This window comes from Corythoichthys intestinalis, chromosome 18 (genome assembly GCF_030265065.1).
Source record: "Corythoichthys intestinalis isolate RoL2023-P3 chromosome 18, ASM3026506v1, whole genome shotgun sequence".
NCBI lineage: Eukaryota > Metazoa > Chordata > Actinopteri > Syngnathiformes > Syngnathidae > Corythoichthys > Corythoichthys intestinalis.
In genome coordinates this window covers 29,988,905-30,105,803 of record NC_080412.1, presented here as the reverse complement: position 1 = coordinate 30,105,803, position 116,899 = coordinate 29,988,905, and the positions used below count along the sequence as shown (strand labels likewise).

Below are 116,899 nucleotides of genomic sequence, written 5' to 3'. Positions count from 1 at the left end.
CACAAAATGCAAGCCACCTACATATTAAAATGATCCCAGTATTTGACATTATACAAAACATGATGTTTACTCACTTCCTCGTAAGTCCCATGGTCCCACAGTAGTAGGGCTTGTTTTGGCCAATATCCACCGGTGAATGGGAACCTTTTGAAACCCCAAAAAGGCGCACACGCCTCTCCCTCGTACACCAAGATTTTTCTGCAGCCGTTTGGCTGGCGTGATACGAAAAATCCTTAGTCCTGAATCCTTAGTCCTTCTCATACAACAGTACGGCTGTATAGTGAAGAGGACTCCTCCCGCCGTACACGTCACAGCGCCCTCTTCCTCAATGCAAGACCGAAGCCGGAAGTCTGTCATTTTCTAAGCGCGGGATTCAAAAAATTGAATAAATATATTGATCGCTTCTTCACACATCCAAGTGGTCCATTTCATTTAGAAGCATAAAATACCTCGTGTATTATGAAATAAACATGCTTTTTCGTGTCACAAGCACTTTAAAGAAACGGAATTTTAAATAAGAAATATTCAAGGCAGCAAAGACCAGTTAATGAGAAGTCAGCAGTTAAAAGTGAATCATTAAAGTAGAAAATAACACAAATTAGGAAGAAAAGAAGAATTAGAGTAAAGTTCAGCATCAGTGTAGAAAAATGGAATCAAGGCGCCAATGCGAAGCTTTCGAGGAAAAAAGAGCACATAATTAAAAATGAAAAGATGTACTAAAAGAAAAAAGAACTGAGGAAAGAACGACAAAATCAAAGTTGAAAATGAGAATTGAAAACAGATTTCAAGGAGAAAGCAGCTCTTTTATAAGTTGCTGCAATGCAGAAAAGCAATTTAAAGTGAGTCTAAGCGTTTCAAAAGAGCAAACTAAAAAGAAAAAAAAAACAAGTTAATAAAGTTGTCAGTCACTCAAGTCACCTCCGGTGTCAGTGTACGACGCCCACTCGTTCCTCATTTGCACACATTTCCATATATCTCTATTTCATCCGAAATGAGACGTTTTAATCTCTCCACGCCGCTGATGACAAGACTTGAAACTAAATCAGATAAATAAAAAGCATTTTCACTGCGAAGGACAAGCGCTTTTGAGGACAGACAATGTACGCACGTGACTTGATGACCAAGATTGGGAGCCCAACCGTAAAAAGAAAATCGCCTGCGGGCCGATTTGAAGCTCATTCAAATTTTCTGGAGATTTTCTCCCATGTGGAGCCCAGCGCAGCGTGAAGCAACGCCGGGGACAGCTCCCAAAAATAAATAAATAAATACAAATTTAAGAAAAACAGCCTAACCCAATTCACTGGAGGCCTGGCGCATTCATCACCAGGAAAGTAGTTGACGCACATGCTCCATTTTGTACTTTTTTAGCCTCTCGGTCAGGATTTTGTAGCAAACAAACTCGTCATAAAACGCGTCATTAACAAAACCTCATGCTACGCTTAGGACAACACATTGATACTCTGCGGCTACGCTAACAGCTGGATGCTAATGAGACTGTATAAAGTCACTGTTTCCATTAAAGGGCCGCGCTAATGCAACCAACAATATTTTATAGTGCTAAACTTCATAACAAAAAAAAAAGTTTCTTAAAATGTTGATCGCTAAATGCTTAATTGCCATGCTAGCAATAGGCTTTTTTTTTTTTTTTTAAAAACAAAGCTAGCACTGTTCAATATTATTTTACCCATAGCTTGGGGCCGATTAATTGTTGATCACAACATACTGCTCAGCAGATTGGAACAGTGGGTAGGGCTTACTGACACTATTCTTCATTGGTTCACATCCTATTTACATGATAGGTATGTCTTTGTGTCAATCGGAAACTATCAGTCAGAACAAACCAAATTCACGTGTGGAGTCCCTCAAGGGTGAATTCTTGGACCACTCTTATTTAACATCTATATGCTTCCGTTAGCTCAGATAATGGAACAGTATGACATCTCCTATCACGCCTATGCAGATGACACACAACTGTACATTTCTGTGTCCCCACATGATTATAGTCCCTTAGTCTCCCTGAGTAAATGCATTCATCAAATCAATGAATGGATGTGCCAGAATTTTCTCCAGTTAAATGTGGAGAAGACAGAGGTGATCATTTTTGGGCCAAAAAAGGAAAGGTCAAAGATAAGCAGGCAACTTAGCACAATGTCACTTACAGCTACAAATCAAGTCAGAAACCTTGGCGTAATTATTGACTCAGACCTAAAATTTGATAGCCATCTAAAGTCAGTCACTAAATCCGCTTATCATCACCTAAAAAATATAACCAGAATTAAGGGGCTTCTGACTCAACAAGACATGGAAAAACTTATGCACACATTCATTTTCAGCAGATTGGACTATTGCAACGGTATATTTACGGGTCTTGATAAAAAAATCAGTCAGGAAGCTGCAGCTAGTACAGAATGCTGCAGCCAGAGTCCTCACAAATACAAGGAAGCTGGACCACATTACACCGGTTTTGAAATCGCTACACCGGCTTCCAGTGAGTCAAAGGATAGACTATAAAATACTACTGCTCGTCTACAAAACTCGTAATGGCCTTGGACCAAAATACATGCTTGACTTGTTAGATTCCTATGAGACATCTAGACCCCTAAGGTTGTCTGGAACCGGTCTTCTGCATATTCCAAGAACAAGAACCAAGCAGGGTGAGGCAGCATTTAGTTATTATGCTCCTCACCTCTGGAACAAGTTACCTGAACGTCTGAAGTATGCTCAAACTGTTAGCTCTTTTAAATCAGGGCTAAAAACGCTTTTGTTTAGCACTGCATATCCATAACTGGCTATATATTTCAATCTACCACACGGCAACTTTTAGCCATTCTGACGGAAAAAAGACGGCAAATAAGACGAAAGTTCAATGCGTTTTTATTGAAAGTGACTCGTCTTGTGCCCCATTGTCAATATGGCGACGCTTTGTTGTGGCTGGTGACATCATTAAATGCCCGGATGTCCGACTGCCTCTATAGACCCTACTCATGTGACATCACAACTCCTTCCTCCTGACTGGTGCCGCCCAATTGTCCGTCAACACATCATGTTTCCCTGTTACGGCTACGTACATTCCTCCTATTTACGACGTGTTTTTCTGCTCGTTAACATTAATAATCAAAATGGTGAAGGCGTGTGTGGAGGTCGGTTGCACTAACAGAGAAGATAGACGGAGAAGACGGAGAGACTTGAAGTTCTACCGGATTCCGAGAGACCCGGAGAGAAGAGAGCGAGATGGGCTGCTGCAATTCGACGAGAAAACTGGGCTCCAAACGATTACCACAGATTATGTAGTAGTCATTTTATATCTGGTAAGATGCATTTAATATATATTTAGAGGGTTTTGGGCTGACAACCACAATTAAGATCATTGCTAGGCTAATCGCCGACAACATACACGTACAGTGCCTTGCAAAAGTATTCGGCCCCCTTGAATCTTGCAACCTTTCGCCACATTTCAGGCTTCAAACATAAAGATATGAAATTTAATTTTTTTGTCAAGAATCAACAACAAGTGGGACACAATCGTGAAGTGGAACAACATTTATTGGATAATTTAAACTTTTTTAACAAATAAAAAACTGAAAAGTGGGGCGTGCAATATTATTCGGCCCCTTTACTTTCAGTGCAGCAAACTCACTCCAGAAGTTCAGTGAGGATCTCTGAATGATCCAATGTTGTCCGAAATGACTGATGATGATAAATAGAATCCACCTGTGTGTAATCAAGTCTCCGTATAAATGCACCTGCTCTGTGATAGTCTCAGGGTTCTGTTTAAAGTGCAGAGAGCATTATGAAAACCAAGGAACACACCAGGCAGGTCCGAGATACTGTTGTGGAGAGGTTTAAAGCCGGATTTGGATACAAAAAGATTTCCCAAGCTTTAAACATCTCAAGGAGCACTGTGCAAGCCATCATATTGAAATGAAAGGAGCATCAGACCACTGCAAATCTACCAAGACCCGGCCGTCCTTCCAAACTTTCTTCTCAAACAAGGAGAAAACTGATCAGAGATGCAGCCAAGAGGCCCATGATCACTCTGGATGAACTGCAGAGATCTACAGCTGAGGTGGGAGAGTCTGTCCATAGGACAACAATCAGTCGTACACGGCACAAATCTGGCCTTTATGGAAGAGTGGCAAGAAGAAAGCCATTTCTCATAGATATCCATAAAAAGTCTCGTTTAAAGTTTGCCACAAGCCACCTGGGAGACACACCAAACATGTGGAAGAAGGTGCTCTGGTCAGATGAAACCAAAATTGAACTTTTTGGCCACAATGCAAAATGATATGTTTGGCGTAAAAGCAACACAGCTCATCACCCTGAACACACCATCCCCACTGTCAAACATGGTGGTGGCAGCATCATGGTTTGGGCCTGCTTTTCTTCAGCAGGGACAGGGAAGATGGTTAAAATTGACGGGAAGATGGATGCAGCCAAATACAGGAACATTCTGGAAGAAAACCTGTTGGTATCTGCACAAGACCTGAGCCTGGGACGGAGATTTATCTTCCAACAGGACAATGATCCAAAACATAAAGCCAAATCTACAATGGAATGGTTCAAAAATAAACGTATCCAGGTGTTAGAATGGCCAAGTCAAAGTCCAGACCTGAATCCAATCGAGAATCTGTGGAAAGAGCTGAAGACTGCTGTTCACAAACACTCTCCATCCAACCTCACTGAGCTCGAGCTGTTTTGCAAGGAAGAATGGGCAAGAATGTCAGTCTCTCGATGTGCAAAACTGATAGAAACATACCCCAAGCGACTTGCAGCTGTAATTGGAGCAAAAGGTGGCGCTACAAAGTATTAACGCAAGGGGGCCGAATAATATTGCACGCCCCACTTTTCAGTTTTTTATTTGTTAAAAAAGTTTAAATTATCCAATAAATTTTGTTCCACTTCACGATTGTGTCCCACTTGTTGTTGATTCTTGACAAAAAATTAAAATTTTATATCTTTATGTTTGAAGCCTGAAATGTGGCGAAAGGTTGCAAGGTTCAAGGGGGCCGAATACTTTTGCAAGGCACTGTATGTATGTAGTGAGAGTGCTATCGCTAAACCATATAAACATTAAAAGCCCTAGCTCCATTGACAAATGACATGAAATACATTAGACCTGAAAGTGGATGTTAGCAATAACAAAAGATTTTGAATTGAAAATTTCGTAACTCACCTTTCCAAGCACAAGATAGATTCCTGCCGAATTTTCGTGGACGAGGACCTGTTTCACCCAACCAGCAACGAAGTATTTATAAGCCTCCAAGCTCTTAAAGTTTTTCAAACTTTCGTCAGAATAGGCTGATTTTGTGTGGACAAGATAGTTGTAAATATCAGGGTAGCTAGCAGATGTCAGGCAAAGACGGCGAAGACAGCGGGTCGAAAAACATCGATTTAGGCATCAAATATGGATCTGGCGAATGGATAAACTGAAGCTTTTCCACATAACGTCTTTTATGCAACGCATCAAGTGAGTTTACGGCATCCGAAAGCACCGGGTCTTCAATGAAATGCATTATAAATTGCTCGATCAATTGAGACCATTGATAATACAGACACAAAATGACGGACGATGGGGCGGAACCATACAGCGAGCACGTGATTTTGTGACGTCGGTGGGTAGGGTCTATACAGTCCCTGATAAAAGTCAGCTTATCCATTTTGTAGAAACAATTGCTAATAACTAGGGCTGTCACACGATTAAAATTTTTAATCGAGTTAATCAAAATCAAAATTAATCGTAATTCAAATCATATATAAAATATGACATTTTTCTGTAAATTATTGTTGGAATGGAAAGACACAAGAAGGATATAAACATTCAACATACTGTACATAAGTACTGTATTTGTTTATTATAACAATAAATCTCCTCCTTGAGTCATCACCTTATCGTGGTGGAGGGGTTTGCGTGTCCCAATGATCCTAGGAGCTATGTTGTCTGGGGGCTTGGGTGTCACCCATGGCAAACAGGTCCTAGGTGAGGAGCCAGACAAAGAATGGCTCACAAGACCCCTTATGATGGAGAAAATTACAGGATCCAAGTTTCCCTTGCCCGGACGCGGGTTACCGGGGCCCTCCTCTGGAGCCAGGCCTGGGGGTGGGGCTCGAAGGCGAGCGTCTGGTGGCCGGGCCTTTTCCCATGGGGTCCGGCCGGGCACAGCCCGAAAAGGCAACGTGGGTCCGCCTTCCCATGGGCTCACCACCTGTGGGAAGGGCCAAAGGGGTCGGGTGCGTAGCAATTTGGGCGGCAGCCAAAGGCGGGGGCCTTGGCGGTCCGACCCCCGGCTACAGAAGCTAACTCTTGGGACATGGAATGTCACCTCTCTGGCAGGGAAGGAGCCCGAGCTGGTGTGTGAGGCAGAGAAGTTCCAACTAGATATAGTTGGACTCTCCTCCACACACAGTTTGGGTTCTGATACCAGTCCTCTCGAGAGGGGCTGGACCCTCTTCCACTCTGGAGTTGCCCACGGTGAGAGGCGCCGAGCAGGTGTGGACATACTTATTGCCCCCCGGCTTGGTGCCTGTACGCTGGGGTTTACCCCAGTAGACGAAAGGGTAGCCTCCCTCCGCCTTCGGGTGGGGGGACGGGTCCTGACTGTTGTTTGTGCTTATGCACCAAACGGCAGTTCAGAGTACCCACCCTTTTTGGAGTCCTTAGAGGGTGTGCTGGAGAGTGCCCCCTCTGGGGACTCCCTCGTTCTGCTGGGGGACTTCAACGCTCACGTGGGCAATGACAGTGAGACCTGGAGGGGCGTGATTGGGAGGAACGGCCCCCCCGATCAGAACCCGAGTGGTGTTCTGTTATTGGACTTCTGTGCTCGTCACGGATTGTCCATAACGAACACCATGTTCAAACATAAGGGTGTCCATATGTGCACTTGGCACCAGGACACCCTAGGCCGCAGTTCGATGATCGACTTTGTGATCGTGTCATCGGACTTGCGGCCGCATGTTTTGGACACTCGGGTGAAGAGAGGGGCGGAGCTGTCAACTGATCACCACCTGGTGGTGTGTTGGCTCCGATGGTGGGGGAAGATGCTGGTCAGACCTGGCAGGCCCAAACGTATTGTGAGGGTCTGCTGGGAACGTCTGGCAGAATCCCGTCAGAAAGGGCTTCAACACCCACCTCCGGCAGAACTTCTCCCTTGTCCCGGGGGAGGTGGGGGACATTGAGTCCGAGTGGACCATGTTCCGCACCTCCATTGTTGAGGCGGCCGATCGGAGCTGTGGCCGTAAGGTGGTTGGTGCCTGTCGTGGCGGCAATCCCCGAACCCGCTGGTGGACACCTGGGGTAAGGGATGCCGTCAAGCTGAAGAAGGAGGCCTATCGGGCCTTTTTGGCCTGTGGGACTCCGGAGGCAGCTGACAGGTACCGGCTGGCCAAGCGGACTGCGGCTTCGGCAGTCGCCGAGGCAAAAACTCGGACATGGGAGGAGTTCGGTGAGGCCATGGAAAACGACTTCCGGACGGCTTCGGGAAATTCTGGTCCACCATCCGGCGTCTGAGGAGAGGAAAGCAGTGCACCATTAACACTGTGTATAGTGAAGATGGTGTACTGCTGACCTCGACTCGGGACGTCGTGAGTCGGTGGGGAGAATACTTCGAAGCCCTCCTAAATTCCACCGACACGCCTTCCTTTGAGGAAGCAGAGTCTGGGGACTCTGAGGTGGGCTCTTCAATCTCTGGGGTTGAAGTCACTGAGGTGGTTGGTAAGCTCCTCGGTGGCAAGGCCCCGGGGGTAGATGAGATCCGCCCGGAGTTCCTAAAGGCTCTGGATGTTGTAGGGCTGTCATGGCTGACACGCCTCTACAACATCGCGTGGACATCTGGGACAGTGCCTCTGGATTGGCAGACCGGGGTGGTGGTCCCCCTTTTTAAAAAGGGGGACCGGAGGGTGTGTTCCAATTATAGAGGGATCACACTCCTCAGCCTCCCCGGTAAAGTCTATTCAGGGGAGCTGGAGAGGAGGGTCCGTTGGGAAGTCGAATCTTGGATTCAGGAGGAGCAGTGTGGTTTTCGTCCCGGCCGTGGAACAGTGGACCAGCTCTACACCCTCGGCAGGGTCCTCGAGGGTGCATGGGAGTTCGCTCAACCAGTCTACATGTGTTTTGTGGATTTGGAGAAGGCGTTCGACCGTGTGCCTAGGGGAGTCCTGTGGAGGGTGCTCCGGGAGTACGGGGTACCGAGCCCCTTGGTAAGGGCTGTTCGGTCCCTGTACGACCGGTGTCAGAGTCTGGTCCGCATTGCCGGCAGTAAGTCGAATTCGTTCACAGTGAGGTTTGGACTCCGCCAAGGCTGCCCTTTGTCACCGATTCTGTTCATAATATTTATGGACAGAATTTCTAGGCTCAGCCGAAGCGTTGAGGGGGTCCGGTTTGGTGGCCTCAGCATTGCATCTCTGCTTTTTGCAGATGATGTGGTGCTTTTGGCTTCATCAAGCCGTGACCTCCAACTCTCACTGGGGCGGTTTGCAGCCGAGTGTGAAGCGGTTGGGATGAAGATCAGCACCTCCAAATCCGAGACCATGGTCCTCAGCCGGAAAAGGGTGGCATGCCCTCTCCGGGTCGGGGATGAGATCCTCCCCAAGTGGAGGAGTTAAAGTATCTTGGGGTCTTGTTCACGAGTGAGGGTAGGAGGGAGCGGGAGATTGACAGGCGGATCGGTGCAGCGTCTGCAGTGATGCGGAGTCTGCACCGGTCCGTTGTGGTGAAGAAGGAGCTGAGCCAAAAGGCGAAGCTCTCGATTTACCGGTCGATCTACGTTCCTACCCTCACCTATGGTCACGAGCTGTGGGTCGTGACCGAAAGAACAAGATCCCGGATACAAGCGGCCGAAATGAGTTTCCTCCGCAGGGTGTCCGGGCTCTCCCTTAGAGATCGGGTGAGAAGCTCGGCTATCCGGGAGGGGCTTGGTGTCGAGCCGCTACTCCTCCGCGTTGAGAGGAGCCAGTTGAGGTGGCTCGGGCATCTGGTTCGGATGCCTCCTGGACGCCTCCCTGGAGAGGTGTTCCGGGCATGTCCCACCGGCGGGAGGCCCCGGGGTCGACCCAGGACACGCTGGAGAGACTATGTCGCTCGGCTGGCCTGGGAACGTCTTGGAATCCCGCCGGAGGAGCTGGCTGAAGTGGCTGGGGAGAGGGAAGTTTGGGCTTCCCTGCTGAAGCTGCTGCCCCCGCGACCCGACCCCGGAATAAGCGGAAGATAATGGATGGATGGATGGATGGATAACAATAAATCAACAAGATGGCATTAACATTCTGGATAACAATAAATCAACAAGATGGCATTAACATTCTGATAAAGCGATCCATGGATAGAAAGACTTAGTTCTTAAAAGATAAATATTAGTACAAGTTATAGAAATTTTATATTAAAACCCCTCCTAATGTTTTCGTTTTAATATAATTTGTAAAATTTTCAATCAAAATATAAAGTAGTAGCTAGCCATTGTTGATGTCAATAATTACACAATTCTCATGGTGCTTAAACCGATAAAAATCAGTCGCACCAAAGCGCCACCAGAGGGAGACAAAAAACGCAAGTAACAAGTGGCCATGACACTGTGCTGTCATTTTAATGTGAGCGGGGCATGTGCGTTAATTGCGTCAAATATTTTAACGTGATTAATTTAAGAAATTAATTACCGCCCGTTAACGCGATAATTTTGACAGCCCTACTAATAAGTTATAATAACCTGACTTTTAGTTATTCAATTGGTTTCAGAAATGGCTCATATGAAAGCTAAGACCCTCCCAAATGATGCTGAATGTACAAAAATATATTTGTTTCACTGAAAAAAGATTTATCATTTAATGAAGACATAAAGGTCAAATTTTGGAAAGACAAAAGTCTTGTCGCCTACAGAGTGTGAAAATTGAAAAAATGTACTTCAAATACATAAATATGTTACATAAGCGAATTAAGTAGTGGTGCTGTGAGATCCAAATTTAATATTTTGTATGACTTCCATTGGCTTGAAGGGCTGCATCCATGCGGTTCGGCAAGGATTCATACGATTTATTGATGAGGTCATCAGGAACAAAGAAAGCAGTCTTGCATGCCTCCCAGAGTTCATCAACATTCTTGGGTTTCGTCTTCCATACTTCCTCTTTCATCCTACCCCAGACATGCTCAATGATGGTGACTGGGCTGGCCAGTCCTTGAGGATCTTGATCTTCTTTGCCTTGAGGAACTTTGGGGTAGATATTGAAGTATGAGATGGAGCACCATCCTGCTGCAGAATTTGTCCTTTTTATGGTTAGGAATGTAAGAGGCAGCTAAGATTTGTTGATATTAGACTATTTATGTTGCCTGTGGCGCCGCCTTAAAGACTAGCAGCACATTCGACATATTTACCTAAAATAAATGCTAACTGCCTGTTTTTTTTTGTTTTTTTTTTGCTTTTAACCAAGAATCGAGACTGTTTTACATCCATACCTATAAAGAATTCAGGGATTGAAGCATTTATTCACAAGAATTTTCAACGGAAAAATCTCTATTTCCACTCGGTAAGCTTTGACGGAGATAGGCCTCCTATTAATAGGCCCTGCGCCCCGTCAATATATTATGAAGTCTATGATTAATGTCCAATAACAAGTTCCCTACATTGATTTAAACTAGGGCTGTCAAAATTATCGCGTTAACGGGCAGTAATTAATTTTTTAAATTAATCACGTTAAAATATTTGACAAAATTAACGTGCTCCGCTCAAACAGACTTAAATGACAGTACAGTGTAATGCACGCTTGTTACTTGTTTTTTGGTGTTTGGTGCCCTCTGCTGGCGTTTGGGTCCAATTGATTTTATGGGTTAGTACCATGAGTGAGCATGGTGTAATTATTAACATCCACAATGGCGAGCTACTAGTTTATTTTTTTACTGAAAATTTTACAAATTTTAATGAAACGAAAACATTGAGGGGTCTTAATATAAAATTTCAATAACTTGTACTAACATCGTTTAAGAAGTACAAGTCTTTCTATCCATGGATCGCTTTAACAGAATGTTAATGTTAATGCCATCTTGTTGATTTATTGTTATAATAAAGAAATACAGTACTTATGTACTGTATGTTGAATGTATATATCCGTCTTGTGTCTTATCTTTCCATTCCAACAATAATTTACAGAAAAATATGGCATATTTAATAGATGGTTTGAATTGCGATTAATTACGATTAATTCATTTTTAAGCTGTAATTAACTGAATTAAAAATTGTCATCGTTTGACAGCCCTAATTTAAACATGTCGTCAGTTTTGACCCGAGCCAACGGAGAGGCACTATTTAAGTGACTGGCTCCATCTAGTGTTAAAGCTGAGAAGTGCGACAGGATGAAGGCTTAATTCAAACTTCTTGTGCAGGCCGTGATATTTTAAATTAATTGCTGCGGGCAAACAAAAACTGGTACATAGGCCATAGTTTGGACACCCCTGCACTAGTGCTAGTTATGCTTCAGTGTATAATTCATGTGCAATGGCACATCTGAAATTTCACATCAATATGGGCAGCACGTGCTCTGAACAAAAGCTATTGTTGCAAATAACAAAATTAACAAACAAAAAGACTGACGGCAAGCAGATTATTCCATATTAGCTGTTTAATCATAAAAAATAATATGGAGACGATGACATCATCACATCCTGTGGACCGGATTGATACCCAGGATGTCGAAGCCTTTGGCCATGACGGTCGCCGTGGCTTCGCAAAGCAGCATGCGCCACATGTTCACCTTCACCACCTCACCTGCAGCGGAACATTTTTGCACATGTTTGAAAAATAAACAAAAAAACACATTTGCCAAAAGAATAAAGACAAGTCTTCCTATGAGGCCACGGGAAAACAGTCCCTTGGAGGTGGATTCCATGTATATTAGCCCTGCGGTGCTTAACAGGAATTAACATACTGAAACAGCTCAAAGCCTTAAGCGCAAACAACCCAGCAAGGATGAAACAACATTAACTGCCAAATTTCCTTGGATACCAGATCATTACACTGGTACTTGGACTTAAGGCTTTAATTTACTTCAAGCGTTTTAACTCAACACACTCGTCATTCAGTGCCGCTTCCTATTGAAAGCCTTTGAACATATACAGCATTTCACATCCTTCATCTCCAGTTTCAAGTACACGTCCTAGTACACACTGTCCTTGCCAGTAGGGCAACTTCATGATACTAGTATGGCTTCCATTAGTAGTTGTAGCACAAAAATCTCAACTACTGCACACTTTTGCCTCCGCTTGATAGTATCAAGTCGTCCTAGCTAGTGAAATCTGATTTTAATTGACATCCGTTTGAAGGATTTTTATTTTCATCTTCCTCCTAAATTCTTCAATAAGCATGGAAATATCACCAATAAGCCTTTTGAAAGGCGTTGTGCCTCAAAAAAGAAAAAAAACAAATAAATAAAACCCTACTTTTTTTTAGTTAAATATATATTTACCGTATTGGCCTGAATGTAAGACGGCCCTGATTATAAGACGGCCCCCTCTTTTTCAAGACTCAAGTTTGAAAAAACTTTTTGAACACCAAATTTTTATACAGAAAATAATTACAGTACAGCTGAAACATGATTATAACAATATATTTGAGTGTTATTTTGCCTCATTCAAATCTTAATATCTGAACATTTAAATATGTAAACTAAAGTGCAATCACATTTGTAAATGAATGGCTTGTTTTTTGTAATGTAAATAAACCAATCTATTGTGATAAAACTAGGGCTGTCAAAATTACCGCGTTAACGCGCGGTAATTAATTTTTTAAATTAATCACGTTAAAATATTTGACGCAATTAACGCACATGTCCCGCTCAGACAGTATTCTGCCTTTTGGTAAGTTTTACAGCAAGGCTTTTTGTGCTGTCTAACAGCGAACTCTTGTGGTCGCTTTGCGACATGGTTTATTGTTGTCTTGCCAGTTCAATATGGCTGCAGGACGTCTCGGGCTGACGCCTACGTTGTAATGTTGTGCTTATATGATCCTTGGACAAGATTTGTCCGCAAGTATGGTTGTTGTAAATAATGTACATATTATGTTAGTAAGCGAAATGTTATATTTTTTGTATGAGACGCTTTTTGTTTATGTTTAATGAACCTGTATAGCGTGCTAAGCTAACGTTGTTGCTAATGCAATGCTTGTGTACTTTTTTTTTTGTAGTTTTACGACGGTCTAAAGAGGACAATGGTTTGAGGCCATTTTATTAATAAATCAGATGAAAAAGAAAGAAGTCTGATTATTATGGCGCGTTCACTAGCTGTCTAGCTTTGGAAAAAGTAGATGCTTCGGAGTGAGGACAGCATAGACAGATTTAAATGACAGTAGAGTGAAATGCCCACTACAGTCCTTATGTACCGTATGTTGAATGTATATATCCATCTTGTGTCTTATCTTTCCATTCCAACAATTTATTTTACAGAATATATATATAATTTACAGAAAAATATGGCATATTTTATAAATGGTTTGAATTGCGATTAATTGCGATTAATTACGATTAATTAATTTTTAAGCTGTAATTAACTCGATTAAAAATTTTAATCGTTTGACAGCCCTAGATAAAACAAAAAATTGCAATAACTGCATTAACCATCAAAGTGAAGTCTAACTGTAACTGCAGTCTTGAAACAAATCTGAATAAGAAAAAACATTGTAATACAATAATGCAAACTGGTTAAACCTGAGAGTAGCTGAGATCTGTCATGACAGAACATCGCTTCAATGATATCTGGCGCCCTCTAGTGGCGTGAATGGGTATAACGTCTAGAGCGCGAATATAAGACGGCCCCCACTTTTTCAGTCTTATTTCAATGCAAAAAAAGCATCAACCATTGAGCATTGATGGGACGGAACCGTTCGAATTTTTAAAATTTCGATTCCATGTTTCGATGCCCGGATCGTCGAGTGGGGAAAAAAATGCGGTTTAAAAAAAAATGGGTTTAATTATTTGAAAATAATGTACTATTCTTGTTGTGTGTATAATCATAAAAAGATTAGACCGAACTAATCGTTTGAGTCTTAGGTCATCATTGTAAATTTGAAGCTTTCGTAGCATTTTTTTTTTTTAAATTGCCTTTCATAATCTACGTGCTTTAAAAAAAGATATCAGCTTAGGATATTGGCAATCGGCTGAAATTTTTTGGGCATTTGAAAATCCCCTATCGGTCAACCTCTACTCGTCGTCCATTACCTGTTTGTCGGTCCTTCTCCACGCAATAGCAGCTGTCGTAGAACTCTGTGAAGGTGGTGGCCAGCTCGTAGAGGTAATCGCACAGCGTGTGCAGCAGCAAGTCATCCAAAATCTTCTGCAGGATCTCAGGGAAGCGTAGGATGCACTTGCCCAACTTCCACTCCTTTTCGTGATCCAGAAGCACCTCGGTCGTCTCGGCCGCCTTCTTCAGGGATGCCTCATCTAGGTTAGCCAATCGAGCGATTGACCTATGGCCGAGAGGGTAAGTTGATGGTACGACCAGCGGGGCGTACGTGAACGGGGTTCTCACCGGATTCGGGTGAGGGCATAGAGGAGGTACGCCGCCGTGTTGCCGCGGTCGTCCAGCATCTTGTCGAAGGAAAAGACGTAGTCGTTGATGCGGTTATGCGACAGGTCGGCGTACTTGATGCAGCCGAACGCCACTGAGCGTTGGGCCTTTGTCAGCTCCTCCGGCGTCAGAACCTGGAAGATAAAAATGGGTAAACAACATGCTGCGAAATGTGGAAACTAATACTTTTTGCAATCACATTATCTGATTTGTGCTCGTGATCCATCTTCTGAACACTCGCAAGTTGGCAGGGAGCACACAAATCAATTAGCTAACTTTGCCTGCCTCGGGAACTTGACTCCACTCGTGCAATTTCCACAATGTAGTAATTTCTTTCTGGGACACGGAAGGAACCTTTGTCACCTTGTCTCGCTCTTTCTCCTTGAGTTTGTCCATGGACCTCTTCAGTCCCTCCTCCAGCAGGTCCATCAGCCTCACTGTGTCGCCAGAGCGAGTCTTAAACTTCTTCCTGAGGGGATAAAAATACAGGTTTGTTTTTCCAAGTTAGCCAGCAAAACAACCCGCTGCGCTCAACCAAAGCAAAACTGTCCTTTCTTGATGCTTGATGGGAGCACAGTAGCAGCAGGACTGACAGAAAATGATAGAATGAGCAGTTTCCTCCGAGGGCAATTATAGTATTCTGCCAGAAAGGGCTTCCACAATGAATTGAGTAATCGACAACAAATTGATTATCAAATGAATAAACTATTTTGATAGTCAATGAACAGTTTAGAGACAATTCGGGAAAAAAAAATCATATCCTCTTTTTTGAGCCTCTCTGTCAAATATGCACATACAGTAATTTTCGCAATATACAGTAAGGCACACCTGACTATAAGCCGCCACCCACCAAATTTGACACGAAAACTGATTTTGTTCATAGACAAGCCGCACTGGACTATAAGCCCCAGCTGTCCTCACTGTATTATAAGTTTCTGTCATAAGACTAAATGAACCACCATGAACCATTTAGCTGCAAAGCTTCATTACTTGAAGAAACTTCATTTGGCAATCACTGCTCCTTGGGGGAGACAGACAACCTCTGCTGCCACCTGCTGTCAACACTGTTGTTGTCCAACATACCTCCTAGCATGCACTGCAGCGCTACAGATGTAAATAACAATCAAAATTCATGTTCTGTGCTAATTATTTCTTCAGGTACTCTTCCAGTTGTTTCATTAATTGCTAGTTATGGTATTTGGCAAAACTTTATTTGACAGTGGCGCCATAAAACTGTCATTAGACATTCATAATTATGACATGACACTGTAATTGAGCATTAATGAATGCTTATGACAGATGTCTTTTAGTGTTATCCGGCAAATTATCTCGCTTTTGAATAGATGTAAAAGATCCAAAATGTACATATATGGAGTTAGTGACATAACAGACCAAAAAAAAAAAAGAGGGGTATTTTATGTTTTTTATTTTGGGTTTTCAATTAGAAAAAAGAACAAGCACTATTTTTTTCTATCTTTATCTTAAATGCATTTACATTTTTGTAATAAAGGGTAAGAGCATTAAATATTCTATTTTATTTTTTAAAGAAGTGTCTATTATACAGTGATCCCTTGTTTTTCCCAGTAATGAGGACTAGAACCAGCAGCGATAAGTTAAAAAAAAACAAAAAATGCGAGATAGAGTCCCCCCCCAATAAAACCAAACTTTGTTTGTGTGTGTTCAATGTATTTATTCAGATTTAACATTGGAAAGACATGCATATAAGACATGTCTTTTTTTCCCCCAAAGTATATATTTTTCAAAAAATATGTATATATATATATATTAGGGCTGTCAAACGATTAAAATTTTTAATTGAGTTAATTACAGCTTAAAAATTAATTAATCGTAATTAATCTCAATTAATCGCAATTCAAACCATCTATAAAATATGCCATATTTTTCTGTAAATTATATATATATTCTGTAAAATAAATTGTTGGAATGGAAAGATAAGACACAAGATGGATATATACATTCAACATACGGTACATAAAGACTGTAGTGGGCATTTCACTCTACTGTCATTTAAATCTGTCTATGCTGTCCTCACTCCAAAGCGTCTACTTTTTCCAAAGCTAGACAGCTAGTGAACGACGCCTTAATAACTAGACTTCTTCCTTTTTCATCTGATTTATTAATAAAATGGCCTCAAACCATTGTCCTCTTTAGACCATCGTAAAACTACAAAAAGTACACAAGCATTGCATTAGCAACAACGTTAGCTTAGCACGCTATACAGGTTCACTAAACATAAACAAAAAGCGTCTCATACAAAAAATATAACATTTCGCTTACTAACATAATATGTACATTCTTTACAACAACCATACTTACGGACAAATCTTGTCCAAGGATCATATAAGCACAACATTATCAGCCCGAGACGTCGTGCAGCCATAATGAACTGGCAAGAAAACAATAAACCATGTCGCAAAGCGACCACAAGAGTTCGCTGTTGGACAGCACAAAAAAGCCTTGCTGTAAAACTTACCAAAAGGCAGAATGCTTTCTGAGCGGGATATGTGCATTAATTGCGTCAAATATTTTAACGTGATTAATTAAAAAAATTAATTACCGCACGTTAACGCGATAATTTTGACAACTCTAATATATATACAGTGTATCACAAAAGTGAGTACACCCCTCGCATTTCTGCAGATATTTAAGTATATCTTTTCATGGGACAACACTGACAAAATGACACTTTGACACAATGAAAAGTAGTCTGTGTGCATCTTATATAATAGAGTTAATTTATTCTCCCCTCAAAATAACTCAAAATATGGCCATTAATATCTAAACCCCTGGCAACAAAAGAATTATTTTTAAACAAGTATAAAAATGCTTGTCTTTATTAAATGCTTCACTGAGTGAGTCCACTCAAATCCGCTCAAGCTGCTCACTTCCACACAATGAGTTGCCACAGCAACTATTTCACAAGCTCAACGATGATTGACGCATGCAGCGCTTTGAAGCTTCAGGCAAGCATCTGAGGCAAGATCAAACATTAAACATCTGTCAATCATCGTTAACTTTAATAAGCAACTCCAGTGCACCGCCTGACGAACAAAGAGCAGGGAGCGGCAGGGAGAGTGAGACTACGCCCTCGGCTCGGGACAGCTCATCTGTATTTTTCTTGTTTGTTTATTTTTTAAATAAAGGACGAAACTAAATACAGTGATACCTCAGCTCACGAACATAATTGGTTCCCAGAAAGTGTGTGTAAGGCGAAAAGTTCGTCTTCCGAACATTTATTTTCCATAAGAAACCATTAAAATGAGAATAATCCGTTCCCAGGTCCCCATAAAACATAATTTTCTACTAAATAAGCCTTAAAACTACACAAAAATATACCTTATTTTCTTTAATGTCTTCTTAGGCTTAACACTAGCCTGTGGTGGGGTCTTTTTCGGTCCCATAATAGCAAAAGTACACTCAATATGGTCCAAAATGTCTATCAAACACAAACCACGTCCGCACTCAACGAAAGGGAGGGGACGAACTGGGACGCCGCAAGCGTGCGTCAGCTTCTCGTGGCGCTGTTCGACCGCGTGGTTTGGTTCATCCGCCGAAAACTAGTTTGTCAGCAGAGACTATCTGCTCGCGAATTTAATGTTCTTGAGGCGAAAAGTTCGTGAGCTTAAGCGTTCGTGAGCTGAGGTATCACTGTATTGTCTTATTTCTGTAGTTCATCTTTTGTCTACGACTGTGGAAATTATATTCAAATTTTATTTTAGCAAGGAACATGTAGTCGATCCGCATAATTTACTATCAAAACTGTCCAAATACAATGACGTATAATCATTGCTTTTGGATACTTATTTTGAGATTTACAGGGTATCTAGGGGTACTTAAAGGGTTCATTCCAACCTGTATTGTCACACCCGTAGTTGACATCATGCTGGAAACAAACTTTTAAATGCACTATAACGGCGTTTGCGCTTACTTGTCTTCACCTAGCACCACCCCAAATCCAGCGTGCTCCACCCTGGTCACTTGGGGGTCATACCATCCAATCATCCTTGCGGCTGCGAACACTACTTGAAAGTGGGTACCCTGAGATTAAATAACAGACAAACACATTCATATTTTTGTTCACTTGAGATTTACCACACTACTATTGACTCACCTGCCCACTGTCCACCACGTAGATGATGATGTCAGCTTTCTCGTCAAAAAGGCGCTGGCGTAGTGCAGCCAGATCAGAAGTGTCGTATGTGTAGCCACCGTCAGATTTGACGATGGTCAGCGGAATGGACTGTCCGGGGGCGAAAACGATCTTGCGGCCCTCGTCCATCTCTGTCAGGCCTAGTGAGAGGAAAGAAAAGGAGAGACATGTATGATGGAAATACAGTAGTACCTCGAAATACAATCACATCGACATACGATCCTTTCGACACCTGATGTAAAATCCGACTCAATATTTGTCTCGATGTAGGACAACACGCTCAAAATACGACGATTTAAGACCGTCGCAATTTCACTGATTTCCCGCAAGACGGATGCACGGCGGATTTTCCTGTGAGAGACATCAACATGGGTCCCAAGAAGATTAGTGCAGGTGGTGAAAAAGGTGACGCTTACCATTGAAATTAAGATGGAAATGATAGAAAAATATGAGCGTGGTGTGCGCGTGGGTCAACTGGCTCGACAATCCAGCCGAAATATATCTAAGAATCTGGAGCCTGGTGGACGACTCTGATAATAATTATTATTATTATTGTAAAATCGACAAGGAAGTCATCAGCTTTGTCAGGTTTTTAATCATTTATTTCAGAACTTGTGCAACACACAGGGCTGCTGTCCGCCGTCGCCGATGCCAACAACAACAGAACATGAAAAGTAAAAACTCTACTACACCGGTCTCTCTGTCGTCAGTCACACGATACGTTCACGAGCAGCTGGCAAAAGCATTATTATTATCATTTTGTAATTTCTATTTGTATTTATAATTTATTTGTTTTGTTATGTGTAATTGCTATTTATAGTTGGAACTGCAGTATTTATGAAGGATTTGGTGTAGGTGTTTGGGCTGTGGATCGAATTAAACGAATTATAATGTATTCTTATGGGAAAATCCTGCTCGACATACATTTCGACTTACAAACAAGGTCCTGGAACGAATTAACTTCATATGTAGAGGTACCACTGTGGACGTGGAGACGTTGGGAAAAGTTGAGTAGGAAAGAACGAGGCAACATTGCTCCCTAGTGGCCATCTCACACTACTGCAAATATTACAACTCAATACAATTTATATAAAAAATAACAAAAATACAAAAAGTCTGTATTTTCTAACTGACGTTGGACAATTTTCTATCGCTCAATACCCAACTAACATCAATTTCTCTGGTTGAGATCAGGTTTTTATGTTGATGTTTTATTAGACAATAAATCTTTTGATGGGTTTTACTCTTCCGCCTAGAAACTGCAATCTGAAAACATTTGATTGCAGGGGTTGGAAATATTGGGAAAATTCCAACCAATTATTTGTAATTTGGGAATGGGTTGTTCTCACCTTTCTCCTCAAACTCCTTTACTACATCCATCATCAAGTCCTGGTAGAAGGACTCCCCCCGCTCGATTATCTTCACATCCAGGCAGTCATAAACTTTCTGGAACTCTGAAAAGCACAACAATGTTAGTTAGGTACACCCTGGACTGGTTGCCATCCAATTTCATGACATATTGTATAGACAAGCAACCATTTACAGGCATAAAGCCACCTACTTGCATGGACAATTTCATATACAACCCACATCAGTAACAAAGGATTCAAACCCTGAACCTCTTCAACTCGGAGGTAGGCGACTTAACCATTAGCGCACAGTTTTGCCCTCAATTTTACACAACTTTTTTTGCCAAACTTAATGCATAATTAAATACATAAATGTGACAATTATTACTTCAAGACTGTTTTTATTACCGGTAATGTATTATATTTCTATTTTGTATTTAAATGTTTTTCTACATTCATACCACACATTTCTTTATTTTTTTTATTTGAATCTTTAATGATTTATTTCATCTTTAATTTCTTTTCATTTTAACATTTAATGATATAAATTTTGACTTGAAGTTCAGTTCAGGTTTAGTTAATTTCATTTTTAATTATCTCTGGCTGTATTTAATTATCTTAAAAAAAAAAAAAAAAAAAAAAGACTCTTTAAAAAAAAATTTTTTTTTTCCTTCTAATTTTGAAACTAGCTCCCTTGCACATAATTAAAGTTTTATTCCTTTCTACCACCAATTTGTGATTTAACAGGTGCAAAGCAATGTAATTTCTACAGAAACGTCAGTAGTGGGAAACAGTGATTTAAGAATTTTAGTTTTTTTTTTTTTTTTTAAATTAACGCTAACCTTGTACAGAAAGCTTTTATTGTTGTATAAAATATTCCATATCTTCTCCTTTTCCTTTCGGCAAATATTGTTCAATTTTTTTTTTTTTTCAGGCTCGTCCAAGGAACAAATTTGTAAGTGATGTAATCTTCTGTCCTTCCCATGATGGTAAAAAGAACACAAGCTTCACCTCTCCTGGAAACGTCACAGATGAGCGTCCAGGCTTTGATGAAGTCCGGTTCTTTACTCTGCAGTCGAACCACACACTGATACGCTCGCTTCTTGAAGTCTTCATCTTCATCAAAACGCTTCTTGGACTCCTGGAGGAGACAAACGATTAATCGAAACTCGTCGAGCATCGGTTTATGGCTATTAAAATTTGAAGACGGACCTTGTAGAAGGCCTGCAAGTCTCCGATGGGGGGCGACACAGTCAGGTAGTTTGGGAATTTATCCTGAAGGTGCGCGATGAGCATGCCAAATTGCGTGCCCCAGTCACCGACGTGGTTCAACCTTGGCAGAAACCAATCATCAAGAATGTGCCAATACTGCATATGCCAAGCAATGCCGCGTATTTTGTCATTGACTGCATGCTCAAAAACTATGTTCAACTACAAACCTTAAAGTAAAAGTTCGTTGGTTGAGTTTACTCTGAAATTACCGTGTATAGGTTACAATTTTTTATACTAAAATGTTCGCCAAAAATGCAGGTGTGACCTATACGCCAAACATGCTGTCCTCGCTCTGACCAATTCCCAACTTAGACCTTCGTAAAACTGAAAAGCAAACAACTTAGCAAGGGCTGCATACAGAGAAGCGATGCTCAAAATAATCTACAAATGTCTAATATAAAAAATACAAAATCTCGTAAAACAACAAATATATGCACTGTGTGCTGGATAAACAGTATTTATGAACAAAACTTAGCCCAGGGTAGGAATAAAGACCAGCAAATGTGCCGGCAGGGTCGAAAACCAGAAGTGGTTTTTGCCACATGGCAAAAAAATGCCAAATGGCAAAAAAAAATTGGCCACATGGCAAGAAAAAATTTGCCACATGGAAAAAAAAATTGCCACATGGAAAAAAATTTTGCAAAATGCTACACGGCAAAAAAAAAAAGAAAAAATTGCCACATGGAAAAAAAATGCCACATTGCAAAAAAAAGTTGCCACACGGCAAAAAAAATGCCACATGACAAAAAAAAAATTGCCACATGACAAAAAAAAAGCCACATGCCAAAAAATTTTTGCCACATGGCAAATACCACTTTTGGTTCTAGCCGTCTCTCCAAATGTGTACGTCATGCAGCCAGCTTGGCTTTTACAACAATGCCGCCTAGCGAACTCAAGAGGGTACTCTAGGATAGCGCAAAAAAACCTCTGCTCCTTTCAGAATTTTACCAAAGGTAGAATACCCATGATGATGGGGAAGAGATAAGACAGTTAAAGAAACAAAAACTAAAAACTGAATACAGTGGTACCCCGACATACAATCGCTTCAACACACAATCTTTTCGACAGCCGACATAAAATTTGACTCGCCATTTGTTTCTGCTTGAAATACAACGATTTATGACAGCGCCGCAGTTTCTTTGTTTTCTCCCAAGACGGACGCACAGTGGATTTTCTTGCGAGAGAAATTACTATGGGTTCCAAGAATGTTAGTGCAGGTGGTTAAAAAAGGGAAAAGGTGAGGTTTACCATTGAAATGAAGATGGATGAGGGTGGTGCGCGCGTCTATGAACTGCCTTGACAATACTGCCGTAGAACGTCTACGATCTCGACGGTTCTCCTCTGTTCGCCAGTCTTTATAAGTTAAGGTGACAATTATTATTGTGGTAACATCGCATTGGGTCGTCAGGTTTTTAATCATTTATTTCAGAACTTGTGCAACACAACACGCCTACTGCACGCCGCAACTGAACAAAGTGAAGGTAAAAAGTCCTCTCTCACTCGGTCAAGTCAGCCACGCAAAACACATCCGCCACATTAGAACCCAAATCTTTACATTATTACAGGTATTATTATTATTCCGATTTTTATTCATAAATTATTCGTTTTGCGCTGTGTAACTGGTATTTGCAATAGTACCAGCAGCATTTATTAAGGATTTAGTGTAGGTTTTCAGTAGAGGTGTGCAAAATTTCCGATTCTTAGATTATTCGCGATTCGGCCGTGGAAGATTCGAGAACGATTCACAAACATCCAAATTCCGATTATTGAAATATGCCAAGTAAAGCGAAAGTACAACACACTCAGCGTGCCGCGCGGACTTCGGGACGGAACGGAGCGGGAGTAGCTAAACATTATGCTTCTCATTAACCGGCCCCTCGGGTAATGCCAACGCTCAACTCACGGCTCTAGCTCAACTCATGCCACGAGATAAAAAAACACAACAACATACCTGACTGCTGCCGAAAAGCTGCTACAAGTACAGCTAAGCTACATAATGTTACGGTAGATATCATTTATATAGGACTAGATGGATTATAGACTCGGTAGCGGTAGCAGCACATCTGCAAAAAGCTAGATGCGGGCGTTAGTAAACGGCCGCCATCTTAAAGCAGTAAACTTCCCTGCAATGCTGTTGTAGCGAACCTTCCAAGCAAACCTAATTAACTTTTTATCTAAAATACTCCTAAATCGGTAAAAAATTGACTTGAATCTATCTTTAAAATAGTTTTAAAACTTTCACATGTCAAAAGTAGACAAAAGGGAAATTATGGAATAACGGGAGCAATTTTAACAACTTTAACGGTTGATTCACAACATTAAATTAATTGAATGTAGTTTAAAGCTGCTGATACAGAATGGGGACTGGAGTTTTTTAATTTAATGTTATTTTTGTATATTTGTTTACTGCTATATGTTAACTTGATACTGAAATAGTAGTTTGGTTTAGCCTGAGAGTATTTTTGAACAATTTTGGAACTAATGTACAAAACTTTATTTTATTAAAAATAAATAAATAAATAAATAAAAAAAAGGAGGGGGGTGCATCAATAATCGTTTTATAATCGAATCGGAGCCTCTGAATCGTAATCGTAATCAAATCGTTAGGTGCCCAAAGATTCCCAGCTCTAGTTTTCAGGCTGTGGAACGAATTAATGGAATTATAATGTACTGTATTCTTATGGGAAAATCCTGCTCGACATATGACCATTTCCATTTACAAACAACATCCTGGAATGAACAAACTTTGTATGTACAGGTACCATTGTATATCATATGTACCACATTGGCATTATGTACTTATAGTTGTGTATTATGTATGTAAGTTGTTACTAAATAAAAATACACTACAGTATTGAAAATATAGTCTTAAAATCGTAAAATGTTTCAGGTTTTATTTGTTTGTCATATTGGGCTAAAAATCTCCTGTACTGTGCTTTGACTTATATGAAGGTCAACCTAAAATACCTACTTTTCAACCACAGGGTTGCGACCTATCTGCCAGTACGACCTATACGCGAGTATAAAAAGAAGATTATAAAAATTTATTTTTTTTTTTAAATCTGTATAACGTCCGCCTCACAGTTCTGAGATTGTTGGTTCAATCCTCATGTGTTTGTTATGTTCTCCACGTGCCTGCATGGGTTTTCTGCCGGAACTTCACTTTCCTCCCACATCCCAAAAACATACATGTTAGGCTAATTGAACACTCCAAATTGTCAGTAGATGTCAGTGTGTGTGTGTGAATGGTTTTTTGTCTTTATGTGCCCTCCGACTGGCTTGTAACCAGTTCAGGGTGTACCCTGCCTCCTGCCCATTGTTAGCTGGGATAGGTTCCAGCACCCGCGCAGATAAACGTTTAAGAAGATGTATGAACGAACAAACATTCAACGAGTCTGCTTTCGGTAGAACGGCTCACATATAATAACAAAGATTCCTTTTCCACCTACCTAACCACGTCATAGCCCAGGAACTCAAAGAGTCGACACATGCTTTCCCCAATGATGGTGGAGCGCAGGTGTCCTACGTGCATCTCCTTGGCAATGTTGGGGGATGAAAAGTCCACCACCACCTGAACGACACACACACATACAAGGTGTTTTGAAGGTTCAAGATGTTGGAAGTAGTGGTGATGACATGGAAGAGTGGAGTTACCCTTTTCCTTTGAGCGAGCGGAGGCGGTTGCACACCATTGACCAGAAGGTTGCTCAACAGCTTGGACACAAACGATCTCTTCAGGTGGATGTTGATGAAGCCTGGACAGGTCAAGCTTAGCATCACTGAAGATGCTTAAATCATTTGGAAGTTTCTAAGGCTGCTCTGCTGTAAATTCCAAGATTGTACATTAATGGAATTAGACCAGGGGTATCCAAACCTTTTGCAAAGGGGGCCAGATTTGGTGTGGTAAAAATGTGGGGGGCCGACCTTGGTTGACGTCCTTTATGTAGAACAATATATTTAAGCACATTTTAGCAAGCCATTCTGTGTGTCACATTTGCTTTATTATTTTTTTTAATTAATAATATCAACAATCTCGCCACTAGCCTTTGTGGCGTTCTTTCGGTTCTCGGGTTCTCGCGAAATACTGCTGCTGTGAAAATAAATTAGCCTCAAGTTGCTTTAATTTCTCGCTATGTATCTTTCCCTGTAATCTTGTCGTACATGTCAGCGTCTCTTGTTTGGTAATATCACCTCACATTGAACTTTAAAAACAGCGACTGTCTCTTTGCAAATGAGGCAGACACAGTTGTTGCGTATTTTAGTGAAGAAATAGTCCAATTTCCACCTATCCCTGAAGCGTCGGCCGTTGCAGTCAACTTTCTTTTTTGTGTTGTCACCATTTTAGAAAATTGGGAGTTAAGGGTCACATGGCCTAATGTTGCCAAGAGTGCTGCTGCCTTTTAGTAGGTAAATGAGGAGCAGCATTTAGTGTGTAAGCTACTTCAGATGATGGTAGCAGTACTGCTGACCAATTTATTAAGTCTGTGCATGCCAGACATTGATTTTATGACAGAGGCTGGGGGCCGGATGAAATTTGACCAGGGGCCGCATATGGCCCCCGGGCCGGACTTTGGTCATGTCTGAATTAGACAAAACATCCAGTAGATGGCAGCAAAGCAACAATTTGGTGCCAAAAAAGCCATCACACTTCAGACTGGGCGGCAAGTTTAACGATGATTAACAAATTTGTGTCTTTGATTGTAGAGCTACAGAGGTTTCTCTGGCCAGATCAAAGCTACAAATCTGTCAATCATCATTAACGTTAAGTACCAAACGCCAGCTGCACTGGTGGCTTAGAAAAACAGTTTGGTCGCACTGCTTAGCTTAGCTTGGAGAACATTGCGATGGTTATGTTCAATTGATATATTGTGTAGGCCTAATTTCTAAATGATTAATAGCATGTTAAAGATGTCAAATACTAGTATGTTAGAATAGTCATTTTCTGCCTCATACATTGCAATTTAAAAACAAAACCGTTTTGGTAAACAATATGTAATATTACAAAAATTACTCTGCTTACTTTTAAAGATAAAATCCTGTAAAATGACTGGCACTTGAGTTGTCGTCTTTTCTCAAAATTGTAAAACTGACCAAGAAAAAAATGAATATGTCCAGCATATGATGTTTATCGTACCTGGTCCTGCAATTTCAGTCTTCTGGATGAGTTCGTTTCCTGGAATGTTCTGCATAATCTTCTCTGCGATATCTCGAGGGTTGACTTTCATGCCTTTGGCTTTCAACATCTGCCAACGGATGGAAAGAGAGACCACAGTTAAAGCTGCTTTCTGGTTGCCAAAACGATTGTAAGTACTAGTACCGTAATATTCGGACTATCAGGCGCACCTGACTAAAAGCCACCACCCACCAAATTTAACAAGAAAACGCATAAAACCAAATGAGCCACCAGAAAACTTTGAAACAATTGGTTGCAAAACTTCATTGCTTCAAGACGCTTCATTTGGCCATCACTGCTCCCTTTGGGGAGACAGTCAACCTCCTAGCATGCATTGCAGCGCTACGCATGTAAATAACAATAAAAATTCAAGTTTTGTGCTAATTATTTTTTCAGTTACTGTTCCAATTGTTTCATTAATTGCTACTTTTGGTACTATTGTAACACTTTATTAGAACATGGTGCCATAAGACTGTTATAAGAGCATCATTATCATGTTATGACACTGCCATAAGCACTAATGAATGCTGATGACGGATGTCGTTTTGTGTCATCTGGCAAATTATCTCACTTTTGAATGGATGTATAAGAGCTGGACATTATGTTGCCAGACACTTAATGACATCTGTCATATGCATTCATTAATGCCCATGATAATGTCATGTCATAATTATAATGGTCTTATGGCAGTCTTATGATGCCACTGTCAAATAAAGAGTTACCTAGAAACAGTGTTACTGTAATCTGATTACTTTCTTTCAGTAACGAGTAATCTAAGGCGTTCATTTTTCTAAACCAGTAATCTGATTAAATTTAGTTTCCTTAGTGTCTGTGCTTTACTATTTCATTATTGCCTCATAACGTATGTAGAATGAAGACAATTGTAGTCATGTACGAAGAGCATTTTCTGATAGAAAATGCTAGAAAAGTTCCAGGTGCGTGTTTCCATGGTAACACCTACTTCCTACCTCCTGTTTTGGTCTCGAGTCACATGCGCTAAATGTTGTGTGACTGAGAAAGTCTTGTCAAGGCGGGTGCACATTTGAGGCGAGTGTTGAGATGTGCGAGGGAATGTCGATCTGTGTACATCCATGAATGAGCGCATTTTTCATTCATTCTGGAGGGTATCAGGCATTAAACCTACACTAAATCGAAGCTTAAACGTTATGTGAAAAATTCAAATCTTCCCCTTTAAATTCAATTACATCCGATGACATTTTTCTGTTGTCATTCTTACGTTGAGGCGGCAAATTAAGAAAATTGGTAAAAACTTTTAAAGTAACTTAGTTACTTTGATAATGAAGTAATCAGTAAAGTAGATTACTTTTCAGGCTTAGTCAGTTATCAGTAATTACTTTTTGAAGTAATCTGTGATAACACTGCCTAGTAACCCGAATAAATAAACAAATAAGCCGCACTGGATTATAAAACGCAGGATACAAAATGACGGGAAAAAAGTAGCGGTTTATAGTTTGAATATTACAGTACTGTATATTGAATGTGAATGAAAAGGTCTGTCTACCTGTGCCATGGCCATGGCACTGTTGCACTGGTAGTCTCCAAACTTGGCCTGCTGGTTGGGTGTAACGGAGAGCGGTGGACTGTCAAGCTCAGGGCAGGCAGCCCGGATCGCCAGGGAAAAAATGTCCTGCAGTCGCTGGTTGATGTTCAACATGGCAGTCCCGCAGTGGGGGGCTTCCTCCTCCAAACTCTGAAGACATGTGCAGTGACAGCCTCGTTTATTGCCAAGTTTTAATTTATTTTTATGCACGTTTTGATGGCTTCACTAATAAGGGTGGGAACCTCTGGGTAACCCACGATACCATACGCGGTAAAAGGCTCATGATCTCACGATATGGCAAGACTCCAATTATCGAATGTGTGAATCCTCTGGCTTCAGTGTCACTGACGGCGCTAGACGGCCAATCCAGTCAAAATGAATGGGATGTCTAGCGCCGTCAATGGCAGCCAGTGAGCTAATGTAGACCTTATTCTAATGGAAAATTTTGGTAGATGCCTTTTGGTTCCTTTTTTTTTCTAAACAGTAACGCCTAAAACGATATATCGATTCTTGGGTGGAGCATATCGATAACCTTTTGGGCTACAAAGTATCACGATATATAAACTTTTCAATACATTGTCATCCCCCTACTCATTAACGTGAATGTCAAACGAAGCTGGACAATTTCAACATATAGTTATAATGTGTATTAAATGTAATGAAGCCATTTCAATTAATGCTTATTTTACTTAAATATTAATTAAATGTATTTAACTATGACTCAATATAAATGTATTTATGGCTACATTTTATTATCTTGTCAGAGGTTCATAGTTATATTATGCGGACTACATTTATTTACCGGTAATTCATTTGTTCGCATGTATTTTGAAACATGTTGGTATTAATAATTATCTTGTGGCATGCTGCTGCCAAGTAACTACGTTAAAGTGCATATGCAATTACAAACAAGTGCTGCAACGATTAATCAATTAACTCGAGTAATTCGATTAGATGAAAGATTCAAATTAAATTTTGCTGCTTCGAGTATTCGTTTAATCGAAGTGCCATTGTAATGGCTTGTTTTGAAAGTGCTTACATTTAGTTTTATTGATTTGGGTGGATACACTGCCCTGTAGTGGCAACAGTGAATATGACAAATCATTTCACGTGGCTGAATGCAGCTGCTCCCTGTTAAGACCAACATAAGCTAAGTTTTTGTTTGAGCGAATGGTTTGTAATGCATTTGTAATTTATAGATATATTTAGCCGTTTTTTGTGGGAATATGTGTTTGAACAATTTTTTAAGAGCATTGTTAAAAAAAAAAAAAAAAAATTGTTGTACTTAGATCTTTATCATTTTTTATACCTTTTAAGGCTCAGCTAAGGTATTTTATATTCTTAATTTTTGTTATCCGATGACTCGATTATTCAAACCAACTGCTTCATCGATTAATCGACTACCAAAGTAATCGACAGCTGTTGCACTATTACATACTTCAATCAACTATTAATGAATTATAAAACCAATTGCAATTTTACTTAATACAACATATACTTTTTAAGATGTTAAATACACTGATTGAGGCAATTAATACAGATTACAGAATGTAGAATGTATAAAATCATGGTTCTTTCATCACTTTCAATTGATTGATAGAAAATGCATTTAAAAACAAAATGTGACAACTTTTGAGCTTTTCATATCCAAAAGACTCGTTTTCCTCCTAACCCTTTTGAGGATGTTGAGGCGGTACTGCAGTTTGCTGTTTTCCTCTCTTAGCACATCCAGACGACAAGAAGACAGATTTGACTTCTGAGAGTTCTTCAGGCTTTCCAGCTCAGCGGACAGATTCTGAATCTCGCATTCCTGAAACAAAACATTGCAATCAGATTATCAACGTATCGTAAGCATATATAATTCACCCGTGTACAGGAGGTTACCGATCAATAATCACATTTAATCAGTTTTATTGAGGTCAAGAACACTTATCAAGATCAATGTGTATCAGAATGAAACCAAAAGTCAAATTTTCTACATGCAACAAAGCGAATTCTATAGTACAGAGGTGACCAAGATAAAAAACATTTATATGTAGGAGCAGTAACACTCGTAAGTCAAAAGACAAAGTTTGTCGTATCGTTTTTAACTCAAAGGTAACAAAATTGTGCTACTTCTAACCTACAACAAAGTCCGACTCAGGTGCTGTTAGATTAAATTTGATAGTTCATTGATAAGGAAGGTTGTAGAAGTAAAGGTGAGCCACTCTTGGGAGTACTGGTTTGAGAACTTGAATGACACCTCTTTTATATCTTGAGGGGGTCTGTAGGGCTTTGACCGACACTAATTAACTTTGAGGAGGGCCACACAAAAGAACTACAAATGTGCTGACTGCTTTCCGGAATACGTCACTTTTCCTTTCCATTATAAAGACGGAAATCGATGCGAACACGTTCACGCGAGTTCTGCAAAGATGGCAGAGCAACAAAAGAGACAGTTTCGTCTGAGGAGACAAAAAAAAGACGATTTTATGGAATTCCGTACAAAATCAAACGTCTTATTTTCAACATCGTCATTTGCAATTTCTAGCCACAACTAAATTCACTACTAGAGGCGTGCGAAATTTCTCATTTTTAGCTTATTCGTTATTCGGCCATGGAAGATTCGAGAACGATTCACAAACATCCAAATTCCGATTATTGAATTATACCAAGAAAAGCAGAATTAAAACACAGTCAGCGCGGTCTTCGGGACGCAATGAGGAGCAGACCGAGAGTGACTATCATGTTCAACTCATACAGCTAGATAAAAATCATAATACCTTGGGTTGAAAACAATAATACCTCATTGCAGCAGACAGCCCCTAAAACAGCTCCGAGTTGCTAGTTGCTACAAACATAAGGCCACGTAACGCTACGGCAGATATCACATATATGTAGAACTAGATGCGAGATGACAGATGACGGCTGCGGCATTAGAACATGTAGAGAACTAGATGCGAAATGACAGACTTGCCGGCGTTAGTAAACAGCTGCCATCTTAAAGCAGTAGACTTGACTGGAAGGCTCTGTTGTAGCGAACCTAATTAACTTTTTATCTAAAGTACTCCTAAATCGGCAAAATCTTGACTTGAATCGATCTTTAAATGACGAAACAGTTTTAAAACTTTCACGTCGAAAATAGACAGAAGGGAAATTGACTCATTTGCTCCCAAAAATGTATAAATACGTTCTATTTTTAATTGTTTCAGTGTCCCAAAGACGTATTTATACGTCTTTGACGTTTTTTTTGTTGTTTTTTTTTTTTTACAAGAGACATCTCTGGGTTCTGATTCAATTTAGCTCCAAAGCACAAAGCTGAAAATCCATTTTAAAGCAATAAAACTGGCCACTGGATGGCAGTAGCGCATTTGGTAAGACCCGCAACCAGATTCAACAGCAACAAACGGCTGGGCCGCACGGCCGGGGCGCTGGCGGAAGACGACCGAATGGAGAACAACCTAGAGGACGCCCGGGATGCCAAGCGCTGGACGACCGAGCAGAACGACCGGGACCACCAATGCAGCGGACGATGCCGTTGAGTCCGTGCTGCTCGCCGAGCAGACCCGGCAGAGACTCAAAAAATCCGTCTTTATGAGACAGGCGGCGATGAGGGAAAAGTTTACTCGGCTCTCGCAGCCACAACAGCGTCATCTCTCAGTTAGTTATTTGTAAATAAATTGTTACTTTGCCATCAAAAGCTTTATTTGTCTTGTTGTTCATGTTATTTTGTAAAAGGAAAACATTATTCAGATGTTTGGCATGTAACTAAAGCAAAAAATTGCTTTGTTAAAGTCAAAGTTATGTTTGAAATGTATGCTTACACAAAAAGCTCAATTTCTCTGTTTTTTCATGAGAAATTGGAAAATTGCTCAAACTAAGCTACTTTCTAATGCTGAGTTCTAAAGAATGGAAAAAGATATGAACTTACTTTTTTTCCTGCTGAAGGAGTTTAATCTTTCTTTTGGTGGTTCCATGTTTATATAGCAATAGAACAGAATTTTCTGTGGGCCTTGCAAAATCAGTCAAAATCCAGTAAAACGGCCGGGAGCGAAGGGGGTTGCACCAGTGAAAATGGCTGGGAGTGAATGAGTTAAGGAATAACGGGAGCAATTTTAACAACTTTAACGGTTGATTCACAACATTACATTCATTGAATGTAGTTTAAAGCTGCTGATACAGAATAGGGACTTGAGTATTTTATTTACTGTTTTTAACTGTTAACTTGATACCGAAATAGTAGTTTGGTTTGGTTTAGCCTGAGAGGATTTTTGAACAATTTTTAAACTAATGTGCGAAACATTAAATGCGAGGGGGGGTATATCAATAATCGATTTATAATTGAATCGAAGCCTCCGAATTGTAATCGAATCCTTAGGAGTCCAAAGATTCCCACTAGGGATGTTCCGATCATGTTTTTTTGCTCCCGAGCCAATACCGATCGTTTTACTGTATCTGCCGATCCCGATATTTCCCGATCCGATTGCTTTTTTTTTGCTCCCGATTCAATTCCAATCATTCCCGCTAATTTTTCCCAATCATATATATTTTGGCAATGCATTAAGAAAAAAATGAATAAAACTCGGACAAATATATACATTCAACATACAGTACATAAGTACTGTATTTGTTCATTATGACAATGAATCCTCAAGATGGCATTTACAATATTAACATTCTTTCTGTGAGAGGGATCCACGGATGGAAAGACTTGTAATTCTTAAAGGATAAATGTGACTTTGTATATTTTGACTAAATATTGCCATCTAGTGGATTTTTATGAGCTTTCAGTAAACGATACTGTAGCCATGCCCAAATGCATGATGGGAAGTGCAACCATGACTGTGCGTCATGGTACCAATTGATATATCTTCTCAGCATTGTGGAATAAAATAGGGCGTAACGAAAAAGATCAACTACAACCTTTCTTCCCCACATTGCTTCCCACGATATTTCAAATCGTCGAGAGAGGGATTGTAAGGCTTTAGCCAATTAAAAAAAGGCTTCAAAGGCTGCCAAAATTCTCTCTACTCATTTTACGTTGCCTTTTAGCTCAATGTGTACGTAATACGGTGCTATTATAGATTGAACGCGACAATGTGCGAGTGGGTAGTGCAGCGCATGCGTTAATTGCGTTAAATATTTAAATGTTATTACCGCCATTGACTCGATAAATTTGACAGCCCTACTTTAAGCCAAAACTCAAGACTGTGGATGAGTGTAGGACATTTTGTCTGTAACGTTAAATACAATTAGAAAACAATTTAATTAAATATATATATATATTAAAAAAGGCATGTCCGATATTTTTTTGCCGATTCCGATACTTTGAAAATGACGTGATCGGACATCTTTAATTCCCACCTCTATTCATAACCTCATTACTATTCATCCTTCACACAGCCGCTCGAAACAGAAATGTTGTTCAATCTATCTGGAGCCAACCAAGCAAACATGATTTTACGACACTGTGCACTGGAACTTATGGGAAACGCATTCATCCTTAAGGCAAAACACTACCACTTTTGTCCACATGCGTCGCTAAAATCGACCAAAACTTACCTAGTTACCTAGTGTTTCTTTAAGCAACTGTACCATTGTACTACCGTTTAATATGAAGCATTGATACAAATAAGTAGGAATGTAACGGCATATAAAAAATTTGGTAACGGCATATATAAAAATTGACTCGTATGCCAAACAAATAGAATAACATGGAATAGAATACAATAGAAAGCCTTTATTGTCATTGTAGAGCGATATTTAAAGATTCGCCATTAGGTGCATCATATAATACAATAGCAAAATTAAGTCGTGATAGAATATGCTGGTTTCTGTCAGACCTGCGTCAACCGAGCTGCTTTGGCTATGGGGGGCATAAATGTAGCCAGCCGGGTCTCACCTGCTTCTGCAGCCGCGTCGTGTACTCGGTCACGCGGTCTCCGTCCATTCCGAAGCACCGTAGTTATGGCGAAAAACTCTGCGATTAAGTTACCCACGAGTGTAGTCGCGTGGCTGATGAAACAAACTCCCAACAGCGGCAAAAAAGGAAGCAGATGACAGCATTTTCCGCTTTACTTCCGGGAAAGGGCAGGGAATCAACGATATATTAAATAAGTAGAAGTATGATGCACTCTGCGAGTCAACGGGGACGTGTGTCGTCACTTGTCGGCCATTTTGCGTCAGAGCCGCTCTTGAAAACTTTTCAATTAGATTTTAAGCAAATCAGCTATGCTATGTAAAAACATAAAATATATCAATAAATACTGAAGTAATGAAATACACATAGATCATTTTTCTATATTATTTGACTCCAAAATAAAGGTATACATTTAATCTCAGGCATAAATAGAGCACAAATACATTAGCATAAAACAGCTTCAATAGAATAATAAATGTGATAAAATTATCAATAATTGTAATAAATTAATTTACATCCTGCTTAATTATTAATGCACCACATGTAAGTACATAATATCAATAATCAATCAAATCAATATTAAATGAAAAACTGGTAGTTATATAAAATGCTTGGATATTAATTCCTAAAAAGTTTTTTAATAAATAGTTGCTTTTTTAAATAAAATATAGGAAACCTGTATACCAAAAATAAACAGCTATGTTGATTTAAAAATAACAACAATAACCAGACCGTTACAATAAAAGATAACATTTTATTTGTTGTGAAACTACAAAACTTGTGTTTTTTGTTGTATTTTGTGCTGGTGAAATATTTACAACTCTGCTCGACAGTACAGTGTCTGAGAATTCAATTCACAGCTTTTCGGGACTCTTGAAGAGAAAAAGGAAGAAAAAAAAATAGAAACAGGAAAAGTACACCCCAATCACAAAAGTGCAATAAATACATGCTGGTTGTTTTCTACTCTGTCTCACACATTCACACACACACATGCATACACAGACACATCATCACCCTCATTATCTTTAAACAAACTGATTCATTAGCGGGTAACTCTCAACTATCAAACAAGAAAAAGACATTATTTTCCTTCTTTCTCAACATTCACGTGGATATAAACTACATTCCTTCATCTTCATGTCAAAAGAAAAGCAATAGAGTGGATCATGATGACATTCACTTGACACTTGCTCACATTAAGAAAAAATAAACATTCCAGCTTTTTGATTTTTCATAATAAAATATTGAACTCTCATTATCTGCTCTTCTTATTCGTGAATTACACACTCCAATGTTCAAATACCACTTTTTTGTGATGTTGTGTATTAAACAAAAGTAATAAAATGTATTTACCCATAAACTATAAAAAGAAAAATTTCAAGACAGCAACAAAAATGTGGAGCATTAGCGTGCACATCCTCTTATGACCTTTGTTGTGAAGCTGTGTTCAGTTAATCCGGTTTCAACAGAAGGAAAATAAGCCTTAAAGCATTCTGTCGTTTGTGTACATCACCAAAAAAGATGCATTTGTACAGTAGAGTGTGGAAGATCTTCAACTCATCCAAAAAAAAAAAAAAAAAAAAACGTCAACATGTACACAAAGTTTATAGACAAAATGATTTGCCAGGACACTGTGAGAGCTGCTTGACGAGAGACAAAATTTGAAGGTTCAAGAGTTTTATAGCTTGTTTTAAGACGATTAGGATGTTTTCTTATCGATCTTGGTGATACAAAAGCACATCAGGTGAAATTTCTCGCTGTCTAACACACACAAACTAATTCAAAACAACAAAATATATGGACAAGTGGAATGACATCGAGTGTGACTGAAATCATTGGTGGTAAGATGGAGGCCTTGTGTTGTGTCTTACGAAGTATTTTGAATGACACAAAAGGTTTGGGTCAAGGTGCTCAGTGTAATTTGAGCAATAAAGGTAACTGAAAGTATCGAAGTATTTTTACCTAGTTAACAGCTACTTATTCTGGAAATAGACATTACAGCAATACCTACAAACCCTCACTAGGTTACAGTATTGCAAAGCAGTGTAATTTGAATTTCTTGTAGTTTGATAAAAATCTTAGTCTGACACTTAAAAGAGTTGCATCATGTTTTTTCGAAAGGAAAAAACACAGTTCTGGAGGTTCCATTACTGTACTTGGATTGTAATGATTAATAATACCATTAAGGGTTTCAAACTTCCAAGACATTTGAATTCATAGCAAATAATGAGAATTCATCAAATTTAAGGTGCCCAGATTGATGAGTTTTTCCAGAGTTAGTAGCCGTAACGTGACGAATTTTGTGCTTTGTTTTAAAAGCAAAAACTTTAAGTTATGGAGAAGCTTCGAGTACATCATAATGGGAAAAAAACTGGTACTTCAATGCCCTGAAATATGAGCTAGGAGAATATCTATTGTGCATGAAAGCCACTTTAGGACTCAGCCAAACGATAGTATTTTTGCTTGACTACACCACATTTCCATTACCAGTTGCTCATTATTAAGTTTCGAATTTTAAAAAATTGTCAAAATTTTCAATCTTGGCTTCTCATGGAAATTCCTTTTAAAAAATGTCCAACACTTTGCAACTCTAATATTTAAGAAATAGCTGATTCTTGCTTGTGTTGTTCTTGTGTCCATGTGGTTCAAAGGTCCAGTTATACATGCATTTTAAATCTTCATCCAGTTACATCAAAGTTCAATAATCAGGCAGCCAATAAGAATAAAGAGCAAGGTGCTGGTGCGCTCCCATTGGTGCTGACTGGTTTCAAAAATACAATTGAGATATTCACTGTTACACCGACAAAAAAAGATTTTTCAGTTTCAATATTTCCAGCATGATTATTTTCTTTACAACTTCTGCACTGGTCACGTTTAAATGGAGCCAAATAGAGTTTTTGGTTGCATGTAAACATGGCCACTGATTCTGCTACGGTGAACACTAATTTCCTACCTGAGTGTGAGAGCGTGTTTGTTTTTGACTCACATTGTGGACAATGTTTGAAAAAAAAAATAATAATAATATTACAAACATCAGTGCTGTCAATAGGATACAAACAACTTCATTAAAAAAAAAAATTATGTTTTCTTCTGCTGGCAGGGATCAACAAAGAAAATATTGCGAGAGAAATGGTGTACTTTTAATGCTGCATTTGAGTAAGGTGGGAAGTCTGAGTTTTCCAACCTCCAAGCAGGAAAAATATCATTGGAACGCCACTCGAACTGGGAGGTCCTAGTCACGCGACTTCACGAGTTGCTTCAATCTGACATCACTCGACAAAAACGTGCTCAAGACAACGTATTGATGACACAATAATAAAGTTTCTTTGAGACGCCATGTATATCTTCTCATACAGTAAATTATCATAAAGAATTTCAGAAAGGATGTAACTAAAGAAGGCAGTTTACAGTGTGTTAGTTACCTAAGCCATCATTTTCCTCCACCATTTGATCGCTTACGAGAATGCAGGTTTGCTGGAGGTCAAAATGTCTCTTGATCGCCAAAATAAACAAAAAAAACTTGTCGCGATTAGCCATATTTGCTGTTTACATTCGCTTGGAACGCTTTGAGGTCGCAACTGGTACCATCCGAAAGGGAAAAGGCGGACTTCCCACCTTCCTTGAATGCAGCATAAGAAAGGGAGTGTGGCTACTCGCGACAATGCATGCTGGGACATGCAGTTTCCGCTTCCAGTTTAAATTTAAAGAGCTCCATAACAGAACATTTAAAACATACCTCCTTCATATTATCATTATGATTCTAATCATAATTTCTTGCTTCAGTACCGTTGTTGTTCTAAGTTTGGATATTTGTGCTGTTGTTGTTTGTGCTGGAATGATTTTACAGGTGCGTTAGTAACAGAAGACAACAAAAAAACACATAAAAGGAAAACTTGAGCAGTGTCCTCACTATATGTACAAAGGCTAAACAATGCTGAGTGGTCACGGTAATGTTTGTTTTGTGTGTATGATATTAAATTCTTTATATAATTGTTTTTACGTGACTTGCGTGAGGAGGATTAAGACTTTTTGAAATGCTTGGCTAGACGTCATCGGCCGGTAGGTCAGGGATGGTGGTCTTGGCTCGTGTGAAGAACGCCATCTTTTCTCTGCAAATATGCAGCGGGGGAGACGGTTAAAGCAAATGTGGGAAGCTGGCTTTGAGATTTTGTACTTCAAAATAGGAAGCTGCTTTCAATAAGGGTAATGCAGAACACAGAAACACAGTCTAAGATTCATTAAGTATTTGCCTTCCCTGGTCAAGATATCTTACCTGAAGGTCTGCACCTCGGGGACCTCCTTGCGGCTGCGGCCTCTAATCTTGTGGACGTCCTTCGCCGCCGCCCTCATCATTTTCTCAACCCGCTTTTCATGCAGCTGCTCCTCATGAGTCTGCGCGACACAACGGTAAGGTTATTGTGTGATCTTATACAAAAGGTTTTGAACATCTACTCGAGCATTCCAGTCATGTTACACATAAATGCGGTAAAAGGGGTACACCTGTTTCTCAGCATGCTTGAGGAGAAGGCGAAAGCGTTCGTCTTCTCGAACCCACATGGGAAGCTCACGCCGCCCCTGCTGCCGTGCCGTCTCCAGCTGGGCCTTCAGCTCGCGCAGCACATGCAGCTCCTGAGCCAGCCGCGACTGGCGGGTGCGGGAAACCTGGAGGTCCAGTTCGAGGTCCAGAGAAGTGCGTAGCAAGCCATCCAGACCTTTCACTTGCACTGGGGGCTAGAGGACAAACGCCTTGAGTTTTTACGTGATCTTTTAATTTGTATGTTATTGTTTTTGGGGCAAGGGACTATTTTTAGTCGCAAAATGGCCGATCTAAAGACCTACACACAATAGTAGATGTGGGGAAAAAATCTTATGTACCAACTAAATGAAGGTACTGTATTTTTTTTTTAAAAAGGACCCTATTACACAATGGCATGTGAAACCAGCTGCAACGTAAGGGCCGTGATGATGATGAGTTGAAATAAGTAATTATTAAAATTAAAACAACACCAGGTAACGTTGCAGTTTTTGGTCAATTTTAGCGACACCGGTGGACAAAATCGGTAGTGTTTTGCATTTTGACTTTTGTCGCGATGCGTTTTGTTATTTGTTGTTTTTTTAATGTCATTGTATCGTACTTTCTTTCCTTTTATTTATCATGAACTATGTTTGTCGTTCTAGTAAAGCACTTTGGGACCTTTCGGGATTTTGTAAAGGGCTATAGAAATAAATTTGATTGATTGATTGATTGATTGATTGATTGATTGATTGATTGATTGATTGATTGATTGATTGATTGATTGATTGATTGATTGTGACTATGTTCCCATGAGGACCAGCGTACACCAGCAGAGTGTTGTAAAATCATGATATTACGGTGATCCGCAGATGGATTAAACGACATTTGTTTCCAGCGGCTCTGTGAAGGATGAATAATATTAAGGTAATGAATCCAGTTTTGGCTAAATAATAGCATATGACAGTTAGCCCCCGTGTGGCCCTTTGAAGTGTAAACATACACACGGCAGCAGGTAGTGCAGTTAAGGGCCTCCAGGCAGTGGGGGACTGTATGGTGTGGACAACAACTATAGGGTTAACCTTGTCAAACTTCTTACAGCACTTTAGCGGTGACTGACGTCGGCAATATAAAAATTAAACAGCCCTGAGGCCATTGTCATTGAGGTTTCTAACGCACCCCTCGAGAGACACCTGGAAGAACTATTTAACAGTAACGGAGAAGACGGAGATAAATGGAGGTAAAGAAACAAATGAAAGTCTCCCAAAAGCTAAAATGAGATACGCAAGCGTGTCGCAATGTGCAATAATTGCATTTATCGCACGGTAAATAAAAATGAAGACGGTAATTTTCGCACAGCGATTTATCACCTCGCGTGCACGCAGCAGACATGCTGTTAAAAGTTCGGCTTCTTTGTTACAAACTACGCAAAAGCTATCTTCGTTCCGCGTCCGGCAAAAAATAGCGCCGCAGCCAATCCGTTCCCAATATATCCTATTGTTGTTGACTGCGGACCATCTCCGGCGTGCCGGATGGTTTAGGCTATTTTCTATTTTTGCCGGAGACGTATCCGTCAAAATGGGCGGAGCCGGGCCTGGAGTCAAAAGCCCAGTTGCTTATTCTCGATTTAACCAGCGAACATATATGAAAAACGCTCCATTATGGGGGTGGAAGTTCACAAAGTGAAGTGATTTATGATGCAGCAGATCATCATTACAAGGACAACATTAAAAAGCTGTATGGTGTCCTATTATGTGTGTTTTTCTGGCAATGATATCAAACACACAACGTGCTGACAACATTGTTTTTTATTGACACACGGCGCTAACAACACTTCCTCAACCTGTGGCTCTCGGCAGGCTGTCTCTCTCTCACTGCCGCGTCACATGAACAAAACAACATCACCGTTGCGTGCGCTTCAGGGTGCCTCGGAAAACATCCAATCAGGGTGCCTCGGAAAACATCCAATCAGAATATTACACATGGAACGCCATAGCAGAAGCTATGAGGGGGAAAGTTTTCATTTGCCTAAATGCTTAAGTTAAATAGGTGCAATTTTATTTTTTTTCTTGAAAAAGACATTTTATTTATTCTGTGTTTGTGCGGTATTCATATTGTTGTCTTTCACTTAAAAGTGGCATGCTCTATTGTTATTACCGTAATTTCCCGAATATAACGCGCACTTTTTTTCCCCAAAATCAACTTGTAAACTCATGGTGCGCATTATAAACGGGTACATGGATGGAGACAGAAATATATATGTATTACATATATATATAAACCGATTTTTTTTCATTGACACGGCCACGTTGTGTTGAAGAAACGTATGCGGCGACCCGTTGCCGACCATTACGGTACGGTACGTCACCGTTTTGTTTCGGTAATACTTCACTCTAATCGGCCAAATGATTTCGTCTGTGTTAAATTCTGCTTTTTTCACTCTTCATAAAGCACAGAATTTAGTTTCTTGAACTCATTTGAGTTGACGTTTATTGCAGCTCCGCAATTCGGACCATAACAAATGTAAGGACACACACTTCCTGTGTCCGTCAACTATATCGGTCCCTCGGGAAACTCAAACCCAAATAACAATAGTTCCTTTTGTTACTGTCGAGTTAACAGCTATGAGCTCTCACGGATTTCCGACTTACGTTCTCACTTTCATTTTACCGTATCAATCCATGGAAGAAACATTTATTCATCATGAGGAAACGAGCAAGTTATACAGCAGCCTTTAAAAGAAAAGTCACATCTGTTTTGTTTTCTCCTAGATTCTGGTAAGTTGGAGAAGTTGTCAAATCATATTATTACCGTAAATATTGTCAGTTTACGGTAATGTTTTGAACTACCAATGTGCTATGCTTGTGCTGTGTTTCACCAGCCAGTAAAATGACATCTCTGTATCTGTACACAAGCTCTGTTTTCTTCTAAAATTAGGGTGCGCGTTATAAACGGGTACAATAATTTTCCCTAGATTTTACAAGTAAATTTGGGGTGCGCATTATACACGGGTGCGCCTTATATTCGGGAAATTACGGTAGTTGTGATTTCGGAAGTATTTTTGAATTTAAGAGTAAAAATTTATCGCGTTTAAATGGGTGTACTTGAGCTAATAATATATACTGTATTCTCACTGTGTTATTGTAAAGTGGTTTAAAAACATTTTTTGGGGTGGTTGGGGTGGCGCAACAATATTGCATATTGCTTTAGTTTATGAGATAAATTATCGCACACTAAAATTTGTTATCGCGACAGGCCTAGAGATACGACAGACTTTATCTGGCACTTGGCTTTATTGTAAATACTGTGGAACACGAGGAAAGACTGGTGTGCTTGCTGTGTCTTAAAATGTTAGCAGAAGACAGCATGAGGCCATATAAATTAAGACATCACCTACAGACATTACATCCCCAACACGCTGATAAGTCGCTGGAGCTTTTTCCAGCCAAAACATGTGGAGTACATCCAACAATCATCTCGCTTTGTGGTAGCTACATCTGTAAACCAGCAAGCACTTTTGGCGTCGTATAAAGTGGCGTACCAAATTGCGCAGTGCAAAATACCCCACACAATTCCAGAGGAGTTCATACTGCCTGCAGCAATTGTGCTGCAAAAATTAAAACTATCCGACTGTCCAATGACACGATCGAAAGACGCATTGATGACACTGTGAGCAATCTCCAGAAACAGCTGGTGGATGAACTCAAAGAGAAAGGGTTTGACTTACAATTTGATGAAGCAACTGACAGCAACAAAGACTTTTTATTTCTTGCTTATGTGCGTTTTGACATGACCGACTCCCTGCGTGAGGATTTACTTTTCTGTAAATATGTCAAAAACCGAGCCACAGCTGAGGAATGACATATTTTTCCTTAGTTCAGGTACTTTGATTTTTTCTGTTTTGCACTATAACAGTTTTGCTGTGTGTCAAAATAAAGTTAACATTTGTTGAAAGGTGATTAATTTTACTTTTTATCTATTGTGAATGTGAAAAGGATACAATTTTAGGTATACTTTTAACATTTTAATAGATTTTAATAGTTTATAGTCACCGTGGCGAGCCAGGTGGGTGATGGTGTGGGGTTGGGGTGGAGTTTGAAGCACTTTTTTCTTTTCTAGGGTGGCTTTGCAAAAAAATAATTGCGAAGCACTGTTATAATGAATGGAGAAAAGGGGAAGTGTCGTATGCCCTAAAGCAGTCAGCACATTTGTAGCTTGTTTTTTTGTGTGGCAGGGTTGCTGCCACCCTCCTCAAAGTTAATTAGTGAATCAAGATATAAAAGAGGTGCCATTCAAGTAGTTGTCAGTCGACATATGATGACAAGTGTTATGAAAATATTTTATAAAGGTTGAAAAGTTACCTAGTGTTGCTTAAAAACAATTTTTAAATGTAGTGTTGTAAGTTTGAGTTCTCCACTGAATTTGATGTTTTGTCTGATTTTAAGGTGTATTAGTTCTGTTTGTACCTTCTTCATGCGCATGCTGCGTCTCTCTGAGGCGTTCCGCACAAACGGAGACTTCTTAGACAGCGTGGAGCTGTCGCTGTCACTACGGTTGATCTGTAAGAAGATAGATGAAGAAGCTGGAGCCGAGCGTTCGTCTCAAACTGCTTACGTTGGCGCTGCGGATTGCGATTTACCCTGCAGATGTACTGGCTCTGCGGTCCCGGGGAGAATGTTTTGGAGCGGATGATTGCGTTGCCGCGCATGAAGGCATGCTGCTGTGGGAGGTTGGCGCGTCGTTCCTTGGGCCTGACCACCGAATGGTGACTGGATGACGATAAGCCGTCCATACTCGTCTCCTTGTTGACCTTAGCCAAGCACAGATGTGGTGAGTAAGTGAAATAAAATATACATACAGTAGCTGAATGTTCAAAAGTTTTTTTTTATCTTACCATTTCTTTCATAGTGTCTCGGAGGGACGCTTTTGTCTCCCTCTCCTCAACATCTTCGTCTTCCCGCTGCTGCTGCTCCTCTGCCTCCCATTGGCCACCGTCAGCATAGAATAAGTCTTCTTCCTCCAACGGCTCTGTGCTCAAAGCACAGAGCTCTTCCTCGTCGTTAAACAGTTCCAGCAGTTCGCCGCGCCTGGGAGTGACGGCCACACTTAAGAGTTATCCAAAAGAATTGAAGTAGGACACAGAAAGTACGACAAATTGCACAAACACATAATTCATGGTGGATAATGGTATTTCAGTGTGAATGTTAATTACTTAACACTAGAAGTCCCGGTGAACTCTATGGCCTCTCCCCCGGAAAAACCCAGAGGTGGCTAAAATCACCCAAGCGCTTTTGAATTGGTAAGTCATTGTCCAACAGACAACAGCGGTTCATATAGAAATGCAACCACTAGATGTACATTATGTTAGTTTCGGCCCAAACAGAGGGGAACACACCACCGTTGAACTATTCATGTGATAGTTTGTGTCGGTTCAAGTCAAGCTATATTTACTTATGGAGTTTTACACTTTTTACACATTTTTTTTAAACTCACTTCTCCTATACTCCACACACAAAAACAGAAAAAATGGCCCAAATGTGTATTTTAAATTCATGATCCATGCCCTTGATTCAGTCCTTCTAAACTATAGACAAAACTCCTGCGTTACATTCAAATTGCAGTTCTAAAACACTTTTTTTTTTTCAAAACAATGTACACATTTGGCCATTTTTTTCAGTTTTTTTTGTGTGAGGAGTATAGGAGAAGTGGGTTAAAAATGTGTAAAAAGTGTATAACTCCATAAATAAATGTAGCTTCACTTGAACGGACACAAACTATCACATGAATAGTGCAACCGTGGTGTGTTCCCTTCCGTTTGAGCCGCATACTAGCACAATTTATGTCCAATGGTTGCATTTACATATTATGAATGGTTGCTGTCTGTCGGACAACGACTTTCTAATTCAAAAGCACTTGGGTCATTTTGGCCACCTCTGGGTTTTTCCCGGAGGATAGGCCAAATCGGCCATTGCTTGGGAGTATTAGGGGTATTTGTCTTGAGAAAGGCCGAGTCGGCCTCTGCTGGGTTTTCCAGTGTTAAAGGAAGAAGATTGTACTTTTAAATACATGTTGTATTTAAACTACTTTAAAACTTTTAAATACATGTACTTCTCCACACATTTAAGAGAGAATGTATACACAAAGGAGAACGTATTTGCGCACATGAAGAAGAGTGCATGTACACACGAAGAAGAGTGTACTTGCGCACACGAAGAAGAGCCATTTGCCCCCACGAAGAAGGGGAAAGAGCTGCAAGCCTGCGCGCACATTTGTTGCTCGTGAAGCATCCATAGAGGCAACACCTGTAACACCTTCTGTACTGTTTATTGTGCGTTTTCAATTGTGGTCGGATACTTGGGGCGAGTTGATGTGATTGTTTTTGATGATGTACAGACGCTAACTGATACATGCTAATCGTTTGTGTGGATTCTTATTGCTGTATCAGCAGCTACCGTAATTTTCGGACGATAAGGCGCATCTGAGTATAGGCCGCCGCCCACCAAATTTGACACAAAAACGGTATTTGTTCATATATGAGCCGCACTGGACTATAAGCCGCAACTGTCCTTACTGTATCATGGGATAATTACACCAAAATATATTAACCGGCAACACTTTATTTGACAGTGGCATCATAAGACTGTCATAAGACCAAATGAACCACCATGAAGCTTTGAACCCATTGGCTTCATTGCTTCAAGAAGCTTTATTTGGCCATCCCTGCTCCCTTGAGGGAGACAATCAACCTCTGCTGCCACCTGCTGTCAACACTGCTGTCATCCAACATGCCTCCTAGCATGCATTGCAGCACTACAGATATAAATAACAATCCAAATTCATTTTCTGTCCTTATTATGTTTTCAGTTACTGTTCCAGTTGTTTCATTAAATGCTATTTATGCTATTTGGTAACACTATATTTGACAGTGGCGCCATAAGACTGTCATAACTCCCTCCTCTTTGACCTCCTTCAAAAGACCCTCCATAAACTTCAACAGGTCCAGAATTTAGCTGCTCGCATTATAACCCGCACCCTATTCAGCACCACATTACTCCAGTTCTCCGCCAGCTCCATTGATCACACACATTCATCACAGTCAAAGCCATCCAGAACCTTGCCCTTCCGTACCCATCTGACCTACTCCATACTACAACTCCCTCCCGTGCCTTTAGGTCCTCCACCTCCATACACTTGTCTGTCCCCCCCACTCGCCTAAGCACCATGGCTTTGGAATTCACTACCACCCGACCTCAGGAACACAGACTCACCAAACTCAAAATTCACCTGTTCAAACTCACAGATCCATAATAATCCCTGATTTCTTTGTGTTTTACTGTTCTGCAAATTATTTTTATCTATTAGCATTTTTATTGTTTTGAACGTTCTATACTTAATTATTTTTACTGTTTTTAGTCTTTAATTTGTCTAATTGTGTTTTTTGAATGATTGTACGGTGACTTTGAGTGCCAGAAATGTGCCTTCAAATAAAATGTAGACCATCATAATTATGACATGACACTGACATGAGCATTAGTAAATGCTTATAACAGATATCATTTTGTGTCATCTGGCATATTATCTCACTTTTAAATGGATGTAAAAGATCCGAGCTGGACATAAATGGAGTTAGTGATATAATTTGGCAGATGACACTTAATGATATCAGTCATATGCATTCATTATTGCCCTTTATAGTGTCATATCATAACTATGACGGTCTTATAGCAGTCTTATGACACCCCTGTCAAATAAAGCGTTACCTATTAACCCAATAAATAAAAAAATAAGCCGCACTGGACTATAAATTGCAGGATTAAAAAAGACAGAAAAAAGTATGGTCTGACAATTACGGTAGTTGTAAACGCAGTTTTAAATTGCTGTTATTGAAGATTAAGCTGATTTAATTTTATTTTTATTTTAGTTTCATTCTGCAAGTGCTGATGTCATGAGCAGCTGAATAAATAAAAGTCAGTAAACCACATGGACGTCTGGCATCGTCATTTCGGAGCTTAGCTCGCTGTCTAGCTAGGATTCAGCTCCAACATCATGGCGAAGACAGTACAATGACGTATCATACATGTTTTTGGATCATTATTTGGGGTACTTAAAGGGTTAATTCCGACTTACGCTGAAATTCGGGTTACGTCTCCAGCGTAGGAACTCGTCCGTTACCCGGGGACTACCTGTAGTCTGTAAAATCCTTTCTTTTTCCCTTCCTAAAGCAAATGCACAACAGTATAGCCTTGCCTGTCTACTGCATATATCCCCGTGACCTAACTTATGTCTTCGGATGTTTTGGAAATTAATGCAGCTTTAATTACGTTCCAGAGCAGGCCAAACAGCATTCCGAACGCACTTTTCTGAGCGTTTCATCATGCCAGAAACATTCCCGACCTGATGGCTGTATTTACCTTCACATCCTCTTTCATGAGTAAATAGGAAGAAATGTGTACTACATTAATGGTGTTGACAATGATACGCGAAAAGCCACCACCCATGTGTGTGGGTGTGGATGTCGGTGCATCACAAGGTCGACACTGTGATGGAAAAATTAATATTGAACGGTATTATCATTTACATTTAGTTTCTCATCCTGTCATGTCGTATCTTCTAATCATATGTCTGCGTCTTCATTAGTTAGTTTATATGAACCCTTATCTTAAGGCAACTGCATTCTTGGTGGCAATAAAACACATTCTTTCGTGGGCTTTAACAGTCTTGTAAACTGATAGAGTAAACTTCATTCTCGTGTTGGAATGTCTGAAAGCTTTGAATACACTTTAAATACAACTTTGGTTTTGAGTAGACAATGATTGTTTATGAAAAAATGCCATAACAACACAGTTCTGACAGGAAGAAACTCACAGCGCTTCCTCAACATCCAGAACTCTGTCGCCGCTGGAAGCTCCAGTCTGAAACATAGAATGTTTGTTAATGCCCCAAATTAATCGTTTTTTTAATGATAAATTAATTTGTGTACAATCTAAGCTAGGCTTGTGTCAGCTCTTACCCCGTCCAAACCCTTAGCTGCGGCAAGTTCCTTGTTCTTGACGGTAACCTCTGGCGGGAGAGCATGACTCAGCATATTGTACCACTTGGTTCTTCTTTCCTCTGAAAAACTGAAATCGGCTAGGCTGATCTGAGCGCCGGCCTGTTGGATGCAGGGATGATTTAGAAAAGTTTTTAATTGAAAAGCAACAAGGTTTACGAAGGCTAACTTGTCGTAGAATACAATTTCACTCACCAGACATTGTTCGTGGCCCGACTTGGAGGTGTCGCACACGTCCACCCTCAGCGTCTTCTGCCGCAATGCGCTGTGGGACAGCTGTACGCCGAATACCTCGTTAAAGTCCATGACATCTTGCGGTGGGTAGCCGCACGTTCGGAACAGGCAGCGTGTTGTCTCCACGCACGGAAGCACCACCACGCGAACATGCCTGCGTATGACATTACATTAAAACTTCATTTTTCAGTGCTATATCTAGAAAGTATCACATGTGATTAACAAGTGTTCACTGCAGTTACTACTGCGTTCGTACAATTTCTGGTTAGCCGGCAGACAGAGGGAGCTGCAGTTGGACAGACGCAAGACGGACACGGTGAAGCGCTGGTCTCGGGGCTCGTAGCGGAAGCCGAGCTGCACTTGAGGGCAGCCCAGGTGTAGCCGATCCTCATCTGTGGCCAGGAGGAGGTCAAAAGGAAGACCAGGCCTGAAGTTTGACATAAGCATCATTCATGAATACTCGATTTGAATCATCCTGACATACAGTATTAGCAAATTATAACTCTTGGGCTGCCATTGACAGCGATAACTCAGCTGCCAACCCTCCAAGTCAAACTGGATTGAAAGTTTATTGGTGTTAATAGTTGTTTTTAATCAAAATGTTCTTCTTAATTATACTTATATACACACAGACAGACAGACAGATATATATATATATATATATATATATATATATATATATATATTAGAGCTGTCAAATGATTAAATTTTTTAATCGAGTTAGTTACAGCTTAAAAATTAATTAATCGCAATTAATCGCAATTCAAATCATCTATAAAATATGCCATTTTTCTGTAAATTATTGTTGGAATGGAAAGATAAGACACAAGATGGATATATACACTCAAAATACAGTACATAAGGACTTTTTGTTTATTATAACAATAACATTCTGTTAAAGCGATCCATGGATAGAAAGACTTGTAGTTCTGAAAAGAAAAATGTTAGTACAAGTTATAGAAATTTTATATTAAAACCCCTCATAATGTTTTCGTTTTAATAAAATTTGTAAAATTTTCAATCAAAAAATAAACTAGTAGCCTGCCATTGTTGATGTCAATAATTACTTACACAATGCTCATGGGTGCTGAGGCCTATAAAATCAGTCGCACCCAAGCGCCACAGGAGAGCGGCAAAACTCCATAAAACATAAATAACAAGCAGTTCACTGTACTGTTATTTAAATCTGTCTGAGCGGGGGGAGTGCGTTAATTGCGTCAAATATTTTAACGTGATTAATTAAAAAAATTAATTAACGCCCGTTAATGCGATAATTTTGACAGCCCAAATATATATATTATATATATATATATATATATATATATATATTATATATATATATATATATATATATGGCGGAAAACACATACAAGGCTGAAAAAGCAGTTTCTGCTCTCGCACCCCTCTATAAAATAAACTGCTGTATAGAACTGTTGTGTCTGATAGAATAATATGTCTATAAGCTGCCATAGCAGATTCATGGCGCATTAAGTCCCCGAACTATTTTTAATTTGTCCGTTTTACCCTGAAAACCCCCGTTTCCAGATGTCGCACAACCACTTTTGTTTCAACCCATCCATAGAAAGAAGGCAAGTAATTATATTCATTATTCAAAATGTCTGTCATTTTTAGCTTAGAATCATTGATGTTGAATATTTCATTTGAAAAAAAAAAAAAAAAAAAAACGACTTTCAAAAATTATTGACTCGCATATTTTAGTTTTAAACAAATTATGTCACAATGAAAAAATTGGCGTCTGTAAAAAAAGTCACGGATATCTACCTTATAACTATCACTTAATTGTTTTTTTCGTTACCGTCGCATTTTCCCCAATATTTTAGATGACATATGATCGATCCAAACAAAGAAAAATTGAAAAAAAAAAAAAAACATTTAAAAGGGTAAATATATGAAAATGAAAATCTCGATTACTTCTTGACGTCTGCGATTTCTGCATCGTGACCCTTGCTATATTACCATGTTTCACCCATAAAATCCCCCAAAAATCCAGCTGTGGCCATTCACAGCTGTGTCTTGACACTCGATGATACATGCTATATGGAGTTTTTGGATCGAAACAAGGTAAGTACGTGATAATATCTCGTTAAAATTGTGGTGTCTTTAATTCTGCTCTCGTGTGCTCACACCTCCAGTTAGGGTTTTGCTGTTTAAAAAAAAAAGTTTTTTTTTTTTAAATGCCCTCCTGTTCAAAATTTTTCTTCCCCTAGAAAATTGACATTTTAAGCTTTCCAACGATGTATCACACGTGCAAATCGGACAATTTTGAAATTTGGACAAATTGGGGGTCTCAGAGCGGAACTTCAAGTCACCTAAGTGTTTTCCGACATATATACAATAGGGAATTAGGGATGTCCCGATCCGATCACGTGATCGGAAATCGGGCCGATCACGCAATTTTTCAGAGGATTGGAATCGGTGAAAAATCTGGTCTTTAATTAAATAAATATATTTAAGTTTCCCTGGGGGAACTCTCCCAAGGGATTAATAAAGTTTATTGAATTAAATTGAAATCCGCTTCATGCTCATACAGCCTCTCACTCTCCCTCCTGCTGACACAGGACAGAGGCTGAGTCAACTTTAATCCATTTTAACTGGCTGCTGTAATTACACAAATTAGAGAAGCATCACATGATTTTTCAAAGGGTGCCAATACTTTTGTCCGGCCCATTTCTGGAGTTTTGTGTAAAATGATAATGATTTAATTTTTTCCCCCCGTTCTCTTTTGTGTTTTTTCATTGCAAGCAAAATAAATGAACACATTACTACCAAGGCATTTGTAAATGCAATCATTTTCTGAGCGAAAATGAGCATTATCTGACAGAATTGCAGGGGTGCCAATAATTTTGGCCATCAATGTATACATACATATATATATATATACACACATATATACATATATATATACACATACACAGACATACATACATATATATATTTATATGTGTATGTATGTACTGTATGTTGTTACTTTTTCCTCATTACTATATTGTATCTTTGTTCTTGGTCTCTAATCAAATCAATTCCTCCCCTTAGTCATGTGTGACTTATAGTCTCAAAATAATACAATACTCTGAATAATATGCATATACTTGGGCTGGCAGTGAATGAGTTAAATGAGGTGTGTTCTGGGAAATGGGCTTTTTATTGCTTGTATACAAACAGTGGTTGTCTACACCTGAAGGGACGGCCGTGGCGCAGTTTGTAGCTAGAGTTGTCCTTGGACCGAAGGGTCAGTGGTTCGATTCCCAGCTACGACACTGTCGAAGTGCCGTTGGGCAAGGCACTGAACCCTGATTTGCCTCCAATGGGTTGACAGCGCCGTGCACGGCAGCAGCCACATTGGTGTGTGAATGTGTGCGTGAACGGGTAAATGTGTGCTAATGTAAAGTGCTTTGGACATGGTAAACATGCAGATAACTGCGCTATATAAGTTAAGAGTGTGACAATATCTCGATACAGCGATATATCGCGATATTTTGCAACCCGATGGGTTATCGATATGCTCCCGCCAAGAATCGATACTTTTATTTAACATATTGGCTATACAATGGAGTATGGATGCTGTAAACTGCTCAATGTTTGTTGAGCAATTCCTTGGCGGTCCACTAGGGACGCTCGGGAGTGGCGGTGAGGGTAAAGTGCGCACAAGTTGTCTAGAGAAGAAGAGAGGAACTCCAAGTGGGTTGAAAAAATAAAAAAGCTCCGTGAGAACGGTGGAGGAAAAAATGAGAAAAATATTGCTACAAATCACACATGGGGACACACTTTAGATTTTACACCAACAAGAAAGGAAGTAAGGTGAACAAGGACTTTGCTGTATGCAAGAATTGTCTAAGAAAAATAAGTTTCACTGGGAGCTGGTGACGTAGTGGACACTGGAGTTTGTGAGCTTCGCTTTCATCACTTGAGGTAAGAAAGTTTTGCAATGTAATTTACTTTTTAATTTACATGTATTATTTTAATGACATTTGGTGTTGAATGATATAAAATAAACCAGGACCCTAAACTGGATGAAAATGAATATCGAACAAGCCCACATGAATTTACCGATTTATTTGAGAACCAATTTCCATCTAGTTTACTACACAAACTGTTATTACTGTCATTTTGATACAATAAGCTATAAAAATGGTTTGAATAGGTTCCAAGATATATAAAGTGATGTGCATGATAATTAATGTAGCCTACATATTAAAAATAGGTAATTATTGAATTTTTAATTTCTATACATTCAATTCATATTTTTTTTAATTCAATACTTCCAACACACACAAAAATCAGGATTTCAACTCAAACGCTATGAAGTAGCTAATATTTTTTGTTTTATTTTGTTGTTTTTAAGGTGAGGAAGACTGTGACTGAGCAAGTCTGACATCTTAAATGCTGAAGCAGATAGCGGAAGTGCTCAAACCAAGCAACAAAGTTCATAAACGAAGAAAAGACCCACCAATTTTATCATTGCCCCACTCCAAGCTCAACTGCTGACACCTACGGCACTTTTTATTTATTTATTTTTTTAAAGATTTAAAACTTTAAAGAAATTAAGGGTGCCATTCATCATTATCTCTCCAAGCGACATCAGTGGTCGTGGTTGGTTTCCTCTATATGTGCAGGGGCACAATTTGCAGTAGATTTTTATTTAACAGCAATGTTGCACAGAAAAGGTGTCACTGTTTAATAAATGACTTTTTTTTTTTTTCGTTTCAACAGTTGTATCGTAGAATGTCATGTATCCAATTTCTGACCAATATATCGATAATTGCTGTATCGTGATACAATCGTTATCGTGAGCCTTGTATCGCGAATCGTATCGTATCGTGAGGTGCCCTGAGGTTCCCACTCCTAATATAAGTACAGTCCAATTACCATTTTACCATTTTGAAGTGTGAGATTAACCCCCCCAAAAAATGTTGTCTGGTTGGGAATCACAATCATGAAAACATTCTAAAGGCGTATGGTGTAAAAATGTAGAATATGTCTGATCATTGGAATTGGTACCTGCGCTCAGAGGGTTCGTACACCCCGCTGTCCCCGGCGACAGATTCGTCAGATACAGCTGAGATGACGCCCATCTTCTTTGGCCCCGCTGCTGTCACTTGCAACTCTGGTGCTAAAAGCATGGGAGAAACAAGGTTGAGTAATTGTGCTGAGAGATGACTTTGAAAAGTTGGTTTCAAGCCTGGGCGAGGGGTAAAACTACATTGAAAAATTACAGTCTCAATAATGAGGTGGCTCTGGAACAGGGTTCACTTTAAAAGTATTTTACCTTTTAATTCCTCAACCAGCCCGCCATTTCGTTTCTGCTTCTCTTCAAGCCCTCCTGGGACGCTTCGCACCTCCTGCCGCTGCTCTTGGGAGTCCAGCCTGAGGTCCAGCTCTGCTAGTCTGCTCTGGAGCTCAAGATCCAGGCTCACCCCACCGGGCCCAACTTGGCCAGTAAAGGCTTCCCCGGACATGAAGGTAACGTCTGAGACCAGCGGGGAGCACGGAGGCGAGAGCGAAGAAAGCGACGAGCGTGGCGATAAGGAGCTCATGGACCGAGGGGTTTCTGAAAGTCTGAGTGCCTGAATCCTGGATGGTCCCACCTCACCTCCCACAACTTTGTCAGCCTCCACACTCAGCACCGGTGTTGGGCCTTCTGGCCTGTCAGCATGCCTCACGTCGCCACCTGTCACGACTTCGTGTTCATGTATGGTGGTGATGGAGTTAGAGGGCCGGTACCCCGTCTGACCGCTGTCCTGCAGGAGGCTATCCAGCTTATTTTGGAAGTCTGGGTCGGCCAGTTCCGGTTGCTCCAGGTAGATGTCGGTGAAACTGAGGGAGGAGGTAGAGCCAAGGCTGGAGGTGGTGGCCAAAGAACCGCGGCTCGACGTCAGTGACCCTCGACTGCTGCCAGAGGAACACGAGAGGGTGCTGGCAGACAAGCTGGATGAGATACACAATGAATAGAACATTGCATAATCATTAAATATAACAAACATTTTAAATTCTTTTAAAGTAGAGATGTAAATAGAGAAATATGTTTCATCAGCAGGTTGCAACATACAGTAGATGTCACCAAGGGCGTATGTTTGCAGAAGGACCGTAGGGACATAACACTACCAACATTTCAGAATGCTCAAACTGTCCCCACCAACTTTTAAGCAACCTTATTTGCATTATTTATGAGTTCAGTTATATAATTTAGATTGTCTTCCCATATGTTGTAAGGACAGAAAGGACTACCAATTTTAAGTGAATTATTTTCATAATGTTCAGACTTACATTTCACCTTTTTCCACTTGCTGAATGTGCCTATCCATTTTTTCCCCCTCAAACGCACATTTCATTGGCTGATTACTTGATCCACGCACACCACACACACACACATGCATAACCTCATATATTGCTCACACAACATAATTAACGTACATTAATTGTAAATGTAGCCCTATCCTCGTTCGTTTGGTCCTATTAATGTCCCATCCCCAGCAAAAAGTGTACATACAGGTTATGCTGTTAAATCGTCGCTACCAATGTGAAGACCAAACATACGCCCTTGGACGTTGCAGATGTGGAAATCCTTGTAAAATTTCTTTGATCAAATTATACCCTTCAGTTCATGTTAAAAAACAGTAAGTTCTATTCTTTCAAAATTCTTTCAAATTTAGTTAACTTCTAAAACTTGATATGCATTATTTGTTTTAAACACATAAAAAGTAGGACCAAGTGCAAGAAAATAAATAGAAGTAGAAGAATAGAAAATTCTTGAAAATGTATTTAGGTTAACATGCCGAAATTGGTCTTGCTGTTACAATCCCTGCCTCCGGGCGGCGCCAAACCATCAGTATTCATCTATTGCGAAGTCCAATCAGTTTCATGTACAATTTTACTTACCGGTATATTTTAATTTATTGTTACGTAAAAAATACAACAGGTATCGCTATTTGAAATACAAATCATGAATCTTTTACTGTTTGTGTACACAGAATTAGTAGCTAGCAAGTGTGCATCCAAACTTTAAGGTTCTTGTTCGAATCTTTGCTCTTTCCCTACTGAAGGGAGTTTGTACATTTTCACAGAGCTCCCAGGGCAACCAAAATACACACATGCTACGTTCAGTGAAGACTCAAATTGTGAAAAGTGATTTTTGAAAGCTATTCCTATACCATTTCAGTGTTAAAACTGAAAAACTTTGTTGACATAAGGGATCAGCAATGCTGATGTGAGCGCATTTTTTGTTTCATTGAAGAATTCCCTCAGATAAACCTACCTTTTGAGCTGAGTTTGTAACGATGTGGCCAGTCGCACCATCTCCTCCAGCTCCTTGACTAACATGTTCCTTCTGCAGTGGAGTCTCAGTCTAGTAATTAAAGAAAAAATACAACAAATATAAAAAAGTTTAAGGACACTTTCAACAAGGACTTTCATGCAAAACAGCCAAGATGTTGAGCTATCATTGGTGACCCCTTCAGTGGTCGAGTGATAGTGGTGTCATCTAGTGCTGCAACGATTAATCGATTAACTTGAGTAATTCGATTAGGAAAAAAGCTTCGAATCAAATTTTGCTGCTTCAACGATTTGTTTAATTATGCCCCTTTCCCACTGAAACTAGTGGGTCAACGCGCGTTTTTCCAAGCCGATGCAACCCACTAGCAATTGGCATTTAGCACCTTTCCCACTGACAAAAAAAAAAGCCGTGTCTTTTTTATTATTATTTTTTCACCCGTCTAACCCCCCACCCCTCCGCCATGCGTAAGGTTACGTCACGTCACCACGCTAAGATCAACGTCGACAAGTGCGACCGAATTCATTCAGTTCAAGCAAGTAAACAATACAGAGCATTATGGAAGCCTCCTTTCCGTTTGTGTTCTCTGTTTTCATGCTTTTTACTGCCCTCAAAATGGTCGAAATGCGGCAAAGGATCAACACTCTGCTTGTGCTGAGGCAACGTAGGCTACGTGAACTCTTCTTCTTCTACTAGCTTTGTTGTTAGCATTGACGTAACTACGGTTGTGGGGCGTGTTAAATGGGAGGCGACTGGCATGTTGTTATGACGCATCACGTAAGAGCCTACGTCACTACATAGATTAGGGTGTTGACTGTTGACCCGGGGTTTTGCTTTCACACTGCATGACGATCAGAGCCGAGGTGATTTTAATGCAGGTCGCTTGGCGGGTTGATTGACACGGGTCGAGGCGGGTCGCTGCACCTTTCCCACTGCCACCAAAAGCCGATTGTTAGTGGGTTGACCCGAGTTTTTTTGGCCAGTGGGAAAGGGGTATTAGAGTGGCGTAGTACCGTATTGGGCCAAATATAAGACGGCCCTGATTATAAGACGACCTCCTCTTTTTCAAGACTCAAGTTTGAAAAGAGACTTTTTTAACACCAAATTAATTTTTATACAGAAAATAATTCCAGTCCATCTGAAACAAATGATTATAAGAATATATTTGAGAGAAAAAGCATGTTATTTTGCCTAATTCAAATCTTAATATCTGGACATTTAAATATGTAAACTAAAGTGCAATCACATTCGTAAATGAATGGCTTCTGCTTTTTGAAATGTACGTAAATAAATCAATCTATTAATGTGATAAAACAACATTTCAATAACTGCATTAGCCATCAAAGTGAAGTCTAACTGTAACTGTAGTCTTGAAACAAATCTCTAAAAGGAAAAACATTGCAATAAAATCATGCAAACTGGTTAAACTTGAGAGTAGCTGAGATCTGTCATGACAGAACATCGCTTCAATGATATCTGGCGCCGTCTAGTGTCGTGAATGGGTATAACGTCTAGACCACGAATATAAGACGACCGCCACTTTTTCAGTCTCATTTCAATGCAAAAAACACCATCTTATATTCGGGCCAATACGGTAATAGTTTATTTTGAAAGTGTTTGCATTTAGTTTTATTCATTTGGGTGGATACACTGCCCTCTTGTGGCAACAGTAAATATGATATAACTCGTTTAACATGGCTGCTCCCTGTTAAGACCAACATAAGTTAAGTTTTTCTCTGAGCTAATATGTTTTTATCATAATTTAGTTTACAGGATACTTAGCAGTATTTTGTGGGAATATGTGTTTGAAGGATTTGTCACGAGCATTGTTAAAAAAAAAAAAAAAAAAAAAAAAAAAAAAACACTAGCTTTTTATAGTATAGATGCTCATTTATTAATTTTTTTATACCATATGGGCTAAGGTCAGGTATTTCAATCTATTTTTAAATGAAAGTTCAATGCTGCATAGTTTGAAGAAACACTTAGGAATACTATTTTTATTCGCATTTAATGCTCTTTTTAAAGTGCAATCTTCGCAAGCCTTTGTTTTACATCTTCTTAAATTTATTCTGCAACGTATTAAATTTTCCTATTCTGATTACTCAATTACTCGAACTAACTAGTTGATAGATTGATTACTAAAATAACTGATAGCTGCATCCCTAGTGTAGTATGAAATCAATCGAGGATTTTTGGTAGGAGGAGGGTGGCCAGCTGCTGCAGACAGCTGGTCACATGATCCAGTGTTTTGAAAGGTAACAGGCCAAAGAGAGGAAGGATACCTTTGATCAGGTTACGGAGCAGCCCCACGTGGCTCATATATGAACCTTCACTTTTTTCTAATTTAATGGCAGTACTTGCGCTAGTATAATTGCACTGGAATAATTCAAATATTTGTCTAATTTTCCATTAAGGTTAACGGAGGTCACAAAACAAAATAAATAGAATTCCCAGAGCAAAATACACATTTTTTTTAATTTATGCCTGTATTTTTCTTCTGTTATTCAATTTATCAATTTGGTTCAATTACGTTTGTGAAAAGCCAAATATTTTGGCAGTCAGGAAACATTTGAGAATAACTGATTTAGCAAATCCATAAGAGATTTTTTTTTAACATTTATTATTGCGGCTACAGGTCTTAGAACATTGGATCTTGCCGGCTTGCGCGAAAGTACTTCATGTTGTGCGGATTTGTAAACGTGAGCGTCCGAGCGCTGCCCACAAGAGGTTCTTTTGTGAATGTCTCGTGTTACGGCAACAGGAGACGGCGCACAAAGGGAGTTTGAGCTCAGGAAGGGTCCGACCTGAACAACAGGACTCCTGTTGAGAGTGGAAAGGGGAGGGATGAAGGGAGGGTGGCGGTGGGCTGGCCGGTCTGCAATTTGTGATAAGGATTGCCGAGGTTTTACGTCACTCCCGGTCAAAGGACAATTGAAGGTCATTTGATTTTCATCACCACGCAATTACCTTCGTGTTGCATCTACTACTATAGAAACTGCAAAAAGTTGCATTGTTTTGGTAGCGACACGGTGGGGATCTTGTTTTCCTAAATCAAATTTACTGCATGTTGCGCCATTAAGCGTACACAGTGCTCACAACTACAATTCAGCTTATTTCTCTGTGGAGTCGTAACTGCTGGGGCTCATAACCCGTTTCCTAGCAACACACTTTCTCTTAGGAGAAGGCACTTTTACACATGGTTTCTTTACGCGAACAGTTGTACAGATTTATTTAGAGTTGTAAAAACAACAGTTGTAATATAAATAATAAATAGGTTTGTCTTCGCGCTGCTCTTCTTTATCCAATCTAAAGGAGCTTGAGAAGTGGCAAGTTCATTTTTTGGTTCATTTCCAATTGGTATTTTAAAAGTCCTCTCATCATTGTCACTTAAAAATTATTACTCGGTTAAAAGTGCCCACACACCTTTCGGTCAAAGCTTTGCTCTGGTTGTCCCTTGCAGCCTGCAAATCTGTCTCCAGGCGCTTCTTCTCAGTCTCCAGCTTCTCGGCGTCATTGGGCTCAAGGCGTTGGCGCGGCCTCACATACTGCAGCTCCTTCAGTAGCTCTTCCTTCTCGTTAATGAGGATGAGGCGGTCCCGCTCAGGGTCCAACAGGCCCGGCCACGCCTCGCTGTCCAGCTTTGCAATTTGTACCTCGATGGTGGCGATCCTGGTAGGCGTAAGGACGTTTAGGATGAGGAGTCGAGGAGATCAATCAATAAATACACATAGAAAGCCTGACATGTACCTTCTTTTGGCTTCTTCGTACTTGAGACTCAGACGAACTTTTTCTGCCAGTTTATTGGAAATGTTTGTGTACTGCGCACAGAGAAAGCAACTTTATAAAAGACTTTTTCTCATCTTTTCCATCGCCGCTTTACAAGTGGCACTCACCTCGGCGGGGATGTCCGTCTGGGATCCGGCGTCAGAGTAGAGGCGGGGTATGGACAGTTCCGAGTTAGCCAGCGACGGACTGCTGCCCCACAGATCCTGCTGTGAGCCAAAGTCTAGCTGGAAAGCATCCTTCAGAACCGCCAGTTTCTGCGCAGAGTATAAAAGATACACAGATGCTCCAAAAACCGCAAAAGAAAAAGTCATGCCTACAATCATAATTTTCTAAGTCTGTACATATAGTCCAACCACAGGTGTCCATTCACAAATTTGTTTGTCGTATATGATTGACATCATAATAAATTGACGAGACACGGGGCGCAGGGCAAATTAATAGGGGGTCTATCTCCGTCAAACCTGACCAAGTGGAAACACAAACAAAGAGCTTTATACGTTGAAAATTCATGTGAATAAATGCTTAAATTCCTGAATTCTTTATAGATATGGACGTAAAACAGTCTCGATTCTTGGTTAAAAGCAAAAAAACGGGCAGTTAGCATTTATTTTAAGTAAATATGTCGAATGTGCTGCTAGTCTTTAAGCCGCTGTGGCGCCGCCTTATTACCACAAAGAGCTTTTTACGTTAAAAATTCTTGTGAACAAATGCATAATTCCCTAAATTCTTTATAGATATGAACGTAAAACAGTTTCGATTCTTGGATAAAAGCAAAAGCCGGGCAGTTAGCATTTGTTTTACGTAAATATTGCGAATTATTAAGTCAATGCCGTAGCAGTTAATTTCTCCCATTGATTTTTTTCCACGTCTCAAAATGCATGCATGGTACGAAAAATATAATAATTACCTTGAATCCTCGAACAAATCACTTCTGAGAAAATCTTTCCTGTTTGAATGCGGTACAGCTTTCATTACTTTTTCAACCCAAATCTGGTGTTGGATCGCCGAATGTGTTTGAGATTAACTGCGACCGACTTCGACCGACTGAAGGCGTGGCACAGTGTCTGGGTATGTGTCCCATCAATATCATTATAAAGTTTATTACTGGTGCACGATAATTATCGGTCCGATAATTATCGGTCCGATAATTATCGGTCCGATAATAGGAATTATGACGTCATCCCGATAATTCCAATAACATTTATAATAGGACCGATAATATGTACTGTTCTGGCCTTACAATTTCCACACTCGTATGGGAACTCAGTTGACCATTTGCGGGGCATCGCTCCCACCTGCTGGTCAGAATAATTCACTGCATCTATTTTTTGTTAAAGTTTGGTTCAATCACTTACACATCGCGTTGTCTAGCGGTAGCATTGACAGTAGTGAATGCTTTCTGTTACGTTTCCGCCTCGGAAATATATGTAAGTACTTTATGTTTTCTATAACATATGGATGTGCAATATATGTTTACTTCTGTGTCAAAGGGTCACATTTACAGAACTTCATAAGTTGTTTTATAGAAGCCAGCCAATGCTTTAGTAGCTCAAGCTAGTGTGCACCGTTATACATATAATAGTTGTGTATATAAGTGTATTGAATATGTGTATTTTTCTGTTGTACTCTCACAATATTAAGACGAGTGTCTTCCTATAAAAGCAAGAAAAGACCAAGCCTTGTGGTTTATGGAAGTGCATTCATTCTTAGCTGGCTGTCGGGCGGTGCAGAAGTGAAACGCACTGTTTTGTTCATGTCATTATAAAAAATCTGGTGAGATCAAAGGCAAATCTATGTTGAATCCACCACTAGTTTTTTTTTTGTTTTTTTTTAACCTCCAGGTGTTCAAAAACGCAGGTTATACATTTTAAAAATTATATATTTATTATCGGTTATCGATATCGGTATCGGCTTTGAGGAGCAGGAAGTTATCGATATCGGTATCAGTTTCAAAAAATGGATATCGTGCACCCCTAAATTTTATGTATGATCCTATACAAATAGGGAATGAAAAATGATTCTGAAAGCTGTGTTCAGAAACATTTAATTGACTTATTTTCTACCGTCAATCGTGACTTTGAACATACTGTAATTTTGGGTAAAATATATCAACAGCTGTATAAAAATTCCGATAAGTGGATGATTAAGAACAGTATCATAACAATGATTTCCCACCTGTATAAGCTCTTGTTTCTCCTTCTCGCCATTGCTGATGGCATCTCGGATAGAGCGCACCTCGCTGAGGATGGCCTGCGCCTCCTGCAGCTTGAAACCATACGGGCTATTGGACACTTTCTGGTCAATCCTGAGGAGAAGAAAATGTTTTAATACTGTGCTTATATAACAGACAAGTGAAGATAAAGAGCGTACTAGTACTTGGATGGACTTAAGGTGGATATCAAGGATACCGAATGATTTCAAAATTATTTCATTTTCTCAAAAATTAAGGCACTGGTATCCAGTGTTGTTAATCTTACTGAAAAAAAGTAATTAATTATAGTTACAAATTACTTCCCCCAAAAAGTAATTGCGTTAGTAACTCAATTACCTGAATGTAAGAGTAATTAGTTACTTGGCAAAGTAATTGGTGATAATTACTTTTTTTTTTTCCCCCTCAAAAAAAAAAAAAAAAAAAAACATTGGCCACATTATGTCAAGTTTTTTGTGAAGGTTTTTGGTACAATTGGCCCGAGCCCAATTCTTTACCCTAATTTACCCTTTACCCTGAATCAACTGTTAAAAGTTGTTAAAATTGCTCCCATTATTGCATTAGTTCCCTTCTCTCTACTTTCGACATATGAAAGTTTTTAAACTGTTTCATCATTTAAAGATAGCTCCAAGTCAAGATTTTGCCGATTTAGAAGTATTTTATACAAAAAGTTACTTAGGTTCGCTAGGAAGGTTCTCTACAACAGAGCCGTCCTAAAAAGTCTACTGCTTCAAGATGGCGGCTGTCTACTAACGCATTTAGTGCCATGTCTGTCATTTTGCATCTAGCTATATCTATATACAGTACATGTGATATCTACCATGTCTACCATATCTACCATAACATGCGGGCGTAGTTTGGAGGCTATCGGCTACAACATGTATTATTGGAGCTACCTAGCATCGCGTTTGCTCGGCGTCACAACTTTCTTGCCTCCTCCCTACTCCTGCTCTGCTCTGTCGTCTCGGTGAGTCCGTCTCCCTCAGACTTTTCGACCCATATAGTAACGCATAGTAACGCATGCCTTTCCGTCCTCAGTAACGGTAACGGCGTTGCCAAGATGAGAAAAGTAATTAATTAGATTACCCACTACTGAAAAAAATAACGCCGTTAGTAACGCCGTTATATTGTAACGCCGTTATTAACAACACTGCTGGTATCAAACTCAAGGCCCGGGGGGCTGATCCAGCCCAACACATCATTTTGTGCGGCCCGGGCAATGAAATCGTGTGCGCAGACTTCTTGTTTCGCACTAAAAGATATGTTTAAATACATTTTTTGTAGTCCTCAATAAAATATCAAGGACTACTTTTTTATATATGGAATAAACACTTTAAAAAGAATATTTACCTTTTTTTTTTTTTTTTTTAAATGCAAAAGTCAAATGTTACTGTTTTTATTTTTAAAATGTAAATACAAAATAAAAAATATGGAAAATTCTAAAATATAAATATGTACTACAAATGAAAACATACTATATACATATATATATATATAGACAATATTGCTGTTTCACACTTGTTTAGACTAAAAAATATAAAAAGTATTAAAAAAAAACTGAAAAATAAATAAGCTAATTTTGATGTTGAGTGTCTCAAAAACAGGATTTGGACAATTTTAGGTCAACAATGTCTCTAAATGATTAATCTACGGTCAAAACAGTTCAAGGTTAATTTGATAATCAATTAGATGTCAATTAGTCGATTAATCATGGCAACTCTATAGTTGGAGGACATAATGACCTTTTCTGAAGGAAACCAGAACTACCATGTCTCCTTTGACAAAGATTGTTTATCACCCCTCATTTGACAACCCTGAATAGGTACCGCACGATTGCTATTTTTAGACCGTGACGTCGCCATTGTAACACGGAAGTGGGTCATTATAGACACGCCCTCGGATACAATCCATGTTATTACTGCTTGTTTTCTCCGGTAATCTTTCAAAAAAGAACATGCCGATCAAACACTGCTACACGAAACTTGTAGAAATGACTCTAGACATTACGACATATGAAGTACGTTTTCTTCATACGTTTCCCGAAACCAAAAACTCAGAAGAAAAAATGTGAAGAATGAATCAATTTGCGCGGACGTCCAAAGGACCAGTTTAACGCCAGCAAGGTGAAGCCATTCACATTTCATGTGCAGTAAACATTTTGTTTGGGGCCATGGTCTCACAGAGGACAAAGAGGTAAGCCATTTTGATATTTTTACTTATTTTTTAGCGTGGCGTTTGCCGTGCTGCTTCTGTCTGACAATGAATGACCTGAAAAAAATAAAATGGTATCTGACTGCCACTGTTACCTTTTCTGTTGTAAAAAAAACAATTTTAGTAAGGGGGAAGTGTAAATAAATTATAGAATTAAGATTTGTTATTAATGAAAAAATTAAAAGTGTTCGTTGGCTGGCATGGAGTAGCATTTGCGATCGCTACACAAAAATAGCTATGTAAATTGCCCCCTAGAACGATCAGAGACGTAAGACAACAAGAGGATATAATATATAAGAAAGACAGGGCATATGGCGGTAAAGGATAGATTGTTATAACAGGAGAATGTCATTGTCGGTGGTGTAAGGCAATGCACACAAGAAAAAGGTGTAAATAAAAAAGCTAACTCTGAATAAGGGCGGCTCTTTTCCCAGTCTCTTTTCAGCTCACTGAAGCCATCTCTAACTGAACTGAACATTTGTATGCTCTTCCACATCTTTCCCAGCGAATTTGGCATCAGGGACATCATTTCCAGACAGATTTGGTAGGTTTAGCTCAGTAAACATCTCGTTCGTACATTATTTCCATGCATTTACAATTAGGGACAAACGGAAGGTTGACCCGCCAAGCAACAATTGCCAACGTCATGAATATTAATGAGCAAAAGTGACGTGTTGCTTGAAGTACACCATTATGAAAATGACAATTCAGCGGCACTACAGCAAACTGCCACCAGGGGCTGCCGAGTAGGAATTAATGAAGTCATGCACGTGTCAGGACAACAGGTCCTTCTACATTCTTCTGGGAGGGAGAGAGAGAGAGCACGACATACATGGAGAATGAGGAAGTGAAAGGAGGGGAGAGAAGACTGTAATCCTCTCTTAAGTGCTTCTCAAACATGGCAGAGCGGGAAGAGTGTCATGACGCCTAGTTGCAACCAAAAGTGCTTTAGGGTAATATTTAATGTGGAGCGTGTTGGACTTGAGTGACATTAAGTTGAACTTGGTTTAAGATAAGAATTTATATATAACTTCAAACAGGTGGTAAAAAATAATTCCAAAAAATTGGTTGTCATTGGCAAAGTTTCTCGAATGTATGATTATAAATATAACTTAGGGTGACCATATTTTGATTTCCAAAAAAGAGGACACTCAGCCTGGCCTAAACATACTTGAATTTTACTCGAAGTTCACTCAAAGATGCCTATATCACTTTAATATTTTTAAAGTGTGCCCCCTCACTCTGGGTGGAAAAATGCAGTTTGAAAAAAAATAATAATAACAATAATAATAATATATATAGAATGCAGACCCATGGAAATGTAGTCCAGTCAAAACACAAACACACAGTAGGCTATGTGCCACTGCCAACTAAACATTTTTATAAATTACTATCACGACAATTATCCTCGACAAATTGTTATTCCCATTCAATTGATATTCTCATTCAATGTTCTAGATTGCACACAATCAATAACCGAAATAAACTGACAAACTATTCAACCAGCATGTTTTAAACCTGGCAGTTCAAAACTACGTTTCCCATAATGCCTAGCGTGGTTTAGCTTATTGATAGCTTGCTGAGGCAAAAATCAAACTTTGCTATAAAAGTTTACAATCATCGGCAGCGCAACAATGCGACACCAAACGGGATTTTACAATCAAAGCTCCGACAGAAGTCAACTGTTGCCATTATATACATATTTATCGTAAAAAACTTAACAACTGGGCAGGCATTGTGGCCAAATCGTCAACCCAGTAGATGGCAGTAATGCCTCATGATAGAGGTAAACTGCCAAGAAAAACAAGAAGAACTACTCCTTCCCTCCCTACTGCAAGGAGCCATGCCATCGCAGGCAGCCGCTGCCACCCAGCGGCTGGAGGGATTCTCTTCAAATTGTTCCCGTGAAAAATCATAAAAACCGGACATTTTTATGAATTTAAAAAACCCACCCGGACAACGAGGATTCTACGTGAAAGTAGGACTTGTCCGGGCGAAAGAGGACATTTGGTCACCCTAATATAACTTGTCCTTGTTTTAGTTTTGGAGAAAGAATGACATGATCTTAAACTTTGGGTTTATGTCCGTCTTGTTCTGCCTTGTCACCATCACAGTATTTTATGGAGTTGTACTGTTTTAAATTAAAGATTTTCGCTGAAGCTTTTCATTTAATTTGACCCCGAGCAAGAGGCAAGGTGCACCGAGAAATTTTCGCCAACGCATTTTGTGAAACAAATATTCCCACACGCATACATTTATTATCTCTTTTTTTTTTTTTTTTAAACTTATTGGTACTATTGTTGTCCGATACAATTGGATAGTCAATAATAGCAACCAATAAAAGCATTTTAAAATGATATCGGATAATATCGGCATCGGTTTTTGATTATCATTTCGGGCCAATATGAATGTTGCCTTCAAAGTGAATGTAGAAGCGTCCTGCCTTTGTACAAGGGCTGGTCACAGCTTAGCACAGCAGTTATGCCTATTGACCATTAGATGTCTCCAAACTAAGATGCTTGAAATTTGTTACGTCAGCATTTACTTTACTATGCTCCTCACCTCTAGAACAGTTACCTGAAGGTCTGAAGTGTGCTCAAACTGTTAACTCCTTTAAATCAGGGCTAAAAACGCTTTTGTTTCTCACAGCATATTCATAAATGTCTACAGTATATATGTCAAATTTCAAGCTATTTTCTTTTTATTCATTTTTTTGTGTTATTTCTATTTCCGATTTCAATTATTATTAGTTTTTTAAATTCTATTGGTGATTTAATGTGATTTGTATGTATACAGTAATTTTCGCACCATAAAGCGCACCTGACTATAAGCCGCCACTCAACAAATTCAACACAAAAAAAGCATTTGTTCATAGATAAGCCGCATTGGACTATAAGCCGCAGCTGTCCTCACTGTATTATGGGAGATTTACACCAAAAGATCTTAACCGGTAACACTTTTGACAGCGGCATCATAGGATGTCATAAGACCTAATGAACCACCATGAAGCTTTGAACCAATTTGCGGCAAAGCTTCATTGATTCAAGAAGCTTCATTTGGCCATCATTGCTCCTTGGAGGAGACAGTCAAGCTCTGCTTCTACCTGCTGTCAACACTGTTGTTGTCTAACATGCCTCCTAGCATGCATTGCAGCACCACAGATGTAAATATCAATCGAAATTCATGTTCTTTGCTAATTATTTTTTCAGTTACTGTTCCACTTGTTTTATGAATTGCTAGTTATAGTATTTGGTATCACTTTATTTGATTGTGGCGCCATAAAACTGTCATTAGACAATCATAATTATGATATGACACTGTTATGAGCATCAATGAATGCTTATAACAGATGTCATTTAGTGTTATCCAGCAAATTACCTCACTTTTGAATGGACGTAAAAGATCCGAGCTAGACATAAATTGAGTTAGTGACATAATTTGCTGGGTGACACCTAATGACATCTGTCATAAGCATTCAGTAATGCCCATGATAGTGTCATGTCATAATTATGACGGTCTTATGACGCCGCTGTCAAATAAAATGTTACCTATTAAAACAAATCAACAAATAAGCCGCACTGGACTATAAACTGCAGGATTCGAAAAGAAGGAAAAAAGTAGTGGTTTATAATCCGAAAATTACGGTAATTTTATTTCCTGTTTCATTTGTCTTTGTTTTAACTTTCTTTTGATTTAATGTGATTTTTACGAATGATTTTATCTCTGCTCATGGATCTTCATGTGATTTAAAGCACTTTGAATTGCCTTGCGTTGAATTGTGCTATACAAAAAAAAAAAATCCCTTGCCTTGCCTTGCCTTATCATTATTAAAGCATCCAGAGGGGCATCACAATACAATTACCCATAATATTTTAAGTCCATGACGGGTAACAGTTTGATCTCTGTATCGGATTTTTGGAGTTGGAAAATTTCGGGATATCTGTTATCTGTTAAAAAGTCATTATTGGACAACTGTACTTATTACTGACAAAAATACAACCTATTTAACCCTCTATAGGACACTCATTTTAATACTAAGATGTCAAAGGGAGCATAACCAGAGTATTTATGTTTTTATTCATGTAAATTGTGCTTTTCTTAACATTTATTTATTGTGGGGTGGTGAGGCTCAGAGGTAGTCGCTTCCAATCCAGAGGTTGTGGGTTAGATTCCCTGCCTTATTGACCTTGTTTAAGTGTCCTTGAGCAAGATACTGAACCCCACGTTGCTCCTGATGCTGCATCATCAGTAGGTAAATGTGGGAATTAGTGTCAAAGCGCTTGGAGTACCTTGATAGTTGAAAAGGGCTTTTAATTTTTTCATTAAACCCATATAAAAGTAGTTTGTAAAGTACAATAATGATTCATCATTAAGATATAATTCATGGTGCCAAAATATGTGGATATAACATTTTGGGTCATGTAAGCCACTAGCCTTGCAAGCAAGACTGTACTTCCGGTTTCAGTGATTCATCATACATATGTGTAGTAGATTCATGGCAGATATACAGAACAATCAATTTAGCTTGCCAGGTTAGTAAGCCACACTAGTATACCAAATGTTGACCTAAAATGGATTTGTCCATGTATGTCGATGCCTGGTCTTTGGGGGTTGAGTTATTTTGTAAATTACCAAAACTTGTAGTTAGGGGTGTGACAAAATAGCGAAATGGTGATATATTGTGATACTTTGTATCCCAAAAGGTTATCGATATGCTCCTGTCAAGAAAGGTGTCAATGTTTAAAAAATTCATCCATTCATTTTCCATGCCGCTTATTCCTCACGAGGGTCGCGGAGGTGCTGGAGCCTATCCCAGCTAACTTCAGGCAGTAGGCAGGGCACAAAAATAAAAAAAAATAAAAAAAACATCAAATTGCTACCAAAATCTTCCACCCTAATAGTGTCTCAGTTAACTCTAAGGCTGCCATTGACGGTGCTCGACGCCCAATCCATTTAGACTGGGAACGTCCGTTCATTCGAAACCAGAGCATTCAGTCATTTGGTCCGATTTTCGGGGCATTAACAGGACACTTGCTGTTCATTTTAGGGCATTTCAAGGTTATTTCCTGTTGAGTTTGAGTCACTGCCTATTCATTTGTGTGATTCCCAGGTCACTTCCTGTTCTGTAACTCAAAATAAACAGGAAGTGACCCATAAAATACCCCAAAATCAACAGGAAGTAACTGAGAATCAACAGGTAAATGACCTTAAATGGCCAATTCACAGCAGAAGCTTGTTTTTCTGTTTATTATTTTTTTGTAGAATATCCTAGAATGATTTCCTGACCAACGTATCGAAAACCGTATCGTCTCATGAGGTACCAAGAGGTTCCCACTCCTAACATGACTTGATTCTACCACCTTTTGTCTTACAAAAAATAATACAAGTAGTGCTGCAACGACTAATCGATTAACTCGAGTATTCGATAAGAGAAAAATATTCAAATTAAATTTTGTTGCTTCGAGTATTCATTTAATTGAAGTGACGTTTTAATGGTTTATTTTGAAAGTGTTTGCATTTAGTTTTATTGATGAGGGTGGGTACACTGCCCTGTGGTCAGCCTCTTTTCACATGACTGAATCCAACTGCTCCCTGTTAAGACCTACGTAAGCTAAGTTTGTTTGAGCTAATTATTGTTTTAATGCATTCTTAATTTAGTTTAGAGGTATATTTAGCCGTTTTTTGTGGGAGTATGTATCTGAACCATTTGTTAAGAGCATTGTAAAAAAACAAAAAAAAACTTTAGCATTTTATAGCATTTAAGCCAGCGAACTTTTTTATGTAAGTTAGCCAATTGTTCTTTTGTTGTACATTGATCCTCATTAAAAGAAAAAAATTATACCGTTTGAGGCTCAGGTATTTAAATTTTTCATGTTCCTTATCCGATTACTCGGTTATTCGAACTAACTAGTCCATCGATTAATCGACTACTAAAATATTCGATAGCTGCAGCCCTAAATCAAAGACTTTTAGCTATTTGTTTTCTAACTTTTACGCTTTGACTTCTGCCTTCAATTGCTTCTTCGTCCTCTTTGGCGGCATTCGTAATCGGTGGCCATCTTGGGAATGGAGGCGTTCATAACTGTCGGCCATCTTGGTTAGGTCCTCAGCGCTTGGAAACAAAATGCTAAAAAATGCTGATATGCTGATGTTATTGCACGCCGTTGTTGCTGTGCTGATAATACACTGATGTTTTTCTGTTTATTAGTTCTTTGTAGAATATTCTAGAATGATTTCCTGACAAGTGTATCGATAATCATTGTATCGGCATATCATCGTTATCGTGAGCTTTGTGTCGCAAATCGTATCGTATTGTGAGGATCCAAGAGGTTCCTACTCCTACTTGTAGTACTAGTAGTAGTGGCAATAGTAGTAGTACCAAAATGTTCATTTTTTGTCTAAAATATTAAGTACATTTTAATTAAACAATTTTAGGAGAAAATGATTAATTGATACAAAAAGTATCACTGAAACCTTGGCTTAAAATTCATGCAGTGGTCTGTATGTAAAGCTTTCAACGAGTCCCATATTAGGCTATACTATTGATTTATTAAAAAGTCTGGAGAAGAGCCGCTATGTGGCTTCTACTTCAACAAACTTGGGTTCCCACGCATTTCCCAAGGCCTCCAAAAATTTCAAAACACGTCAAGTATTTCGCCAAATCTTATCAGGAAGCTGGTGGCCGCATTACTGCCCTAAGCCTATTTTGTATTTGCGCAAGTGGCGATAGGTCGCCGAGCGCCGTCTGATGACTGTAACAGGAGAGGGAGGGTGGGAGGTGGAGTCATGAAGGAATGTTGTTCAACTGCTCAGCTACTCATTAATCCTCCTGTGACACTCTCACTTGCGAAGAGCAGACATTTGTCTTCTGTTTCAACCAGGACATGGCAGCTAATTTGCCAAAGAAAAAGAAGCGAATTTCTAAAATTAAAAAATTAAAGAAAAGCGGCATTGTTGCTATAAGAGAATTAATGCCTTCGCCTCCATCAACTTGACTTGTGCACCTTGAATTTGTAGTCCGTTTACTCTCCTCAGCTGGTGTTTTGATAGAGGCGCCCGTGTTTAATGACAGCATGGAATGTGCGATAAATGCTGAGGCAACAACTGAGGCGATAAGGAGACGTTTACAGCTCACCAGAAATATGTTTGTACTAACGTCTAATTCAGCGGAGGGAATATGCGCTTTATCAATATTTGAAAACTCGACATCAAGAGAAATACGGTTCATTTAAAGCAACAGAAGCGAGAAAATTTACTCTTTGAGGGTCTCGAAGCCTTGTTCTTTGTACTGCAGCTCTTGCTTCATACAGGCCAGGTCCCGCTTTAGTTTGTTGACCTGAGAAAGACACATGAAACGTAATTGATAACTACCGAATAAAATAGCCTAAGATATGGTGCGGCTTTATACAGTGGGGAAAATACGTATTTAGTCAACCACCAATTGTGCAAGTTCTCCTAATTGAAAAGATTAGAGAGGCCTGTAATTGTCAACATGGGTAAACCTCAACCATGAGAGACAGAATGTGGGAAAAAAAGAGAAAATCACATTGCTTTATTTTAAAAGAATTTATTTCCAAATTAGAGTGGAAAATAAGTATTTGGTCACCTACAAACAAGCAAGATTTCTGGCTGTCAACGAGGTCTACCTTCTTCTAACGAGGTCTAAAGAGGCTCCACTCGTTACCTGTAATAATGGCACCTGTTTTAACTCATTATCGGTATAAAAGACACCTGTCCACAACCTCAGTCATTCACACTCCAAACTCCACTATGGCCAAGACCAAAGAGCTGTCGAAGGACACCTGAGACAAAATTGTAGATCTGCACCAGGCTGGGAAGACTGAATCTGCAATAGGTAAAACGCTTGGTGTAAAGAAATCAACTGTGAGAGCAATTATTAGAAAACGGAAGACATACAAGACCACTGATAATCTCCCTCGATCTGGGGCTCCATGCAAGATCTCACCCCGTGGCGTCAAAATGATAGCAAGAACGGTGAGCAAAAATCCCAGAACCACACGGGGGGACCTAGTGAATGACCTACAGAGAGCTGGGACCACAGTAACAAAGGCTACTATCAGTAACACAATGCACCGCCAGGGACTCAAATCCTGCACTGCGAGACTTGTCCTCCTGCTGAAGAAAGTACACGTCCAGGCCCGTCTGCAGTTTGCTAGAGAGCATTTGGATAATCCAGAAGAGGACTGGGAGAATCTGTTATGGTCAGAAGAAACCATAATAGAACGTTTTGGTAGAAACAGGTTCTCGTGTTTGGAGGAGAAAGAACACTGAATTGCATCCGAAGAACACCATACCTATTGTGAAGCATGGGGGTGGAAACATCATGCTTTGGGGCTGTTTTTCTTCAAATGGACCAGGACGACTGATCCGTGTAAAGGAAAGAATGAATGGAGCCATGTATCGAGAGATTTTGAGTGAAAATCTCCTTCCATCAGCAAGGGCATTGAAGATTAGACGTGGCTGGGTCTTTCAGCATGACAATGATCCCAAATACACAGCCAGGGCAACATAGGAGTGGCTTCGTAAGAAGCATTTCAAGGTCCTGGAGTGGCCTAGCCAGTCTCCAGAGCTTAACCCCATAGAAAATCTGTGGAGGGAGTTGAAAGTCGGTGTTGCCCAACGACCGCCCAAAAACATCACTGCTTTAGAGGAGATCTGCATGGAGGAATGGGCCAAAATACCAGCGACAGCATGTGAAAAGCTTGTGAAGAGTTACAGAAAACATTTGGCCTCAGTTATTACCAACAAAGGGTACATAACAAAGTATTGAGATGAACTTTTGGTATTGACCAAATACTTATTTTCCACCATGGTTTGCAAATAAATTCTTTAAAAATCAAACAATGTGGTTTTCTGTTTATTATTTTTTTTCCACATTCTGTCTCTCGTGGTTGACTAAATACTTATTTGCCCCACTGTAGTTGTGGAGACACTCTTGAAAAAAATGTTTTTAACTTTCTCTTACCCGACTTTTGGCTGTGGCTATTTCTGCTTTGAGGATATCTGGGTCGTACTTGCTGGAAGTGGACGTTCTGGAATTCACTGGAATCGAAAGAGTCACACAAACATGTAAAGAACAACTCTCTATTTTGTACCAGAAGAATCTCTAAAAGAATCTCAGTTGACCCGCAGAAAAAGAATTTTGGTTATTCATTTGAAGCGACACTCACAGCTGGTCTGCGATGAGGACTTGTCCCGCCAGGTGTTGTTGAGCTGCAGGTACTCCTGCTGTGCGAGACGGAGCCTCTGCTCCTTCACCTGGTAGATCTCCTTCTGGGCGCTGAGGGCGTCGCGGGCCACGGCCAGGTACTCCCGCAACATGGCCTCCTGTTCCCGCTGCCATTGGGCCCGCGGGTCCTCCAGCTGGGTGCTCTCTGGGAGGAACAGTTTAAAATCAAATTAAAGATCAGCATGCTGAAAGACTCAATGTAAATTTATCATACAGCTAATTTAATTTACAACTGAACCGAACTGTATGCATGAAATGTAAAAAAAAAAAAAAACATTGTAGCAAGCCACAGTAACAGTTTAAAAATTCAAATCCGGGACTGTTTTGCATACCACAAAAGGGAGCCCACACACCGCATTCTGAGAGTCATTGACCAAAAAAACAGTTTGTTGAAACCAGGGTTGTCTTTGGCAGCCTATTTAATTGTCGTCTTAGTCTTTTGGACGAAAAATACTTATTAGTCATACTTTAGTCATTTCAAAATGTGTTCACTTTCGTCTAGTTTTAGTCAACAAAAAATAAGGCAAATTTCGTGTAGTTTTAGTCGACAATTCTCAAAATGTTTTCGTCTATCAACTTCAAAACTTTTAGTCCATAAATAAATAAAAGGTTTCCAACAATTTCTAATGAATATGAAAGACAAGCACATAATTTCTACAAGGATATCACAATTTTCGTGATGATAATGCACACTTAGCAGGAAAACAGCACATTATTTGCAATGAATTAAACTCAACTATACGCCACGAACTGTATGTAAAATGTTTTCCAAGAGTTCAAGATGACACCGAGTCACTGCGCTAAAGGCTAATGCTAACATGAATGCTATGCTAACACGAACGCAATGCCAACGCTACAATTTAGTGTGATGATCACTCAGCACAGACCTTTAAAGGCAAAAGCAACACGGCATAGCCAAGATAATATAACAAAACTTACCAAGCAGCACCTGACACGTTTCACAAAAGGAGCCTGGAATGGACACACTGGCCGGTGAGTGAGTGTGTGTGTTGGGCACGGAGTTCGCTGGGGATGCGCAGCACGTCACATGAGTGACACGACCAAACATTGCTAAATGCGTGCTAACTACACATTCAATGAAAAAATATCACACATCGCGAATTTTTATCTCGTTCTCGCGTCCATCTCGTTATGTTTTAGTCTCCCAAGACACATTTTCTGTGCGTCATCGTGACGTCATCGTCATGAAAAAATTGCTCGTTGACGAAATATTTTCGTTATTGTCATCGTTGACGAAAACAACACTGGTTAAAACCTTGTTAGGTATATGTATAGTTCCGTCATGTTTAACCCTTTGACGCCAAAATTTCAAAACATTACGATTTAAAAATCTTTTACTAGTGTTTTGGCTTTCAGGTAGATACGAAATCAAGTTAAGAAATCATAATTATAATTTTAAAAAGAAATATTAAAATACACATAAAATTATGTATGATGCAAATTAGTGACAAAAGGCATCTATGGGGAAAAAACATTGAGGATGGTAAAGGTGTTGCATGTCCCTTTAAGACTCACTGGTATTGTGGTCGACATAGTAGGCCCCAACAACAGGATCGAACGCCTCTTCCCAACCGACGGGCAGTTCATCTCCGATACAGTCGGCAAACGTCAGAGGCTTCGTCTGCCTGTGGGGAGTTAAAAAAAACAAAAAACAAACAGTCATTATTGTTGCGATTAATCGATTAACTCGAGTATTCGATTAGAAATTAAAAGATTCAAAGTAAATTTTGCTGCTTCGAGTATTTGTTTAATTAAAGTAGCGTTGTCATGGTTTGTTTTGAAAGTGTTTGCCGGTACTCCTGATCCTGATTTTCATTAAAATGGTAAACTAAACTAAACATCATAAAATTTTTTTTAAAAAACAGCCTATGAGATGGTCAAACTGAAGAACGATATGCCAACGGACACCCAATGAGATAACTTTCATTTCATTACCACTTTTAAGTGAAGTATTAGTTTTCATTTTCATAAATGAGATTTGACGATATTCAGACCCAGCAACTAATTCTTACATTGCTATGTCTCAAAGTACTTGCATGAGATTGGGGGGGTTAGCTGTTCTGGTATTTCAGAGTCCTCTATTCACCTCCAAGAGGGGGAAGACAAAAAAAAAGTAGAGGGTGGGACAACTGGGGTCCCTCCTGCCAACCACAATAGGAGGAAACCGACCCGCGGCATTCCTCGAGAAGCACCAACGCATCGCCTGGAGGTAACTGGGGCAACCGTCGGCCTTCCAGCCAGTCACCGCAGTCGAGTGTGTGTGTGTGGTGGGGGTGTGTGCGTGTGTGTGTTTGTGTGCTGGGGGGTTGATACGTAATGATGCTACTTTTTTTTTCCTGCTCTTTCCCAAAACCATGTTTTTCTGGATGACACAAATATGGAATGATAAAAAAAACTCTTTTTAAACAAATTTTAAAAAAATGTTTGTTTTGTAATACTTCAGTGCAAATGACCCATTTGTACAGCTGTGCAGCAGTTTAAAAGTCTTAGATCTAAACTTTGTTTTTGTTTGCTGAACTGTCCCCTATTTGCCTTGCCAAATGTAAAAAGCAGGCATGAAATAACTTAATGATGCATTTAATGACAAAAGTGGGAAATTAGCATCAGTCTGAACAGATTGCTTTTAAAGCCACAGTTATACTGTTTCGGGAATGGCTCAGAGTTATTGCTTGCTATTCTGGCTTCGTTTTCTGTGCCAACGTTCAAGTAACAACATCAAGTATTTCACTGCTTGAAGCGGTGTTAAAAAAGAAAGAAAAAAAATACAGGGAAAACAGTCAAACATACCAATATGACACTTAAACTAGCAGACACAAATTACCCGTGTTTGAAAATATTTGGCCACAAAACATTACTATGCCATTCAAAAAGGCAATAAAAGTGAAATTTGTCACTTGAAGCATGCATAAGAGATAAGTGGCCCAAAAACAAACAGCGAGTCTTGATAGAAAGTGAACTGGGTCCTTTTTTACTGTTGAATAATAGAAAAAAGGGGGCCTGGATGAGACCCCGTCACCCTCAGCTTGGCTCTAAATTTAGTTTCCGGACAGGGCGACACAGAAGCTGCTGCCAATGGCTGGTTGGCTGGACACATCCCCATTATTTAATTCTCCTTCTCCACACACTCACCCACTAAATCCTGTTCGCTAATGGCCGATCTGAGGGGGCGGTGTTGACGGCCGATGACCCAAACTTGGGGCTCTCCGCTTCCCTGTGAGTGAAAGGCCAGCTGGTTGCGGCGGCCTGGCCTCCATCTCACTATTAATCTCTCAATAGCCACTTGTCGTCATCCTCACATGCTCCACTGCTTCACAGCTTTGACGTACGTGCATGTAGACACTTGGTCGGCACCATTTGAAAATGTCTTTAAACAGTAGTCACCACGATTTTTTTGGTTTTATATCATAACAAAGTTATTACAACAGAAATAACAGCCAAAATTGTTGTTTACGGGTTTACCTCCAGAAACACACCAAAAGAATCTGTGTATCATTATATTTTTACATTTCACATAAAAAGCGACGATAGCCAAAAATGTGAGGTGTTAGAAGTTCTCGTTTCATTAAATGAAATGAATGACAATTACTCAGATTTTATGGTTTTAATCTGATGCTTTCATTGATAAATGACATACGGAAGTACAGGCTTGTATAATTTGTAGGGCTGCAGCTATCGAATATTTTAGTAATCACGTAATCGACTGAAATTTCTATCGATTAATTGAGTGATCGGATAAAACTTTTTTTTTTTTTTAAAGGTAAAGAGCAATTATAAATATACACGAGAAAAAGACATTTAATCCAATATTAAACCATTTTCAGTCAATCAATGTCTTTATTTTGGATGCACATTGTTGAAAGCAGCCAACAATTGCATCTCAGATGTGACTAGAAAAAAAATTCACTGCTGTCACTCAAAAAACTTCTAGATAAAAAAAAAAAAAAAAAAAAAAACATTTACCTAAAAATGTAATTACGCTTGATAACACACATCACTTGAAAGCTACATGTTTTTCCCATGTGTTTCAATTGAATTTCCATTTGTGTCAAGCTATTTTTAAGTTCTAGTTAAGTTTTAAGTTAGTCTAAACTGTAAGTACTGATAAGATTTTGAGTTTTTGCAGTGTTCAAAATAAATGTATGATACCTGCCGTATTGGAGCAAATTAGGGACCAGTGCTACTTGGTGTTTTATTCAGCAATGACTACTGAGCTAAAACTGACAATTAGCTTTATTATGTTTTAATTTACACCCTCATCACTCTACAGCGCTGTGTTTTTACAGATTAAATAAAGACTGTATGTAAGAAACGTTAGCCACTCATCGACAGTGGTCATAATCAATAGAAAAACTAGCCCTCCCAAGGGCTAGCTTAAAGATGGCGGCTGTTTACTAACGCTGCCCAGACGCGGCCTGTCATTTCGCATCTAGTCCTAAATGCATGCGATATCTATGAGACCCATCGGACACTACCTGCTACTAGGGTTGTTCCGATCATGGTTTTTTGCTCCCGATCCGATCCCGATCTTTTTATTTTGAGTATCTGCCGACCCCAATATTTCCCGATCTGATTGGTTTTTTTTGCTCCCGATTCAATTCCAATCATTCCCGATAAATTTTCCCGATCATATACATTTTGGCAATGCATTAAGAAAAAAATGAATAAAACTCAGACGAATATATACATTCAACATACAGTACATAAGTAGTTTTTTTTTTATTATGACAATAAATCCTCAAGATGGCATTTACATTTTTAACATTCTTTTTGTGTTAGAGGGATCCACAGATAGAAAGACTTGTAATTCCTAAAGGATAAATGTGACTTTGTATATTGTGACTAAATATTGCCATCTAGTGTATTTGTTGAGCTTTCAGTAAATGATACTGCTGCCATTTAACTTCTGCCCAAATGCATGATGGGAAGTGCAACCATGACTGTGCGTAGTGGTACCAATTGATATATCTTCTCTGCATTGGGAAATAACATAAGGTGTTAAAAAAAGATCAACTAGTACCTTTCTTCCCCACATTGCTTCCCACTATATCCCTAATTGTTGAGAGTGGGATTGTAAGGCTTTACCCAATTTAGCCTTTCGGCTTCAAAGGCTGCCAAAATTTATTCTACTAATTTTACGTTGCCTTTTAACTCTATGAATACGTAAAATGGTGCCATAATAGATTGAACGCGACAATGCGTGAGTGGGTAGTGCAGCGCATGCGTTAATTGCGTTAAATATTAAAATGTTATTACCGCCGTTAACTCGATAAATTTGATAGCCCTACTTTAAGCCAGAACTAAAGACTCTGGATGAGTGCAAGACATTTTGTCAGTAACGTTACATACAATTGGAAAACGATTTAATTAAAAAACATATATATATATATATATATTTAAAAAAGGCATGTCCGATATTTTTTTGCCGATTCCGATACTTTGAAAATGACGTGATCGGACCCAATCGAGGACATCTCTACCTGCTACCACACTAGCATCATGCGGGCGTAGTTTTTAGCAACGTCGGCGTAGTTTGTAGTGGCCGTCGGCTGCAGTTGTTTTGTTTTTTTTTTGCTTCTTCCTCTATGCACATGACGTCAGCGCATTGTTCCGCATTAAAAGTAGTCCGAGCAAAACGTGATGCTTAGAGCTGGCAAAATTAAACGATTCTTCGAGGTGAATAAAATTACTCGGAACAGTTTTTAAACTCGAGTTACTCGAGTATTCGTTTCAGCTCTAATAATTTGTATTAATTTTGTCCGGTTTGCACTCATAAACCGAAGCAGTTTAGTAGGGGTGTGATAACTTATCAAAATGGTCATATATCGTGATACTTTGTATCCCAAAAGGTTATCGATATGCTCCTGCCAAGAATCAAAATATCGTTTTAAAGAGGTGTCAATGCCTAAAAATGAATAAATAAAAATGAACCAACAATTTGCTACCAAAATCTTCCACCATAATAGTGTCTCAATTAACTCTAAGGCTGCATTGACGGTGCTTGACGCCCAATCCATTTAGACTGGGAACGTTCGTTCATTCGAGACCAGAGCGTTCAATAATTCTGTCCGATTTTCAGGGCATTTACAGGTCACTCGCTGTTCATTTTAGGGCATTTACAGGTCATTTCCTGTTGAGGTTGAGTCACTGCCTATTGATTTGGTTGATTCCCAGGTCACTTCCTGTTCTCTAACTCAAAATAAACAGGAAGTGAGCCATAAAATGCCACAAAATCAACAGGAAGTAACTGAAAATCAACCTCATTGCCTGGCATTGGCTGCCACTGACGGCCATAGACGTTCAATCCGTTTGAAGTGTTCAAATGGATTGGACGTCTACTAGTGATAAACTCATTCCAATTCACAGCAGAAGCTTGTTTTTCTGTTTATTAGTTGTTTGTAGAATATCCTAGAATGATTTTCTGACCAATGTATCAATAATCGTTGTATCGCCATATCGTCAGATCATCGTTATCGTGAGCTTTGTATCGCAAATCGTATCGTATCATGAAGTACCACGAGGTTCCCACTCCTACAGTTTAGTGCGTTTGGTGCGCAATTCCTCGGATTCCGATGGGTATTCACAGAGAAGAGAAAAATATTCTAATTTGTAATTTCTGTTTGTACGTGAATACATGTATTTATATATTTTCCTATATTTGTTTTAATTCATATGTTATTGACTTTGTGAATTGTAATTTCAGGTCTGCTGTTTCAAATATTGACCTTGGGAAGTTACGTTAGTGAGAAGCAGAGTACTCGGTGTTGCTGATTTTATGCTAACATTTACTTCATGTGTGAATGAAGAATAAAAATAAAAAAAAAGATTTTTTTTCTTGTGGTTTTCCTTGGGGATTCTTTACAACTACAAGTTACCAAATTAAAAATGAAGTTAACAATGCAAAGAGTCCAAATTGGAAGACATGAATACAAGTATATGCAGTGTTGGGCACGTTACTTTAAAAAAGTAATTATAGTTACTCATTACTTCTTCTAAAAAGTAACTGATTTAGTAACTGAATTACTCTATAGTAAAAGTAACTAGTCGCCAGGGAAAGTAATTATTTCCGTTACTTTGAAAAGAAGTTGTTGTATGTCAAAGAATTTGACATTTTCTGAGCAGTATTCGAGTCAGTTGAATAGAGAAGAACAGACAGGTAGTTGTGTTATAGAACATTGTAATATTTATTGCACCTCACCAGCAACAGATTTATCCTACACTTGAAGTGCAACAAAAATAAACGGTAAACAATATAATAAAATAACAATCAGCAATAAACAATATAAAATGAGTTTAATTAAATAAATCTAACTCTCACAAACTGCGACAACTGGTCAAGTAGACATAGCCTACTGTACTTCAAGTATTTTGAGTTGAAATAGTGTTTATATCTCCACCTCATAAAGGACAAATTTTCATCCGAATGCTCTGCCATCATATTCCTCTGCATCTGTTTTGCGTGTGTGTGTTTGCCGCACGCGCTGTTCCGGTTTGTGTATGAAAACACCGGCTCTGATTGGCTTACCATGACACATGACTAACCCTCAGCCAATCACAATCACTTCCATCGCATCTATCCAAGTGGTGCATTCAGGTAGCCTCGTCCCCCTACTCCTCCCGTCACCCTCAAAGCGTCTGCCGTCCTCAAGATGGAAGCAGCGTTCTTGCTGGCTGACAGTGGGGGATGGGAACGAGGCTAGCATTCAGGTGTAGCAAAAACAGAAACATTAGCAAGCTATGGAAAGCATTGTCTAATTTTGGACAAAGAGCCTGGAGTGATAAGAAGTACGTGCTATAATATTTTGATACAGAATTATCCGAGGCACCCTAAAGTGCACACGGCACCAATACTGTTTTGCTCACATGATGCGGGATTGAGTTAGAGACACGGCCTGCCGAGAGCCGTACGTTTGTGTTAATGTTGAAGTTATATGTGCTATTAAAGCAGTACTTCTCAAATAGTGGGGCGCACCCCTCCCCCCCCAGGAGGGTGCAGAGCGATGCCAGGGGTGGCGCATGTGACCTCGGGGAACATGTTTTTTTTTGCTGTACTAGAATAAAGTGTAATTGCACATCCACTCGGTGGGTGGCAGTGGTGCTCTCATTTTCAGAGTGCGCGCAGTATTTTTGAACTAAGCAAGAGCACACAAAAAAAAAGATATGAAGAGCTGTGCGCCGTTTTCGAAAGCCGTTTTCCGGCTGGACTCACGCAGCGACCCACCGTCTTCCCCGGTTGGCACTTCTCGGGCGCAGGGCCGGCCCAGCATATACACAGACTATGCAGCTGCTTAGGGCCCCTGACCACTAGGGGGCCCAGATAGGGGGCAATCTGGCAATTGTTTAATTTATATTCTATTTTGTTTACTAGTTTACTTTATTTGACTTTTGTGAGCTTTGATACTTGATTACAAGCTTAAAAAAATAAAAGTTCTTCCTTAAGTTCTTTCTTTCCTCTTTTAGAAAAAGGTTTGGCGTTATCTACTGTAAGTACTGACAATCATTTGGGGTGAGAAGTTTGAAGAATGCAGTGCAACAAAATTAATATATAATATAATTATATATTAATAATTATATTAATATATAAAATATGGACATATAGGTTGGATTGCATGTATGGGTTTCACAGTACACTGTGACGAAATGGTGGGCTAAAAATATGGGCCCCTTGGCATTATTTTGCTTAGGGCCCCCAAATGGCCTGGGCCGGCACTGCTCGGGCGTGTCATTTTCGGCTTGGGATCGTCACGACGACCGCCCTCACCTACGGTTCTCCCTCGGCCGCCGAGAATGCGCCCTTTTCAGGCCTTTTGGCTTTGACTTTTGATATAGTGGGAGATGAGGAAAGACCACTGTTTACTGTGTCTAAAAATGATAATAGCGGACAGCCGGAAGCCAAATCAATTGAGGCGCCAGTTAAAGACATTAGACCCCAATCTCATTGATAAGCGGCGTGATTGTTTTTAAGCGAAAAGGTGCCGAATATTGCCAACGATCGTCCCGTTTTGTCAGTGTTATATCAGTAAACCAGTGAGCACCGTTAGCATGCTCAGTGCAAAATAACCCCACACCATTGCAACGAAGGTGATTCTGTGAGCAGCAAAAATAAAAACTCCTTCTGTCCAAAGACACTCTTTTTTTTTTCTTCTATTCAGTTTTGTTTTTTCAGTCAAATTTTTCGGTATCAAATGGTCAAAAATGTACCTTGAGTGTATTTTTACAGTTTGGACGTGACTTTTTTTTTTTTTTTAATTCAGGCAAATTGATGCACGTTAAGTCTTTTCTGTTACAAACAAAACAATGTCAATGAAGTTATACTTTATTATAAGTTGATCTATGTTACTTTTATTCTTTAATAGAAAAAAAGAATGTTAGGCAGAGGCGTACTTATAATAGTATTTTTATTGACAAATGTTACTATTTATGGTGGCGGCATAGAGTTTGGGGGGCGCGAAACATTTACGTCTTTCTTGGGGGGGTGTAATAAAAAATAATTGAGAAGCACTGTATTAAAGAATCAGAGTGCCAGCACGACCTGTGCGGTATATCTTTGCTAAGAAAAAGCACAAAACAAAACACGTGCGCTATTCTCGAATCTAAACGCACCCAAAGTCTTGGATGACAAATAAACAGAGCAGAGTAGACTCGCTACGGCTGGTAGTTTCTTCAATTTATTCAGAGTAGGTAACGCACCGCTTTTGACCGTCAGTAACGGTAACGGCGTTGTAACGGTGGAAAAAATAATTAGTTAGATTACCCCGTTACTGCAAAAATAAAGCCGTTATGTAACAGCGTTATTTATAACGGCGTTATTCCCAACACTGAGTATATGCAAGACGACTTGGATGGTATTATCTTGCGATATGTACCGCATGACAATTACAAGAAAAATACTAATTGCTGCTGATTGCCAATAGGGAGGGTTTGGAAAGCTTTTCTCACTGAGAAAGTGTCACCAAACGTATGACTTATACTGTTTATAAGGTGACTCAACAAGAAGCTAGCTAGCTCCCGTAAATGTTTACTGGACCAGTTTCCCAATCATACAATACCTTGGCTAGTTTTTAACATGAAAGGAAAGCACCAAACGTATTCCATAATGACTTTGCAAAATACCGCCTCGCGAGTTCCAACGCAAACAACTCTGTGGCCGGGCCTTGGCGCGCTAATGCAAACTGACACAGCGCACGACGGAGTGCAAAGGCACCGAGGCACAGCTGAATAGCTGAACGCTGAGTCAGGTGGTGGTGGCGGCTAGGGAGAAATGTTCGTTCTGGGTTGAGCTTGAATCTCTTGTGTCAATGTTAGGGTCCAACATCCGCGCACAAACTCTCTGTCCAGATTTTTTTTTTTTTTAAGTGAATATTAGCAGGAGAACTGCACAACTCTCGTACGCAGCAACTAGGCCTTATCTGGCTGACAACATTCCTGTGGCCTGACGACATTGGTTCGGTGCGTCATTGCAGGCTGAATGGATGATATTGCACACTTAAGAATTTATTTATGGCTAAACGTGCAGCTAGCAGGTTTTCTTCAAAACAACTACAAATCTTTCCATTCCAAGCTAATAAAATGTAACCAAAAATTTGCTACCAATACAAAATGAAAATGGAAACTGATCTACAAGGCATTTCACCATTTTCCTCGTGCAGTTCCACGAGGATACTGGCGAATCAGTTTCTGTGCAAACGGTGTCAGAGTTCGGTTTGCCTTGCCAGCAGTAAGTCGGATTCGTTCCCAGTGAATGTTGGACTTCACCAAGGCTGCTCTTTGGCAACGATTCTGTTTTTAACCTTTATGAACAGGATAAGTTGAGGGGGTTAGTTTGGAGGACACAGTATTACAGATGATGTGGTTATGTTGGCTTTATTAAGCCACGATCTTCAACTCTCACTGGAGCGGTTTGCAGCCGAGTGCGAAGCGGTCATAATGAAAATCAGAACCTCCAAATCTGAGACTATGGTTCTTGGTTGGAAAAATGTGAAATGTCAGGGATGAGGTCATTTCCCAAGTGGAAGAGTTTAATAGAATATAATCGTATCTTGGAGTCTTGTTCACGAGTGTGGGAAGAATGGAGCAAATCTACAGCAGGGGGCCTCCAAACTATTCCATACGGGGTCACAGTGACTGCATGATTTCATTCCAAACAAACAAGATGACATCTTTTCACCAATCTGGTGTTTTACAAGTGTCATCAGTTGATTGCAGTCAAGTGATGCTTGTTTTAGCAGAATTCTCAATGGTTCAACTATCTGTGCTGGATGGGTTGGAACAAAAAGCAAAACCTCTAAAGAGATGTGGGCACGTCCCATAGGTAGGAGGCCTCGGTGTCGACCCAGGACACGCTAGTGAGACTATGTCTCCCGGTTGGCCCGGGAACGCCTCAGGATCCCCTTTGGAATAGCTGGACAAAGAGACTGGGGAGAGGAAACTCTGGGCTATCATTCTAGAGCTGCATGCCCCCGCTGACCCAACATTGGATATTTAGTGAAGATGATGAAGATGGACAGACGGACGGACGGACAGAAGGACATCATAAAAATATACCGTGATACACAACAGTTGTTTTCATCCCTTACAAAAAAATCTGTTACACCAGTATTTTTTAACCAAGCTTACGTAAGCTAGCTACACTTAGCACAATATTTAGCAATCTTGCAATACTTGCAAACCACGATACTAGCAATCAATATCCTTTATGAAGAAAAAAAAAAACAAGGTGACAGTATCGGTCAACAAATCTCAATTTGATTGCACATTTGGCAAGGGGACAGTCTTTTAACGTTATTTAGTTTTATTCCAGAGCGGTAAACTTGTCTTGCAGCATTTTTCTAACGACAACGAATGACGATTGACCCAACAGGTAGGTCCAGTTTAGACAGCAGAAAAAAATGCTAGCAATCTGAAATATTTGGCTCTCCTGTCACGCATTCCTTTCCTAGCGTAAGCCACTAGGCTATATTCGAGTTACTTGATTGTTGTTTGTTTCCTGGGCTTTTAACCCTTATGTAATGTGGTATCGTGAACTGTGGTTGTTATCAGATATGTGTTTTAAATTGTTATATTACTTATAATATTTATAAAATATTATAAAATATTAAAATATGTGAAATATTTCACATCTCACCGATTTTCCTATACTTACACATTTACGAGAGGAATTAGTTATGGGATGGTTAAGGCTACACGGAAAAGTATTTTATTTAAGATTACAAAATTACAAGATTAGATTACAAAATCGACACGTGCCGGTATGAGATTTTGACAGTATGATAACCTTAAGACAAAATATCACTGTTTCACGGTATCACGGTATTGCAATTACAGCTCTACAATGTGTTTGAGATATCTGGATTAATTTTTTTTTTCGATTGAATAGGATTTTTATTTTTCAAAAGATATTAGCAAATTGGAACATAAGTATAATGTTAAATTAAAGTAAATTAAAAAAAGAAAAAGACTGAAATATTCTAAATAAAGGTAAAATAAATGTCAATTAGGTGAGCCTAAACCCACAGCCACAGCTCAACATTGTTACCATCAGAACAAAAATAATTTAATTATTTTCATAGAAAGAATTTAGGACTCGTATCATGTTTATATTATGCACACTCTTTGTCAAAAACACGTTTTACCACCGCTAGACACACTAGACACACTGGAGTTAACTCTCGTAGCTGATGGGAAATGTTCATGACAGTGTTTACCAACCTCTAATTTTGTATAAAAACAAAATCATATTGGAGGTATTGCCTCCTCGGCAGCCACCTTCCGCAAACATGATTGACATGGCGGTTGACCCTCCTCCTCTAAGCCGCAGCAGTCTGTAACTTCTGTAGCCGAAGTATTCCCACACCAGCGATTTCGTTTTCTTCAATGGGGGAAAAAGTTCAGGAGTTTCACCTCCTCCAGCCGTTGTGTAGCACAGCTGACTCACTGACACTGAGCAACAACCGGTGGGGGATGGTTGAGCCTTTCGCCGTGCATTTTTAGGACATAAAAAATAGCTAAAACCATAGGGAGATATGATGGAAAATTTTAGCGGTTTTGAAACAGTGATGTTTTCATACCACGGTATACCTTGAATCGGGACGTCTATTACAAAGTTGTCATTTATAGACCCTACTCACACGACGTCACAACCACGCCTCCGCGCCATATTGTCCGTCAGGCGTGTTTTTCTGCTCGTTAACATTAATAATCAAAATGGTGAAGGCGTGTGTGGCGGTCGGTTGCAATAACAGAGAAGATAGACGGAGAGACTTGAAGTTCTACCGTATTCCGAGAGACCCGGAGAGGAGAGCGAGATTGCTGCAATTCGACGAGAAAACTGGGCTCCAAACGATTACCACAGATTATGTAGTAGTCATTTTACATCTGGTAAGATGCATTTAATATATATTTAGAGGGTTTTGGGCTGACAACCACAATTAAGATCATTGCTAGGCTAATCGCCGACAACATACCGTTTCAAATTCAAGATGCTTATTTGTTCCACCAACTTTATTTTTTGAATAATACTTAGCTGGTAACAAGTGAAAGAAGCTGGCCTCGTCTACGGATCATCGGTTAAACAGGGGTGTCCAAACTTTTTGCACAGGGGGCCAGATTTGGTGTGGTAAAAATGTGGGGGGCTACCTGGACATTTACGTAGAACAATACATTTAAAGAAATTTTAGCAAGCCTTTCTGTGTGTCACATTTGCTTTATTATTATTTTTTATCAATTCATAATTTCAACAATCTCGCCTTTGTGGCGTTCTCTTTCGACCCTCGAGCTCTTGCGAAATACTGCTGCTGTGAAATTAAATTAGCTTCAAGTTGCTTTCATTTCTCGTTGCGTATCTGCCGCGACTGTCTCTTTGCAAATGAGGCAGACACAGTTGTGTATTTTATTGAAGAAATAGTCCAATATGCACCTATCCTTGACGCGTCGCAGTCAACTTTTTTTTTTTTTATTGATTGTCGCCATTTTAGAAAATTGGAAGTAAAGGGTCACACGGGGTAATGTTGCTTAGAGTGCTGCTCTTGAAGTTTTTCAAACTTTCGTGAGAATAGGCTGATTTTGTGTGGACAAGATAGTTGTAGATATCAGGGTAGCAGATGTCAGGCAGAGAGGGCGAAGACAGCGGGTCGAAAAATATCGATTTAGGCATCAAATATGGATCTGGCGAATGGATAGACTGAAGCTTTTCCACATAACGCCTTTTATGCAACGCATCCAATGAGTTTACAGCGTCTGAAAGCACCGGGGCTTCCATGAATTGCACTATAAATTGCACGACAAATTGAAACCATTGAGAATACGGATAAACACTGACGGACAATATGGCGGCTGGATACAGCGACACGTCATTCTGTGACGTTGGTGAGTAGGGTCTATACGCGTAAATGCCAAAATTCCGACAGCAAATGAAAGGCTACACCATTTGTGAAAATCTGTCGTTAAATGGCGCTACTTTATCACCTTTTGAGAAAAAAAATTCACAAAACCGCCAATAAGTGAGGGATCAACGAAAAAAAAATTGCAATGGCTTTGGGATTGCAAAATCTTGTTTGCTGTGTTGTGGAGGGTTTTCAAGCGCAAACCATTACAGGCATGAAGATGTGTTTAAGCTTTGTCCGTTACGTATTAGAGAAGAAGGATTCTGCGGTGCCTCGAACAGTCTGTGGGGCCTCATGCTGAACTTTGAACCTTGTGCACCTTGGCAGGCAGTGAAAGGGATTTGGGATGAATCGGACGCTTGGCCGGCGAGTGCTGCTCGGCCCTTCATGCCGTGTGTTTCAGGAATGTGTGTGTATGTGTGTGTGAGTGTGAAGGACGTGTTCCTGACAGCCCATTTTTTACTAAACACATTGACTAACCTCGACATATATTTTAAATGAGTGAAAAACAGACAGAGGCAGCTAAATTATAACGGTGCAATTAATGTTTGACTACTTGAAAGCTAAAAGTTATCATGTTTAGAAGGTTGGACAAGTATAAGACCAGAACTCATTGACTGAATTACATTTATTACATTGTAATTGTTCTTTTGTCAATTAATTGTCAACTTATTTATGATAAAATTAACCAACAATTCATTTAAAATGGGATTAATTGTTTAAAGCCCGTGTCAAATTTGAAATTATCCAAATCCTGCAAATATGAGTGTCTCGACAAGATTTCCGTTGTGCTTCATGAAATATGTCTGAATAATTTCATTCGGTATGTCCTCACCAGTGTCTCGGGGGTGCTGGAGCCTACCCCAGCTAACTAAGAGTAGTAGGCGCAGTACACTCTGAATCGGTTGCCAGCCAGACATCTGCTTTAACTTTGGAAAACCAAACCAACAGCTGAGAAATGATGTCCTATATTTTTAATAAAATGATCAAAATCTTAAAACGTTTTATGCAATTCATTAATCAAGGCTTTTAGTTCAGAAGGATTGGATTCCTCTCGCCGGCAATGGCATTGAATGTCTATCGCCATCAATAACAGCGAATGGCGGAGCGCCGACGTTTCTTCGTTACCAATTAATCAATCAAATACGTCATGACTCCAAAATGTTGATGTTTCCAACTGGTAGATTATGCAGTCACCATGCAGTGAATAAATCATTACCTGTTTAACAATCACACAAGAACAGAATCCTGCCCAACTATCGTCCCGATTGAGACACAGCCCCTGCTTCTCGGGAGAGTCGCGAAATAGCCCGATCCCTGTGTACTGGAAAGCTACCCTAAGCCTCTAAAATTCCAGACACGAGGCATGAATGAGATTTAGGTGACAAAGTCTGAGTGGTCTTAAGTAAGCGATAAGGTGAAATAAGAGACCAAGCCTCCTTGCCATGAAGTGGTTTTGTACATTCAACGCTGTGAACGCTAAGCCTATTACCAATACCTGACTTAGTACTTGGCAGGGTACAGGAAAAAATTCAGTTCCTTTCCGGGCATAAAACACAGAAGAATGGTGGTTAACTAAAAGTTGTTTGCCTACCCATCAAAAGAAAGGAGAAGACGACGCATCATAGGGGCAGTGTATCATCAGCACAGCAACAATGGCGTCCAATAATATCAGCATATCAGCATTTTTTAGCATTTTGTTTCCAAGCGCTGAGGACCTAACCAAGATGGCGGACAGTTACGAACACCTCCATTCCCAAGATGGCCACCGATTACGAATGCCACCAAATACGACGAAGAAGCAATTGAAGGCAGAAGTCAAAGAAGCGTAAAAGTTAGAAAACAAATACCTAAAAGTCATTGATTTCGGGCTGCAGCTATCGAATATTTTAGTAGTCGATTAATCGATGGGCTAGTTAGTTCGAATAATCGAGTAATCGGATAAGGAACATGAAAAATTAAAATACTTGAGCTGAGCCTCAAACGGTATAATTTTTTTTTTTTAATGAGCATCTATGTACAACAAAAGAACAGCTGGCTAACTTACATAGAAAAAGTCCGCTAGCTTAAATGCTATAAAATGCTAAAGTTTTTCGTTTTTTTTTACAATGATCTTAACAAATGGTGCAGATACATATTCCCACAAAAAACGGCTAAATACACCTATAAACTAAATTAAGAATGCATTAAAAAAATAATTAGCTCAAACAAACTTAGCTTACGTTGGTCTTAACAGGAAGCAGTTGGATTCAGCCATGTGAAAAGAGGCAGACCAGAGGGCAGTGTACCCACCCTCATCAATAAAACTAAATGCAAACACTTTCAAAATAAACCATTAAAACGCCACTTCAATTAAATGAATACTCGAAGCATCAAAATTTAATTCGAATATTTTTCTCTAATCGAATACTCGAGATAATCGATTTATCGTTGCAGCACTACTTTGATTATTTTTTGTAAGACAAAAGATGGTAGAGTCAAGTCATGTTAGGAGTGGGAACCTCTTGGTACCTCACAATACAATACGATTTGCGATACGTTGGTCAGGAAATCATTCTAGGATATTCTACAAAAAACTAATAAACAGGAAAAACAAGCTTCTGCTGTGAATTGGAATGAGTTTATCACTAGTAGACATCCAATCCCTTTGAAATGGCAGGGTGGCAGCGAATGAACTTTCTTTCATTCGCTGCCATCCCTCCCACTTCAAACGGATTGAACGTCTTTGATCGTCAGTGGCAGCCAATGCCAGGCAATGAGTAATTTTGGGTCATTTAAGGTAATTTACCTGTTGATTTTCAGTTACTTCCTGTTGATTTTGGGGTATTTTATGGGTCACTTGCTGTTTATTTTGCGTTACAGAACAGGAAGTGACCTGGGAATCACCCAAATGAATAAGCAGTGACTCAAACTAAACAGGAAATGACCTGTAAATACCCTAAAATGAAAAGCAAGTGACCTGTAAATGCCCCGAAAATCGGACCGAATGACTGCGAATGCTCTGGTTTTGAATGAACGGTTTTTAGTTTTTTGTTTTTTTCTGTTTTTTTTTTTTTTTTTTTTAATTGACACCTTTTTAAAACGATATCTCGATTCTTGACAGGAGCATATCGATAACCTTTTAGGATACAAAGTATCACAATATATCACCATTTCGATATTTTGTCACACCCCTAAGTCATGTAGTATTTTCAGCCAAGGAGAGGTAAGTCATTATTCAACATGGATAATGTTGAGTCTGCTTATTCAGCAGTCATTTTTCCAATGTATGGGCCTTTACTTTAAACGGTGGATAAATGTGTATGTTAAATGGTAATACTAGCCAGGATTTAACATTTTGTGAACACACTGACATTGACATGAGCATCTATAAACATTCAGGGCTCCATACTGCGACAAAATGATCGTATTTTGAGACTAAAATTAGAGCCAGTACGAGCATTTTTTTTCATCTACTCGCACATGCGCGACCAGTAACAATGCAGATTTTTTTTGTGTTGCTGACAAACTCCTTCACGGTTAAATCCACTAGTCGGCGGTAATGTAATGAGCGGCTTTACCAAGGGAAAATACAACAGACGAAATAGAAAGTGGAGGTGGGCGATGTGTAGTGCGGGTCAGGGGCTCGATATACAGGAGGGCGAAGGTAAAATGCAAAAGTCATCGCCATTGAGCTGAAAGCCAACACACGAGGCACGATGCGACTGCAGCGGCAAGCGATGGCAACACGCACCGCCCTCTGCCTGTGCGTCATCGCTTGTCTCTGATTAGCTATAAACTTGGAGGGCATTTTAAACTTTGTCTTTTCTAAGCGGCAACAACATTCCATACTGCTGCTTTTTTAATGTATGCTTCGAAAATCATGCCGAGAGGTATCATAAAGTATGTGCTGGTCGCACATTGCTAAAATGATACACTCCTATTTCTGGGTTGGCCAATGTCCTTGCAGGTGATTTGTCGATCAATAAATCCGTTGCTGATTGGTTGTAGTGCCAGGTGACAGTGACAGAAATAGAACAAAATTCCCATGCTAACCTAATTTCTCAGTAGTAAATGGTGTTATACTTATATAGCACTTTTCCACCTTTCAAGGCGCTCTACGCTATCTCGCCATCCACCTACTGGTGACGCAGCACCAGGAGCAAAGTGGGGTTCAGTATCTTGCTCAAGGACACTTAGGTGAGTTCATCAGGGCGGGAATTGAACCCACAACCTCTGTGTTGGGGGGACAACTACTCTACCAATGAGCCACGCCACCCCACAGCAGTATACTGGTTGATGTCAAAACTGATATAAAATAAAAGACAGATTCATAAGTTTGTATTTAAAGTATTTATTATTAAGTATATGGCGGAAAACACTCCGGTTGCTTGAAGTTCCGCTCTGAGACCCCCAATTTGGCCAAAATTTCAAAATTGTCCTATATGCATGTGTGATACATAATTGGAAAGTTTAAAATCTCAATTTTCTGGGGGAAGAAAATTTTTGAACAGGAGGGCATTTAAAAAAAAAAAAAAAATTTTAAACAGCAAAATCCTAACTGGAGGCGAGAGCACGCGAGAGCAGAATTAAAGACGCCACGATTTTAACGAGAAATTATCTCGTACTTATCTCGTTTTGATCCAAAAACTCCATGTAGTATGTATCACTGAGTGTCAATACACAGCTGTGAATGGCCACAGCCGGATTGTAGGGTGGGATTTTATGGGTGAAACATGGTGATATAACAAGGGTCGCGATGCAGAAATCGCAGACAACAAGGAGTGGTCGAGATTTTCTTTTTCATATATTTACCCTTTTAAACGTTAATTTTTTTATTTTTCTTTGTTTGGATCGATTATTTATCATCTAACATATCGGGAAAAATGCGACAGTAACAAAATAAAATCCAATTAAGCGATAGTTATGAGGTACATATCCGTAACTTATTTACAGACGCCAAATTTTTCATTGTGACGTAATTTGTTTTGTAATTTAAAATATGCGAGTGAATAATTTTTTAAAGTCGTTTTTTTTCTAAACGAAATATTAGACATCAATTAATGATTCTAAGCTAAAAATGACAGATATTTTGAATAATAAATATAATTACCGTATTGGCCCGAATATAAGACGGTGTTTTTTGCATTGAAATTTGACTGAAAAAAAGGGGGTCGTATTATATTCGCGGTCTAGATGTTATACCCATTCACAACACTGGATGGTGCCAGATATCATTGAAGCGATGTTCTGTTATGACAGATCTCAGCTACTCTCAAGTTTAACCAGTTTGCATTATTTTATTGCAATGTTTTTCCTTATTCAGATTTGTTTCAAGACTAGTTACAGTTAGACTTCACTTTGATGGTTAATGCACTTATTGCAATTTTGTTGTTTTATCACAATAGATTGGTTTATTTACATTTCAAAAACCAGAAGCCATTCGTTTACGAATGTGATTGCGCTTTAGTTTACACATTTAAATGTTGAGATATTAAGATTTGAATGAGGCAAAATAACATGCTTTTTCTCTCAAATATATTGTTATAATCATTTGTTTCGGATGTACTGTAATTATTTTCTGTATAAATATTAATTTGGTGTTAAAAAGTCTATTTTCAAAGTTGAGTCTTGAAAAATAGGGGGTCATCTTATAATCAGGGCCGTCTTATATTCGGGCCAATACAGTATGCACTGGTCGCACACTGCTAAAATGATACACTCCTATTTCTGGGTGGGCCAATGTCCTTGCTGGTGATTTGTTGATCAATAAATCCCTTGCTGATTGGATGTAGTGCCAGGTGACAGTGACAGAAATAGAACAAAATTCCTATGTTAACCTAATTTCTAAGTAGTATACTGGTTGATATAAAAACTGATATAGAATAAAATACAGATTCATAAGTTTGTAATTTTATGCATTTATTATTAAGTATATATATATATGAGTACTCATCGGTTAAACAGTGAAAATTAGACGAAAACTTTGCATGTCGATCTATAGTGGGTGCCCCAGAATCTTCTGCTTGTGCCCCTAAAATTTTAAGTTAGGGGGCACTGTGCTTCAAGTAAAAAATGCTAGTCTGGAGCCCTGAGATTTTAGATTTTTTAGGTGGAGAAAAGGAGGCTAATGATATACGAGTCCCGTGTACACTTTGGGGAGTTTAATATTCATTGATCTTCTGAACTGCTCATGCAAGGGTCGCGAGGGTGCTGGAGCCTATCCCAGCTAACTCCAGGCAGGTGGCAGGGTATACCGTGAACTGGTTGTCAGTGAATCGCAGGGAGTGTAATTTGTAATTTACAAATGCAAATGTGTTGCTTTTTTAGCTTTCTGTGCACAACATTAAACTATGAGTGATTTGGGAAGTGCTAGTTCTTATCTGGCTAAACATTTCAAGAAATAATGAATTTGATTGACAAATTTGCCACTCATTTTTTAAATCATTCCAATCTTTATATAAAATTTCACCTTCCTCCAGCAACAATGTCATTAACTTCAAAATATATTCAAACAATTCTGGATCATAAATCATAAAAGTCCATTATTAAGCAGTATGAATTAAATTAAAGTCACTGCTTTTTTCTTTTTTTCTATTGTCTTCATTCTACAGATCGCTTCTATCATTTAGTTCACCTTGTTAATTTTCAGTCTCACCTTCTACATTTAAAATCACAGTATATTTTGATGTATAGGTGCAACAATTAATCGATTAATCGACAACTGATCAATTAGCAATTTAATCAACAACTATTTTGATAACCGATTAATCGTTTATGACCTCCTTCACCTTGAACGTGTCTAAATTCTTGAAATTATAACATATACATACATCTCAGTTGTAAATATTATCAGATTTCTTCATTATATTTTTGTAAAGTCAAAGTACAACTTGAACAAAAATCTGCTTTTACTTTGGAAAACAATTCACATTTTTGCCAATTTTCGGACATCTTACTGTCTAAACTAGCTTTTTAATAAGGCTGCAACAACTAATCGATGAAATTGATTCGTAAATTAGTTGCCAACGAATATGATAATCAATAGAGTTGAAGGAAATAGTCATCCATTTTGTCTTCATTGCTACTTACAATAAGCCGAAATCAACTTCAAGGTTAATTGCGAAAGTAATTGAAAGAAGTGACATCTATCCGATGAATCGAGTCATCGCTTACTTAATCGTCCGATAATTGATTACGAAAATAATCGTTAGTTGCTGCCCTAAAATTAAGTTAACGTAGCGCTAATAAATAAGATTAACGTTACTGTACCTTGCTAACGTAACGTTAGCCCTGTGGAGGGCTCGGTTTTTATTAATGATGACTACTGTCGATGCGTGGCTAACGTGTCTTTCATACAGGCTTTATCTAATCTGTAAAAACACAGTGATGAGGATGTACAATAAAAACATAATAAAGCTAACTGTCATTTTTAATTTAGAATCATTAATTGATGTCTAATATTCAGTTTAAAAAAAGAAAATGACTTTAAAAAAATTATTCACTCGCATATTTTAAACTTTTAAACAAATTACGTCAATGAAAAATTTGGCGTCTGTAAAAAAGTCATGGATTTCTACCTCGCTTAATTGTATTTTTTTGTTTGTTTTTTCGCATTTTCCCCGATATGTTAGATAATAAATAATCGATCCAAACAAAGAAAAATTGAAAAATAATGTTTAAAAGGGTATCTATATGAAAAAGAAAATCTCAACCACTCCTTGTTGTCTGCGATTTTTGCATCGCGACCCTTGTTATATCACCCATGTTTCACCAATAAAATCCCCCAAAAAATCTGGCTGTGGCCATTCATAGCTCATTCTTGACACTCGGTGATACATGCTACATGGAGTTTTTGGATCGAAACAAGGTAAATACGCGATAATATCTCGTTAAAATCGTGGCGCCTTCAATTCTGCTCTTGCGTGCTCTCGCTTCCAGTTAGGGATTTGCCGTTTAAATTGTTGTTTTTTTTTTTTTAAAAGCCCTCATGTTCAAAAATTTTCTTCCCCCCAAAAATTGAGATTTTAAACTTTTCAATGATGTATCACACATGCATATCGGACAATTTTTAAATTTGGCCAAATTGGGGGTCTCAGAGCGGAACTTCAAGTCACCTGAGTGTTTTCCGCCATATACTTTTTTGCATTTGTTTGAGTTAATGTAGTTAAGTAATGGGTTATTGTCAGGGGTGAAAGTGGCTAGAATTTCTTGCTGGAACTCCCCAACGTGAAGGTCGCCACGGAGCCAGAAATTTTAGTTATTCATTTTTTTCTTTCTTTTTTTTTTTTGGGGGGGGGGGGTGTCAAACCTCTTAAACAACTGAAATGCAATGTTATTTTTATTACCCATAGAAAAACTGATTTTCATTCAAAATTGTATTTTTTTCAATGATTTGCAAAACAAAAGTTAACAAAAACAGCAATTACCCCAACCTCCATCTCCGAAATTTTATTTTCCCTCATTTCCTCACATACTAAATGCCATATCTCAATTTTAACTACTTAAGAACATAGGATGTATATTAAAATTGAAGTTAATGTAAACATTTACTTTTTATTTTTTGTTTTTTTTAATAACCAAGATCTACGTAACAAACATTCAGAAAAATAAGTACAAATGACTTATATTATGCAGAGTGAAATGGAATATATATTGAAGATTGTGCAAACTAGAGATGCACGATAATATCGGTCACCGATAATTATCGGCCGATAATGGCAATTATGACGTCACACAGATAATCCAGATAAAACAAAATTCAACCGATAATGCAAGCCGATAATTATATACTTGATTTAGCCTCCAAATGTGCGCAATCAACAGTTTTGTCCAATTCTGCTAGTTTTAAGGAGGTGTTTTTGCAGTGTAGTAATGTGATATATGTTAGGAATGGCTTACTTTAAAAGGCACTTTTGTGCAACTTGGGTGTTTACTCTCTAAGTAATTGTTGCCAAAAGCTTACCATTACACAATGTCATTGCCATTGTTTAGATGTTGGAATTTTAATACTTGTTCACATTTGATGTGGAAAAAAATAGCACTTAATTACATTTTTGCACAGTAACATTTGATCTTTTTATATTTTAAAATTTTACATACATATTAGATTAGAATTATCGGCGGGACATTATCGGTTATCGGGTGGAAGGGGCAGGAAATTATCGGTTATCGATATCGGTTGAAAAATGTATGATCGTGCATCACTAGTGCAAAAATTAATTAATCATAAGGAAATGAATAAGCAGCCTAACATAAATGAACAAATACAAGTCCAAAGTGCACATTGACAGCTAAGATGTTCTTGGACCTCCCCATCAGAGCATATAAAACTAGATATGATAAATAAGTCTCCTCAACTCTCTCGTTGCTCTTAAAGATTTGATCCATTTTATGTTGCATTGCCCTTTTTTTGTTGCATCAAATCAACAACCTTTTTTTTTTTTTTTTTGCTTTTCCAGAAAACATGCACATTTGAATCAATCAGAGCTGATCGCGTGTATGTCAGCCAATTGAACAGATAAATGAGTCCAGGCGTTTTGCTTTGCTGCGTGCATTCGCACATTGACGTGACTCATCATGGTCAGACTTCGATAACTGCAGCAGCTGGGGAAACCTCCATGCCATCCGTGGAATAGAATAAACAATAAATAATGGTGGAAACGGATTACGCTACACAAGCACTTTATTATGCTTGTTGTTAACACTTGTGTATGTAAATCTGATGTTGGTAGATTGTTCTCTTCTTGGAGATGAAATGCATGTGTGGCAGTTTAGCATTTTTTTTTTTTTTTTTTTTTTTTTAAATAGCGTTTTGACAGTTGCCGTCATATTTTCGGAATCACAGCACCTTGAAACGGAACAGCATTCCGGCCTTGAATCTTATACCAGAACTGTGTTCTGGACCTGAATCTTATACCGGAACTGCGTTCCTGACCGTTCTGGCCCACTTTCACCCCTGGTTATTGTACAGGATGGTTATAACAACAGTTCATATAGGTACGTTTATGCTGAGAAAAAAAAAAAAAAACATTGTTTAAAAAAGAAAAATAATGGAGGAAGTCAGTGTGATGTCACGATGACGTCACCTCGCTTAGTAACGTGTCGCCATTTTGTGAAGGGGGTACGCACAGCCTAACATTCCATAGACAGACGTGTGAAATTCATATATTTCAGGTGTATTTTGCGTCTTTTTTCTTAAAAACGTCTTAAACGCGGCTTACTATTATCACGAGTCACTGCCGACAGACGTGAGGAGGCGATGCAATTTAAAATTAGCGTTTATTGGCGTACAAAGCTGCCGATATAAAGTCGCAGCTGATAGCTGGATAAACAAAGGAATGGCCTGCAGTGGAGTTCGGAAACATCTACAACTACCTCATAAAGTCACCCAGTAAGTTGACCTTTATCATTTACGTGGAATATGTACTGTGTGGAACTGAGAAAATTGGTAGTATATACGAAGTGATTATTTCTGCCGTTACCGGTAATTCGCCTCCAAGCTTTATTTAGCAGTCAAAACGTCACGGCAAAAAAGAACAATTCCCACCAGGCCAATAATATACCGATTGACTAATCAGAGCAGTTCACGGCAAAAGAAAAAAAAAACGCTTTGCGAGTTGCCGGTTAAGGTAAAAATAACCACTGCCTAGTCCAGTGGTGTCCAAACTATTCCACATAGGGCCGCAGTGGGTGCAGGTTTTTGTTCAAACCCATCATGAGGACAACCTTTCACCAACCTGGTGTCTCACAAGTGTAATCAATTGATTGCAGTCAGGTGCTGCTTGTTTTAGCACAAACATCATTGGTTAAACTCTCTGTGCTCGATTGGTAGAAACAAAAACCAGGACCGACAGTGGCCCTTGAGGACAGGTTTGGACACTCATGGCCTAGTCTATTGAATCGTAGCAGCTAATTGGGGCAAAATATAATCGATTAAACTCACCAGTAATAAAATGTCGGCTGCAAACGTAAATGTGCTTGGATTTAAGTTCCCACAGGCGAAAATAGTCCACGGAACCGTCTTCTTTTACTGTTCCTCGATTAATTCCGCTCAGCCATTTGTTACTTTTTTTCTCACGTGGAAGAATGAAGAACTTCAAATGCGGCTCCAAACTCTTCCTTGTGTGACAACCCGCAACACAGCAACTTTTAGCCATTCCGACGGAAAAAAGACGGCAAATAAGACAAAATTTCAATTCGTTTCTATTATAAGTGACTGGTCTTTTACCCCATTGTCAATATGGCGACGCTTTGTTGTGGCTGGTGACGTCATTAAATGCCCGGATGTCCATCTGCCTCTATAAGCAGTTACTCACAATGTTACCCATTACTTGAGTACATTTTATGGATTACTACTTTATTTGAATAATGTTATTTTGAAGTAACGCTACTCTTACTTGAGTAAAATTTTTGGCTACGCTACCCACCTCTGGACTTATTCTTTCTTGATTAGCAAAGTGTCCTCATGTTTTGGTCATGTGGAAATGGCCATCCTAAGTGCAACATCATTTTTTAAAAAAAAATATGTATTCATGCTAATGTGGCCACGCATTGAAACCTTTACCTGTCTCTAGGATCGATCCAGCTGGTGCTCTGGTTGATGTGATCAATGTAGTAGACTTTGCCGTCAAAGTCTCGGGCTTCTTCCCATCCGTCGGGTAGTGGCAACTCCGTCCTCGGCATGTCAGGCGAGTCTCCATGTAATGAACTCCCTGCTACTACTTAAAATCTCGACGAGTGGAAACCATCGCTTTTCTCGGTCATCATCGTCTTCGTTATCACCGGTGCTGGCGGTTATTCCCAACCAGGCGCTTCTTGGCTGCGAATAGCCATAATAATAATACTGTCGTAATCCAAGCAAACAAACGAGATGGGGAAAAACTCCTATAAGTGACGCAGGATGTAAAGCGGTCCCATCAGGCTGCACTTGATTTCTCCATTGTCGCCATCTTTTATCGTTCCAACAAGTTGAGGGCAACTTTGAATGCCAAATTGCCGCGTTGTGTCTCGTCCCCCACTGAGTCCCCCTCCCCTTCAAAAAGCCGCTTATTCGCCTTCAACGTCTAACAGCCACACGACAATTCCAAACGCGAAGGTTAAGAGAAGGCTTGTGAAATGTGGGTTTAAATGGACTCGACTCGTCGTCCTCGAACTGTTTCGCCGTCTTCTTGTCCACAGGACAGGCCAACACCATGTTCGACCGAGGACCGAGAAGGAACCGATGCTAGCCCGCCTGACAACCACACGCCGCAGGGAAAGCACAAAAATAACAAAGTCCAAAAGGAAGGAGAAGGCGTCGGTAGCCAAATTAAATTCAAAGGTAGCGATTTAAGTGACGGCTTTCGCGACAGAGGACGGGAAAGGATGCAAAATTTACGGTGGTGCTGGTGGATGAAGTGTTCGTCCAGGTCCCGGTGACTTCACTTCTACTCTACCGGGCAATGTCAAGGCAAATCCGAGATGCACCGACGCTGCTTCTTCACTGTGGTTCCGGTTTCAAAATAAAACCTTGTATGAAATTAAAAAAAAAAAAATGAAAACAAATAAAATTTTAAAAATCTAATCTATATTTTTACCGCCAATCAACTGTGTCTGAATTAAGCCCCTTAAAGTACTTCTCTCACAAATGAAGCGTATTATGACCCTAGACATGACTGTGTTATTTACTGGTAAAGAAGAAAGTAGCTGCAGTAATACTTTTTTGGCAATCCTTTTGCCCCCTCAAGCGGCCAATTGACGTATTGACGCTCATCGATGCACATGGTTGAACCATATACTAGTACTTCTAAAAAAAATAGCATATTGTGATAAAGTTCATTTTCAGTAATGTACTGATAAACATTAGACTTTCATACAAGGGCGTAGGTTTGCATAGGGACGGAAGAGACATTACACCACCAACTTTTAGGGATGCTCAAATTGTCCCCACCAACTTTTAAGCAACCTTATTTGGATTATATAATGAAGTTTAGTTATATAGGTAATTTAGATTGTCTTCCCATAAGTTGTAAGGATAGAATTGACCCTACATTATGTACAGACTTACATTTACCCCCTTTCACTTGCTGAATGTGCTGGTCCATTATTTCCCCTACAAACGCATAATTGATTGGCTGATGACTAGAACCCCCACATTCACATAACCCCGACAGAAATACATGTCGACATGCTGCCTCCTCCCCCCCCTTTGAAAAGGAGGAATATTAGAAGTTTTTTTCAGCCAGCAGCAGCCATTTTAAGTAATGTAAAAAGACGTCAATGTTGTGAAAGTGGGGAACACACCACACATTTTGCAACTGAAAGTCCGACCTGCATCAGAGTTAGCATAACATTAAACCGTGTGAACTTGCAAACCTGTAAAACTCGAGTAGAAAGCTGTTTAGTGACGTGTCTTCCTGTACTTTTTCTACTGTTAACGTTAATCCAACTGTGCATTTTGCGCATTCCCTTATTAAAATGTATTTTCTATCTCTAATCATTAAAAAAATATTTTTATTTGCAGCCGATGCATTTTTTTAACCCCCTCCCACCCCAAAAAAACCCCAAAAAACATGCAGGTTATGCTGTTATAGCGTCCCTACCAATGTTGAGACCAAACCTGCACCCTTGCTTTCATATATTTTAGATTCATTACTCACAACTGACGTAGTTCAAGCCTTTCATTGTTTTAATATTGATGAATAAATATTCTGAATCTGAATCTGATGATTTTGGCAAAAAAGTCAAGAAAAAACAAAGATCCCCATCTCAAAAAACTAGCATATTTCATTCGACCAATACAAAAAAATGTGTTTTATAATACAAAAAAGTCAACCTTGAATTAATTATATCAGCTATGCATTCAATACTTGGTCAGGAATCCTTTTGCAGAAATGACTACTTCAATGCGGCGTGGCATGGAGGCAATCAGCCTGTGGCACTGATGAAGTGTTATGGAGGCCCAGGATGCTTCGCTAGCGGCCTTAAGCTCATCCACAGTGTTGGGTCTGGTGTCTCTCAGGGGCCGTTTACATGGTGACTCTCCGAGAAGACGAAAAATTTCATGTTTGCATTTATATGGGCCCGTCTCTATTGGTATAATGTTGCAATTCCGCATGAAAACGATGTAGTATTCATGCCAGGCCCTAGGGGGCAGTGCAGATTTACAAGGCAACAGCGAATGATGCACTTTGACCCCACCAAAGTTCCTCAGCCCGGAAAAAAATATGCCCGCCCACTTGAAGCGATGGCATTTTTCTTTTGTTCAAAAAGGCACAAAAATGGAAACATTCAACATATTTAAAAATATTATTAAAACAGTCAATTAAAGCTGACATTCCGCCATATTTGCTGTTTTTAATGTTTAGTAGCACCGCTGCGCACGCCCAATGTGAGGTGTACGAGTGCTGACGTTATCGGCGCGGTGTCGTGCCGCGGCAGCCTTTGATATGCATGCGGAGATAGCCCCCCTCAATCCCCCGCAATCGAATTCTTCCACTTTGGAGGCAGGATTCAGAATTTTTCGTCTTCGCCTTCCGTCTTCGCCAACACCATATGCACGCGATGCAACTCCGTAACACAGTCATTGCGTCTTCGTGTCGCACAGTCACCATGTAAACTGCCCCTCAACTTCCTCTTCACAATGTCCCACAGATTCTTTATGGGGTTCAGGTCAGGAGAGTTGGCAGGCCAATTGAGATCAGTAATGCCATGGTCAGTAAACCATTTACCACTTGTTTTGGCACTGTGAGCAGGTGCCAGGTTGTGCTGAAAAATGAAATCTTCATCTCCATAAAGCTTTTCAGTAGATGGAAGCATGAAGTGCTCCAAAATCTCCCGATAGCTAGCTGTATTGACCCTGCCCTTGATAAAACACAGTAGACCAACACCAGCAGCTGACATGGCAAAAGTAGCTTGACCTAGGGAATGCGGCACCTGTAGCCCATTTCCAGCACACGCTTGTGCACGGTGGCTCTGGAGGTTTCTACTCCAGACTCGGTCCACTGTTTCTGCAGGTCCCCCAAGGTCAGGATTCGGCCCTTCTCCACAATCTTTCTCAGGGTGCGGTCACCTCTTCTGGTTGTGAAGAGTTTCCTGCCATACTTTTTCCTTCCCACAGACTTCCCACTGAGGTGCCTCGATACAGCACTCTGGGAACAGCCTATTCGCTCAAAAATTTCTTTCTGTGTCTTAGCCTCTTGCTTGAGGGTGTCATTGATGGCCTTCTGGACAGCAGTCAGGTCGGCAGTCCTGCCCATGATTGCGGTTTTGAGTAATGAACCAGGCTGCGAGTTTTTAAAAGCCCCAGGAATCTTTCGCAGGGGTTTTGAGTTAATTCGTTGATTCAGATAATTAGGCTAGTACTTTCTATAGAGTGCCTTTTCATGATATGCTAATTTTTTGAGATAGGGATTTTTGTTTTTTCTTGACTTTTTTGCCAAAATCATCAATATTAAAACAATTAAAGGCTTGAACTACTTCAGCTGTTATCTTGTTGTGCAACGAATCTAAAATATACGAAAGTCTAATGTTTATCAGTACATTACAGAAAATAATGAACTTTATTACATTATGCAAATTTTTTGAGAAGGATTAGTGGATGGGTGGATGGATGGACGGACGATCTTATAAAATGTAATTTTTAGATGAACTGAATTAGCACAATCAGAGACTTCATAATATATTGACGAGTCACTTTCCCCAGACCCTGCACCACGCCTTCGGGTAGGGGGCCTGCCCACACCCAGCATTAGTTAAGGCTGAGTTACGCTTCACAGTCGGTCGCAGTTATTCTCAAACACACGCAGTGATCCAACGCCGGATTTAGGTTGAAAAGTACAAAAGCTGTACCGCATACAAACAGGCAGGATTGTCTCAGGAGTGATTTGTTCGAGGATTCAAGGTAATGGTTATATTTTTCGTAAAATGCATGAATTTTGAAACGTGACAAAAAAATCGATAGGAGAAATTAGCCACTACGGCATTGGCGTCGTACTTCGCAATATTTACGTCAAATAAATGGTAACTGCTCGTTTTTTTGCTTTTAACCAAGAATCGAGATTGTTTTACGTTCATATCTATAAAAGATTCTGGGATTTACGCATTTATTCTAGGGCTGTCAAACTTTTTAAATTAAGATTTTCAATCGAGTTTATCACAGTTTAAAAATTAATTAATCGTAATTAATCGCAATTCAAACCAACTCTAAAATATGCCATATTTTTCTGTAAGTTATTGTTGAAATGGAAAGATAAGACACAAGATGGACATAAACATTCTACATACTTTACATAAGTACTGAATTTGTTTATTATGACAATAAATCCACAAGATGGCATTAACATTATTAACATTCTTTCTGTTAAACGGATCCACGCTCCTCGAAGAAAGACTTGTAGTTGTTTGTAGTTTGTTCTATGTAGTTCTTAAAGGATAAGTTTTAGTACAAGTTATAGTCATTTTATATTAAAACTTAATTTTTTCGTTTTAATAAAATTTGTAAACTTTTCAATCAAATAATAAACTAGTAGCTCGCCATTGTTGACCTCATTGAGCAGTGACGTCACAGCCGTTCTTCCACAGTGTCTTTAACTACGTAAAATAGTGATTGATATACACCACAAGGTGGCAATGGCGACTTTTAAATTACTTTAAGAAATCAAGCCAAGGGAAAGTCTGAGTAAGTTTTATGTTTATTTTGCATAGCTATTTTGATTGGGAATGCCAGTTCTCTTTGCATTGAGGGCTTTTCTTTTTGTGAACATTATTTTTTTGAGAGATAGGAATATTATTTTTGTTGTTTTTTCACTAAATGATACTGTAGCGACTTAACTGTTCTGACCAATTGCATGATGGGAAGTTGGGCAACCATGAATGTCAGTGATGGCTGCAAATGGTATACAGTATGTTCTGCGTTGTGTTCAACTAAGCGTGTTCGGAAAAAGATCAGCTCCTGTGAGAGATAGGAATATTATTTTTGTTGTACCTTCACTAAATGATACGTAGCAACTTAACTGTTCTGACCAATTGCATGATGGGAAGTTGGGCAACCATGACTGTCAGTGATGGCTGCAAATGGGATACAGTATGTTCTGCGTTGTGTTCAACTAAGCGTGTTCGGAAAAAGATCATCTCCTGTGAGAGATAGGAATATTATTTTTGTTGTACCTTCACTAAATGATACTTAGCAACTTAACTGTTCCGCCCAAATGCATGATGGGAAGTTGGGCAACCATGACTGTCAGTGGTAGCTGCAAATGGTTTACAGTATGTTCTGCATTGTGTTCAGTTAAGCGTGTTTAAAAAAAAAGACAGTCTTCTATCATTCTTCCCCACGAGTTGCCAAAACATAAGCCAATAAAAGGCGCGGAACAATGAATGCCTGTGTACGCCTGTGTCCACTCGCATGTCTCTGCCTTATCGCTCTCAATGTGCTAAAACGACGTCTTTGTAAACTGTTTGAGGCAAAGCATGAACGGGTCATTCCGTGCATACGTTAATTACGTCAAATATTTTAACGTGATTAATTAACAAAATTAATTACTGCCCCTTAACGCGATAAATTTGACAGCCCTAATTTATTCACAAGAATTTTCAACGTAAAAAGCTCCCTGTAAAAGGAGCTGCTCCACATGTTCATTGTACAACTGTATAATGTCGATAAAGGGCTATTCTATTGTATAATAAGTTGTAATTCGATATAGAATTTATTAATAATCTATTAATGTATTATTATTATATTATTATTGTATTATTATAATTGATTCAGCTTGTTTTCCTCTAGTATAAAGTTTCTAATGTGAAAATTGAGTGATTTATTAGCTGTTGAAAAAATTTAACCCTCTCTTGCTAAATGTATCACATTTGATACACTCAGAATTTCATGATTTTGAGACTAATTCAGAATTTTGAAATTTCTTTTCTAAAAAAAAAAAAAAACAATGGATACAAGTCACCTCATGCATCTGCAGGTTCCACGAGGAAAAAAAAACAGGATTTAGCAAGGGTTATAGATATTAGAGCGCTTATTACACATTTTTTCTTTCTTTTTTACAAATTTGAAAAAAAGGTTTCATTAAGACCTTATTTTTCAAATTTTGTGATTCTCTGACAATTGCTTCATATTGCAGGCATTAAAGGGTTAAGTTGCTATTTAGAGCAAAACCTTAATTGATATGTTAAATATTGCTATTGATGCTGAAAATACAGGTGATTATCTCTGCATTTGGTGATTTTTTTGTGCATCTACTGTAATATTTTATTTTTATAGCCATTTAAAGTTTTGTTATATAAAAAAAATAATAATTATAATCGGGATTTTATTGGGGAACGACTTTTGATTTTTTTTATGCTGCTGCTCATGGAGACTCATATATGCCTAAGGTAGGTGCCTGTTTTGGTTTTAGGTCGGTAGCAGCTTTGGTTTTGAAAATATTTGAATTTCAAGTTTTTGTTTTTAAATATGCCCCCTATGAATCGGTCCCGCACTCTGTGTCCCGTCAATATATTATGAAGTCTATGGCACAATGTTCATCATGTTTTTGCTCTGTAAAAGATAGAAAAGGCGTGAGAGCCATAATTATCCATACAATTTATCCTAACGGGTGTGATGAACGGCAAGCAGTTTATGTGGATCTCAATCACAGACTCAGAGACCAAAAACAGCTAATAGGTTTGTATTTGATAAAAAAGTTCAAACAAACAAAGTCAGCATGGAAAATAGTTCGCGAATTTAACAAAGTTCAATAGAAATAGAGCACGATATATCAAAATGATCAAAGTAGGATACAACCACAGGAAACATTAGAGAGCACGAAGATGAGGGCACACACGTGCATCCTTAAATACAGTGTGCTCCTTAATGTGTCATAAAGAACAACTGAGAACACAAACATCTCACAAAGAATGACTGAGAACAAAAACATGACATCACATGACAACGAGGATTGCAGGGGTGCTGGAGCCTATTCCAGTTCACTATATAGGGTGGAGGTGGGTTACTGTCAAAGGAATTACTTCTCAACATATGTTTCTCAGATGTTGATATAGACCTAAACCTTTATTATTGTAAAAGTGTTATCTAAAATTCATAATTCAGAGCACAGCTGTCTACTACCTGAGGTGAGGAAGGTCAGGCAGGTGCTCTAAAGGGTAAAGGTTTTCTTCAAAAGGTACAATGTATCATTTAATTGGAAAAAGCGCAGCCTGGCCTCCCATGCTTCATGATATGACGTATTTTGTCTTCTAATCATGGGACTACTGTTTTACCAGTTAACCCCGCCTTCCATTATAACAATCCTCTGAGCTCTGCCCACGTAAGAGCATCGTTGTACTCCGTATGTGATTGATATTCTCCTTATGATCATAAGTAAACTTATATAGGACTTCTGGAGTGACAGCCTTTTTCATCTAAAAACAAAGGGAGAACGGATTTTCTCCCCTGACAGTAACGCCTGTAACTACTATTATACTACTACTACTGCTATTATACAGTGGTGGTGGTGGGGGTGGGGCGCGACGCCCAACCTCCACCCTGTTGTCTGGTGTGCATCGAATGCGTCCAGTGTACACACTGCTGGCATGTGGCTGGGATTAGGACATTTCAGTGTGGATTAAAATCTTTGGCCACTTGCTGGAAGAAACGCAGTCGGAACAGCAGAACAGGCGCTCCGGACACAGGTATGCCCAAAAAAAGAAAAAAAGGCGAGAAAAAAACCCCTACATTTCTATATAGCTGATTTTAGCCAGTTGGGATTCTGACAACTAAAGTGAGGATTATGTATTATTAATTCTGACCTCAGATAGTTCCTCACATAAAAATAAACTCTTCATTGGTTTCTTTCTGTTAAAAAAACATTTTAATATTGACAAAAAACACTTTTTACCCGTTAAAAGTTGTTTTTTTGTGTGTGTGAGTTTTTTTGGGGGCTTAAAGTTCAGAACTTAAAGTGGATAAACTTCACGACTACATTTGGATTTATCTGCAGGTCCTACTTGTCCTCATTGAGTACAGGGACTAAGAGAGCTGGAATTACGGTTTAGGTAAATGAAAATGTCCATGTTTTTAACAATGATACAGAAATTACCTTTTGAAATAGGCTTCAATTGTCATCATCCCCCCCCCCCCCAAAAAATTATTTAATGCTCAAGGATCCATTTTCTTCACTTATGTTTGTGTGTAATACTGCATGTAACAGTGTTCAGTAAACTTTTGACAGGTTAAAAAGTGTCTCAAAGACATGACGTAACATCTGTAATAAGATGTTTTATTCCTAAAATATGCAGTTTTGCAGTATATGCAGTCATGTGCAGTGTCCAAAACTGATGCTTTTTTTTTCCTGTCAAGTTTTAAAAACTGTGATCACTAGGGTTGTTCCAATCATGTTTTTTTGCTCCCGATCCGATCCCGATCATTTTAGTTTGAGTATCTGCCGACCCCGATATTTCCCGATCCGATTGCTTTTTTTTGCTCCCGATTCAATTCCAATCTTTCCCGATAATTTTTCCCGATCATAAACATTTTGGCAATGCATTAAGAAAAAAATGAATAAAACTCGGACGAATATATACATTCAACATACAGTACATAAGTACTGTATTTGTTTATTATGACAAATCCTCAAGATGGCATTTACATTATTACATTACATTACATACTTTGTGACTTTGTATATTGTGACTAAATATTGCCATCTAGTGTATTTGTTGAGCTTTCAGTAAATGATACTATGGCCATCCCAAATGCATGATGGGAAGTGGAACCATGACTGTGCGTAGTGCTATCAATTGATATATCTTCTCTGCGTTGGGAAGTAACATAAGGTGTTAAGACAAAGATCAATTGCCACCTTGCGTCCCCACATTGTTTCCCATGATATTACTAATCATAGGGAGAGGGATTGTGTCAAGTTCGAAAATATCAAAAATAGATCCCTAGGTAGACATTTGTAAAATTACCCAGAAATAAGGCGAAGACACTCAGTTTTCTTGGCCAAGGAGAGCAAAATAGTGACAAGTGACAGTCACCAAAATTGATCTAAAGAAAAAAATCCTCCTTGGTACATTTATTTAGGGGTTTGTGCGAATACAAAATGGGTGCCGCCCTGAGGGAGGGGGGAAGCCAGCTGGAGACATCCATGTGGTTTTGATTGGATATGTGTGTGCATGTAGGTGGAACTAAGTGAGTACACGTGTGTAAGCAAGGGCTCATGTAAACAGTCAAAATGACCCAGACACTTCAGTTATGCAACGCTGCGGCCATGGAAAATGTCCTCGGATGGAAAATTGTCCTCGAAGGTCTAGACGAAAGTCCAGACGCCAGGTGCTGAAGATGTCTCGGAAGGTCTAGCTACGCATGATGCGGCCATGAAGCAAAGCAGTTTGTCACCCCGACCCTCTTTTACTCTTTGTAACACTTAAGCATTATACTACAACCTGGTATAGCAAGCAATAATCATTTACTGGTTATATTAATAAGAAAAATATGGCAATATGTATTATTTATGGTACATATGAGCACAAGCAAATATTCAATCAATCAATCAAGCAAATACTTAATCAAACCTCGATATTTACCTCAACAGATTGCAAGGCTTTAGACAATTAAAAAAAAAAAGGCTCCAAAGGCTGCAAAAATTCACTCTACTCATTTTGCGCTGCCTTTTATCTCTCTATATAGGTAAAAAGGCGTCATTACAGATTGAGCGCGACAATGAGTGAGAGGGTTGTGCAGCACATGCATTAATTGCGTTAAATATTTTAACGTGACACATTTTCTAAAAGATTAATTGCCTCCATTATCGGGATAAATTTGATAACCCTACCTTAAGCTTAAACTAAAAGACTCTGAATGAGTGTAACATATTATGTTTGTAACGTTAAATACAATTAGAAAACGATTTAATTAAAATATATATATATTTTTTAAAAAGGCATGGCTGATATTTTTTTGCCGATTCCGATACTTTGAAAATGATGTGATCGGACCCGATCACGTCCATCTCTAGTGATCACCATTTTCTGGACTACTTACATCTGTCCTTGTTTAATTCAAATTTTAAAATTCGGACATACCATGAAATCGGCATAACCGCAATGTTTATTTAACACTAGATTTTTACAAACATGTGAATACTTATGTAATAACATAGTAATTTGGTAAGATGTAGAAAAAAAAAACGACATTAAAGAGAAAAACTGTGATCAGTTTTGGATTCCACAGCTGACAACCTATAGACGCACATTTTCTAAACTGTCAATTTGAAATAATTTCCATCTTGACAGGATATTAACCAACTTACTGTCTATAACTATGATTGAAGTGACATTTCTGTCATGTACAAACTATCTCAGCTTTACCATTCGGTAGTTCCAGGATGTTCCGGCTATTCCAAGGCGCCTTGCAGCCAAAGGGTCAACCAGGTCGTGAAAGCCGCCTGGTGACCAAAGACGGGCGCTGCAACATCAAGTTTGGCAAAGTGGAGCCAGGCAACCACCTGGCCTACCTGGTGGACGTGTGGACCACCTTTGTGGAGGTGCGCTGGCGCTTTGTGATTCTCCTGTTTGTGACATCCTTCACGGGGAGCTGGTTCTTCTTCAGCCTGGTGTGGTACTGGATCGCCCGCAGCAACGGCGACATGGCGCCCTCGCACAACCGCACCGACGGCCACGTTATGTGCATCACCAACGTCAACAGCCTGACCACGGCTTTCCTCTATTCGCTGGAGACTCAGACCACCATCGGCTATGGCGGTCGGGCCCCCACCGGCCAGTGCGGCGGTACGGTGGCCGTCATCATCCTCCAGTCCATGGCGGGCCTAGTCCTCAACAGCTTCATGTGTGGCATCATCCTGGCCAAGATCTCCCTGCCTAAGCGACGGGCCAAGACGGTGAGCTTCAGTGACACGGCCGTCATCTGCCTCAAAAACTGCAAACTCTGCCTCTTGATCCGTGTGGCCAACCTCCGTAAGACGCTCCTGATCGGGAGCCAGATCTACGGGAAGCTCCTTAAGACTACCACCACCTCAGACGGTGAGACCCTCATCATGGACCAGCTGGATATCCACTTCACTGTGGACGCCGGCAAGGACAACCTCTTCTTCGTTTGCCCCCTGACACTCTACCACGTCATCGACCGGGCCAGTCCTTTCTACGACATCACTGTCGACACACTGCCCAGACAGGACTTTGAGTTGGTGGTCTTCCTGGATGGCACGGCCGAATCCACCAGCTCCTCTTGCCAAGTGCGAACCTCCTACCTCCCTCAGGAGATCCAGTGGGGGCACAACTTCCTGCCCATTATCTCACGAACCAAGACGGGCAAATACTCGGTAGATTTCTCCAACTTTTCCAAGAGTGTACGGGTGGCCACGCCGCACTGCACCCAGTGCTTTGAAAGCAACGCAGAAGCCTGGCCCCACAAGACAGACATTCATAAGGTCCAGCAAAAGATCGGCATCCACAATTTAGGTTTCCACGTCATTGACATTCCTGAAATCACAGACATCACCAAGATGTGATCCGAGACCTTTCTGAGCTCGTTGAAGTCCGAAATGTTTCGGTCTGGTTACCATTTGTTCGGATCTACAGTGAAGAAAATAAGTATGTGAACACCCTGCTATTTTGCAATTTCTCCCACTTAGAAATCATGGAGGGATCTGAAATTTTCATCGTAGGTGCATGTCGATGTGAGTGAGATCATCTTAAAAGAAAAATCCAGAAATCACAATGTATGATTTTTTAACGATTTATTTGTGTGATACAGCTGCAAATAAGTATTTGAACACCTCGGAAAACGAATTTTAATATTTGGTAAAGTAACTTTTGTTTGCAATTACGGAGGTCAAACATTTCCTGTAGTTTTTTTCACCAGGTTTGCACGCACTGCAGGAGGGATCTTGGCCCACCCATCAGTCAGGTTTCTGGGCCGTCGCTGAGAAACATGAAGTTTGAGCTCCCACTGAAGGGTTTTTATTGGGTTTAGGTCTGCAAATCGGCTAGGCCATGCTAGAAACTTGTTATTCTTACGGAGACACTCGTTGGTTTTCCTGGCCGTTTGCTTCGGGTCATTGTCGTTTTGGAAGACACAGGCACAACCCATCTTCAATGCTCTGACTTAAGGAAGGAGGTTGTTCTCTCAAAATCTCACAATACAGGACCCCAGTCATCCTCTCTTTAATATAATGCACCCGTCCTCTCCCATTTGCAGAAAAACACCCCCAGAGCATGATGCTGCAACCTCCATGCTTCACAGTAGGGATGGTGTTCTTGAGATAGTACTCATCATTCTTCTTCCTCCAAACACGTTAGTGGAATTATGACCAAAATGTTCTATTTTACTCTCATCTGACCACAAAGAGGCCAAGATGGGCCTTGATATTTACTGGTTTAAGCAGGGGAACCTTCTGTGATTTCAAACCATGACGTGTACCAACAGTATCCTTGGAAACTAGTCTCAGCTCTTTTCAGGTCATTGACCAACTCCTGTCGTTTAGTTATGGGCTGATTCCTCAACTTTCTTAGGATCATTGAGACTTCACGAGGTGATATCTTACAAGGGGCTCCACTCCGATTGAGATTGAACGTCATGTTCATGTGCCATCATTTTTTAATGATTGCTCCAACAGAGGACTTTTTTTTCACCAAGCTGCTTGACAATTGTCCCGTAGCCCTTTCCAGCTTTGCGGAGGTGAACAATTTTGTCTCTAGTGACAGCTCTTTGGTCTGGAACATGTTACAAGTTTGAGTCTTATTGATTGTATGGGGTGGACAGGTGTCTTTATGCTGCTATCGACCTCAAACAAGTGCATCTGATTCAGGCTAATACATGGAGCCGAGGTGGACTTTTAATAGGCGGGCTGGCTAAGAGGTCTTTCAGGGTCAGAATTCTAGCTGATAGACAGGTGTCCAAATACCTTTTTGCAGCTGTATCACACAAATAAATTGTTAAAAAATCATGCGTTGTGATTTCTGGATTTTTCTTTTAAGATTCTCTCTCACAGTGGATATGAACCTACAATCAACATTTCAGACTCCTCCATGATTTCTAAGAGGGAGAACTTGCAAAATAGCAGGGTGTTAAAATACTTATTTTCTTCACTGTAGAACCAGGATGAGGGTTACCTTTAGTGTACTGAGAGAAGTTGAAAATGAAAACAGAATCAGAACAAAGGCACGCAAGATCTTCTGTGAGATCTTTGGTCAAGTTCCGAATTGGGTAACTTGATTAAATTTCACAATGATTTATCAGGGTTTAGAAACCGATCCAAGGCCTATCTGTAGTTTGATGGAGCGATACGATTTCATAAAAACACTTGATCAAAACATCTTAACTTTGATATCAAATGTTGCCAGCGTGACTTTAGAACGGTTGATTTCCCAAACTCTAGTTGGTGAGATCTTCAAGTGTCTGACTGAAGGTTGTGACTGAACTGTGAAGGACGTTGAAAGCACATTGCCATGAAAAGGGGCATTAACAGTGAATGGCACAGCGGGTACCTCTTGAGAAGATTAACGTCTGAGACTGTTTTAATGAAAAACTGCTCTGTGGGTGAAGAAAAAAAAAATTATAACACAAGCACAGGACTTTTAGCACGTTCTCATTAGTGCCATGAATTCGTAGTGACAGACGTGCCCTTACGCTTGCGTGATAGCTGCTAAATGATCGTTTGTCAGTTGTACTGTATGTAGCTCGAAGTTACGCAATAAATTTTATTTTTATGATAAAATTTTGATTTAAAAAAAAAAAAACAATTTCTTTGAAATTATTGCATATGCCAATGCAGATTAGTGGTCAGTAGAGGGGAGTAAAGAACCAGTCCCACACAAGGCCGCAATATAAAGTAAAGTTGATGCTTTTGTAATTCAAGGGCGTAGGTTTGGTCTCAACGTTGGTAGGGACGATATAACAGCATAACCTATATGACCACTTTTTGCTGGGGACGGGACATTAATAAGACCAAACAGATTGGGTGAACAGGGGTCAGGGCTACATTTCTCATGAATATGAACCTAATTAATTGATAGGCTAAATTATCAATGCAAAAATAAATCTGTATTGACTTATACTCAGGAGTGAAAGTGGTTAGAATTTCTTGCCGGAACTCCCCGATGTGAAGGTCGCCACGGAGCCAGAAATTTTATTTATTGATTGATTTTGGGGGGTAGGGGCGTGTCAAAAAACTACTGAAATACAAAGAAAACTCCTTTTGGTCAATTATTTCTGGAACACATTAAAAAAACTGATTTTCATTCAAAATTGTATTTTTTCAATGGTTTGCAAAATAAAAGTTAACAAAAACAGCTCCAACCTCCATCTCCTAATTTTTATTTTCCCTCATTTCCTCACATACTAAATGCCAAATCTCAATTTTAACTACTTAAGATCATAGGAGGTACAGTATATTAAAATTGAATATAAACATTTACTATTACTTACTTTTTTTAAAAATAAAGATATAAGTACCATACATTCAGAAAAATAAGTACAAATGACTTATACAGAATGAAATGGAATATATTTTGAAGATCGCGCAAACATTGACTTTTTTAAATTAAAAGGAAATGAATAAGTAGCCTAACATAAATGAACAAATATAAGTCCAAACTGCACATTGACACCTAAGATGTTCTGAAGCTCCCCATCAGAGCAAATAAAATTAAATATGATAAATAAGCCACCTTAACTCTTTCCTTGCCCTTAAAGGGTATTAAAACACTAAGGGGCTGTGAGATATCAATAGAACCGTTATGTGGCAAGATAACACATATTAATAAAGTTAACAAAAAAATTAATCGCATTCATGAGCAATTATCGAAAATAGATCGAAAATCACAAACATTTCCGAAAGTATTCCGGAAACAGCCGAATGGGGCAGAGACGTCATAACAAGGAAACAAAAGGTAGAGGCAGGTGCCATCGTCGTTTATCGATGAGAGAGTTGCGTTCGTGTTTTATCAAAAAAATCGCTAAAATGGTTCAAACCTGTCATGCTATGTGGTTTACAAATAGCCATTTGTCGCAATGTAGTACCCATGAGTTCCCGAACGCGAGAAAAAGAGCTGGACAACGCAGACAATGAGTAAAGTTTGTCAGTGCTAAGAGGGCTAATTTTGCAGACCCAGCCTCCGGCACGGTTTTGTGTGGTGCGCATTTTACACCTGAAAGCTATACGAACTATGGACAAATGAAATCAGGTTTTGCTAAGAAATTGCTGCTGAAAGCAGATGCGGTGCCCACCTACACGCGCAGCCATCTAAATGTCCCGAGATATCAAGAAAGAGGACGATGACTGGTTCTGATGAGACCACCCCACATCAGGCAAAGCAAAAGAGGGAAATGGCCAGAGTGAGTACTCTTTTATAATAAAAAACATATCACGCATTGGATATAGGTCTGGACACGTATAAATTATCGCTCGTAAAATATATAGAACAAATCCTCTAATCCCATTCATATTTGTGTCGGCTGGCAGAGCGATGATAGCACAATAAATGATAATTATTCTATACATTACTTTGCGGTCGCGGTGTATCAGCTTCACAAAAAGAAATGCAAAACAAACCATTCGGTGTTTCTTTTGCCGCCAGTGTTTCATCAGTGTGATTGCTCCCCTCAGTGATCGTTTCATTGGGCTGCATTGGCTTTCGTTTGGGCTCAAACTGATAACCTAAAACACCACAGAAAGGTCCATATCTCTCCTCGTCATCATTAGAAGAATGTTCGTTACGTCGGATTCGTCGCTGCAACTAGAAACAAAATTGTCGCCGTCATCGCCGCCATTCAGTACTAAGCACTGAGCCGGTTGTTTCCTTATAGTGACGTCACGCACACAATATGCTAGATTTCCGGCATCTCGGGGGCGGGTCGTTTTAGCTTGACAATAGACCTAATTTCTATCATTTTCTTGGTGTTGCGATGTAATTACACGAAGTGGCATGATATGAATTCAAAAGGCATGCGTTTATGGATAAATGATGGAATATTAGCATTTCCCCAGGTGTTGTCATACCCTTTAAAGATTTGATCCATTTTCTGTTGCATTGGCCTTTTTTTTTAATTACAAATTTTTTGGGGGGGCCTTTTCAGAAAACATGCACATTTGAACCAATCAGTGCTAACTATCTTTGGTGATCTTATGTCAGTATGTTAGCCAAATGAACGGATAAATGAGTCCAGGTGTTTTGATTTGCTGCGTGCATTAACGTGACTCTTCATCGTCAAACTCAGATAACTACAGCAGCTGGGGAAACCTCCATGCCATCCGTGGAATAAAATAAATAACAAATATCGGTGGAAACGGATTACGCTGCACAAGCAATTTATTATGCTTGTTGTTAAAACTTGTGTATGTAAATCTGATTGTTGTAGATTGTTTTCTTCTTGGAGATGAAATGCATGTGTAGCAGCTTTGTATTTTAAATTTTTTTTTTTTTTACATAGCGTTTTGACAGTTGCCGTCATATTTTCGGAATCAAAGCACCGTATACCGGAACGTTCTGGCCCTGAATCTTATACTGGAACTGCGTTCCAGCGCTAAATCTTATACTGGAACCGCGTTCCTGACCGTTCCCGCCCACTTTCACCCCTGTTTATACTTTAATGTGTATTGGTTCAGGTGATAAACAAAATAAATCTGTATTGACTTATACTTTAATGTGTATTGATTCAGGTGATAAACCGTTCGATTCAGACCTTTGTTTTGGAAAAACTACTAAAACATTTTGAAAAGTTCCAAAGTAAATGTCTGGATTTTATTAGCAAATTTATATTGCAATATTTTAACATAAATTCTATTAACACACACATGTTAATCATCTCGTAACTATCCAGGAATGCAAAAAATGAACATTTGTCTTAAGACCACTCGACATTGTGTGTCTAAATAAAGAAATTAAAAATAACAAAAAAAAAAAAATTGTAGTCAGGGATCAACAAAAAGTTTCATAAGTCTAATGAATGTTAACAGCTTCCTAATTGTATTTTGCAGGTTAGGAAATTCTCACAGTTTAATGTTAACTCCGTGGTCGGACTTTTAGTAGCAACATTAGTAGTGTGTTCCCCACCTCTACAACATTGATTTCTTTTTACATTACTTACAGTGGCTGCTACTGTTAGTGGTCAAAAAAAAATCGTAGGGGTCAGAGGAGGTGGCATGTTGTCGACATGTTGCATTTTTGTGAGGGATGGGAGTACGTGTGTTGGGGGGTGGGGGGTCAAGTCATCAGCCAATCAAATGTGTGTTTAAGGGAAAAAAATGGACTGGCACATTCAGCAAGTCAAAAGATGTAAATGTAAGTCTGAACATAATGCAAATCATTTAATAATGGTAGGGTCAATTCTATTTTTACAACATTTAGGAAGACATTCTAAATTACCTATATGACAAAAGTCATTATATACAGTGGGGAGAACAAGTATTTGATACACTGCCAATGGTGTATCAAATACTTGTTCTCCCCACTGTATATATATATATATATATATATATATATTAGGGGTGTCAAACGATTAACGTTTTTAATCAAGTTGATTACAGCTTAAAAATTAATTAATCGTAATTAATCGCAATTAATCACAATTCAAACCATCTATAAAATATGCCATATTTTTCTGTAAATTATTGTTGGAATGGAAAGATAAGACACAAGATGGATATATCCATTCAACATACGGTACATAAGTACTGTATTTCTTTATTATAACAATTAATCAACAAGATGGCATTACCATTATTAACATTCTATTAAAGCGATCCATGACTTGTAGTTCTTAAAAGATAAATGTTAGTACAAGTTATAGAATTTTTATATTAAAACCCCTCTTCATGTTTCCGTTTTAATAACATTTGTAAAATTTTCAATCAAAAAATAAACTAGTAGCTCGCCATTGTTGATGTCAATAATTACTTACACAATGCTCATGGGTGCTGAAGTCTATAAAATCAGTCGCACCCAAGCCCCAGCAGAGGGCGCCAAAACTCCGAAAAACACAAGTACACATGTCACTGTGCTGTCATTTTAACCTGTTTGAGCGGGGCATTTGT

The 116,899-nt window shown here is 39.4% G+C and overlaps 3 protein-coding genes across 4 annotated transcripts; 1 reads left to right on the top strand and 2 right to left on the bottom strand.

The window, feature by feature from the left end:
* Nucleotides 1-11,571: 11,571 nt before the first annotated feature.
* On the bottom strand, nt 11,572-34,106 carry rars1 (arginyl-tRNA synthetase 1). Its single transcript, XM_057820066.1, has 15 exons — nt 33,941-34,106; nt 29,732-29,869; nt 28,021-28,209; nt 26,460-26,568; nt 24,980-25,080; nt 24,775-24,896; nt 21,266-21,386; nt 21,065-21,194; nt 20,054-20,158; nt 18,666-18,844; nt 18,483-18,592; nt 14,897-15,002; nt 14,495-14,667; nt 14,185-14,432; nt 11,572-11,741 (listed from the first exon to the last, which is right to left on the bottom strand). Exons 1-15 carry the CDS (start codon nt 33,986-33,988, stop codon nt 11,632-11,634), a joined length of 1,989 nt encoding a protein of 662 aa, XP_057676049.1. The 5' UTR covers nt 33,989-34,106; the 3' UTR covers nt 11,572-11,631.
* A 597-nt stretch (nt 34,107-34,703) lies between these two features.
* Nucleotides 34,704-99,332, bottom strand: wwc1 (WW and C2 domain containing 1). Its single transcript, XM_057820623.1, has 22 exons — nt 98,443-99,332; nt 74,035-74,144; nt 72,440-72,643; nt 72,235-72,311; nt 70,505-70,584; nt 61,004-61,133; nt 58,936-59,082; nt 58,790-58,860; nt 58,466-58,711; nt 55,028-55,117; nt 53,042-53,700; nt 52,774-52,885; nt 48,011-48,181; nt 47,716-47,908; nt 47,482-47,622; nt 47,337-47,383; nt 43,366-43,558; nt 43,111-43,281; nt 42,938-43,030; nt 38,459-38,689; nt 38,232-38,350; nt 34,704-38,067 (listed from the first exon to the last, which is right to left on the bottom strand). The coding sequence occupies exons 1-22, from the start codon at nt 98,559-98,561 to the stop codon at nt 38,001-38,003; spliced, it is 3,471 nt and encodes a 1,156-aa protein (XP_057676606.1). The 5' UTR covers nt 98,562-99,332; the 3' UTR covers nt 34,704-38,000.
* A 7,158-nt stretch (nt 99,333-106,490) lies between these two features.
* On the top strand, nt 106,491-115,433 carry LOC130906142 (ATP-sensitive inward rectifier potassium channel 1-like). 2 transcript variants are annotated; one of them, XM_057820119.1, is made up of 2 exons: nt 106,491-106,535; nt 109,225-115,433. In XM_057820119.1, exon 2 carries the CDS (start codon nt 109,232-109,234, stop codon nt 110,372-110,374), a length of 1,143 nt encoding a protein of 380 aa, XP_057676102.1. In that variant the 5' UTR covers nt 106,491-106,535; nt 109,225-109,231; the 3' UTR covers nt 110,375-115,433. The 2 variants fall into 2 exon arrangements, with proteins under 2 accessions (XP_057676102.1, XP_057676103.1); XM_057820120.1 differs by lacking the exon at nt 106,491-106,535 and adding an exon at nt 106,774-106,898.
* Nucleotides 115,434-116,899: the final 1,466 nt, after the last annotated feature.

Coding starts and splice junctions, on each gene's coding strand:
- LOC130906142 (XM_057820119.1), top strand. CDS start 109,232: ATGTTCCGGCTATTCCAAGGCGCCTTGCAGCCAAAGGGTCAACCAGGT.
- rars1 (XM_057820066.1), bottom strand. CDS start 33,988: ATGGACGGAGACCGCGTGACCGAGTACACGACGCGGCTGCAGAAGCAG. Junction 28,210..29,731: donor GCCTCAACATCCTCAAAAGG/GTTAGGAGGAAA, acceptor ACATGTCTTCAG/AGTTTGGAGGAGGAAGCCCC. Junction 24,897..24,979: donor CGCTCGCTCAAAGGAAAAGG/GTAACTCCACTC, acceptor TGTGTCGTTCAG/GTGGTGGTGGACTTTTCATC.
- wwc1 (XM_057820623.1), bottom strand. CDS start 98,561: ATGCCGAGGACGGAGTTGCCACTACCCGACGGATGGGAAGAAGCCCGA. Junction 72,312..72,439: donor GTCCTCATCGCAGACCAGCT/GTGAGTGTCGCT, acceptor TTTCGATTCCAG/TGAATTCCAGAACGTCCACT. Junction 47,384..47,481: donor CAGCTAAGGGTTTGGACGGG/GTAAGAGCTGAC, acceptor TCTATGTTTCAG/ACTGGAGCTTCCAGCGGCGA.